The sequence below is a fragment of the Vicugna pacos genome, chromosome 8 (genome assembly GCF_048564905.1).
Source record: "Vicugna pacos chromosome 8, VicPac4, whole genome shotgun sequence".
In the NCBI taxonomy this organism is placed as follows: Eukaryota; Metazoa; Chordata; class Mammalia; order Artiodactyla; family Camelidae; genus Vicugna; species Vicugna pacos.
The window spans coordinates 10,562,183-10,706,361 of NC_132994.1; the positions used below are offsets into that span (position 1 = coordinate 10,562,183).

Below are 144,179 nucleotides of genomic sequence, written 5' to 3' on the forward strand. Positions count from 1 at the left end.
ACACCAACGCTCATCAGTGGCAGAAACACAATTCAAACGTAAGTGGTCTTACCCCAGACTTAACACTCTTCCCCACTAAACCCCACTACCTTCTTGCCTGTTGATAGTTCTGGAATGAGCTGGAAAGTTCCTCATTCCCTGAATTTCTTGTCATTTTTGCTTTCTGCGTTCTTTTATCAAGTGATATTAATGTCCACCTGCTTGGAATACCTGGATGGAGTCCAGAAACTGATCACCATACAAGGTCATGGAAGCAAACATCAGAGGTGACAAGTTCTTTCTGGAGAAGCCAGAGGGTGGAGGTGGACAGCTCCTTCCTCGGGACCTGCCCGGCACATGGAGGGCACCCTCTAAAGGCCTCTATCGGGCATCAGGTGTAGACCTTTAAAGTATCAGGAAGGAACTTCTGAGGATGCACCAGAGTTAGATAACTTGGGGACAGGGACCCTAGAGAAGGCTAGTATTATAGACTCCATGGACAGAGGATCCTGAACGTTCACTAATGCTTAAGAGAACAGCATTAGTCCCGAACAAACCATTTTATCTTCCCTCCCCCAAAACAGACATTTAGTGATAAAACAGACACAATGCTGTTCCCTGCTTTTGATGCAGAAATCTTTAGATATCATCTTACTGTAATTAGAAACAATGGAAATACAACAATAGTGAAAAAAATTTAAAGGGACTCATAGGAGGACATTTAATTATATTTTTTAGCATATTTGTGGTGTTAATGTTTAAATATAAAACTCGGGAAAAAAGGCAGTGGTGGGAAAGACTGTTGATTCTTTCCACATGTTCATATTTATTGAGCATCTCCTGGTTGCCTGCTGTTATAATTTGCATCATAGAAGATAGGAAAACAGTAGATTCACAGACAACTCTGACTTAAAAGAATTGAAACTGCATATATAACTATTTAGGAGAAATAGTTACATATTGTCCAGACTCTCCATTTTGGTGATCTGGACATTGCACAGAGTCTGACATCAGAGTGAGTCAAATAGCATAAAGTAAGCAAAACAAAACAACAACCTACGGAATGGGAGAAAACATTTGCAAATGATGCGACTGACAAAGGCTTAATTTCCGGAATATAGAAACAGCTCATGCAAATTTTATAGCAAAAGAACGGTCTCCCCCAAAATAGCATAAGGACCATATTGTAATTTCTACTATTTCTTCATAAACGTTTAGTTTCCTTCCTTCAGTGAGTGAATTCCAGGCTAACTACCCTGAAAGCCGTGACTCACCTTTCCTTAGGTCATGCCCTAGTGTTTTTCAGTCACTGAAGGTGTAAGATCTGTGGGCATGTTGTTAAATCAGATACAGGATCGATTTCTGTTCCTGCTGCTCTGCGCCTGGAGCCCTTGTAGATTACCCCGGCTATTCAGCGCAAGGAGTCTTTCCATCTTGTTAGACTTACTTTGCAGTGAAGAAACTTGACGTCCTGATGACTCTTTTTGCACTTCTTCTTCCAAGTTCTCAATTGAAACTTAATGAACCTGTAATTAAAGCATCTGCATTTAATTAAGGCTAAAACACTTTAGCTTTTAAGGCTAAAACACTACCATTGAATTGAGTAGCTCTTATTGTTCAGAGAGACACCCTAAGTAGCACTAAATATTTAAAAGTAATGTTAATAAAGGTGTCTGAGTGATCACAAACGTAGTCCCAAGATTGGTCATAAATGCGAATTGAACAGGCAGCTGTTATACTGCAGTGACAGAGGGGCCAGCACGTCCTTGGTGGCCCCATCGATGCTTGCTCTCACATAGAAATCAACCAAAGGTATTTCTTTTTCTTTTTTCTTTTTTTCTTGTATTGAGTTTATATGTTTATTCCTACCAAAAATGTAAAAAATTATGACACGCTACAACATTTAATACTAACTAGAGATGCTTTCTTCAAAGCATATTTTAGATTCAGGAACTATAAAGTGAAAATGAAAGGAGAGAACTTAAGAGAAATGGACACCTAACGTGAGTAGAAAGACGATTCTCCAAGGGTCTCAACTGGATTGGAGGCCAATGCAAATTTTGGCTAATTCAGAGATATGCTTGGGGCTAACTGTAGTAAAACAAAAAGTAACATAAATTCTGAATAATTTTATTTTATCACAGGACTTGATTATTTATCTGCATACTCTCGTGAGCAACTTATGCCCTAATGTATGTAATTTTTGACAGTAGTTTTCCAAAATTTTACTCATTTATTCAACAAACATTTAAACGTATCTAAAAATACCATATGGTATCATTTATATGTGGGATCTAAAAAACAAAACAAAATGAACTTCTTTACAAAACAGAAACAGACCCACAGACATAGAAAACAAACATATGGTTACCAGGGGGGAAAGGAATTAGAAGGGATAAATTGGGAATTTGAGATTTGCAGATGCTAATTACTATATATAAAATAGAGAAACAACAATATTCTTCAGTATAGCACAGGGAACTATATTCAATATAGAAAAGAAATACATGTATGTATATGGATGACTGAAACATTATGCTGTACACCAGAAACCGATGCAACATTCTAAGCTGACTATACTGCAATTAAAAAAAGAATTAAAAAAAAAAGAGGATGAGACCAACATGGGATGGGTAAAGATTACTGACTTTTTAATGGTTATTTTAATCTGAATTTTTTGTAAACTTACTTTGTACGTAAAAACAACTGACACATAAAACATGTTATATGCTAATTCTGTAACAGTGAACTGAGAACTAAACTTAGCGTGAAGACAAGAACATAAAATAAAGTAAAATTAAAATGCATTATCCAATATTCTAAGTGCTGGGGTAACCACTCTGAACAAGATGGACAAAATTCACTCAGGAGATTTGCATACAGCTTTAAAATATGTCCTTTAAACTGAATGTCACTGCACTGTTTCTTACAGTGTAGATCTATCATAGATCTAGCCAAAATCCATGGGGCAGTTTTGCTTACAGGTTATAAGTGGCCCCTTTCTATGGGCTATTTTCTCAAGTAGCGAAATAAATGAAACATTTTATCATATACAAATACATCTTTGCTCTGAATGAACAGATATATTCATTTCCCCGTCCCCGGGTATCTTTTTTTCTTATTGAGAAAGTAAATCCCATTCTCTCTGCATATGCCACTCCCTCAAAATAAAGGTTTAATGATTTTAAGTGAGGAATCTTTTCTCATTCTGGACTCTAGAAATTAATATAAACATCCATGTACTTCCTCTCACTTTTCATCTACTGTCCCATGATGTATCCAAAGCTCACTGGTTTGTTGAAATGGCCTGAACTGAGGCACAGCAGTCAGTGTGAATAACTGGGAGGTAAGGAAGAGACTGCAGAGTGGATCTTCAGAGTAGGATGAGGTAGGACCCTTGGTTCCAGCCACAGAAGTTAAAATGAAATGCTAAGCAGGCAAGTGTTCCTATCCAGGGAAGTCTATCAACAAGGACTGGAGGCCAACTTCAAGTTCTGTATCTCCACTTCCTAGGCATACGCCCTTGTGTGATTTGCTTCAGATCTCTAAGTCTTAGTTTCCTGACCTGTGAAGTGGACATGGCATATATAATCACTTGTCATGGTTGTCAGGGGAAGCACTGTCCTATCCTTTCATTACCAGTTTTGGTTTATCCCTAGTAGCCCTGTGAGAAGGCAATCTTGAACATTTCAACACCTTTTCCCTTGCTCATCAATATACAAAGAACAATAGCATGCCATTGAACGTAGGGGAAGCCTGATATATACTGTCATATTAACCCTGAGCAGAGCCACTGCATTAAAAAAAAAGAAAAGGAAGTGGGCCAGGGCTTATCTCTCTTCTGCAATTCTGATCACTAAGGAAGGCTTTTATCTTGCTGTCCCAGAGAGCAAACCAGGCCTTCTGATGGTCTGCCTGGCTCTCTACCCTCTTTCCTTTCCCTCTAGAACTATCCATCCTTTAGGACATTATAGATTTGATGAAGCCATGTGGATTCTTCATGTATAGAAGTCATCTCTGTATGTTGACTCTCTGGACAAATGTCTCAAGCTTTGGCTTTGGGGAGAGAGAGAAGGCTCCTTTTTAACGAAACCATAGCCACAGTCTCCAATCCAACTTTACACAAAATAGGACTGATGCTGTACTTTGCTTTCCTCTGGCACGGTGCATCGATTCCTCAACTTGTTAAAGAACACAGAGGACTAACGGTTCCTAAATTTCCATCAGAGAAGAGAACAGAGAATGCATGTAGATGAGTTCAAAGACAAGAATCTAGTCCCTACCAGAACTGGTGAGAGGAGGTGGGACACCAATGCTGGAACTCTTGCAAAGGCAGAAGGCCAGGAAGGGAAAGGCTTGTTACTTGCATGAGCTGCAAGCTGTGGTCCTGGCACCAGAAACAAGAGAAGATCCAAGCTCTTGGAACTTCGGATGAAAGGGAAGAGCAGAATTAGCTGTAAGATTGAGGTGTTGGATGAAAGCCGTTTTGGAGGGAAGGCAACACTAGGCCCAGATCCTGAAGAAGCATGAAGCACTGAATGTTGTAGTGAGGGATTGTTTGACACTCATTGTAGACATTTAGAGGACAGGAAAGGACTGTAAATTTGACCAGAAATTAATTAATACTTCTCCAAATTGATTCCAATTTAAAATCCCTCTTACTCTTTTAAAATAATCTAGAAAGATTTTTAATTTAATTCAGTAACTTCATTTAAGTAGTCATTATATATCTTACACAAAATATCCCTTTGGGTGGATCAGTGGTATGACGTCACGTATCTCTAGCGGCCAACCATGAGATGCCGAAGCAGTCGGATGCAGATGCAGGGAATCTGACAAAGAGTGTTGCGTAAGGAGAGGGGGAGGGCTGCAGGTCACACAGGGCAGCTGCTAGGCAGCCAGCAGCCAGGGCCTCTTCAGGATGTGGTTTCTTAAGATCTAGAAGTCCAGGTTTTGAGAGTTTTTTTTTTTTTAAAGTAGAGCATTAAATAATGTTTAATACTGGCAACTAAATCTCATTTAGAAAATTTATGTTAGTGGGAATATCTATGGTTTCAGAGTGAAGCCCTGAGTTTATTATAGGACTGAGGAAACATTATTTTTTAATTCGTGGTTCACTAGTCGATTAGGATAGAGATTAATATAACTTGGCTTGCCCTTTTCTCTCAGACAGAATTTTACCTAAATGGCTTCATCAGCTTTGTAATTAACACAAATGGATATACCACTTAATCAAGTAGTTTGAAATATACTTTGTACCTTAAATTATGATTTGATATTACAATTGTAACTAAAAAAGGGGGAGAAGTAGGAATGGGAGAGTGAACAGAGGAAGCAGATTTGATGATAAAAGAAAAAAAATGAGAGGCAAGAAGAGAATAAAAAGGCAGAGCAGACAAGTGGTTAGGGAAAGAAACACATCATGGAAGGGTGAAGCCATTCACACTGTGAGAAAGCATACAGAGAGGAGTTAAAGGAGTCCTGAATTGACGTCAGTTAAAACATTCACTTTGCTGTGTACCTCATTTATTCACTCTCCAATAAATTCAACTTAGTAAAAATATGTTGACTGTCTTTGGATGCCCACCAGTGTCGCATTAAAACAGATGCAGCAGTGAGGAAAAGCAGGCCCACAGACTCACGGAGCTTACATTTTCATGGGGAAACAGAAGATGAGCAGACCAAGAAATGAATGTCTAATATGTCAACTGGCAGCAAATGCTATAGAAGGAGAATACTAGGGCAGGACAGGGAGGGCTGCTTATAGCTAGGAGATTGCCTCTTGGGTGGGTGGTCAAGGAAGTCCTCTGATAAGTTCACATTTTAGCAGAAATCTTAAGGAGGTAAAGGAGCTGTCCATGAAGTTAACATTATATACTTTAAACCACCTCCACAAGGGCAGAAATTGCATCCATGTGTTCACCTCTGACTCCTCATTGCTCAGCACACAATGATGCAGTCTGGGAAGAATAACCAAAATGGCCTTACATGGCAGGTGTCAGCCCCTGGACAGCCAGAACAGGTGACACAGCACACCCTCCCCAACCTGGAAGAGTCCAAGGCCGTTGTTTTAGTCTGCTAGGTGCCATAGCTAAATACCACAGCCTGGGTGGCTCAAATAAAGGACATTAATTCTCTCAGTTCTGGGAGCTGAAAGTCCAAGATCAAGGTGTTGTCAGGGTCGGTTTCTAGTGAGATCTCTTTCTGGCTTGTAGACAGTCACCTTCTCACTGTGCCATCACCTGGCCTTTCCTCATGTGCATGCAGAGAGAGAAGTCTCTGGTACCGTGTCTTACAAGGACATTTGTCCTACCAGATGAGGATCCCATCTTTATGACCTCATTCAACCTCAGATGAAGTTTTTACCTGCCTGAAAATACCTGTCTCCAAATACAGTCACACTGCAGGTTAGGGCTTTGATATATTGACATTGGGGGAGCACAATTTAGTTCATAGCAGCCATTGTATCCTGGGACATTTATTCAGGCTCTTCAATCACAATCAGTAGCTACTGACATGTCTCATTTAGACAGAAAGGAGTGTGTTGACTGGATGTCAAGGTCAAAGCTGCCTTGGCTTGCGCCTAGTACCTGCTATGGTTGGACAGCGCATAACCTGTGTCCTCGTAATTCATGGCCTTATTCCAGAACCTCGGAGACTGGAAGGAAATGGTGAAGAATCAGGCTTTGGAAGGCCCAAAATCAGAGAAGTTCCAGAGACTTCAAAAGCTGGAACCAACAGAATTTCTTCAGGGTGCCATCTTGAATGAACTCCAGTCATTTCAGTCTTTGTAGCTCTCCAATCAAAATAAGTTCGGAGGAGAGTTTGATTGCTCTCAAGTCAAGCATATCTCTTTTTGTAAAGAGATGTCAAGAAACTTGATAAACAGCTCTACTGAGTCTCTCTTCAATGGTTCTGGGGTGATGCCCAAAGTTAAATCATAGTGCTATTGCCAGAAACAGGAGGAATGCCCCCTTGGCAGGCAGAGTTATAACAGCTAAGATTTCTGTTCCAGAAGAAGATGAGCCCTGGGGCCCGTGTTTGGGGATTGGAGTTCAAACTCTGCTCTGTGTTTGCTGGCTCTGTGACTTTGGCCAAGTTACTAAACTGATCTATACGTCAGGTTCCTCATCTGTAAATAAGAAAGAATTCTAAGAATTATCTCATAAAAATGTTAATTTAACTCATAAAAAATACTTAGAGCAGTACCCGACCCTCTTTAAGTACTCAAAAAACATTAGCTAATAATATTATTTCATCGGGGACTTTAAAGTCCTTATTCGTGACCTAGTATATATTCTGCTTTTAGAAAGTAATTTCTAAATCATTTTATCACAGGATTATTATTAAACATAGATCATTCAGTCTGATTCCAATTTAATTTGACTGACTTTCTCCCTCTCCCTCTTTCTCTCTCATTCTCTCTCTCTCACACACTCACACACTCACACACACACACACACACACACAAGTGTGCCCATGCAGTGATGTAGGTCTCCTAAGTTTCTTTCTAAGTCTAGTATTGGAAAATATGCTTATGAAACTGCTCTTGATAAAATCATAGTTGTGAAGATTCAAACTTGCTCAAAGGCCTGAGATCAAAGCAAATGATAAACGCAGTGTTTAAGAGGCTAGGAGGAGGCAGCCACAGAGTGAAGCTGAGTGTTAGTAACAGTTGTATAAAACTATTCTTATTCAACATCAGGCAGAGGGAATAAATACAAAGTTAATTAAATTTTTACATGATACACAATTAGGAGGCACTGCAAACGCTGGAAAAGGCTAAGAACCAGTAGAAATGAAGCTTTAAAAGGGAAACTAAAGCAAAGAAATTCAACTAAACAACAACAGAATAGCACGATGAAATGAAATTAAATTGAGACAGTAGACTCCTAAATTATAACACTTATTACAGTGCACTTTGCAAAATTGTTTACATAATCATCTCCACTTCTCAACCAAAAGGATTATGAAACATTGACTCATTTAATTAAAAAAAATATTGAGCATCGACTGTTTACCAGATACAGTGTTACTCATTGAGATGTACCAGTGAACGGGTCGCTTCCTAGCAAGTGATGCACAGATTCAATTTCATCCTAGCGTGTAACATACAGGCCTGGAAAATAGAATAACAAAGGAACCAGAGGCCATTTTTCAAGTGACAGCTAACTAAAAAAGGAATACTAATAGTCAAATGTATCTAAAAGGAGAACTAATAATAAGGCGTATCGATTAAAACCAGATCCTGCTTTCAGTCTTTGGCTACATTTCGCATTGCATCCTCAAAGGTACGTTGACTACACTGCCCCGTGTTACAGTTGATGAAACTATAGGTGAGTAGCTCCCAGATTACTATAGGGAGTAGTGATACTGTGATTCAAACCAGATCTGTCTGATTTGGTACTTTTAAGTTCTTATAGATAATTTTTATTTCTAGGAGGTAGGAGGTAGAAGAGGAGCTTTATTTAAATCTGTGAATCTTATACATTTTTTACTGAGCACATAGATGATTCTCATACTTGGCTTCTTGATTCTTAGAGCTGAAAAAAATCTGTAAAAAACTTTCAACTGGGCATCAGCATTAGTGATTGTTTCCTTGTGAATACTTCTTACCAGAATTTGAGCTAGAATATATCAAACATGCTCACTACTTCTTAATTCTGAGCTAAACTCACCTTTGTGAAATATTTATATCCATTATCTTAGTTGATCCTTATAACTACTCTGTAATGTAGTTGCTGGATAAGGGAAAGGAAAGTTTTTTTTTTCTTTTAATCTTTTCCTCCTTTATAATTTACAAACGGAGACTTAAGAATGATTTAAGATTTATCCCCCAATTTTTGTAATCACTATCCTCACTCACCTCAGCTTCCCTGATACATTTCCCTAACCTTGTTTGTGCCAAAAATTCACACCTTCCAGAGAGGTTTGTTTTACCTTCTTGTGACTTGCTCATATTTATTTGTAAAAGGCAAAGAACTACTTCAGAGACGTTGCAAGACTTATCCTAAAGTGTGTATATGAGAATGTGAAGCTAAGTTCTGAAGTACTCCGTAAATGCTGAGGAGAACAAATAAGAATAGAACTCAGGAAACCAGTCTGAGATCAATGAGCAGAATTGCTCCGGAAATCAATATCAGCAAAGGAGACAAATGGCTGAAATCTGAGGACAAATTAGAATTGCACCCACAATGTAATACAATACCCAAAGTGGCAGTAATTTTTAAGGCTCTGTATAAAGAAACATTTGATCCTAGGTTAGGAAAGTAATAGCCTCTTCCTTCAAAGCTCTGGGGAGACTGCATCTGCTGACAGTGTCTGAGAGAATACATCCCTATCAAGAGTGCAATAGACGGCAACAGACGTGACTGGGGAGAAGAAACATTAACTTCCAAGTTAAGCTAAGGAGCTTAATGTGTGTAGACTGAGGATGTGATGACAAAGAGACCGATGATTCTGAGCAATAATGCTACCTCTCCAGAGAAAAATAGACATTATTTAGCCTAATGTATACGGGGTCAGAGAAACAAACCAGCTGACCACTGAAGGCTAAAAAGAAACTAAATAAGTTAAATCCATTTCTCTAAAAATAGTGGTCCAAATATTCCAGAAATGGAAAATGGACCTTAATTTTTAAATGAGTCTAGTGGCAAAGATTTTCATTGATTCACTCATTCAGTGAACTTTTATTGGATAAGTGCTATGTGTTAGGCATTATATTAGGGGCTGGGTTAGAAAAATGAGTAAGACTTTACACTAAAAAGCTCATTTTTAATTCAAAATGCAGTTGTAAACAAATGCGTTAGAAAAAGGCGATATGTGTCTTCAAATACACTTAACTGTATTGTGCTGAAGTAGGCACTTAGCGGTGGGGCACAGTTCTAGATGGAGTGGGGGAAAAAGAAAGAATATTGTAAAACAAATTTCATGTTTTCTTTCACTTGGCTTTATAACATGATGTTCTCTTGTTATTATATATTTTTTCACAAACATTTTAATGGCTGTAAAATATGTCCTAGGGTGAACGGACCCCCACCCCACTGGCAGAACGGGTATGGAACAGGCATAGCGCTAGACCGGGCACTGACAGCAAGCCACCACTCTGTGTGTGGGTGTCTCCAGAGTGTCAGCCCCCACCAGGGAGGAGCATCGTTCCTGTCGCTGAGAGGTTTAGCTCCAGCTTTGAACTTTGCTCACCCAATCCATGTCTTGACTTCCACTGGATTGGAAGAGAGTCAAGACTTGCCTCTGTATCATGCACTAGGGCACCTGACAGCCTTGATAGCCGAGCTTGGGGGCAGTGGCTCAGCTGTGAGAAGGCTGTGCTCAGAGAAGCCGAGTAGGCATGACAGATGGGTGCCTCTTCCCGGGGCCTCATAGTGAGCCCACTGTTCTCCGCCCACACGTCCCTGGCACGGGTGTCATCATCCCACCATTTCCTTCAGACTCGGAGGGGTCATGTACGTATGTTCATGTATGACTGAAGCATTATGCTATACACCAGAAATTGACACAACATTGTAAACTGACCATACTTCAATTAAAATAAATATGTAAATAATAAAAACAAGAGGAGGAAAATTTAAAAATAAATGAATTAAAAAAATAAAATTAAAAAATTAAAAAATTAAAAAATTAAGCCTATAGGTTGCCATGATCCTTTCCACAGAAATTCTGAAAAGGAAGGGGTCGTTAACAAGTTAACACTGTTAAAAATATTAATTATCTCCTTATCAGTAATAGTAAGTAACACATCTGGCAGGCTGTATGGTCTATCCTGCATGCGCTGATTCATTTCATCTTTAGAATAACTAAGAAGGAAACGTGATTATTATTTCCCATTTTACAGATGAGGAAATGTAAGGGCTGAGATTAGTTAAGATTTCTAAGGAAACCTGCCCAAGATCACTCAACAGGGCTGGGAAGGAGCCAGTAAGGGAATCCAGGATAAGCCTGCCTGCTTTTCCGTGGTGGTTCCTGCACATCAGGATTTCACCTGTTTAATCAATCCAGTGACTGGCCAGATCTCCACGAACGGAGCATGTACACTATTGGAGCCAAAGTCCTCTTTCAATAAAAATTTGTTAAACCAACGACTTCCTGTATTGGAACCCTGTGCTCTCATTAAGAAAGCTCTGACAAGCCCCTCCATGGCCTCAAAGTAGAAATACTCTCTTGCCCTCACTTGCTCTCATTCTCTGCCTGTTGGATCAGCCGAGACCAGGTGTCCCAGGCATCTAAAGTGAACGCATGACACGGTGAAAAAAAATTGAGAAGTGGGATGAATCCAGGGAAACTCCTGGATGAGGACTCAAAAGACAAGTCACAGAAATCAGAAGCAAGTCTGACACGAATGTCAGGGAACTGAGATAATAAAACAGGAGCAAACAGAGTTACAGACTAGGAACCGTACAGGAACTAAATCAAAGCATACAGTGGTTAAGTACCATTCCTGAGTTACCTTTATTTTTTTCTCTTTTTTATTTCCCAGCCTTGACCCAAGGAAGAACTAGTAGCTATAGCTGCAGAACTGTGCACTGGATACAGACAGCCAAAACTTTAGGAGAAACTGCCTCTGTCTTGCCACAGGGCCAGAAAAATTGGGGAATTCAGAGTATGGATAAAAAATGTCAACTGCCATTTCAATAAACAACAGATGTGTCCATTAAGCCATCAGCCACTGCAGCCAACTCCAAGGGGGCACCTGAGGGAAACTCAGGACAGAGAAAAGCAGGAGATTGGCTATAGATAGTTAAGACGCACATCAAAGGGTGATTTCACAAGCTCAGACTCTTGTATCTTCTCAAAGAAAAGCACTAGAATCTTTAACTTGACATGTCTGTCTTTTTGTGATTAGCAGTGATCTTTAGATGCTCAACTACATGCTCTCTTTTTTGCAGTAACTCCTCTATCTCCTCGCTCCTCCCTTACCCCTTTGGAGCAGTTCCTCAGAGCTCTCTGAGAGGCTGATCCCTGGGCTACAGCGCGCAGTAAGATCATTGAATAAAACATACCTTTCAACATTCAGGTTGTGCACTTTTTTTTTCAGTGGACAAGCGTGAATTCCTTTTCTTTTCTTTCTTTCTTTTTTTTTTTTTCTTCTCTAGACCTGCTGCAACGTCAAACATTGCAGGAATGTACGGCTGCAGCAGTACTGGAGGTAGAGTCATGGGTATACAAAATCCCAAAGTCAAGCCTGTATCTCTGGCCAGATGAACACAGGAAAGGGGTCATTGTTGCCAAAGTGCATATGGTGTGAAATATCCATTATTTCTTCCTTATTTTTTCTCAGCTTTCCCTGAAGGTGATCCCCAGTCAATCAAATGTAACAACAGCCCAGGAGGCTAAAATTATGAAAGAAGCCTAACTTTCGAGCCAGAGGAAATGGGAAAGAGGGCCGTTGGTAGCCAGAACTTGTAGGTGAAGTACTGGCGAGGATAGAACCAGGGAAGGGTTCCCACAAGTGTAGGTGGATCAGTTAGGGGGTCCCCAGAGGAAAAGAACCATACAACTTCCTTGACAAAAGAGACGTTATTTTGGGTCTAAGCCATTTTGTGATCTCAGCCTGGCCACAATGTTTGCCCTTGACTGGGCCAGGGACATAACTATATTGGAAATAATAAATCAGTTGTAAAGACTCCCACTTCTGCTTTGAAAGTAAAAATTAGCCTGAAGCACTTTCTTTGGCTATTTTGCAGGATCCAAAGCCCCCTAAGCAACCTAAGGATTGATGATGCTGACCTTTGCTGACCCTCCTGACTCCAATCATCTACTCTGTCAATCTTTGCCCCAATTCTATGCTGACTTCTCCTTTGCTCAAGGCCCTCCATGAATATGCATTCACCACCCAAGTCCCTTCATAAATATGGATGCACCCTTACCTTAAAACTTTCCAGTTTTGTTGCTTGAGGAGACACTGCTTTGGGAAAGACATCTCCCCTCTCCACTCTGTGTTCTTCTTACTTGTTACAAATAATAAATCTTTTTTTCTCCCATTCTTTTGCTTGATTGTGTCTTCTGGTTTAAAATCTGCCAAGAGGCAAACCCAATTTTCAGGTAAAACAAGTCCTGGACTCACCCTCAGTCTGGGCACGTGTGGAAAAGGCCCGCAGAAGCACAGAAGAGACTTCGAGGACCACTGCCATGACTGGCTGTAGATGCATCAGACCCAAGCAGCATAGCAAATGCTTTAAAACCTTAAGGGACAAAGGAATCACTGCTGGCAGAAGGCAAGAAGGAACTTGCAGCTGAACCTAAGCAGGTCATTGCTTAGTGAGACCACAGCCCCAGCAGCGTCAGCAGTAAGTCAACGTCCTCCAGAGCGATCTCACAGGATTCTGAGTATCATGACAAGTGAGGCCACATGTCCAGTCTAAGTAATCCAAAACTACTTGTCATAAAAAGACCAGGGGAATATGACCTATGAACACGATCACCTCCCAAAGGAAAAGACAGTCAGTACGCAACAACCTTGAGAAGACGCACGCGTAGGAATGATCACACAAAGACTTTACACCTCACATAAGGAGGTTTCCAGTCCATCCTAACAACCAGCAAAACGTTGAACAGACTGAAAATCAACAACTCTTTTTGGATTCCCAAAAGAGAGAGGAACAGAGGGCAAAGTACTGCCTCCAAGATTGGAGAGTCAGACAGGCAAATACAGGTGATCACAGCTTAAGGCAGCAGAGCCTCTCAAGGGAGAATCTCCGCAGGAATCAGTGCTGGGGTAGGAAAAACTAAACTGTAATTGCTGAATTGACGGAGGCTCAGTGTGGACAACTCTGGGAGTTAAAATGTGCCAGTACCATCTAGCCATAGATGGGCCCATGCCATCCCGTCAGATTCATGTCCAGGAACTCAACCAGATTCCCACAGTAAATGCTGTAGAAAAATCCCCTTGGGCTTCTGGCAGGCAGAGGGGGAAAAGAATTCTTTTGAAATATACTAGAACACTCTGTTCTTCTTAACAAAGCCTACGCTCAGGGGAAAGCAGCTAACCAGAGCCTAACCTGCAGGTATCATCCGAGTCAAACTGACCTGGGAGGACAGAAGGGCAATCACCAACTCCAGCTTACTCTAGGCTTCCTGTCCTGTCTCCCGGGAGTGTAGAGGGAGCTGAGAGGCACTCTTGAAAAGGCACAGACTCTCTGAAAGGCTGGCACTAGTCATAGGACTGACTGTAGAACACTTCCCCTCCCCCACACCTCATCACCACATCACTAAAAGCCTGTTAACAGCAGTTTCTTTTACCCAGTGCATCGTGTCTAATTATCAAGAAAAAATTACAAAGCACGCCAAAAGGCAAAAATACAGCTTGAAGAGAGAGAGCAAGCATCAGAGCTAGACATGGCATGGCTGTCTGCATGCACGGATCAGACCAGGAATTTTAAACAACTACAAGCAATATGCTAAGGTCTTTAATGGATAAAATAGACAACATGCAAGAATTGATAGGTAATGTAGGCAGAGAGATGGAAATCCTAAGAAAGAATCCCCGATTATGCTTGAGATAAAAAACACTGTCACAGAAATGAGGAATGTCTTTGCTGGGCATATTTGTAGATTGGACACAACTGAGGGAAAAAAATCTCTGAGCTACAAGATATACTAATAGGATTCTCAAAAATCAAACAGCCAAGAGAACAGAAACTGAAAACAACACCAACAAAGAACAGAACAGAATATCCTAGGACCGTGGAACAACTATAAAGGTGTAACTTACATGTGATGGGAACATCAGAAGGAGAAGAAAGAAACAAACAGAAGAAATAGAATTTTCTCAAATTAATGTCAGACACCAAACCGAAGTTCCAGAGAGCTCAGAGAACACCAAGACAAATGCCAAAAAACCACACCTAGACATGCCATCTTCAAACGACAGAAATTCAAAGATAAAGAAAAATTCCTGAAAGCAGCCAGAAAAAAAAATACTTGTTTATGGAGGAATAAACATAAGATTACAGTCAGCTTGTCCTCAAAAACTATTCAAGCAAGAAGAAAGTGGAATAAAATATTTAAACTATTGAAACACTAGAAGCAGCTCTTACAACAAAGCACCATGATCAAAGAATAAACACCATATGCACCCAAAATGAATTGAAGAGACAGCAGTTCTCAGCAGACAAAACTCTAAAAAGAACTAATTGTAAGTTTTAGAGATGAAAATACAGTAGCTGAAATAGGAAATTCAATAAATGAGCCCAGTAACAGAATAGTGATGACAGGGGGAAAGTTACTGATTTTGTCGCCTTTGCCTCTTTGTCAATGTGTGATTCAATTTTGAAAGAAAATTTTGATTCTAGGTCACTTTGTGTAAATAATACCCTGAGATTGTAAGGTATCCTATTTTATTTTTTTCCATTAAAAAAACTGGGTAAATCAGTATTTTCCTAATGTTATTTACACTCCCTTTGAAAATGTAGAATGTAACTACATTCTGGGACTAAAATCCTGAAACTATAACCCATAATCGTGGGTTTTTTAAATGCCTGGATTCATTAAATCATTCTTAGTGACCCACAATTTACCTAAAAGAAATAACTCTCCTGAAATTGAACTTAGAAAATAAGTGAATACAAATAAAATTTCACTTACAACTTTTCATTAATTACATTTTACAGGAGATTTTATTTGACAAATGGTACGATGATAAAATGTTTGAAAACACACATGACTAACAAAATATCTTAAACTATTTTGGACTCATGACAGATCTCTTTTAAATCTTTGTTTGTGTCTGTTTTCCCTGTGAGAAGACAGAACAAATAATGTTATCATTATGGAATACTTAGCAGCTTAGATGTACTGAATGTGACTGTGATCTAAATACTTTTCTTAATTCTTATGTGAAACTTGAAATACATCATTTGTATTTTTTTTCCTGTCATCTACTCACCTTGTCACTCAATTTGATTAAAAACTGAAGAAAAGTCCCCAATCTATACATTATGATTGTCACAGAAGAAAACCAATTTCTTAACATATTCTCACTTAACCAAATAAAAAGGCACATCTTCCTATTAACATCTCTGGATAGCCACGTTAGCCTTTTAGTAGTCTACACTAGTAGGCTCAAGGAATGAAAGAATATGAATCCTTGGAAACACTCCTTTCCACGAAGATATTCAGCATTTGGATCCTCAGTTTACCAGCATCCCTGAAGTGCAAAGGGCAGCACAAAAAGGACTCAAGATTTTAAAAACGAACAAAAAATTCAGACTACTCCTATTTCATAGTCCGTCAGGAAACCTAGAATGGAGAAAAACCAGTGACAAAAGTCAGAGCAAGGAGAAGTTGGACATGGTCAATTACAGACACTTGACACCATCACCAAAATTTCCCCCTCCAAAGGAAACGTATTTTCTTGGTTCTTCATCTTGCTTCCAACATACTCTTCTTTCCCTAAAAACGAACAAAAAACACCAGTTTCTGTTGTCCCTGATATCTATCTTTCTCTTCTTCCTGTCTCTAAGAAATAAAGGAAAAATGGAAAGGATATCTGATTTTCCAGCAAAAGTAGACAATTCTTCAGACCACTGCTGTGAAACAGAAAGTTACTCAGATGTTGTTGTCTCCATTCGAAGCGGCATTAGGAAAATGAAACAGAGAGTATGAAGTGAGGTATTTTCAGCATTTCTCCTTAATTGTGTTCAGATTCCCAAAGGATTCTGACTTGCCTGAATCCAGTGAGCATGCTTTCTTTGATTCAGGAGGTCTGTAGCCACACTTAAAGAAACTCCCCACCATCCTTGCCAAGTATTTTCCCTCCTCTGCCATCAGTTTAGGGACTGGGAGTGTCTTGTCCCCAAAGACTATGTTTTAGGGACATCAAATGTTTCCCTTTGTTTCTTACAGTTACTCCTTAAAAGAATTGTCTTTAGTATAGCAGAGTCAGTCTTCCGATTATGGTACTAAGGAATGTTTACCTTTGATATGTGAAGATGTGTGATTACAAACAATGTCTAATAAGACAATTAAATACAGAATTCCTTAATGGAATGGCTATCATGCATTTACTTCCTACCAATTATATGCAGAGCGATCTAGGCAGCTGTCACAGACCTCCGTTTCTCACTCCTAACTGCAAAGCCATTTCAGATTGTTCATACTCTCCAGAATTTTCTTCTCCCTTTTCCCTATTCTTTTTCCTCTTCCCCTTTATTTTATCCTGTTTCAGAAGAAGCAAGATCACTTCTAATCTGGTTCCCAGGTGTCACCCTGCTGATACTAAGTAAAATTTCCCTTTTGTCTTGTTCAAGAGGATGTGAAATGTATAAAATGAGTTAATGTTTTACCAAAAAGTATATATTATGTAAAGTACCATATCTGTTACCAGAAGATTCTCAGATTATATTTTTAAATGTAAATTTAGATTATAAGTAATGCAACTAAAATGAAAAGCTATCGAGCTGATAAAAAAAGGAGTGGAATTAATTATATTGCCCAAATACTAACCAAAAGTTACTTGCAAAATAAAATTCAAAGGAAAAGCTATCAACAGAAATTAAAACATACATTGATAAAAAAAGAAAGAAATATGCTATGAAATATGCACTATACATCTCTTAGATCACAAAGAAAATCTTTACTTTTTTTTGAAAATCAATATTATAGACTCTCTGTTCACTGACTACAATTCAGTGAAGTAAGAACTCAAAACAAAATGTTGACTAAAATATAATATGTGGAAGCTAACAATTTCAATTTTAAATAATTTATGACCTAAAGTGGATAGCAGAAAGAAATTTTAAAATATGAAGGCCTGAAATGAAACAAAAGTAAAATATATCAAAACTCTTGAGTGTAACAAAGTTATGTATGGAAAAACTTAAATACTAAATGCACTTAATGAACAAGGTTTTCAAATCTAGGAATTAGACTGATAATCAGCAATAAATTATATCCATACAATCACAGTAAGGAAATAATTATGATTTACAATTAGGAATTAAAATGTAAATAAATAAAAGCAAGATAGTTCACCCACCCCCCAATAATTTTTAGTGGGTTGAAAAATCTATAATGATAAAACTCCTGGCAAGTCTGATTAAGAAAAATCAATGCATTTTGCTTTGTAGGACCTACAGTCTAAGGGAAGTAAATAAAGTGTCTATCTAGTTAGCAAGCCCTTGGTTGACCTGTACTCCTCCTCACTCTGACCACAGACATTGTCCTTGGAGGAACTCAGCAAGTGGTAGAAGAGCAAAGTAATTGCCTTTGTTTCTAATCAGTTTTGTCTGAAGTTTACTGGACATGATTTTACAGCAAGTAATTGTGTTGAAAGATGATTGCTTCTTTAATTCTTTATATCTGTACTTCAGAAGGCGGTCTTGGCATTCAGAGCTGTGACACATTAAATCACTTCTGGCTCTGAAGTCTTCACTGGAAAAGCTCATCTCTAAAAAGTGCCCAAATCATTCCACTCTCACTCTTCAAATAATGGATACTGAGACCGAGTGTTAGGGCAGCACAACTCAATGTGTGGTGTGCAGCCGTGTCTTCTAGGAAGCTTCTGTCACCCGGCTGCAGCAGAGGAAGTATGGAACTGCAGGAGATGCTTAGAGCCACTTTTGCAGTCATCTTACAGAGTAGTTTTAGGTTGTGGAAACTCATACTGTAACAGAGAACAAACCGACTCCACATGGGGGCTGTAACCTTTGTGTTGTGTTGCCTGTGCGTAGTCATGCTGGCTCTGCGCTTTTCTAAAGCAATGTTGCCCACAGCCTGAAATATACATAATAGCCCTTTATCAAAGCTCTGCCTCCCAAACTTGACCTTTAAAGGTGTAACACTTTTCATTCATATAGACATAAAAGGTTGTAGAGCAGAAAATAACATTTGTCTTGGAGCTTTACAAGAACATTGTGACCAGACCTACCTGGGCAGCGGCAGGAACAAAAGGGGGTTCTGGCTGACACCAAGAAGTTGGCAGCAACTGGCACACCCCTTTCCTCTTTAGTATAAAAGAAGCTTGACTTCTAAATAGGAAAAGATGGCTCTTTGGGACATAGTTCTCTATCCTCTCCGTCTGCTGGCTTTCTGAATAAAGTTACTATTCCTTATCCCAACACTTTGTCTCTCAATTTACTGGCCTGTTGTGTGGACAGTAGTATTTGCTTGGACTTGGTAATAATAATTCTTCAAATTGTTGTGGGTGATTAGGTTCTTGTCTCCTCACAGAAAGAATTCAGAGATGAGATGCAGAGGTTAAGAAAGTAAAGTGAGGATTTATTAAGGGATGGATCTTACAATCTCAAAGGGAGAGCGGGCAGGCTCAGGTGAGCAGCTGCCCTGTGTTTCTTCAGCAAGTTGGTTACATAGGATGTAAAAATGAATGGGCGGAATATTCATTGGGGAGGGAAAGGTTTGGGGTCTATTCCCTGGGATTTTCATCTTAGCTCCACCTTCCAAAAGAGAGGAGGGATTTTTGTCCTTATTTAGCCTGGATCAGAAGTGTCATGGCAAGACTAATCTGCAAGAGTAATTTTATTATAATAAAATTAGCTGATTTATTGTAATAAATTTAGCAAAAGGGTACATTTGGACTCTAGATATTACTGTCTTTCCCATCTTTCTTTGTTGGCCTCCAGGGCACTTGTCATCCTAAAATGAGTGATTTCCTATCTGTCCAGAGGTTCCTGCTTTTCTTTCTCAGCCCAAGGACCCTGTATAGTTTCCTGCGTTTGGTACGTGCCCCTCCTTTTTTGTCCAATTCCTGCCATTTGACCTGCATTCCCCTTTCTCTGCTCATATCTAGCTATCTGCCTGCTATACCAAATGGCTTTGCTTTTTATATGTCCTCTTTTTCCATTTTACTTATTCTATTAATTCATTTGCATTACATTTCACTAAAGCATTGGCCTGCTACTAAATATAAAAAACCAAAACAAAACAAAACAAAACTGGTCCTTCACCACAGATAGTTTGAGAATCCCAGCTTCAGTACATCTGATGGCTTTTCTAGCAATATTTCTATAGTACTTTTAAGAACCCAGTGGGGGAGCAAATGCCTGGCAGCTACAAAGTTAAACAGCAGTTCCAATTCCACGTACTTGTAATACAAAGTTTGTTTGGAGTAGCTGAAGCTGCCTTTCAAACTCAGCGACACTTCTTAGCCTTCATCCTCCACACATGCCTTCATTCAAACAACAAACGAGCTGCTGCAGGTATTGTGCTGGACCCGCGGAGCTCAGCGGTGAGCGGGCAGGGCAGGTGTGGCCTTGACCTCAGAGCCTTTCCTTTAGTGGAAATGTTCTTTCTCTACCAGCACTGCCCTTGGTCTGAGTCTCCACTTAGTTTCCAAAATCTGCTCTCAGGGAAGAAGTTGATATTGATCTAAATGTTAAAAATAAGCAAAGTGATACTCTCCTCAAGGGTAGCTCATGTTGAATTATTACTTCTAACTATGGGATGAGAGGTTCAGGCATTAGGTTAGTGAGGTTCAGGACGAGGTGGGGAGAGTGCCTTGCTCAGGGGAAATTACAGCACACGCGCAGCCCTGATTTATCTGGACTAAGCCCAGAGCCACTCCCTCCTCCCCGGACATGTGTCTCTTGGCAGCCACCTCGAACTCAAGGACCATGGCCCCTGAACCCCTCAGTGGCCTTTCTCCATCAATTAATGGTTAAGTCAGTGTTTGGCCTTTCTGAGATCTATTAGGTCGTACCCTTAGAACACTTTAAATCAAAACTGCAGCTACAGTATCAAAAACAGCAATCACAAAATTTCTTATTCACTCCTTTTAATTGCAGAGAAAGAGTCATGTTTGTTTCCAATCATTGTCAGCTTTTTTTTTTTCCTCCTTAACTCCCTAGGAAGGACTTTTGCTAATAATATTCCAAGAAATATACCCCTCAGGAGAGCCTTGTTCTTTTGTGGATACTGAAGGACCTCTTAGCAAAGAAAATAAAGTGGATGACTAAGAGCAAAAATTCATTAAAGTGTTCTCCAAACATGTTTTATGTGAAAAAAATAATGATTTGGCTACAGAGAATGATTGGTATGTCAAGAATTTCATTTTGGGCAACAATTTTGTTATTAGAACAAGCCTCAGTTGTCTACACCTTGGTTTTTGTTCGGAAGATGTAATGAAAGATAAATTAAAAAAAGAAAAAAAAAACTTTGAATGCTGCTATCTGCCATGCAGAACTTCTATTGTAAGTAAGATAATAACTGTTCTGATATTTTTTTTCATTTCCTTGGGTACCAAGTCTCCCTCTCACCGCACAAGATTCCCTTCAGGCTCAGCTGCCTGTTATGGCCGCTGCTCCTCCAGCTGCTCAGGAGAACTGAACAGTCAAGCAGTTTGTCTCCTGGGAGGAGGAAATACACTCTTATCTTTAAACTCAGGCTCTTGCATGTCTTACAAGGAGCAACTGAAGTGTTTCTTATAGTCCAGGGCACCTCAAGAATGAAAGTCACTGAACATAGAAGCATCTGACACTGTGACCAATTCCCTGAACAGGTGATTACTTGAAAAGGGGGAAGAGGCTTATGGTAGCTATATTCATTCATGAACCCAGCACACTGCTGTCCTTAGCTGGAGAGCCCAGACCTTGATTTCACATGAGGTTCCTACAGCCCCACAAGTGTCACTTCTGTGGTCAGAGTACTCCTGTCTTATAAGAAGTTTTGTAATAGGAAAGAACAAATCTGACTGTGTTGCCAGTGATTAGGTTCTTCTCTTATTGCAGAAAGAAATCAGAGAAAAGACTGCTAAGGTTAAGAAAGTAAAGTGGGGATTTATTAAGGGATGGATGGTGCACTCTCAAGAGGAGAGCGGGCAGGCTCAGGTGAGCAGCTGCCCTGAGATTCTTTGGCAAGTTGGTTACACAGAGTGTAAAAGTGAATGAGCAGAATATTCATTGGGGAGGGAAGGATTTAGGGTCATGTTCCTGATTATCATCCCGCTCCACCTTCCCAAAGGGCAGAGGGATTTTTATCCTAATTTAGTCTGGATGGGAAGTGTCATGTTAGTGCATGAGGGGTACTTCTAATCTGCAAGGCTGATTTTATTGTAATGAGGGCATAATGAGCCAAAGGTTACATTTAGACACTGGAGATTCTTGCTTTTTCCCACCTTTTTTGGCCTCCAGGCTACTTGTCACCCCAAAGTGTGTGATTTCCTATTAGCCCAGAGGTTCCAGCTTTTCCTTCTCTGCCCAGGGACCCCTGTTGTTTACATGATGTATGGTTTCCTGTATTTGGCCTCATGTCCCGCCTTTTTTGTCCAATTCCTGCCACTTGGCTTGTCTCCCCCTTTCTCTGCTCACATCTAGCTATCTGCCTGCTCTAACAACTCCATTATTAGATCTGTTCCTTTAGCTCTAACCCTGTGCTGTTTCCTGTGCTTAGTCACACTGGTTCTGCATCTTTTGTAAAAGAATGTTGCCTGTAGCCTGAAATATACAGGATAGCCCATTTTCAAGGCTCTGACTTTAGAGATATAACACTTTTCTATTCATATAGAGATAAAAAGTTGCAGAACAGAGGCTAACATTTGTCTTGCTGGAAATTTACAGGAACATCATGATCTGACCCACTTCAACAGCTACAAGGACAAAGGGTTCTGACACCAAGAAGTCTGCACCAACCAACCACACCCTCTCCCCTTTTTAATACAGAAGGACCTTGAATTCTTACTTGAGTAAGATGGTTCTCTAGGACATTAGTCTGCTATCTTTTTGGTCTGCTGGCTTTCTGAATAAAGTCATTATTCCTTGCCCCAACACCTATCTCCAGATTTATTGGCTTATCGTGCAGTGAGCAGAGTTTGGACTTGGTAACTGTTTCACAGGAGAAGGAGTTCTTGTTCTCATTGCATTAATTGCCAAGCATCACTTTAACCTATGTCCCAGCATTTGAAATACAGAATTTCCATGACAGAGGAGACTTATCATATGGCCACATGGTATGGTAGTGTGGCCAGTTCAAAGGTGAGAAGACCAGAATGTTGGTTATAACTTTGCTTAGGTCTCTCAGGTTTCTCAACTAGAAAGCAGGTTTAGAAAAGACCTCCAGGGGTATTATAGAGATATGAAGCGTAGATATAGAAAAGAGCCCTTTTAAAAGCATGGAGTGTTATTGTTTCCAAAGGCAAGTTTGTGTGCCCGACACATTGAGGCCAAACAAACTAAAACATCAGACTTTGGAGAACAGAAAAGTTCATTGCAGGGACCACCAGAAGCTCTGGGGGCCACATACTCTTGATTATCAAGTAGCTAATTTCTTCCCTTTGGTGGTGGTTTTTAGCATCTGAAAATGTCAGGAAATATGCATGAGATACTGTTATCTGGGTGCTTCAGAGGGGAGCTACAGCAGAAGATATAGGGGAGGTCTCTGACCCTGGAAAGCCCCACAGGGTCTGCTTGGTTACGTTACACATTAGTAGTTCTCAAACTTCAGCATGCATTAGGATTTGTTAAAACAGACTGTGGGCGCCAATGCTTGGGTTCTAGCTCAGCGGGTACAGAGTGGTGGAGAGTGTGAGGCCCACGCTGCAGGTCTGCACAGCACACTTTGAGAAAAACTGATAAAAATTAATTCATTTGAAACTACATCTAGAGGTCACTTTCAGCATCTTCCCCCGCCCACCTCTGCTTTACACAAAGCAATTGGGCATGTTTTATTTTTATACCTTAGCAATATGGGGATTATGAGCAATATTTCATTTGAAAGAGGTTGAAAATGGTCAGTTTTGAAAAAGTATTTGTCAAAATGGTAAATCACTGAAATGTACATCTTCCCTAACCTAGCAAAAGTAAAATGGAATTTATAAGTTACCTGAGTAGTTTGATCACGTGGAAAATCTAAACCAAATATTCAGGGTTCAAAATGTGGAAATTTCCAGATCCCATTTTTCTTCTTTTTTATCCTAGATATTTAGAAATTTCAAATAATCCTTATAGGACTGTTGAAACACTTACAGATTTAAATCTGAAAGAAAATATGAGGAGAGAAAGCTTTTAGTCTAGCCATATCATTAATATTGTAATGTAAATCTAAGTGCCAACTTTTCAATATAATTTACCCTTTCTGGGTTTTTTAGGTAGATATTAAGTGATCAAATGAGTTTGTGTTAGACAATTAAAAGTCATTATGTAAATCAAACTTATAATCAATTTTTAATTACAGTTCATGGAGGAAAAGTGAATATTGAACAATTATATACCTTCTTTCAAATCCCACCAGTGACCAAAATATGTGAGCAATATCTATTTAGGCTGGGAAATGTATGGTGGGATTTTCTTAGCATTAATTATTAATTTTAATAATTAGTAATTAGCACTGATTACTAATTTTAAAATTAATTACTAATTTTATTTGTTTAGATTAATATGAGAAATTAAAAGTGAAATGGGATTTCACCAAGATTACAGTGTTTAATATTATTTTCTATTGGAAGAAACTGGATCTCCTTGTAGAAATGACTATTTCCCTATTTGGGGCAAGAAATATACAAGATAAGACTGGAACATCTTTTTTCTTATTGAAGCGTAGTCGGCTTACAATGTTGTGTTAATTTCTGGTGTACAGCATACTGATTCAGTTATACATATTATATATATTTCTTTTCATATTCTTTTTCATTTTAGTACATACTGAGCCCAAATACTATTCCAGTATAAATCCACATTCTCTTTTCTCTACCTTATTTCACTCACTGATTCACTTTGAATAGATTTTTTACACAAAGCTTATGATTTCCTTGGTAATAATATAATTAACCTAGTAAACATAATGCAGTTGTATTACAGACTAAAACATATTTCCTTGCATGCTAATTAAGGATTCATTTATTATTTCCAGTCAAAACAGAAAGAAGAAAGATTTGGGCTGTCAGACCCCACACCATCTGCATTCCTAATGACAACAGAAATCAAATTGGAACATTTACATGGACAAATTCCTATTAATGTGTTTTTAGCAAGCAACAAGGTTAGTAAATATAACATTGAGATGTATATGTACCTTTGCAGAAGCATTTTATTCTAACATTTATAGAAGGGATTTCATTCGGTTGGAATCATTTGATCAGGGCTTATTACTTACCCTCATTAGATGCTTAGCAAAGCTTACGTGGAGGTAATACTTTCTCTAACATTTTTCAGATGGTCACTGACCCTTAGTGGTCACTCTAATTTTTCTTTTCTTCTCTTGGATCTTCGTAAACAAAGTGAAACTATTCAAATGCACCAGCTAGTATCACCTACCACCTTTTCCTTGACCTTTTAGAAATCATACAATCCCTAAAGGAATCCTTTAGTCTTTTTCTAGAATTATTACTTTGAATGGTGCATTTAGCTTTTTAGGCAAACTACATGCCTTTTATTGTCAATGATTGCTACACAAAAGGCAATATATTCTGTAAGAGCAGGAAATGGATTTACGTTGCTAAAGACTTTATCTACATTCTTTAATCCAATGCCAAACCCACAGAAGGTGCTTGATAAATGATTCTTGAATGATAGAGCATAAGCTTTTGTGTAACAGTTAGACTATTAGCCTTTCAGTAAGAGAAACTTCAGTCTAATGAGAATATTTAAAAACTGTTTCTAAAACATATTCCAAGCTTTATGATTTGCATAATAGCTTGTGAATTGCACAAAAGACATCCATTTGTAAACTATTCGATGGTTAAATCGAACTTGAAACAGAAGTTACCAGTTGTTCCACCTGTGTAGCAAATCCATAGTTAATGCAAATTAAAGATAAGGCAGGATTCAGTCACTCATTAAATCTTTCAGAAAATCATCCCACCAATATTTTTATGAATTTTGATACAACTGTTTCTGCCATTTTTGGATGCTTTTATGTAGCGTGAAATTGAAAGTTTTACAAATGACTTAAAGAACCATCAAGAGGCTGCCTTGGAACTTTCAGCATCCATCACTGAGAGTGTATTTAAATGGACAATATGTTTTCTCATATGCAGAGTTAGTTTTTTAAAAAATTGTATTCTTCCTGATTCTGAAAATAGGATCACATATCTATCTTTGTTATACCCAACACTGTAAAACAAATAACTGACACCTATGTTGCAAGTTAATTGGCAAGAATATTCCCTTTACTCTTAAAGTATGCTTTTAATATGGATTTCAATCTTGATCATCAAGGTCTTCTTTGCATGTTGGAAAGTCATAGATTTCGTTATTTAAAAAACAATGTGATGAGGTGCCCAAGTTCTCTAGAAATCCCTTTATATGTATACTATGTTAAAATAGTGAACAAACTCAGAAATATATCTATGATGAGCATTGATATTACTCTTAAAATGTAGCATGGAAAGAGCTCTATTTTCCAGTTTTGCATGTAAGCTTGAACGTTGCCACTCTGTCCTAGCAAAAAGTGAGAAGCTGAACAAACCAATAAACGAATCCTTCTTCTTGGATCCACAGAGGAGGGAAGACACAGGGCAAACTGTTGCCCTAAGATTAGAGAGCTAGACAGATGAATACAGGGAGTAGAGTCTCACTGGAGCAGAGAGTCAAAACAGGAACTGCCTCAGGAACTAGTGCCGCCGTAGGAAAATGTCAACTGTAATCAACAAGCTGATGGAGGCCAGCTGAGGACAACTCTGTGATTTAAAAACTGTAGAAGAGGCCAGTCATAGGAGAATTCCACAACATTGTGAGTTTTACCACCAAGAGCTGGACTGGAATACTGCAGTAAAAATCAGATTAAAAATTTCTAAATATATTTTACCATTTGGATTTTTTTTTGTAGACCAGTAATTTCTTTTTTTTTTTTACATTTTTTATTGATTCATAATCATTTTACAGTGTTGTGTCAAATTCCAGTGTTCAGCACAATTTTTCAGTCATTCATGGACATATACACACTCATTGTCACATTTTTTTCTCTGTGCTTTATCATAACATTTTGTGTATATTTCCCTGTGCTATACAGTGTAATCTTGTTTATCTATTCTACAATTTTGAAATCCCAGTCTATCCCTTCCCACCCTCTACCCCGCCCCCCCCCCCCCCCCCCCGGTAACCACAAGTCTGTATTCTCTGTCCATGAGTCTATTTCTGTCCTGTATTTACGCTTTGTTTTTGTTTGTTTGTTTGTTTTTGTTTTTTAGATTCCACATATGAGCGATCTCATATGGTATTTTTCTTTCTCTTTCTGGCTTACTTCACTTAGAATGACATTCTCTAGGAGCATCCATGTTGCTGCAAATGGCATTATGTTGTCGGTTTTTATGGCTGAGTAGTATTCCATTGTATAAATATACCACCTCTTCTTTATCCAGTCACCTGTTGATGGACATTTAGGCTGTTTCCATGTTTTGGCTATCGTAAATAGTGCTGCTATGAACATTGGGTGCAGGTGTCATCCTGAAGTAGATTTCCTTTTGGATATTGATGGAGGTTTGATTATATTCACTTTTTCCCCTACACATGAGGCAGTGGAATGAATATATTTTAACATATGTTTCTGCAGATGCATGGATATTTATTGTGGGATTAACTCTATGTGTTGTATATTTTTTTCATATAGACTGCAAATTACCTTTCAAAATAATATGATTAATTTTCACTCTTGCTAGTAGTATGCTTTTCTGTCCCTGTTTCTGTTTTCTTAACAAAACTTGACATTTTCAAAATTTAAGATGTTCACCAAGCTTATAGACTGGTAAAATCTAAAATATGATCTCACTTTTTTTCTCCAATACTATTAAGATTAGCTCACTGGATAAGCTCGTTTTCCATCACGTAACTTTTGTGAATGGTGAATGATAGCTTTTCCAGATTTTTCAGTTGGTCTGCTTTTCTTTTCATAGTTCTTGTGTACTCTGCACAGAAACCTTTTTCAGTTAAATGCATTGCACATATGTTCTTCTAGTCTGTTATTTGTCTTTTCACTTTGCATGTGGTGTCCTATTGCATTCAAGTGTTTGATTTGCATGCCATCTGATCTAGTAGTTTACTCCTTTCTGGCTTCAAGTTTATGTGTCTTACTCAAAAAGGAATTTCTCATTTAGATGATTTTTAAAGTCTGTTATATTTTCTTTAATTTTGTTTTCTTTTGTTTTGCATGAGTTTTATATTTGGGTCTTAATTTATCTAGAAATATGTTTTGGAAGGGTGGGAGGTAGAGATTTAATCTGGTTTTTTTTCCCCCCGATGATAACCAACTTTCACAATATTATTTATTAAATCATTTATTTTCTTTGATCCATCTTACAAGCATAATTTACAATGCCCCTTAGTTCATAAATTAAATGTTAGATATGAATATCTCTTTCTGAACATTATTTAAAGTTATGGTTTTTACTTGTCTTCATGTGCTATTGCAATCTTTTAAAAATTACTATGGCTTTTAAGTATGTTTACATATATGGTAATAAATATCTCTACAGATTATTCTTTTTTTAAAATTTTTTATTGAAGTGTAGTTGATTTACAATCTTAGTTTCAGGTGTACAGCAAAATGATTCAGTTATACATATACATACATATATATTTTTTCTTTTCAGATTCTTTTCCATTTATGTTATTATAAGAAATTGAATATAGTTCCCTGCGCTATATAGTAGGTAGATTTTTCCTGTTTTTGTTTTTTGGTTTTTTAAAATATTGAAATTATTTTAGAATTTTTCCCTCCAAATTGATTTGAAAGTTAGTCAAATTTTATAAAAATCTTTCTTGGATCCTAATAAAAATTATATTAACTTCATAAATTTGACATTAATATTAAATCTAGTCATTAAGGATTGATTCATTGATTTGGATACATCACTTAGAAAAGTTTTATGCTTTTTATCTGAAGGAACATTTCTTAGGATCATTCCCATGAGTTTAACTGGTTTTATTGCAATAGTAAATGAGATTATTTTCTTTCATTTCTGTATGAATTCTGGCATATATTTAAGCAGAAAAGTTCTACTTATTTATGTGTTGATCTTTACTTGGTCACCTTAACAGATTTTCTTACGAGCTTAGATTTTTAATTGATTTGCTTAGATTATGTAAGTAGAGAATAATAGTCCCTTCAAATTTTTACAGTCTTTTTAAAAAAAAATCTCTTTGCATAGTCATTGCTCTAGTAACTAACAGCAAAGACAGTAGGCACCCTTGTCTCATTCTTGCAGACTTTGGTGAGAATACTTCTATTTTGACCATCACATATGTGGCTTCGTGTAGTTTTTTTTTTTTGGTTTTACTTTTTAGCAGAGTGAGATGTTTACTTTGTGTTCCTAGCTTACTAAAGTTTAATTTTTTTGTATATGTAAACTTAACTTTTAGCTGAAACTTTTAATATTAGACCTTCTTGAAATTCTGGAATAAACTCTATAATACCATGATATTGTCTATCATTGTCTCTTTAAAAGCAGACTAGTGGGCATTATCTCCAGAATAAACTTGTCTCGGTTTATAATAAACTGGCATTGCAAGGACCCAGGACCTTAACCCAATCTGTGTGAAGGGTCATAAAGAGATTATGTTCACATCTCTTACTCTCCAGATTTTAATTCTATTAAAACATGATGTTTGTGGCAGAATACTCTCATTGGGCTGGGGGGTGGGTGGGTACAGAAGCAAAGGCAGTGAGCCAGTTAATTGAAACAACCAATTACTTCTATCTAATAGGTCAACTATAATTATACTAATTTTGGAAAGCTAATTTGTAGCTAACTCAGATGTCAATGAGGCTTTTGCCAAAAGATTTTTACCTTTTCATAAGGGACAGGTAAAACGATGTACTTATTTTTTTCTTCTTTCTGCTCCTGTGCTCCTTGAAGAATCATTTAATCCTTTCCTGCAGGTTCAAGCCCTCACCACACTCTAACAGTTCCAAAAGGAAGAATTAGAGACATTCTATACAATTCATGGCAATTCATCAAAAGTCAGCCTCATTGCAAGTTCTTTATACAACGATTACTCTTAAATCCTTTCAGTGGATGAAGGGCTACCCTAAAATAAAGATCCCCAATGCTTTTATTCACTCATTGTCATTCATGCATTCATCCATTGGACACTCAGTTACTGACAGTATTGCACCTCACTGCTGGTGACAGAGCAGGGAATTAGGCAAGATCTTTACCCTCGCAACATTTGCATCACAATGGGAGGGGTAAGTGAGGGTGGGCAGAAAGATGATCAATAAGAAAACAAATAAATGATCCAGATTGAGAAATACTGTAAAGAAAATAAATGGGGTAACTCAAAAAAGATTGGGGAAGTCCTATCTGAAAAGTGACATTTGAACTCAGATCTGAATGGCAGGAAGGAATTGGCCATGATAAAACCCTCATGCAAGATGATTCCAAGCAGAGGCAAGAGTATCAGCTAGAGACCTAAAGGAGGAATGAACTTGATAGGCTTGAGGAACAGAAATAAGGCAAAGCCTCATGAACAGGATTTCCTGCCTCCTAGAGTGCTGCCTATTGCCTTCTGATGGACACCTTGGATGCTATCATTTATTACAAGCTCAGACTGACCCTTGGGTTTGGGGATTGGAATACTAACCACAATTAAATGCAGCCCATCATGTCCTTCGACCACCATCTTAGCATATTCCTCATCATGCTAATTCTGATCAATTGTTTGTCTCTGTCTCCACCACTGTACTGTGAAATCCTCGATCCTTAGTGGAAATGTCTATAATATTCATGTTGTGCTTTGGGCCTCAGTTGGCTGCTGCAGCATTTGGAACACATTATATACTAAAGAAAATCTTACATAATCTATCATTTGATATTACAATCTACTGATATGAATAGCTAATAATACTGGAAAGATGTGAAGGAAGAGTGGGTAGTACCAGAAAATATAACTGAGCCAAATGAAAAGATTATAAACTAAGTAAAGTATCTGCAAAAATTTTTATATTACAAAATTTGTATCCCTTAACTAAGTATACCTGGATTGCAGTAACTATGAGATGTTGACCAAGAGTAATCGAAAATACTGCATTTGCAAAAATGATCATGTGAACACAGTAAGCATTTTGTGAGGCGTTGCTAACTTTATAAGGTACATCTTGGTATAGGACATAGTCTGGGGACTCCTTGTGGGGAAATTCTTACAATGTCTAGGGGAAAAAAATTTAAAAGATAATAAAATATCTAGAAACATGTCTGGAAAAGAAATGCAATTTACAAAAATAAAATGATTATCTGGAAAAGGGACACCCTCTTTTACTGAGGAAGGGGTAGTGGAGTCTACCCTTGGCAGATTTCTGTTGGCTAAGTCCTGGTAATTGACTTCAGCTAAAATTTCTCAAAATTGGTCATTCATTTTGTTTATGTATGTGCACATTGACTTGTAGCATTTATTTGAATAAAAGACAAGTGATGTTCTTTAGCCAAAAATCGTTCATTAAAATTGTATCCTTTCCCAATGATTTTCAGAACTGTCACAACACCGTCCTCCATGTGTTCTCTGAAATTTTCTCCAATGGTGCCAGTTGTTGCCATAGTTTGAAACTAGGCTTATTCTGAAACCAAATAATGATGGCTATTTTATTTCAACTAAAATACACGAAATAAAGTGTACACACTGCATAAATCGACATGTCTTTCAAAACCAATTCTGTTTAAGTATCTTAGGCTGGGGGAAAAAATTTAGATCATGTCAGAGAACTAGGTATTATATCCAAATCAGTTATGGACAGCATTATATGATCCTAAGGATATACTATCACTCGTCTTTACTTCAAGCCACAATAAAGTACAATATATTTTCATGTTTCAATTCTATTTTGAAGTATAAGAGAAGTCATTAATAAAAGATTAAAATTGCTATTATATTTAATAACGCACATAAAAATAATAGCTAATGAAGATCTACAGCTTGTAATAAGCCAGGCACTTTGATAACAGTTTTGCATACATTGCTTCATAAACAAACATAATAGATAGAATATATTTGTCATCTCTAAGATTCACAGATGAGGATACTACAGCTTCAGGTATGTTATTAGCTTGCTCAAAGTCATGGAGCTTATAAATAGATGAGCCAAAATTTCAGTCCAGTGTGTTGGATTAAAGACCATGCCTTTAACAGCTAAAGCAATGTGATTATATGAGATTTCCACTGGCCTCATACTCTTTTATCTAATCTCTCATGTAACACATTGCTCATATTTGCAGGAGAGTTTATATGATTTGAGAGTGCAGGAAGTAGCCAAAAAACAGAGTGCCTCTCTGTGTGTAGCTAACTAGTCTCTTCAGAAATCAAGAATGTAGCACCCTCTCGTCACCCAAGCTTACTGGCCCTGATAAAAGGAACAGATGGCATGCCTGGGACGGCACAACAGCACGTAAACCTTCTGGCAGCGAATAAATGAGAACATGGGAGAAAAACAGCATTGCCATCACTTCAACACCAACTCTACTCTTTTTTTTTCTCTCTTTTATCAATTTATTAGCTATTATGAGTGGTGTTTTCTGAAGATTTGGCATTTTGGGGGCATAATCATCTTCATAAAGGAATGTGCGTTGAGACTGAGGTTTGATGAGAGCTTGTTTGATGGACCAAGTGTTTGTTACATGGCCCAGCTTGTTAGACAGTTGGTGAAGTGTACAAAGCATTGGAAGAGATTAAGGAGACAGAATGTAAATCCTTCTTCTCTGGAAATATAGGTAATATGTAAATATGATTCTTGGCTAAGGATTAGACATAGTCATCCTTTAGATGAATATCCACTTGGGAAATACATATGCCAACACTAAAATACAAAAACGAAAATCAAAAGGAGCTCTAGAAAGAGCTAGTTCAAGGTCTTGTTTCACTTTTTCTTTTTTTTTCCTTTCTTTTTATATTTTTTTAATGAGGGCCCACAATTCCTCTCCATCCAACAGCAAACAATGAATGTAAAAGAGGTACCCACTTCTAATTGAAGTCGATCATATTGTATACACTATCCCAGCTCCAGTAACTATTTCATTATCTTAAAGGAAACTAAATATGAATAAAAGTAAATCATTTCCATTTTGAAAGAACTAATGGCAGTGCTTTAATTTTTCATATTTTATCCACCTTTCCTTTCTGCTCAGAACAAATGGTGTTATCCAGTTAATCAGAATCCATCTAATTGTACCTTATTATTATTTAACAGGCCCTCAGGGCTCTTAAATCTTCTCTGTAAAAAGAGGATCAAAACAAAGAGTCAAATTTCATTAAAGATTCTAAAATCTGCACTCCTTTTTGAAACAGATCTACAAAATGAACAGGGTAGGGGGCAATGCCAAAGTACAGTGGGAAATTTGGCAGAACACCCACCCACCTCTACAGTAATCAACTGACATTGTAGAATAATAGCTAGAGAGAATATGAATGAGATATATTAACTTCCTTTTCATTTGTTTAGCATAAAACTTTCTATTATATGTAACTATATTTCAACTCATTGCTGCATAGTTAAGCAATGGGTTTCATTTTATTATTTTAATTACATTTCTGAAATGTGCAAGAGTATCATGGGCATGTTAAGATAAAAATGTGTTGCCATATGATATGCTATTTCACTTCAAAATTGCTGGTATACAAATGTGAGAAAATTGAAGTTAAGCTCCAAAACTACAGCTCCTTGGACTGAAACAAGTTGAGGCTAAATAAAATGCAAAGTTGGGACAATTTGGTTAATAGTTAATTTGGGGATCAAAATTCAAATTGTCTTGCCTTCACTAATGAAATGTATTTCCCTTTATTTAACTTTATAAGGAAATGTCTAATCATCTCAATAAATTAACATGAATTGAATTTAAAGTAAAGCCAAGTAATAAAAACTAGAAAAACCTTTCTAGAATTATTTAATCATACATTTTAATAAGAGTGAAGAAAGAGAATAGAACATGATAAATGCTTTCAAGAATATTTAGAAAAAATATTAGTAACATTAATTTATCAAAGTATGACTAGTATTACCACTATTAATAAAACTATCTTAAGAATTTCATAAACATGACACATGTCATTCAACAACATTCCTGTTTGGTACTTTAAAAAAAATGAAGCTTTGAAAAATTCTTGTAATCATGACTAGGTCCTTATCGCCAAAATATTCTCTAAGTTAAGTGTAATTCTGATCAAATTCTCATTACATTAGAGCTGTCTTTGTGCTGTATATTTGATGACTTTTGACAAACATAAAAGTACCCACTATTACAGTACCATATAGAGTAGCTTTACTGTCCTAAAAATATCCTGTCCAACATCTATTCATAACTCCCTCCCTCTACCTGAAACTCGATCAACCGCTGATTTTTTTTAACTGTATCCTCAATTTTGCCTTTTCTAGAATGTCATTTAGTTGGAATCATACAATATGTAGCTTTTCCAGACTCGTTTCTTTCATTAGCAATATATATTTGGGATTCTTCCATGTCTTTTTCTAACTTGATGGCTCATTTCTTTTTATCACTGAAAAATAGTCCATTGGGTCTATTTATCTGTTCACTACTGAGAGACAGCTTGCGTGCTTCTATGATTTGGCCATTATGAATAGAGTTGATATAACCATTTGTGTGCAGGTTTTTCTGTAGACTAAAGTTTTCAGTGCATCTGGGTAAATACCAAGGAGCATGATTACAGGATCATATAGTAAACGTATGTTTAGTTTAGTAAGAAACCATCAAATTATCTTCCAAAATGGCTGTACCATTTTGCATTCCCACCAGAGAGTTAAAATTTCTGTTGCTCTGCATCCTCACCAGCATTTAGTGTTATTAGTGTTTTGGGTTTTAGCCTTTTTACTAGGGGTGCAGTGCGTTGTTGTTTTAATTTATAATTCCCTAATAACATATGATGTTAAGCATCTTTTCATATGCTTATTTTTCTACTTATATATCATCTTCTGTGTTATGTCTGTTCAGATCTTTTGCCTAATTTTCATCACTCTCAGTATTATTTTTCACCTTTTGTTTCAGCAGCTTGACTATGATATTCTTTAGTTTAGCTGAGCTTCTTGAACTTACAGGTATGTTTTGCACCAAACTTAAAAGTTTGGGACAAATTACTATTTCAACTACTTTTTTCACTCATGCATTCTCTCTCATTTAATTTGGGGGCTCTAGTTTTATATGTTTAAAATTTCTGAAATTGTCTCCCAGGACTCTGAATATTTTAAATTCTTTTCTGTCTCTGCATTAGCTATCTTTGTTCATATCCCTTTAAGTTTATTGGCTTTTTTTTTATCGTCTCCAATCTGCCATTAGGCCCATACAGATATTTATTTCAGATAAGATATTTTCTGTTCTAGAATTTCCATTTGTTCCTTTGTTTTCACTTCTTACCATTTTTAATTCTGAATTTTTCTTTTCTTTTATTGTTTTTATATTTTAACAATTTTAAATTGAAATATAGTTAATTTACAATGTTCTGTTAGTTTCAGGTGTACAGCAAAGTGATTCAGTTATATATATATATATATATATATATATATATATATATATATATTCTTTTTCAGATTCTTTTCCATTATAGGTTATTTTAAGATATTGAATATAGTTCCCTGTGCTATACAGTAGGTCCTTATTTATTTATTTTATATATGGTAATGTGTATATGTTAATCCCAAACTCCTAATTTATCCCTTTGGTAACCATAATTTGTTTTCTATGTCTGTGAGTCTATTTTTGTTTTGTAAATAAATTCATTAATATCATTTTTTTAGATTCCACATTTAAGTGATACCATATGATATTTGTCTTTTTCTGTCTGACTTAAAATTGACTTAATATGGCACTCTCTAAGGCCATCCATGTTGCTGCGGTTGACATTATTTCATTCTTTTTATGGTTGAGTAATATTCCACTGTATATATACCATATGTTATTTATCTATTCATCTGTTGATGGACATTTAAGCTGCTTCCATGTCTTAGCTATCGTAAATGGTCCTGCTATTAACATTGGAGTGCATGTATTTTTTCAAATTAGAGTTTCCTCTGGATATATACCAAGAAGTGGGATTGCTGGATCATATGGTAAGTTTATTTTTAGTTTTTTAAGGAATCTCTATACTGTTCTCCATAGTGGCTGCACCAATTTACTTTCTCACCAAAAGAGTAGGAGGGTTCCTTTTTCTCCACACTCTCTCCAGCATTTATCATTTGCAGACTTTTTAATGATGGTCATTCTGACTGGTGTGAAGTGATATCTTGTTGTAGTTTTGATGTACATTTCTCTAATAATTAGCAATATTGAGCACCTTTTCATGTGCCTATTGGCCATCTGGATGTCTTCTTTGGAAAAGAATGTCTCTTTAGGTCTTCCACTCAGTTTTTGATTGGGTCATCTGTTCGTTTGAAGTTAAGCTGTGTGAACTGTTTGTATATTTTGGAAATGAGTCCCTTGTCAGTAGCATCACTTGCAAATATTTTCTTCCAGTCTGTAGGTTGTCTTTTCCTTTTGTTTATAGCTTCCTTTGCTGTGCAAAAACTTCTAAGTTTAATTAGATCCCATTTGTTTATTTTTGTTTTTATTCTCATTACTCTAAGAGATGGGTCCCCAAAAATATTGCTGCAAAGAGTGTTCTGCCTATGTTTTCCTGTAGTAGTTTTATAGTATCTGGTCTTACATTTAGGTCTCTAATCCATTTTGAGTTTATTTTTGTATGTGGTATTAAAGAATGCTCTAATTTCATTCTTTTACATGTAGCTGCCTAGTTTTTCCATCCCCATATATTGAGGAGTCTGTCTTTTCTCCATTGTATATTCTTTCTTCCTTTGCCATAGATTAATGCACCATAAGTGTGTGGATTATTTCTGAGATTTCTCTCCATTGATCTATATGACTGTTTGTGTGTCAGTTCCATGCTGTTTTGATTACTATAGTTTCATAGCATAGTCTGAAGTCAAGGAGCATATTCCTCCAGCTCTGTTCTTTTTTCTCAGGATTGTTTTGGATTTTGGGGTCTTCTGTGTTTCCATACAAATTATAATTTTTTTGTTCTATTTCTGTGAAAAATGTCATTGTAATTTGAAAGGAATCACACTGAATCTGTAGATTGCCTTGGACAGTATGGTCATTTTAACAATATTGATTCTTCCAGTTCAAGAACACAGTTATCTATCCATCTGTTTGTGTCGTGATACAAGTTTACCTCAGGAAATAAGAAAAAGCTGAAATTAGCAACCTAATTTTACACCTAAAGCAATTAGAGAAAGAAGTACAAGCAAAACCCAAAGTTAGAAGGAAAGAAATCATAAAAATCAGAGCAGAAATAAATGAAATAAAGACCAATAAAGAAAAAAAATAGAAAAGATCAATGAAACTAAAAGCTAAGAGATAAACAAAATTCATAAAACTTTAACCAGATTCATCAAGAAAAAGAAGGATTAGGGCCCAAATTAATAAAATCAGAAATGAAAAAAGAGAACTTACAACTGACACCACAGAAATACAAGGGTCATAAGAGGCTACTGAGAGCAACTATAGGCCAATAAAATGGACAACCTAGAAGGAATGGACAACTTCTTAGAAAGGTACAATCTCCCAAGACTGAACCAGAAAGAAGTAGAAAATATTAACAGACCAACTACCTGTACTGAAATTGAATCAGTAATTTAAAAACTCCCAATAAACAAAAGTCCAGGACCAGATGGCTTTACAGGTAAATTCTACTGAACAGTTGAGGATAGTTAGCATCTATCCCTCTGGAACTATTACAAAAAATTACAGAGGAAGGAACACTTTTGAATATATTCTATGAAGTCACCATCACCCTGAGACCAAAACCAGTTAAAGATATCACAAAAAGAGAAAATTACAGGCCAATCTCACTCATACACATAAACGCAAAAGTCCTCAACAAAATACTATCAAACCAACTCTGATAATATAGTAAAAGGGTCCTACATCATGATCAAGTGGAATTTATTCCAAGCGTGTAAAGATTTTTCAATATCACCTTGCCAAACTCCTCCCCCCGCCCCCACAATCCATAGCTGCAGAAAGAGGAACATGCTATAAATAAGGGCCAAATGATTTCCTGAAGAACTTTTTCAGTAAAATAGGAGTAGAAGAGAGAGTTGTGGCATTTCAGCCTTACTCACAAGTTGAGTTTTATAGCATGCCATTTTTTTTTTTTTTTGGCAAAAGAGAAGCCTGGAAAAGGTAAAGACAAGGATCTACATGAGTAGGTAATGAGTAATTGGGCAGAGAAGAACTTAAAAAAGCTGGCATGTTGGAGTTGGTTTCTAGGATGTTTTAGAAAAAAAGTATGTGGATGGAACTTTTGGAGTGGATTCAGAATCTGAGAATATTATGCACCATGTGAATGTTCACTAAAAGACTCCCAGCGTGGTAGGGACTCTCAACATGCTGGAAGTTTTCAGTCAGCCTCTTTCCCAAGCCTCTTTATTGCTTGGTCAAAGGATGCCATGACCTTGAGGGCAGAGTTGGAAGCTACATAACAACAAATGCTTCCCCACTCCATGGCTCGCTGGCTCCAGCCTCTGCTGAGTATTCAATTTTTCAGCACCAGTGAAAGAGATCAAAATGAAAGTTGTTACTCCCTAGGGATCTAGCAAATTATTGGATGGTGGATTGAACCATTAGATCTCTTCCATCATGAAAGGAATAATAATTTTTCCTAACTCTACTAAATGTTTACTCTGGATTTGGATTTTCCTTCCATTTCTAACATTTCTTCCATCAACCCCATCTCTGGACTTATTGAATGCCTTATTCACAGCATTGTTTCTGATCAAAGGACTAATTTCATGCAGATAAATTAAGGCAGTAGCCTAACATTCATAGAATTTACTGCCCTACCATATACCTTATCACCCCAAAACAGTTGATCTTACAGAGAGTTGAAATTGTCTGAATGGAAATAAGACAGAAAACATCTTATAAAATTAAGATGCTGTCCAATGTGAAGTGTGTATTCGGAACAAGACAAGAAATACTGGAAACAGTAGAAGTGAACAGAAGTATGTGTTACACCACTCACTCCCATAAACAGTGAATCCCTCACAAGTTAATGTTTCCCACTTATGACTCTGTGCCCTGCTCTCTTGTTCTAGAGCTCTACCAGTATGTTCTAGAACACCCGGATAAGTTTTTCCATCAGGGAACTCTAGAATGGTCAAGAGTTTGGAGGCTGTTGGTTCCATTTGTCTAGTTCAAGCTCTTCCAGTTGTAGGACAAAGATACAAACTAGAGTGTTTTTATGAAGGGTGATTTTTTTTTTTTAGTTTTTTTTTTTTGGAGGTGGAGGGAAGTAATTATATTTATTTTTCTTTATTTTTGAAAGAGGTACTGGAGATTGAACCCAGGACCTTGTGTATGCTAAGCACACACTCTACCACTTGAGCTATATCCTCTCCCCTCAAACTAGGGTGTTGTGGCTTGTAATTATCAAGAGAAAACAGGTTTGCTGGGAGTAAGACTGTAGTATATTTATAACTCAGAGTCTTCCCTAGGGTGCCTCCTAATCTGGTAGTAAAACTTATTGGAAGACTCTAGAAACTTCAGAAAGACTACAGACACATCATAAACGTAGGACCACCAATTAATTCCATGTCTCAGAAATAGCTGGGCTACCACATCATGAAAACAGCCTTAATTGCCTGCAATCTTGGCTGACAGCAAATGAAATAGTGAATGATTCATAAAGACAGAAAGCATAAACACTAGTGATGGCCTTGTGACAACTGTAGAGACATAATGCCTTCATCTGAGTGCCCGAGAAAATATAACTTAAGGAAAAGAAACCTTGATATACTAATGCTCTGGGGATGGATGCTCAATTCCAGGGATGCAGTAGTGAAATGTACAAATATTCTGAGGCAAATTTGTGTGCGCACGTGTGTGCGTGTGTTTGTGTGTGTATTTTAAATTTATTCTACTGGTGATGTGCCCTAATTTGTCTTCTCTTGTTTCTCAAGGATTTAATTATTTGAATATGAAATACTTTACCACTAGTGTCACTCAAAGGCATATGTCTATCTTCTTCAATATTTCATCAAAATATCCTAGATCATACTTTATAGAATATTTTCTTACACCTTGCCGTGGCAGCGTTTGATTTCTTAACATACATTTTTGCTTTATTTTTTAAGACAATTTATTTTGGAAAGAGAACTCTACTTTTTCAATACACTTCATAACATAATGTTTTTTCCTTTTCCAGAATTGTTTAAAGTCATTCACAGAGGAAATTTCACTTTGGAAGAGCATTATCCCAATTTTAAAGCAACATGGTATGTAGATTTTTACTTCGAAGTTTTAGATATTTCCATAAATGGATGCGGGGGATAAGGCTGGAGAGAAAACATCTTTGCTGGCAGATATCTGCATAAGAAAGAAGGCAAGAGCAAAACAAGAATGATACGTTTCTGATTAAAGCCAAAAAATATATATTGTAAGGCAACAGAAGAATGTGGGGACAGGTTTCTATGATTAACTTGTCAAAGGTGAATATTCACTTCCTGAATGCAAGCCAGTCAATAGATTGATTGCACATCTAAATACTCTTCCCATTTGCATTAGGGCAGGACAATCTAATGGTAAGCAAAAAAAGCACACTGAGATGTCCCACTTACTAGCGTCAGCACCAATTTCTGCCCTTGTATGTTTTTTCTTGGCAATGAAATGTTAATCATTGTTGCACAAATTGTTTATTCTGCTTTCCATGGAAATTTGCTGATAATCCATTATCATGATAAATGGTCATAGATTATAAAATGATTTTATTGCAATCTATTTTTTAAAAAGATCTGAGAAATCTTATATTATGAACTCTTGCTATCTTATTCTGTACATTTACACTAAAACTTTTATTCCTCTATATGCAGTATTTATATTTTCATATGTATCTTAGGACTTGCTTTTCACTTTTTTTAAAAGTGAAATCTATGCTACAAAGTCAGTAGCACCTGCCTGCTTCTCAGATGTCTGAATAATACCCTAATGTGAATAATAGGCCATATCCTATCTGCAGAACCTTTTATGATTACTGTATTATTTATTTATGTTTGGGGGGAGGGGAGTTAATTAGGTTTTTATTTATTTATGGTGGAGGTACTGGGGATTGAACCCAGGACCTCATTATGCTAAGCATGTGCTCTACCACTGAGCTATATCCTTCCCTATTCCATGATTTTTCTAGATTTTAGATTATGGTTGTGTGGATTATTTTAAACCAGAGATGGAGGCAGAACAGAATAAATCAATAAATTTCCCTTGTCTACATTAGACAGCTTTTAATTAAAACAGAAATTTACTGAGATTCTGCCTTTGTTTTCCATTATTTTGAATGTCAAAGGTAATACATTTTATTATTGGCTGTCTTTTTGCATATAAAAAATGGAAGAACCTGGTCAAGAGAAAAAAATTAAGGAAAAACAGACATTCCATTTATTAATCCTCTAAAGTAAATCAATGTCAAGCCTTCTCTCTTGTGAGTTTCAGTACATAATATATAGCATATTTGTATCATTTATTATCAACCCAAGACACTTTTGGGAGCGAAAAGAAATGCTTTAATAATTACCCTAGGAAAACCAGGACTATCCCAGGCAAAACAAGAAATATAGTTCCCCTTAAACGTTATTATTCCTTTCAAAACCTTATTTTTTTAATGAAATATTGAAAGCAAAGGGAAAAGTTCTGGAAAAATTACATGCTCTTTTTCTTTTCCTTACTTTTTCACTTTTTGTGAGTTTGCAACAAAAATTCTTAACATTCTGCTGTTGCCAATGGACCACTTCTTATAAGGTTTTTAAATGCATTAAATGCATAGAATTATAAGTAAAATGTATTACTTTGAGATGGAGGCATTAAAACATTAGGAGATGAATTTGTGGTATAACAATATATATGCTGCTTTATTAATGCATTAAATTGCAAGACACGGTAGTTTACTATAACTTTGAAGTAGTTATAAGTGTAACAGTATTTTGAGTTTTATGTCATAAAAATACTTATAATTTCTGTTAGTAACAAAAATCATAGATACTACTAATATTATTGAAATATGTTGCCTAGATAATAAAGGAAGAACTCTAAATTTCAATTAAATAGTAGTAAAAATAAGGATGCATTTCTTTCCTTCCAAATTCAAGGACCTCTTAAATTATTTCACACAAATTAAGGACACTTGGCTTAGAAAGCCAAAATAGTAAAAGAAATGATATTGCCAAGTAGATCCTAATCATTATGGCCTTATAAATTAACTTTCTTCTAACTTGTACCTTTGCTTTTCAAAATCACAGAAAAAATATGCAAAAATTATGCAGATATGAATTTTCTGTAATATTTTACTAAGATACTGGACTTAGAGAAGTGTTCAAGACCTACATCGTTCTGGAAATTAATCATCAAAGTTGCCCAAATAACTTACTTGTGACTTCTTCTGAGAGCTTGTACCCCTCATTTACCACACTACGATATAATAGATGTTACTTTTCTTTATTCTTTTTCTTCCCTTAATGAGCTATGACTATTATACAAGCAGTTAATAATAAAACTCAGATCTATTTTAATCAGTGTTTCAAGTGTTTTACAACATGGCATATTTTTCTGAATTTAAATGACACATTAAACTTTGCACTTTGTGAAACTGCATCATTTACGTCAAATGGTGATGAACAACAACAGATCAATTTTGGCAAAGTTTGCATTTCAAATAAAAGTACCTGGCGTTTCTAGTAGAATTTCTTTAAGGTCAGAGCTGCTCTTCCTTATTTTCAGAAATGTTTTCAGTGCCATTAAGGGATGATGAAAATTCTGTTCACCTAATCAATTTCCTTAGTATGTTTTCAAATCGATCCTAATTAAATGTCTTCAATCCATCATCTTTTTAAGCAGTAAAATGATAAAATTTCTCTAGAATGATTCTTTACACAGTGCAATACACAGAGAAGCAATTCACTGTGTACCCTTTGCCTAAATACATGGAGAATGGGGTAAGAGGACCGTGGGCTAAAGCGAATATATGAATGAAAAATAAACAAGGTTATTTCCTCAGTGATAAGCATGTGATAGTGTCTGATTTAAAACATCCTCTCTCAATTTACTTTTAATACAGATTATGTAACTAGAAAAAGTAGAAGACAAAGAAAAAAAACAATAATAATTCTCTAAAAAAATTTCTCAAAAACATTAAAAAAAATTTTCTAAAAGCCAATGGAACAGATTGAAAAGCCCACTTTTGGACAAAGTGCCCCATGTTGTTAGAAATGTGAGCTTTTTAACAGAAAGTAGAATATGTCTTTTTAATTGTCACCTGCCTGTTAGTGGGTCTGGGAAATAAGGGTTCAATCAACAGGTTATTCTTGAGGTTATATCTTTTTTGGGGGTGGGTTGGGTTTTTTTGACAATTTAAAAGGCTGCTCAACCTCTGCTGCCCCTGATCAGAAGCCCTCTTTCCCTGCTCAGTCTAGAGACCTGACTGCAGGGCCAACACAACTGCAGTCAGAGCTATGGCTGGAGCTCAGGGACCTCAGGAGCTGGAGGTCCAAACAGCAACAAGATCAATTTTTCATCTCTGCCTCTGCTTCTCTTTGTTTGTCATATTTCTCCCCTGAAACTGGCACCTTCCTGAAGGTCTGGAAACCCAGACCTTGGCACTTCCCACAATTCATAACTCACAGAGTACATTTTATATGCTAAATGTAAAAGATCATTTAATATTATCTTTTGGCACAGTTCTGGTCCAAAAATTTCCAAGGAAGGGCTCAGGTTAACCTAGCTTTGGTCAGGGGCCAACTGCTCTACAAATCAACTCTAACTACCTAGACAAAACACTATAAATGGCATTCCCATTGGAAAGACATGTTTGGAATGCAAAAAGAAGCAATTGCCCCAAATAAGAAGCTGCTCTTTAAGAAGTGAGCGGTGCCTAAAAAGATAAAATAATACTTGCCCGCTGTAAAATATGCAACGTAAAAATGATGACTATAGTGGGCAATTTAGGATTTTTTAAAAAGCAGATTATATTATATACTATCAAAAACTGAAAGAAGGGATTAGGAAATAAGATTCCACTGATTTTTTTTTGTTCTACATAATGAAATAAATAAAAGTAATTTAATTGCCAAAATAATGTAGGTAAGACTAAAAATATAAAACTAAGGTGAGAGAGTTTTAATAAACAAAGTTCCATTTCCAACCTTTCTTGCTTATAATAGACACAACTACAATAAAATAAAAAATAAGTGTCAAAAATAAAATGATGGGCAGAGATTTATCAAACACATATCAACATAAAGAAAGCAGAAATAGGAAAATTATTTTAGACAAAGTAGAATTCAAGAGAAACTAAATTCAATAGTTTAATGGATTTTAAGAGTGCTTGGATGCTATGAAAAGGTAGAATTTATCATATGATATTTAAGGATGATTACATACCAAATAAAAATGATTCAAATTATGTACAGTAAGAACTCTAAGAAAGCAAATGAGATATTGACAGAAACAATTTTGTGAGAGATTTAACAATACCTCAACTTTGCATTATATACACACAGTGAGGATATAAAGAATGTAAATAATATAGTAAACTTGGAAATTTGTTATCTTAAAAAACTAAAATTATTCCTTCAAGTAGTCACAGTATGAAAAGAATGATGGTATATTAGCTAAGAAATGAAAGTAAGCACTACCACTATCTAGCTAACAACGATTATGAAGACGTTAAATGGTAGTGATCTACCCCAAGCACAAGCTTGAAAGAAGGATGCAACTATTCTGGAAAAAAATATGGTCATAATGTAAAAATTATTTTATCAGACACACCCATAGGTGAGACCACAGCTCAGAAGGAGTCAACTGAAGTGGGCACCCAATGGAATCTATTTTCAAGGATAGTGATGGTGGAGCTTTGGAGTCCTGTCCCCAGATTACAACATACTCTAAACTGTAGACATTCTCTGCCCCAATAGATTACTCATTTATTATCACCTGCCGTCACCTGGTATTAAGTGCCCATTGATGACAAGAATTTGAAAGACTTGGCACCCATTTCTATAAAACAACATGATGAGTATGAGGACTGTGAGATGGACCTACAGCCTCTAATTGTACTGGAATGCTCCAGAAATAAAATGGGAAACTCAGAAGGTTCTAATTTTTTAAAATTCAGGGAGATTCAGAAAATCAGGGATTCTCTATGACTGTGCTAAACAAATTTCTTATCACTTGCGGCCACAGGGCTGAAAGTGCAAAAAACAAAACTTAACATACAATCCTGTGGCTTGACAGTTTACATCAGTTGAATTGCCACCTTTGCCAAATCTCTTATCTAATGTTAAAAATGAACAGGGCACCAAGAATTAGAGTCAGAAAAGATATGCACGGTTTAAAGGAGTAGATCTCAAGTGGAAGTACAGCCTGACCCAGAGGGCTTCCATAAGCATGTGGATGTGCTTTTACTTGGGGATGCTTCTGGCATTTATCACTTGGGTATGAGTAATTTTAAGTGATTTTAAGTGCCCTAAAAATGTGGGAAAATCCTGCACGAAGAAAAATTCTCACTTAAATGTCCTTAGCACTCTTATTGAAAAGCACTAACTTTGAGTAATAAGCATTCTCCAGTCTAAGCCTCCTTTGCCAGCAGAACCATCCCCTGGCCTCCTGGCAAATGTGGTTTTCCCAGTCTGCCTGAAGACACAGGAACAACCCTACCAAAACATTTACTTGAAAAAGTGAAACAGGATTAAGTCTACCTGTATTATCAAGAAAAGATATTAGCAGCAGTTTAGAACCTAATAGAACAGGTAATCTGGGACCTGGAATGGGTCCTTTATGGTCACAAGCATCCCTGGCTCCAACCATCTTTTTATTCCCCATCTTTAGTTACTGTCATATTGTCCTACCTAATTCCTGTCATCAAGAGAAGAGGATGAGGTAGAGTGAACCCCTCACGAAGGAAAGACTTGCAACTTCTTTATGTCTCTCATTGGCAGGACTTGATTTTATGATAAGCCGAGGTGCAAAGGGGGTTGGGAAAGACACTGTTTCACTTAGGGCACACAGATGTTCATCTGAAAAGTGGGTTCTTAGATTAATGTTGAGGGGGAGAATGAATATCAGTTGGTAGTATGCAGTGAACAATTTCTGCTACACAAAAGCAATCCAATATTCTCCATGCCCCTTTCCAAGTTATCCTTGCTCATAGACTCTGAGATGTAAAGTTTTATGCACAAAGCAAAATTCAATATGTTGCTAATCTGTATCAGAACTTGGAGAAAATGTGTGAGAATGGGTTCCAAGTGTGCTAAATAGAGAAAAACATTTTATACCTGACTGAATTTACTGAGATTGACATATTTACCAGAAATTTTGGATTCAGTATGCTCATTGAGGTAGATAGACATAGTTTTAACCTCCTCTATTGCTTTACTGAAATATGTACTTCACAGTGTACTAGAGTAAAGAAGTTTGAGATGCAAGAAATTCCTTTTTATACCAGAGATAAAGGAATCCAAAAGTTTATGAAGAAAATAAGTTATGTAAATATATTATGTAAAATTTACTGTGATTTGGAAATGAAGAATACTGATTTATATCCAAATTGGTACCAGTTATAATCCAGAAGACATCTTTTTGCCATAATACTAAAAAAAACCACATTGGATCTGGAAGAGTTCTAAATCTTTGAAAAGTATTGTAGTGGCTGCTGTGTTGCATGACAGGAATATTGACAGAATTGCTAATATTAAAATGGGCTTTTTAATTGCAAAGGTAATGAAAAAACCCTGGACTGGCAGAGGCCAAGCTGTACTCCCTGACAGTACTGGGTGTGCTTACTGTAATACACAGCAGAGTAGAGTGGTGATTAGAATGGTACCATCTACAGAGATTATTGAAGTCATTATTAAACATGAAATATTCACAGGTCCAATTGGATGCAAAGTCAGCTAAGGTCTATGTACTCTGTATAAGCAAATATATTCTAAGTCTGATGACAATGATGTAGCATCAATACCATAACAACAGAGTCACAGCCTCTTGCCTAATCCCAGATCTGAATCAGTTCAAGACTGAGGGTCCCTTGAATTTAGTATGGGAAAGAAGACTTGCAATAGTAAGAGAAGGAAGACTTGCAATAATATCCTGGACTATATGGTGAGTTTTTCTCCTAGCCTTTTTCAATGTGACTTCTTTCCTGACAGTGGGGTAACTATGAAATGGGAAAAAGGGAATTCCTGTGTTATTCCAAGATGCTTAGTCTCTATGGTTACTGCTCAGAGTGGAGCCTCATGAGTTGTGTGGTCCACCTATTCAGCTATGTGAATTATGAGTATAAGAAACATCTACCAAACTCATTTTTTCCCAAAATAATAAGATGTTTAGAAGGTAGTAGATCAGAATGCTGTACTTCTGGGACAGCATCCACATTTAGGCAAGAAAAACAAGGTGGCAAAAGAAAATGTCAACTATTTTCTTTATGAGACTTTCCCAGGTTTATTCAGGAAGTAAAGTCCTCTCCAGGACTTCTGATTCACATTAGCCCAAACTGTGTCACATAGTCACAGCTGTAGAAAGGCTTGAGATTTCAGTACAATATGGCCAGTTTCTAGCAGAAAACAGCAGGGCTGAAGCAGATTTGAAGGGTATTCAGGCAGCAAATCTTCATACCTCAGGTGGATAATGGAGTTTGATCAAATTCCATCTCATTTGGGACCCGATGGGATTCTATGCCTATCTTGTGATAACCTTAGTTTATGAGATTGCAGAATAAACAGATAAACTTAGGAAATAGCATTCACTAATGCAGTGAAACCTATTATGGTAGAGGTAGCTAAGAAAAGCCTCTTGAGCTCCCAATCCTTACCAAACTAATGAACCCAAAACAATACCATGTCTCTGGGGGAATCATCACCAAAGACTGAAAAAAGCAAGAGCGATGATTCCTAACATACCACCATTTAACCTGACTGTTCTGTGGAAACAGAAGACTCTTGGAAATGATATTTGATTAGCATAAGTTTAATCAGGTGGTGAATGTAATTGCAGCTGCTCTCCCAGATGGAGACTCTTTCCTGGAGCAAATCACCCCAGCTCCAAATTCCTGGGTGGTATTTATCAATCTGACTTTTTTTTTTTTTCCAATTCTATCTCCATTATCAGGAAACCTCAAAAGTTATTTGCTTTCACATGGACAGCTGCACAAATTCAGCATCCCACAGCAGGGGTCCACCAGCTCATCATAACTGAGCCACAATTTAGTCTACAGGAACCTTAATTATCTCACCACGTCCAAGACATCCTGGACCTCCTTAAGTGATAACACTTTGTTCAGATAACATGATGAAACAGAAAACAGAACTCAAGATGTCTTTCTAAGACACATGTTGGAAAGCAGGGGATAATGGCACTTGCCACTTAATTAAAGCTAATGGCCTAGGACCCCAAGATATGTCAGGAGATCCCCTTTAGATTAGCCTGTGCTCTCTAAAAAGCAGGGCCAGATACATGCAAGTAGTTTATTTGGAAAGTGATCCCAAGAAGCAGAAGTGAGGGGATGGGGAGAGTAAAACACGAAAAGAGGGAGGACCAATTTATTGAGTCTTGTCAATTCCACCTGGACCATATATATATATAATGCTGTACTTCTGGGCACAGCATCCACATTTAGGCAAGAAAAAGAAGGTGGCAAAAGAAAATGTCAAGTATTTTCTTTACTACGTATCATTGAAGTATAGTCAGTTTACAATGTTGTGTCAGTTTCTGGTGTGCAGCATAATGCTTCAGTCATACATGAACATACTGAATGACAGAGAATGCACTTCCAAACTGTCCACTTAAGGGAAGGCAAGAGAATGATTGATTTATTCATCAGCTCCATCTGACATTGGTCACAGTTTGAATTCTAAACCGTGAATGCATGAAACTTGAATGGATTTCCATGGAGCCTCATGCCGCATCATGACAGTTGCCCCCAGACAGGAAGTAAGAAATACATAGTAACGATGGACTTCCTGTGGAGCTGTATAAAGTATGCCTCAAATATGTCTGCTTGAGCATATACCCAACATTGTCCAGCCCTAACTAGTTATAGGCTGTCTGAAGGGTATTAATTCCTCTGCACTTTCTGACTGCACATGCATAAATGCCGAGTGAGGTTCTGCAGGTTTCCCAAACCTACACATCAGAAGAGCCCGGGGTCAAGAAGCAAGGTCTGTGCCATGCAGCTGAGTCAAGGGAGTGTTTGCTGCAACTGGTTACCAGAGCAGTATCAGGAGCAATAGGTGGACTGAGACAATGTGAAGTGATTTAATTAAAGTTTTAGATATACATTCCAGAAAGCATTCCCCTTGTGCACTCCAAGGCAAAATAAGAGACATAATATTTGGTGAAACTCTTTGGATTTTCACAATAGCAAAAAATACACTTGGATGCGCTCTTGCAACCCAAGGACTGAATGACCCAGAGGCTGGCAGTTTTGACTGGGTCCTGAATAAAAGAAGTCTCTCTGATATGACTGGTATGACTAAACCACAGACGAAATGTTCCTGAAATATCTCTGGCAGATTGTGATGCTGAATAATGACTCTTACAAACCTCAGTAGGAAATTTATAGCAGATGTCTCTAAAGTTTGAAAGGAAATAAGTTCCTCTTGAGAGGCAGCCTTTGCGTTGCTTCTGAGCGCCAATCAAAATGGAATGCCAAACTCTAGGAGTAAAGATAACCATGAGCCTGAACTGCCTTCCATGAACTGAGTATTATCTGATCAAGCTATAAAATTTGGGGTCAACAGCAGCATACCAGGGGGACTTTGTGTATATGAGACTGACCCTAGGTATATACACAAGTGAGTTCCATCAACAAGTGTCTCCTGTAAATGTTGGCCTGTACTCCCACTGCCATACCTACCTCAACCCTCAGCTTAATCTCATGGAGTTCTCTATCACCAGATGATTCAGAAGAAAATATTTTGAGCCTTTTCCCATATTTCTCAGCAGTATACATTGACACTGGATAGAAGTAGGATTTTTTAAAAAACAGTCCTACTCACATGACCCTGAAGGGCATTGAAGTTAGGAAATATTCCTGATACATAGAAATTTCAACAGTTATTCATGTGATTCATTGATTCCTGGATAATGGCTACTAGTTCCTGGATAATGGAAGTACAGAGCCAATCAATAACGTAGAATGAACAAGATTAGAGGATCTGAGACAAGGATGTTTGGGAACAGGTTGTGTAGTGTGGGCCTTAAATTTAAGAATAATTTTATCCAGTGTGTTTACTGAAAAATGTCCCCACTGCAGATAAGGCCCTCATAATCAAGTGGGTGTGGCGATCTGCCCTGTGGATATTAATCTGCCTCATCATGCAGCCAACTCAGTGATTGTTCATTAAGCTTATTAGCAAGGAGTGCATGTTGGCAGGAACAGATGTTATGCAGGGGCTCAATGACATGGATTTTGCCCTTTCCAAGACTCACCTGGCTACTGATAGGGCTAAATGTTCAGTTTGCCAGTGGCTGTGTCTGACCTTGATCCTCTGATAAGTAACAAACCCTAAGGGCATACGTCAGCCGGCTAGTGGAAGATTAATTATACTAGACACATTTTTTTTTTCATAAATGAAGTAGTAATTTGTCCTCACTGGAACAGACACTTCAAATGGATTTGGATATTTTTTTCTCAGCTTGCCAGTCTTCTGACAGTATACCATCTGTGAGTTTTATTCAATTTCATATCAAACATCATAATATCCCACACAACATTTTTATGACCTGGGAACTTATTTTTCAGCAAAACAAGTAACTAACCTTTCATACGTGTGTTTTTTCTTATTCCATTGCTTTGTATTTTCTCCCTGGGGAACATCTTTGCTATCTCTTTAAGAGATATTTTCTAGAATTCAATATGTTGTTCAACCAAATATACAGGTATGATAAAGGCACAGAGCTTATTAAAATACATGTTAAATTTCCTTGGCCCATTGAAAATTTATCTTTACAAAGGTAGTGAACTGTATAATGATAAGATTGTAGGATATCTCAGAAAAGTCATAGCTATCTCGAAACACCAGGGTAATGCAAATTCCCTGCTGGGATTCCGATACATAGGCATGAATCTCCTCGGGGGCCATAAGCATCTTTTGAAAATCACTTCTCTAAGACTGTTTCTGTGGTAATGTAATGGAGAGAGCTATAGAGCAATTAAGATGCCATTAAATACATAATTTTTTTACAGGTGACACATCAAAGACTATTAATATCAACTCATAGTTTCAATGTCATTTCTTAAAGAGGCACAAAACTTAGCATGGCACCATTGGTTTAGAACTCTTGCAAACATACATGGCTGTATGACAAGCTATAAAACACCGTTGTTAACAGAAATCTATTATTTTATTTTCAGAAAATATTTATTAACCATAACTACTAAAAAGGAAAAATAAAATTAGAAATTTTTTCTCATGTCCGTTATTTTTAAACTCACAAGACACATGTTCTCTCCTTTCTCTCTCTCTCTGGAGAGTCGGGGGACATGATAAATCAAAAAAGGTAAAAATAACTTGTGACATCTCCTGGTGAAACATGTCAATTTAATTGCACAGCCTAGTCCTCCTATCAATCTTCTCATAGCAAAAACAAACAAACAAACAAACAAACAAACAAAAATCCTTATAATTATTCATAGATTCTTTTGTAATGACTTCACACTTTTATCAGGATGGTTTCCACATGTTTTAACTATGTCTTAGCTTTGTATACTATTTTTAAAACAACCAGATGCATCTGAAGCATCTATAAATAAAAACAGAGTGAGAATATTCATCTTTATGAGCTAACAACTGGGTTTTATTTCTGCTCCATCACTGTTCTTCACGATGCCCAGCATCCAGTTGATCCAGTCAATTCGACACACATTTACCTAACCAAGTGTCTGGTACTCTCCAAGTCGTCATCAGATTGTTTTATTAGTTTATTATATTAATAGACAAAAAGAGACCTTTTTTTTCACTTTATTGCTTTATCCAATAAGTGCTCTCAGATTGGTTACTGATTCACTAAATAAATGATTCTGTTTCTTTCCCCAGGACATCCACAGAGCACCCAAAAAACCAGACCACTTTCTGAAAGGAGTCAGAGCTGGAGGTGGCTGGTTGATGTGGAAGAGGAGTAGCTGGGAAGTGGGAGGAAAACCAGATAATCTCCCCACATTCATTTATAAAACCGCAGGGTAATGCACAATCATGTCAGACTAGGGTTTCAAACTACTACTCTGAGGTTGGGAAAATGTTGAATCTTTTGGATAATCAGAATGTGTCTTCACATAGAATGTAATGAATCTCAGTCCACCAACTAATGCAAACAAAAGAACAGCACACACATAAAGGCCTAATACATCCACATGCATCAGTTTATGGAGCAAAAATCACTGGACTCAAATTCTAGCCATTGACATTTAAGGCTGATGTCACTAGATCAGACCCTTTGATAGTAACCTTAAAAATGATCTGACTACTCTGTCATTAGACTCAAGTGTTATTGACATTTTGGGCCAAATAGTTCTTTGCTGTGAGGAGGCTGTCTCATGCATTATAGGAAGTTTAGCACCAACTTGGCCTCTACCCATCAGAGACCAGTAGCGTATCCCTCCTTCCCCATTTGTGACAATCAAAAATGCCTCCAAACATCACCAGATGTCCCCGGGGGCAAAATGGCTATGTAGAAGAGAGAGAATAGGAGGGGCTGGGAATGAGCTCGATGGCTTCTAGGCTGGGGCATTATTATTATCTGACACACAGATTTCCTTTTACCTGTTTAAAACTTTTGTTAAATAATCTCCTCTTGTTAAATGACAAGTACTTGGGTTTGAAGAGAAGACAGCAACCTATGTGTTCTGGAGCACAGAGAATAAGTTATATATTAAGAGAGAAATGTAGTGCCTTAGCAGTCATCTAGGAGTGGAGGCATCTTATGCTTTGAATGTAGACCATTCTCTGGCCTACAGCGGGGTATAGAGATCAGTCATTATTGTATTAGCCCCTTAGAAGGATTTGTGATGATACTGACCTTGAATAACAGACAACTCTTGACTTCTTGGAAGAAATAGTAAAAGAGCTTTGTTTGTTTGCTTTTTGTTTTTCCCAAAGGAATCCTTCCTGGTAACCAGAAGAAAATTGTTTTAACATTTATAACTTTCTCTACTTCATTATGTACAGGCTTATCTAGATCATTGTTTTTAAGCATCTCAGTAAATTGTACTTTGAAATTGAAGTAATATGTTTGAGGAAAAAATTAAACAAATAAAATTCCATGAAAATGAAAAAGAGCATTATTTCCACAGAAGAGGAAATCTGCTCTCCGTCTCAGCTACATCACACAATGGCAATGACGATCTCCATCAAGAGAACTTCCTTACACTCTGGTGAGATGGTAGTCATGGTTATGAGCAATGCACAACTAAGACCCTGCCTTTTATTAATACTTTCCATCATTTGCTCCTATAACTCCACCAATTAACTGACTTGGTAGGAATGTATTGTTTTAAAATTCATCGGTAGCATAATCAATTTTCTACCAATTAAAAATCATTTTTTTCTTTTTCAAATAAATCACAATATGACCATGACTTTTATCTTTATATTTTCAAGACTCCCATTTGTCATTCATCAGTGGTGGCATTGAATCTTGTCCTCTTTGTTTGAATGCAACTTGAACTAGATTAATTCTGGGATTCATTTCAGTTTTAAAAATCCTTACTTGGCCCATAAGACACTGTATGATGTGGCTCAGCTTGTCTCTTGACTGCATCTGATGTCACTCCTCAGTTGGTTCACGATGCTCTAGTCTCCCAGGTGGGCCACCAACCCCTAAAGAGATCAAGCCATCCCTTACCTGAGGCCCTTGTCCAGGGTCTTCTATTGAACATCCTTTCTCTACTCGCATTTGCTAGTTCCTACATATCCATCAGACTTCATCCAAAGCACCCTCCTCAGCGAGACCTTCACAATAGTCTTTACTTAAGCAGGCCCCATCCTACTCTCCATCATAAAACCCTGTCTATTACTTTTCTCCCATGTATCCTAATATGGCTATGCCCCTCCTTAGTTAATTTTGTCTCACTGGATTGTAAGTTCCATCAAGACAAGAAAATTTTTATGCTACTTTATCCTTTATATTCTTACCAGAAGGCAGGTTTTAGTATAGAGTATCAATATATTTTTGATTGAATAAGTGATTGAAGGAATCATTGAATTCTTTTAAGTCACTTTGTCAAGCTTTTGAAAAATATTGCTAAACATATTCCTTCTATCATGCATGTCTGCCACTCTCAGACCTAGATTGGATGTTTTAAAATAACCCACATTATAGGGAAAGGATTTTAAAATTGTCTCTCTATCTTATAATATCCAATAAGCCAATATCAAATCAAGAGCTAGCTATTTCCTCATTCATTTTCCATTTATCATGTCCCCAGTTAATAATAATTGCTACTAATTATAGATTATTTACTCCCTTCTAAAAGCTTTAGTCTTCATTTGATCATCAAAACACTACAAAAAAAAAAAGATATGGGTTACTATTATTATTTCTAATTTACAGGTAAGGAAATTTGGTTTTAAAAAGACAAAGTAATGGGTTAAACTGTAAAAAAAATTGATAAACGGAAGACCTCAATTAAATAGATTTAGGGGCCCAGAAAGGGCATCTCTTACACCCTGCAAGTATGGAAAAGCCCAAAAGGAAGAAGAAAGACTCCTCTTCTTTCCAGGCAAGGACACAGCCAATGAAAAGTCATGGACTCTTTGTTTCCTGTCGACTTCCCACTTTCTTTTCCCCATTGTAAAAATGTTCCCTTCCCTTTGCCCTTTGCGGACGTGCAAGAATCTCATGATGGTTTCATAACTCAAACTGCAATTTTCTAATAATCCTGAATAAACCCATCTTTGTTGGAAAAATATCTGGCAGTCTATTTGTTTCAGGTCAACAAAATGTACACAGATCTCTGGGCAGAAATTTCAATCCAGAGAGTCTAAGTGAAAAATTCTTATTTTTAAAGTTTATTATAAAAGTAAAGCTATTTGTGAGAAAATACTTCATAAACTGTAAAAAGCTGCCTAAACCATAATAATTACAACTTTAAGTTTTGAGGGTTTTTGTGTGTGTGTGTGTGTGTGTGTGTGAGCAATCTCATTTCCTTTCAGAATGTAACTTTATTGATATTTATACTACTGATTTTGTTAAGGAAAAAGCATGCATGGTATATAAAGGACTTTGAGAAGAATTTCAGAGAAGAAAACTTTTGTGTGTATGTGCAATTAATCCTGAGTTTCTCAAAATTATTTCATAATAGAAAACTTTTTCCATAACATTGATTTCTATATCAAATTATTAGTGGACTGCAAAATACATAGGTAACTGATCCGGACCTACAGAGTGTTCCCTGGAAAGTACCCCCCATGTCTTTCACCTGCCTTTTATTTGTGGAAAAGCTTTGTCTTCCTAGTCCTCGCCTGAGTTCCAAAGAACAAATTTAATCAGAGAAGTGAGAAAATTCAGACACAAAGGAAAATAGCCAAGCAAGACCAAATAATAATAATTCAGTCTTTATTATGTTGAGATGTTTGGATTTCAGTTTTCCATTTATAAGTACAGTTGAAATTTTCTAGTTTTATCTATTTAAATTTCCCTTTGTGTAAATAGTCCACTTGTTTTTCCCACTTGTTTATTGAGATTGTATTTTTCTCATTTATTCATATGAGCTTTATATGGATTAATAAATTTAGCCTCTTTTTAGTCACATAAATTTGTACTTATTGTTTTGTAAAATATTCCTTGTCTATTAATTTTTATTCTGTGTTTTAATTTATAAAACATGTGTGTATTAATTTGATCTATATTTCTCATTACATTTTTTTTCATTGCTCTTACAAATTTGACCCCATGGTTACCATTAATTTGTCTTTTCTGGTGCAGTTTTTAAATCTTATCGGTTAGTTTTTCAGTAGTTATGAAGTTAGTATGAAAAAGAAATAAAATAAAAGCAGGAAGATTCTAAAAGGAAAAGCAATAATTCTAATTACTTATTAGTTTCCTTATATGTGCCAAACACTATTCTGGAGCTGGGGTTATGGAAAAGAATCTGATATTATCTGTCCCCAGGCAATTTAAATTCTAAAGGAAAAAAAAATAACAAAGAACAGCATACTACCAAAGTGGGTTAAGTTCATTACTAAATTTAGTGTAGTTTTATTGCAATCTTTAGTTGAATATTTTTATATTATACTTTGAAACATGCTATTTAATAAGATCGCTGGGTATTTTTGTATACAGATAACTCTCATTTCTCACAGTAGTTATATTCTATAAATTCATCACAAACACTGAGTTAGCAAATACTAAATTATTGCTCCCAGGGGAAATACAGGGTAAGTTTCCTGAAAGTCTCTGATCACAACACTTCTATCAACCGATCAATACATAACCTTGTTTTATATGTCTCTGTTTAAAGATACTTTATTTAATATGTATTATTGATTCATTAATATTGGATTCATACCTAACAGCAATATAACCTATACCTGAATAAATCGTATTTAACATATGTATTTCCTCCATAAGGCACTTCACAGCCTTCTTGCACTCAGGAACAGTAGACAACATTTCTGCATTACGCTTCAGAACCATTGTAAACTGTGAACTCACGGTCAAACAAAGAAAAGCATAAGAATTAAAAAAAATGGCACTAAATGGATAACAAGAAGGGCACATTTACAACTGAGAACTGAAACAAAAAGATAGAGTATCAGCTTATTGAACCTCACCTGAGAATGTGCATGTTGTATGACTCAAATTTTTTGCCACTCTGTGCATATGCACAAATGATCATAGAAACATGGCGTTTACTGATTAGGGATTACAGAAATATCTTATTGAATAGATGAATTTACAAATACCAAATCCGTGAATATTGAGGATTGATTGACTCTTCACGTTTTCTCCAGTCATTTTATTGAATACTCACCTCAACTACTCACTAACATTTTCCAACTGATAATCTTACCATGTATAGTAGAAATAACATTTTTTTCTCATTTTTTCCATTGACATTTGAAATGAAGTTTGTTCTCTTATTTAAGGGAGTCAATTTCATCACTATTATTTCAATCTTGTCAACATTTTTTTTAACTCTGTTATCTTTTTTAGACAACCTCAGTATAAAGTCTGTGCTTCTCTCAGTTATTGACTTTGTCTCTGTAAAATAAAATCATAATATGACAGTATAGTTTGCTTTTCCTTTGACCCAGAGTAGTGTTCTCTGGAGGAGAAGGACAGCTAGCATTCTGGCAAGAATTGTTCAGTTTTATGCATGACTTGACCTCCATATTGAGGCCCCAGACTCAAGCAGAAATCCCAGAGAATATCACACATTTAAAAGAAAAAAGTGACTGTACTCCAGTACCACTGTCAGCACTGACGATGTAAAAGTAAAATGCACGTGTGAGGAAGTTACCTACACAGCTGTGCGGGAGGTGGCCGGCTGGAGCTGAGATGGCGCTGCCAAGGTTGCCCTCAGTTTAGCAGGAGGGAGCGCATCGGCTGTGGCATGTGTTACTGAAACTTCAAGTCATTTGCATTCTCATCTTTGTTACCACTTCCTCCGATGATTATCTTTGTCTATTATCCTCATGCTCAAGGCCAAGGCCTCACTCACAGCCAATTAAAGAACTCCATAGCCTTTTCTCTTACTTTCAATAAACAGTTAGAAATAAGTCTTGTCAGGGAGCGGGAGACTTACCCTTTTACCCCTCTTGAGTTCTTGTGGCTGGACTAATAATACAATGAACACAAGACACTTTAACAGGAGAGAAAGAAACTAATTTCATTGGTGACATGGAGGTCTTATAGAAATGGGGCCAAGAATTGGCCACAGCAGGCAGATTTTATACTTTTTAGACAAAAAAACAATAAATTTGTGAGGAATTAACAGCACAAAGAAATTTGGTCTTGGGTGCTTAATTAGTGAAGACTCCAAGCTGTTTGCATTTGCGATAGTAAATTAAAGAAGTAAAGTAGCAAGGTTTATTTAAACAGGTTTCTCAACCCAAATTCACCATCTCTGGTGATAAGGGTGTCTTAAAAAGGTGAGAGGGCACCTTTCATATGAGAGATTTATATTCTGCTTTCAGAGAGACAGACAGGAGGGTCAGATTGTCCCTCTTGCACTGATTCTTTCATAAATAACTTAAATTCAAAATAATCAATCCGCAGTTAAAGTGTATTTTGGAGTGGCATGCCCTGGACTCCAACACTCCATTGTACTGTTTTCTTAAACAGAAAATATTGTACTTCTTAAGGCAAGTTTAAAAAAACTGAGAAATAATTTTTTTTAATAAATTAGTATGTTTGAGGTTCAATATCTTGATGATGAGGAACAAGTTGTATGGGATGATTTAGATGTTAAAAATTTTTAAAGATTTAAAAAGTATTCATTTGGTCATTTTATATCTCTGAATGTTACCATGACATTTCTGGAAGATGCATTTTTAGATGAATTCTCCACTAGGGCTGCTGTGAATGTACAGGGGATTTACTTAGCATATTCTTTTAAAATGTGGTTTCCCCATTGTTTGGAAACCTGAAACTTGCAGTTTTGCCTCATTGCCTCCATAGAGTACTTTCTCAAAATTTTTTTCATTTATCTTTCAAGTATATAGACTTCCAAATAACTTCAGAACTCAGATGAACTCTGTGCGTATGCAGGGAAAAATGAATGACAGGCTCTTGGTTCTGAATTAAATAATATTTTCCATTGCATCAAGCAAAGTTATACCAGTTATATAAAAACCTTTTTTATCTATAGATAGAGTTAATTATTCAAGCCATATCATATGCTTAAATGAAGTTTGCAGGGTAAAGTTAGCAGAATGATATTTTTTATGATTTGAGTTTTTAAGCTCAAAAGACCATTCAGTGCTCAAATCATTGATTGAATGCTATTATTTTTATTTCTTCCAGGAACAGATACACAAACATTGTGTACACATTCATACACATACACACTGAATTATCCAGAATCAGCAGTCTCAAAATATCTTTCTTATCTCCATATAAGGCTGTCTGATTCTTTTCCTAGAAAATGATTCTCAGATCATCTCTTTCCATCTCTTTCTTCCTCTCTCCTCCAATTCACATCAGCTAGAAATGTGTTTCCCTTCCCACCACCATGCCAACATCCTCGTGTTCTCTGTTGATGCTGATGGGGGTATCCCCCAGGCTCAGCCCTCATTGGATCACCATTGTAGCTGCTCAGTCAACTGTCCTCTCATTCTTTATACCTCATTCTCACCTAATCAAGTGAATATCCTTTCTGCTTCCTACAAAATCGGTCTCCTTCCAACAACCTTTCTATTTTTAAATACAACGATGCTTCAATTAAAATGTCTGCTCCCCACATCTTTACCAATTCATAACTCTCATTTCTTCTCCAGCTCAGGTGCCAATTTATCATTTCCAAGCATTCTTCCATTCATGACTCTTTCTGACTAACTTTGTTCCTCCAGTCAACGCCTGGTCAACATATTTGAGTTTAATTGGAAATATTTCTGTTTGCATTTATTAATACTTAGAGCTCTAACAAGTCATCAGTTATTTCAACTTTTTGTATTACTAATCTAATTGCACAGTAATTTGAGGGAAGATACCAAGCTTTCTACTATTTTGTGGTTCTTATAACATATATTATAAAATATTGCACATAAAATATTCTCAATAAATGTTGACTAAATGAATGGCATGTTAAAACATCCAATGATTAATTTGTAAATGTTCCATTCTTTTAAAAATGCGATTTGAGATGACCCTTGAAAGTGGAATCCCAGGTGGGCATTTGGGTGTGTGTGTTTCTTTAAGAAGATCTGTGTGTAGGTATACTTATTTTAGTAGCATATTATAATTAATTTTAGCAAGATTCATAACACTTTTGCATCAGAACTACAGTTAGTTCAAGAAGACAAAAATAATTTATCAGTAATTTCACTATAAGAATAAGAACTGAAGAAAATGGAACAACTATTTATAAATACTTTATACAACTTAAGCTATGGCTTGTTTTGAAAGTTCATTTATTTCTTCCATTCAATCTTTCCAAGATTTTTTTAATTAATAAATTTAATAAACATTAGTTGAGAAATGACTTAAACTCTCTGACACTGTTCCCTCATCTGTAAGATAGGCAATGAGGTTTACACACGATTAACACAGAGTTCTGCCCTCAAAATATTCATCATCTAGTGGGAAAGTGGGTTATGAGGTAGGAATTTGCATACTTTTTGATCCATAAATTACAAATATTGGAATTTACCTAAAGGAAATCATCTTAGATGCATGTAAATCTTTTTACTTTATACTGCAAACATATCCATTTAAACTTCACTTGAATATTACTCAGAATAGCTTGACCATTCAGACTAATAACTAAGTATTAACTAAGCCATAATTTGTAGAATAAAAGCTATCTCTTAGATTTAATGTATTTTACTACATTCATTCTAAAAGGCATTAAGCACTTTGATCAAACCAGTGGCTTTAATTTCTAGGTTCATCCCCAAGCAGTGCAGTCTACTCCAAAGTGCACAAAAGCCCATTTCATACTCACCAAAGATGCAAACTTCTGCCTCTGTTTGGAAATTCATCATCTGAAAATGTTTCTTTCATTCAGTTTCTCATTTGATAAGTAAAATCTAATATATAGAATAAAATGCCTAATGTGAGTAATGAAATAAAAATAAAATAAAATAAAATAAAATAAAATAAAATAAAATAAAATAAAATAAAATAAAATAAAATAAATTTCCCTTTTTATCGGTTATTGCCAGACGTAATACAAAATACTTTGCCCTTCCCCAGGCTGTTATCAATATATACTATTGTAGCTAATCTATTTTAAGCTATTGGGATACTTAAAACTTCATTTCACAAAATACTAGAAGCATGACATGGATGTTTAATCCCCACCACCAAACTGATTTGCTTTTTACCACATTTTACCTTATCGTCCTTGTTTAAGTCAGTATTATTACTACACTAGTATAAAGTCCAGTACTTTGGACTCACGGTGAACAATGCAGATATTTACTAGAAAGCACATCTTTTCAAAATTGAAAAGAAGAGGAGGCCTTGTAATAAAAGGCATGCTATCTACTGTACAAGAAATACAATGGCTTATGCATTATGTGTACATAATGAGAAAACAGGAATAATTTCAGGTTCAGGATAGGGAGATCTATTCTCATCCAAGAGTCAGCTGACTCTACGGTATAATCTTTGCAGGTCTAAGATAGGCGCCCTTCATAACCCATGGCAAAATATTCTGAAACTCTGTTCATTTTTTATTGTGTTCTGTTGTAACATCATAACTCAAATGACATGTTTTGATATTAAAAGCAAAATAAGTCAAACGAACTTGAAAAGAAAAGTATTGATAAATTTTAATAAGAATAGATATTTAAATTCTGAAGTCAAAAACTTTGACTTATAGAAGCGGGTAATTAAATCAGGAGATTTCAAACAAAACATTGAAGAAAATATATTAAAATACCCAAGCTCCGTAACAATCAGGAGATGTAAATTGATATGGGAGCATAAAACATGAAAGTGGATAAGTAAAAACCACTCTATCCAGTGCTGGTAAGGATGTAAGAAATCAGCATCTCTTGATGACTAGAAAGATTATAACCTGTTATAAGCAAACTTAAGAGCAACTTGGCAATACTTTAAAATAGACTTAAAATATAGGCTTTGACCTATAAATCTTACCTATAGCAAGTTATCTTGAAATAATCAATGTGAACCCATTTAGTTAGCCTCAAAGATGTTCATTATGGTTCTATTTATAATAGTGAAAAGTGCCCAAAGAGAATTGAATGGTTTAATGAACAATATAAATTCATACAATACTATGACACATAGTCAGTCAATACGTTGCTGTAGATTATGTGGTGATATGAAAATCTTCAAGATATATTTAAGTAAAAAATACACATTATAGAGCTCCAAATAAAAAGAACTTGGAAGTTACTACTCCTCTCCTTACAATAAGAAAATGCTAAACAAACTGAAAATCAGTCTCTTTGCTTGTACTTATCAGGGAACTGAGGTCACAAGTCACACTGGCAACTTAAATTTGGAGATTTGGGTGCATCTAGAGGGATACAGGAATGGAGATCTGAAAGAGACTCTTCAAGAATCATAAACTGATTGGAACACTTAAATGGTAATTTTAATGAGTTTCTAGAGGTTAAATGTTGATTAGCTTGATACTGAGAAACTCCAAGGGCCATAGTCATAGGGGACCTCACCATACTTTTGTGACTTTTCCTCAAGGAACTCCACCAGGTCCTCATTTAGACTATGATAAGATCCTCTCTTGGCTCTGACATAGGAAGAGGGGAAAATAACCATTGTGAAACGGGCCAAAAATCTTTTCCATAATGAAGGTTCACTCTGCAGACTAAAGGACTTTGCCAGAGCTCAGTTCTGAAACTCTGTCCCACCAAGAAGAGGGAATCCCCCTTCATTCCAGTGCCTAAAGACTCCCTATCTCACCTAAGAGGGGAACCAAAGAATAGTCAACAGTGATCAGGGCTTCAAGGAGATAGACTTAGAACATTATAGCCAGGGAAAGGAGCAAGGAGAGGAGGCAAAATCTACATCACTAGACTTGTGAAGGTCACAGTCCCAAGACATAGGCCCACCAAATCCTATAGAACACTGTCTCTTCTACCTACCCTACCACCATATTAACAGGGTTCCAATATAATATTGTGTTACAACCCAAGAGGTTACAAGACATAGATTTTCTGAGCAGGAGTACTTAGGGAGGCCAAAAGTCAAGAAAGGAAACAAAAGCAAAGACAGCTGAGTAATTTTAAGCCAATTATACCTATAGCTGCATCAAATATTAAACAGTCGCCCAACTCTTAGCAGATCAACATCAGTTCTCACACTAAATGCCTATTACCCCAGTTTCTGTTACCCTAAACAATAGGTCCCTCATTCAACAAAATAATTACAACTCATGCCAAAAGGCAAGAAAAAACGCTTTGAAGAGGAAATACAATCATCAGAACTAGACTCAGATACAATGCAGATGTTGGAATAATCAAAGAATTTAAAATAACTGACACTCTAAGGATAAAGTAGAAAATATAAAAAAAAAACCTGATGAATAATTTAAGTAGAGGTACAAACTCTAAGTCAAAAGGAAATACTAGAAATCAAAACACAGTAACAGGAGTGAAGAAAGCTCTCAATGGGCTCATCAGTAAATTTGATGGTTGAGGAAAGAATCAGTGAACTTGAAGACAGTGCAATAGAAAGTTCTCAAACTGAAATGCAAATGGAAAAAAAAAGAATGAAAAATACAAGTTACAGATCACTAGCCACAGTATGATTCTGGATTTGTGAACGTTGATGAGTTAAGAACAGTTACTTCTAAGTTGGTACTGGTCTTAGTGACTTTCCTGTCTTCTTCATGCATATCTGCAGCTTCTTCAAGGCACATATATGCTTTTGGCCATAACAAAGAAACAAATCGTTGAGGAGAATTTCATTATTACAATTGTTCACTGGTAATTGAATTAATCATGAAATTTAATATTATTTTTGTAAATGATACTAAGTTGGCTATAGAAGCTGAGTGTGTGGAGACACACACACAATGATATGTACAAGAGTTTTTGTTTTTGGAAAAGAGAGGGAGGAAGGTCTTGTGGAGGAGGGGCTACAAAGAGAGAGAAGAAGAGGGGAGTGGAGCTTCGGATCCTCCTATGGCTTCTTGGACAGTGTTTGATGTCCTGTGAGCAAGGAATGAGGGGTGAGAGTGTGTTGAAACTTTCAGTTTGTGAAACTATATATATGCTCAGCTATTTTTAGGGTTTATGTCCCGAAATACAGCATGAGCTGGAGAGGAGCCCCCTCAGTCATGGAACATAACCCAGGTTTGTCTGAGAACTGGAAACCTGACGAGCACTTGTAGTCTGCAGCCCCCCAAAGGGAGAGTCAAGGCTGTTTCAAGCAACTCCTTTTGCCACAAATAGGAATATGCAGCACATGAACTGTAGGAGAGCGTCTTTGCTGTGGCGTTTCATCAGTAAGAGGGCAGCCTACCTGGGTTCAAAACTTGGCTTTGCCACTTAATGGCTATGAAATCGGGGACCCCATTGTGCGTCAGACTTCTCACCTGTCAGATAATACCCATGGTATGTGGTGGTTGTGACGATACAATTAAGTAACCTAAACTAAGCTGAGCATAATGCCTCACACATAATAACTGCTCAATAAATTATCATCTACCGTGACTCTAGCTGACACAGTGGCCTTGCATACAGAAATTCTAGCCCTTTCAGGGCATCATAAAGTGGCTCAGGGACGGTAAGGCTGAGGTCCTGCCTTGTAATGAGAAACTGCAAGCCAGTAGACATTTGGGTTACCTTTTAAGAGGAAGAAAAAAAATCATTGACCACGAAGAACTCAAGGTTGAATAATTCAAAAAATTGTCTAATTTTTTAGTTCAAAAGTATTGTTAAATTCCAGTGTTTTCACTTCTCCTTCCCCATAATGATTATCCTTCAAGATGGAATGTTCAGTGTAAGAATGAAAATTAGCTGTAAATCTGGATGTTGTCAGCAGAAGGAGAACCAGAATGGAGGCCAGGAAAGGTGGGTTCTAGCCTTCCTTCTGGAGTCATCCTTGGGGTGAGTCATTTTATAACTCTAGGGCTCAGTCACTTTGGCCGAAAAATAAGGTTACCGGAACATATTTACTCGTAAAATGTACGGTGTTACACTGTGAAAACCTCCGGCCTGGCTTTCAGAAGGAGCAGGTCTGAATCTCAGGTTTACACTTTTTCTGGCTGTGTGATCTTGAGGAGATCACTTCACTCTTGGTGATTTTCCCTTCATGGATGCACTACAATTCTCTGTTTATACACAGAGTACTATGAATGTCTGAATAAATAAAATGCCTTTAGATTATTTGTTGCCCAATTAAAGCATAGAGGTAGTCAAACAGTCATGGAGCAGATTTTTTATCTTTGGTTTGACTGAATTTACCAGAGTGGATAAAACTACTTTAACTCATTTGCTTCAGTTCCTGTACTAAAGATGAGAAATTTCTTAAGTTGAATGTGACTTTTGAGATGGTCTACATTAACCCTACTATTTTACATATTAGAAAACTAACCTCAGAAGGCAAGGTCAAGGATTCGGGGGAAATCATATTCCTTTTCATCTTAATTCTATCTAATATGGTTAAGTCCATCTCTTCAAGGCCCATCTATGCTATGTATTACAAACGAACTCTTCCGAAGAACTCAGTTACTAATTTGAAAAAGATACTCAGGATCTTGGTGAATGGCTTAGAAAAATGTACATGTTTCACATATACTTTATTTCTTATTCCTATAGCTCAGAAGTCTGACTTATTTTCAAAAACCTCATTAAGACGATGTGAAAGGATAGATTCTCCTTTTCACAGATCAAAAACGCAGACACAGATAATTGTAGCTATCTGTATACAAGATACAGTCAGTGAGAGAAGCATTTTCACAGAATCTATCACTAATATGAAGAAAAAAAAAACAAAAGAAATTGTTCTTGAATAAGTAATCACACATCATTCTAATAGCAGCTTCTTCAAGTAGTCAGCCTTTCCTGTCAAAAACCTTTAATTAAGCACAAGACTGTCCAGGGTCTTTCCCATCTTCACTGAAGTCAGGACTTGACTATATCTGATGATGAAAGGATCAGGATTACCCTTTGATAAACAGACAATGCAGTAGAAAGAGTTCACAAATCATACCATCTTTTATCTGAGAAGTGTGACTAAGATGCAAGGTTAGGATAAGTAGTGTCCCAGGAGGTGATGTGTTTCCGCTGGGTGTGAGAATTACCTGCATTTTTAAGATAATAGAAGTACCGAGCTTCTAATGACTTCTCTCTCCTTTGAAAGGAGCATCCCCCAAATTCTGAGGTTTCTGTAGCCTTACTCTCCCAACCTTTGGATCATCTCTCTGTCCCACCATTCTACCTATTCCCTTTCTCCTGCAGGAGCAGCAGGTCTACATTTCTGACTGTGGAGGAATGGGAGGCCCACAGTGAGCTGTGTGACATGCTGGAGTGACAAAATAATGGAATGATCCCAGGGACCCTGGAGTCACGGCAGGGATATTTACTGCTTGGCAACCCAGACTGGTGTCGAGAGTTCTGCTCAATGCAGATGGTGAGTAGGACTGTTGAAAATCAAAATTGCTTTGCTATAATTTTTTAAATTGTTTTCAACAAAAAAATTTAATTAATCTGCCCATTTATTTGTTCGATTGATTGATATAACAGCTTTCTGGCCAAGCACTAAAGTGGCAATTACAGTCAACTAAAGGGGCAGAGAAACACAAAGCTTAGGACATAAAAACACCCACAACTTCTCCTGGAGGATAATTATCTGCTTTTCTGAATTGATATTCAAGTGAGTATCTCTCATCATTGTTGCTACTCAGAATTTAGAAACTGAAATGATGGTATAGTCTTTGAAAGCGCACTGAAAATAATGTTGTATTACTTAAAAACCATTATTTATCAACAGCAAACATCCAGTCCAGATACCGTATTTACTGTCCCATACTTGGGGCCTTAGGAAAAGTGAATAAAATGATTGTATTCTCATTAGTGCTACATAGAGATTCACAGGCTCTTGAATTAATTTCAAATATGCTGTGGGGAGCCAAATGTAAAATATAAAGCATTTTTACATCAGAAGTACATGTCCAGTTTATGTCACAATAAAAGTCACACCTGCTGCTATGAGGAACGGCTACGTGATGACATCTTATCAGTTTTCATTTACCTGTAAACCACTATAAAAACTGAAAATAAGAGCTCACTGTTGACATTTTGGATATGACATTTTAAGGATAGACCACCTAAAATGAAAGACTGCAGTATGAGGGTGATATTCTTTTCCCAGTCATAAATATGGGCATGTTTTCTTCTTTCTTGTTAGCAGGATAACAAAATGAGGAAAACAATACACACGCTTTGAGTAGTTATCACTACTGAGCAGGCCAGCAATACAGGCAGACATTTTATCTCAAACATGAGCTGGATCCGAACAGAATACTCCTTTAACAAAGACAACTTCTTTAAAAAAATTGGACTCACATTTAGGAAAGGAAGCAAATGAACGTAAAGTAAGGCCAGATTTTTGGTGTCCCTTCCTCTTTCTTGCATTCTTCCTTTTTTCTTTTATTTTCTTTCAATTTTTTAAATTTATTTCATCAGGATTCAGTTTCTCCTACAGTCAGTTTCAGTACTTTGAGTGTCTTTCTAGGAATTTGTCTCTTTCCTTTGGGTTGTCTAATAGTGTAGCATACAATTGTTCTAGTATTCCTTTTGTAATTTTTAAAAATATTAATTTCTGTAAGGTCAGTAGTAACATTTTATCTCTGATTCCTGATTTCACTAACTTGAATCCTTTCTTTTATTCTTGGTCATTCTAGCTAGAAGTTTGTCAGTTTTATTGATCTTTCTTTCAAAGAACCAACTTGTGGTTTCATTGATTTTTCTCTATTGTTTCCCTATTTTATTTATTCCCACTCTAGTCTTCACTTTTCCTTCTTTCTTTATGTTTTGGTCTCAGTTTTCTCCTATTTTTCTAAAGTCTGATGGTAGAAGGTTGTTGAATTGACATCTTTTTTTTTTTTAATTTAAGCATTCATAGATACGAATTTCCCTATAAGCACTATTTTATCTGAATTTCACAAATTTCAGTATGTTGTGTTTACATTTATCTCAAAATATTTTTAAATTTCCCTTGTGATTTCTTCCTTGATCCATTGATTACTTAGGAGTGTGCTGTTTAATCTCCACATATTTATGAATTTCCTAAATTTCCTTCTATTATTGAATTCCAATTGCATGCCATTATGGTCAGAGAACATACTTTGTATTACTTCAACCCTTTTACATTTATTCAGAGATGGTCTATTCTGGAGAACGTTCCACGTGCACTTGATAAGAATGTGTATTCTTCTGCTGTTGGATAGAATGCGCCATACATCCCTGCTAGGTCTAGTTCACATACAGTAGTGTTCAAGCCTTCTATTTCTTTATGAATCTTTTGTCTAATGGTTATCCCATATTGAAAACAGGGTATTGGAGTCTCCATTTATTATTGTTAAATGGTCTATTTCCCTCTTTAGTTCTGTCAGTTTTGCTTCATTTACCTTGGGCTCTGATGTTAAGTGCATGTACGTTTTAGTTGTTTTCCTTCTTGATGACTTGACTCATTTCACCATTACAAAATGTCCCTCTTTGTCTCTAGTAACAATTTTTGTCTTAGAGTATAATTTGTCTCCTATTAGTATAGCCACTCCAGCTCCTTTTTATTTTACTTTGCAAATACAAAGTATATCTTTTTTCATTCTTTTCTAAACATATTTGTGTCTTTGAATCTAAAATATGTCTCTTGTACACAGCATAAAGTTGGACCATTTTTCTTAAAACCTATTATGCCAATTTCTTTCTTTTAGTTGGAATTCTTAATCCATTTACACTTAATGTAATTACTAATGAGATAGGATTTATGCTTGATGTTTTGTTATTTCTTTCTCTCTTGTTCTTCTATCTCTCCAATACCACCTTCTTTGGGGTTAGGTAAGTATTTTCTAGTGCACAATTTTATTTCCTTGTTGTTTCTTTTACTATATATTTTGTAGTTATTTTCTTAGTGATTGGCCTGGAAATTAAAATTAATGTTTTAATTTATAAAAATCTAGTTTAGATCAATACCAACTTGATTGCACTATTACACAAAAACTTTGTTTCTAGACAATCTATTTTCTACCCCTTTGTGCTTCTTTCTACAAATTATTTTATATATTATATTACTAGCAACACAGGTTTATAATTACTGCTTTCTGCAGTTGTATTTTAAATTAGTTATGAAAGAAAACTCCTAAACAAAAATACATTTACACTTTTTTTTATATGTAGTTACCATTACTAGTGCTCTTTATTTTATAATTTGGATTTGAGATACTATCTAGTATCTTTTCATTTGATGCTGAAGGATTCCCTTTGTGATTTTTTTACAGGGAATATCTGCTAGCAATGAATGCTCTCAGTATGGTTTTTCTATGAATGTCTTAATTTCTTCTTTATTTTGAAAGATGACTTTGCTGGAGATAGAATTATTGTTTAAGATTTTTGTTTCAGCACTTTGAATATATTCTCATAGCTCCTCTGGCTTCCATTATTTCTGATGAAAAACTGAGTATTGCACCTGATGAGTTGCTTCTCTCGTGATACTCTCAACATTCCCTCTTAATCTTTGATTTTTGACAGTTTGATTACGATGTGTTTAAGGATAGGTCTCTTTGACTTCTTGGGTATGTCAATGAATGTTTTTCATTGAATTTGAGAATTTTTTTTTACCCACAGTTCCTCCAAATGTTCTTTCTGCTCCTTTCTCTAGCTTCTCTACATCTGAGAAGGTCATTATATGTATGTTAATGTGCTTGATGGTGTTCCACAGGTCTTTGAGGCTCTGTTTATTTTACTTCATTCTTTTGCTTTTCTGTTCCTAAGACTGGATAATCGCAATAGGTTTACCTTCAAGCTTGCTGATTGTTTCTTCTGCTTGCTGAAATCTGCTGTTAAGCCTCTCTGGTGAATTTTTTATTTCAGTTATTGCACTTTTCAGCTCCAGACTTTCTATTTGATTCTTTTTGCTTTTTAATACCTTCTGCCTCTTTACTGACCTTCTCTAGTAAGTGAGACATCATTCTCAGACTTCTCATTGATTCTTTAGTCATGTTTTCCTTTAGTTATTTAAGCATTTTTAAAATAGCTGATTTAAAGTTTTTATCCAGTAAATTCAACATTGTGCTTCCATGGGGACCATTCTATTAAATTTTTCTAGTGTATGGGCCGTAGTTTTATATTTCTTTGTGTATCTCATAGCTTTTGTTGAAACCTGGGCGTTTTAAATAACATAATGTGACAATTTAGGAGATCAGATTCTCCCCTGTCCCTTATCTTTGCTGTTGTGGCTGTTTGTTGTGATTGTTTGCTATTGACTTTTCTGAATTAATCTGTAAATAGGTCTTCTTTGTCATGTCATTCAAATTTCTGCTCAGTTATCTTAGTAGTCAGCTACTGATTGAACAGAAATTTCCTTAAATGCATGGAAATACTAAGTTTCACAATCTTTTCTAAGGAGCTGTGAGTGTATTTGGTGCTAAGATGAATTCAACACTCATCCAGGTGATTTACAATCCTATCTTTACCTTTACTTCCTGCTTACAAAGAGCTTCAAGGTTTGCTGCTATGGTCTAAATTTTTGTCTACCCCTTAAATTCACATGTTGAAGTCCTAACTTCCAAAATGATGTTATTAGGATGCGGGGCTTTTATGTGGTGATTAGGTCATAAGGATAGAGCCCTTGTGAATGGGATTAGTGTCCTCATAAAAGAAGCCTGAGAGAAATCCCCTCCTCTTCCACCATATGAGGACACAGCAAGAAGGTATCGTCTATGAGGAAGAAAGCCTTCGTCAGAAAAAAAATCTGATGCCATGATCTTGGACTTCCCAGCTTCCAGAACTGTGAGAAATAAATGTTTATTGTTTATAAGCCATTCAGTTTATGATATTTTTGTTATAACAGCCCAACCAAACTAAGACAGTGTGTAGGTCCTTCTCAGTTTTTTCCTTAACATAGTCACAGCCCTGGGCATGCAAACAACCCTATGCATGCATGGAGCTCTCTAGAGTCCCAGGAATACGTCAGCATTATGGATAGCTCATTCTCCAGATTTCCCTAAGTGTTTTGGTTAGCCTATTTTGCTGTTGCTCCAACTTTTAACCACCATCTTAGGCAATCAGAATATTTAACAATTGCCTCTGATTGTTTTTGGATGCCCCCAGAGAAAAGGCTATTTTCACTAGGTGATCGGTTAAAAACAGCTCTGCCAGCAGGAACCATCAGACAGAACAATGACAATTCTCTGAGAATGGGTCTCTGGAGGAGCTCCAGCCCCATTGTGCACTTTCAAATACTGCCAGGCTCCTGGTTTTCACCATGATTATGGGCTATTGATTTTTAAAGCTACCACCAGGCTTGGCAAGAGGGTAAAAGAACAGGGAAAGTTAAAATGCCACAACACTTACTTCTTTTACTGAAATTCGGCTGTTTTTACAGATTCTGTCAAATCTTTGGTTAATTTCTAGAGTTCTGGAAAAAAATTCTGACAATATTTGCATTGTTCTTATTTTATGGAGGAGAGAATATTCAGAGGCCCTCATTCCACTATATTTGCTGACATCTTTTTATTTGGTTTAAATTTATTTTGTTTTGTAATCTTTTTATGCACAACATCACATTGCACAAACATCAGTTTACTCGATTGCTGGAATCTACTCTACAACTAAATACTAAGAATAATAATTACCACAGTGGCTAATACTTACCAAGGTCTAGTATGTACCATTTATACTTGTAAATCTTTTATACATGAGTCTGTTGAAACAGCAATTCAACAGGTTGAGATATTTTCAGTACCCCCTTTTACAAATGTAGAAACTGAAACATAGGTGACTTGCTCATCACTACATAATAAGTGGTAGTCAGGAATGGAAACCAAGAAAGCCTTTACTCTCAAGTACCTCTTCTTATGCATGCCACACTAAAACTGAACATTGAAGTTTGATAAAAAAAATCTAAATAAAGTTATCTGGTTTCCTTATATAGACTGACTTTCTAAAAGACTCTAAAGGGAGAGAAAACATTTTTTTTTTTTAACTTAGAGGTTGATTTAGACAGCTACTCTCAGGTATATCTGTAAAAGGAGATTTCCAGACTACCTTTAACAAAGCAATGTGTCAGTAGGATGAAAGTGCACTGAGTGAGGGCATCCCTGGTTACTGGGACAGTGTGCTGTACCACTCCGTCTGCTAATGCATCAATATTTGGAAGTAGCTACAGAAGAAGGCAAATACAGCCCCTCACTTTGGATGTTGCTGATTGATTCCTCTTAGATTTTTTATTTGACTCTTTTAATAACCTAGGAGATGTAATCTATTCTTCCAGATGATGAAATAGAGACTCTAATAGGTTAGGTAAATTCTTGAATATAAATCACTTGTTTTTACCATGTGACAGGGAATGTTCTCTGAACCTTACATTCATTGACATTCCCCCTCCAAAACAATCCTGTGAAATAGGTATTATTATTATTGTTATTCCCATTTTACAGATGAGAAAACAAGTGGAAAGAGGTTAAGCAACCTGTCCAAGATCAAGTAGTGGAGCTGAGATTTGAACCCTAGAGATTCTAGGTATAGAGATGGAATTTTTGCCACTACAGTAAACTATATAGGTCCCTTTTTGGGGACCAGAAAATGCTACATATAAAATATCAGAATATTAAATCATGAAATAAAAATTACAATCCAATAAAATTAGTTTTATGTCAATATACTTTTTAAATCCTGTCTTGATTAAGTGATGTACTTTATGTGAAAATTAAGAATAAAGACTTCAGAGCCCTCTCAGCTCCTCCATTACCCTGGGATGATTTCTACAAAGGACTTGAGTTTTGGTCATTTTCCATAATCTAGGAACAAAATTTTCCACGTGTAAGAGAGAAGAAACTCAGGCCTGCAGCGGGTAGCAGACCTTCCCAAGGTCACCTGGAAAAGCTGGGAATAGAACTGAGTTGCCTAGTAAGTTCTCCACCTAGTCCTTCCCACACGTTCCTGCCACAGTAATTCACGTCATAAACAGAGCTTTGTTGCCCTGCAGAGTATTGCCTCTGCTGAGCTGACTTATGCCAAATGCCAGCGCTTCCTCACAGCACAGACATATACAAACCAAATACACGCCACTGATGAATTCATCTTTAATTAAGGATCGAGTTCCCAAAACAAAAGGATGCTAGATTCATTTTCAGTCAACCAGTATGTCGGAGGCTGCTGTTCTCCTTCTGGGAACCCCATTTCCTTAAGTGGAGACCTCCTGTCCATCATTTCACCTCTGTTAATGTTTTGGTTTTAAATTTAGAGCAGTTTCCCACTTCCCGGATTGGTATTCTATGTACCTGAGACATCCTAGTCTCCTTCTGTGGCCATTTTGATCTTTCACTGAAATTGTGAACTATTTCAAATTCACCATTAGTTCTAATATCCTTTTGGTCTATGGGAAAGCCCACCTTTAGAAGCCTTCCATCATTAATTCTATCAAACTCTGATCTCAACCCCATCTCCATTCAACCCTTAGGTTCTGGGTTAACCAAGCATTCAGCAGTATTTTATCTATGCTGAATTGCTGATTCCATCAGTGATTTTAATCACTTTCTGTAGGTTTCTTTAAAATTCTATTTTGATTCACTGATGCCTTGGCATATGACTTCTTTGAAAAGAATGTCCTTCTTACCATTGTTTACCCAGAAAAGCAGCCAGCCTTTACATTTCAACAGAGAAGTTGCTGCTTGTTACAGTTACAGTCCTGACCTTCCAGCCTCTGTCCTTACTGGACTTTGCATGCCACATCATAATTGCACTTATCACATTGCTGTTTAGCTGCATCTCCGAAAACCACATGAGAATTCCTCTGAGGGAAAGGACTGTGATGCACTTGGCACATATCCACAGGGTCTGATAAACACCAAGAGCCCAATATCTACTTTAGGATTAATAAGTGAGTGAAATTATTTTAAAAAACATCGATTTGGAATAATGGAGCTGTTGCCAAGTCTGACTTTGTAAAAACTCCAAGTTATCGAATATAAGACAGCAACTATATTTAAGTAAACAGTTCTATTAGCTCCGAATATAGTAAATACTTTAAGATAAAATTAAAATCTAATAAGCCAGTAATATATGAGCAAACTAACTTCTAACAAGTCACAATTCACATGCTTTGTAAATTCCCACATCATTTATGCAAAATTTGTTTTACATACAAAAATAACATGCTGATCTCTAATGGAAGATACACAGAGACAGATGTATTGATTTCTTGGACAGGTAGCTTAAAAAGCTATTCATTTGACTTGCTTTCCAAAACCTTAATGATTGTTGAGGAAGTTATTATTTGTTTTTTTTTAAGAGGTGTTATTTATTTTGACATAAAGGATCATATCCTAGAAGAAAAATTCCATGTAAAGGGAATTTTGTTACAATTCTTTTTCATGATTCTATATGTTCCAGTGCTGTGTTCTGTATGATGAGAACATTTATAAAATGAAGAAAAGCAAAAAGTTAGATGTAAGCACATTTGACTCTATAGAAAATTTTTAAATTTTTTAGTGTCAACGATAAATCTATTTAAAGTGTCTCGCTCTTTAGAGAATCAGTACCAGTAAGGGATTAAAGAAAAAGAAAGAAAGAAGAAAAACAAAGGCAAGATGTAAAACAATCTATTGTTGTCATTAATTTAAGGTTTGTCAGGTGGCTGGCAAAGTTGTCCAAGCCATGCAAAGAGTTTAAACCACACAAGTACAACTGTCTTGTTCTGAAATAAGGTGTCATCCCATATGAAATTAATTTGCTCTTTTGAGGTGTCTGAATATTGTTAATCAGGGCACTGAGAGAAGAATAAACATACTTAAAGCTGCATGGAAGAGATAATTTACTTCACCTAGGTGAATATTTTATTTTAAAGAATAGCTTTTTCATCTTTTAACTTAAAAAACCAATTTAGTGATTACGTCTTCTGCTTTACTTTTTTTTTTGTTTTCAGTAGTGTTATTATCAGCACAGGAAAAAAAATACATGGCATTACCACATTCTGTTTATATGTTCAAAATAACCTATCAGAATACCACTGAGCATATTTTTAAAAGGAAAATACAAAATCACCTGTATAGGGAGAAAGAGGTTAGATTTTTTTCTTCCTTGGAAAAAGTAAAAGCTTACGTAATATGCTTTTAAAATTATATATCATCAGCCACAAACCAATCTGATTTTCTTAGTAACTTTGGTCATTTAGTATATTTTTTTGTCTTCTTGTGTTTACTGTGTCCTCATTGCACTTCTATTTTAATCTATAATTATAATCAGGGTTGTTTACTTTTATATTATATATATGTCTACAAGCTGTTGCAATAGGGACAGATTAATAAGTCAAATGAATAAATAAAATGTAATGATTACTTTTGCTGTTTTTACTGATCTTATTTCCTGCACTTACAACTATTTTTATTACTAGTATTAATAATAATTGCTTTCTTTTTCACTACAAAATAATAATAATATGAATGCTGTACCCTATTTTAAGAATCCAGAAACATAGCTGAAATAAATGAGCATTTCAAATATTTTGATGAATAGTTCCTCAAAATCTAAAAGCTCCTTGCAAATAAAAACGAGTTATGTGTCAATTTTGAAACAATCGTTGTCAGTTTTTTTTTCCTTATCCTCCAGAATTGTTAATATAAATCCAAATCCTCCTATTGGTTTGCTGTTATGAGGTCATAGATCTTATCTTCACACACAAGGACTATGGCAGTAATACACATATTTTTAACTTAGTACACATAATTAAACTCTGCTCCAGTTCCACTCTTTTTCGTGGAATCTTTCCTCTGTAAAACCTCATTACGCATTTTTATAACTCTAGCAATTTATTTGTATAACTCTACTAATAGTTTAGCCTATGTGTGCTTATTTGCATATGCTTATATCACATTAGATGTTATTAGAACTTGGGGCAAAGGGCATGAGAAGTCTCTCACATCTCTGATTTGACAACTTTCTTAAAATAGCTCCCATGAATATATTCTACTTATGATTTATCATTTTGTAACAGAGCTATGGCTTCTCTCCAAATAATCAGCACAGTTTCATGACTTTAATTGTTTTGTGTTCTCCCTCTGCCTCACCTAGAAGGCAGAAGCAGTGCGTAATGTTTCCTTAATAGCTAAGCAACCCCGAGCCCTACCTGGGAGCTGAGGAGGCTCAGCTGCCCACGGGGAGGTGTTTATCTGGCTTGCTAGGAGGGTTTCCGTAAGCACAGCGGTGTCACTTCTACTACATCAGAAATGCTGCCATTTGGGCTGGGAGGGGAGTGGTGAGCAGTGGAACAATTGAAATAGTTGGTGACAGTCATTGGCTGCTGCCCTAAGGGGACCTTCAGTTGGACAACAGCTGAAGGGGAGAGGAGTTGTGACAACTGATTCTCTCCAATGTCAGCCATTATTTTTGCGACTACCCTCCAAACGATGACTGTATTAAAAAATAATACTTATCAAATCTATATTCCAAACCATAAAAAAAAGCTGTATCTTTCCTCCTTCACAATTCAAATGCTTCTGTAATGTAAACACTAGTTTATACATTCATATGCATAAAAATAATCTTAGTAAAGTTCTGCAGCACAGTAAGCTGTATCAAATAGCATGGTTTTTCTTAATTTCCATCTTTGAAAATGGTAACTGTGGGGGGAGTGGTAGAGGGCATGCTTAACATGCACAAGGTCCTGGGTTCAATCCCCAGTACCTCCTCTAAAAATGAATAAATAAATAAACCTAGTTACCCTGAAAAAGGAAAAAAAATGAAAAGTTTAAAATTTAAAATAATAATAATAATTTTTTTAAAAAGAAAGAAAATGGTAATTGTTCATCAACTGAAGTTGAAAAGAACAGACATATGGTTCAGACCTGAGAAGTTCTCAGAGGGCAACCACTCACAGCTTTGAAACCTCACATTGCAAAGGAGGTTTGTCGCAAGTCAACACTTAACATGACCATACAGAGACACAGAACAGTGACATCCAAACATTTACCCCCTAGGTAAAATGAATCTGAGGCATTTTCTCTGGATTATTTAAGCTGCAGATAGTCATGTTAGAAAGGGGCTTAGGACTGAAAATAGGAATTAATTGACAGTCAGCCTATAAATTTATCAAACACTGACTTCCTTACCCATCACACAAGCTGAATTCTAACAGCCAGGAATTAAGGACTTAGGTAGAATATCAAATATTTCTCTATTGGAGTAATCAAATAAGAACAGAGAAAAGGTCTCCATGTATCTGATCTTGTCTGTGCAAATGGAATCTTGTTTGTCACATGGCTTCACTCAAGTGCCTGATCCTCTACTTAGCATCTCACTTTTAAACATAAGGAACACTAAGAGTAACCACTATCTGAGGACAGCTTTTAACTCAAGAAAAAGTCTAAAATAATAAAAGAACAAGTAAAAGCAATGGAGGGAACAAAAGAAAACTGTGATTAGTGTCCTCAGGGGGGAGTGATAATGATATCCCATCCACAAAATAAGAGCAAGTTGCTATGTGTGTTAGTTTTCTATTGCTGTGTAATAAATTACCACAAACCTGTGGCTTAAACACACACACACACACACACACACACACACACATTTATTATTTCACAGCATCTCTGCTCAGGATCTCAAAGGCTGCAGTCAGCATCATTTGAGGCTCAAATTCCTCTTCCAAACCAACTCTTTGGTGAAAGAGTTCACTTCCTTTTTAGGTTACAGGACTGAGATTCCATTTTTTGCTAACCAGAGACCAGAACTACTCTCATTTTCGAGACCACCCAACAGTTCCTTGCCAGGTTGGCCTCCAAAAACATGAATGTTACTTGCCTACAAGACAGCAGGAGTACAGCTCTCTGACATCCTCTATCATTATCCTTTGAGCACCCTTGTGAAAAACTCATCTAAGTATCTCAAGCCCACCTACTACCGTCTCCCTTTCAGTTACCTCATAGTCTACTGATTGGTGATTTTAATTACATGTACAACATCCTTTCTTTCCCATAACATTATATAATCCAGGGAACAATATACCATCATATTTATAGGTTTCCCCACACTCAAGAGCCATGAGAGGCCAAGAATCTTGGAGACCATCTTAGAAATCTGTCTACCACACTTCAGGAAAAAAAATCAGAAAACAGAAAATAATTATTTATAACATAAAATATAATTGCTGAAAAAATTGCAATAGAAATTTTTAAAGATAATGATAAATAAAATGTGCAGAGAAAGAAACAGAAACAGAGATGAGAAAAAGAAAGAGAAAACAAAACCATGAGCAAAAATGAAGAGACTTAGGGGAAGTACCTAGAAAATTCAACATTGAACAGATTGAAGTTCTATAGGGAACAGAAAAAATTCAGAGGACGAGACGGTTAAAGAAAGAAATCCAGAGGATTTTCCTGAAATAAAGAATATACATTTCTAATAGAAAGGTCCTACAGTACCCAGCAAAAGAGTGAAAAGGGATCCACACCAGAGCACATCATTATAAGATTTTAGTATAGGACATAGAAAGAAAATCCTAAAATCTCCAAAGATATAAAAGAAACAAGTTATGAATAAAGAAACAAAACTCATATTTCTCACAACCAACACCAAATGTTAAAAGACACTGGAGTAAGTACTTTAAAATTCTGAGGGAAAATGTTTTTCAACCTAAAACTCCACCCAGACAAACTCTCATCGTCAGGCTAGAAGAATTTCAAGGAATTTTCATGTCTGCCAGGGTTCTGAACACACACCTCTGATGACACCTGTTTTGAGAGGTCCTGATAAACGTTTTTCAGCAAATTCATGAATAACTGAAGAAAGGAAAAGATGAAATTCAGGAAATATGAAATCAAATCAATAAGCCAATGAAGGGAGATCTCAAGGTGATGGGTTTGGAACTGCTAGAAATAGGTTAGCTCTTGTCTTGAAGCAGCACCTGAGAAATCAAAGACTCCTTTCAGAGTCACCTACTCTTTCAAATAAAAAGAGTTGCAGAAAAAAAAAAAAGCTAATGGAGAGCTACAAAGAGAAAGATATAAATTAAAGACATTGAGACAGCAAATTAGGCCTGAAAAATGTAGGGCAATTATACAATACAAAAATCACATGTGGTGCATTACTTCGACTCTGGAGGAGCTGTATTTGCATAAATATAATGATGAAAGCAATGATTATTATTTTTATTATATTCATCATATAATGATGAAAGCAATGATTATTATTATTTCAGTGTTTGGAAGGATAAAGTTGGGGAAAATGAGGGAGTGGTGAGGAGATTCGAAAGAGCTAAATCAATCTTTATTATAGAAAGTCAAAAGGTGGAATCTAAAAATCATCAACCAAGAAATGTTCTTAGAAGCATATTATTTAGAAAAATATCAGATGAAATAGCTCAGTCAAAACTCTGCGTGAGGAATGAGACCAGAATGGGAACAGGTCTTTCTTGTTATTAGCCTTCTGTTACTATTTGATTTATTTTAATAATGTGCTTATATTTTAGACTTTTTAACCACTGAAGCATCTCCTACAGCTGTTTGTTGCATCATAATTGAATTTGAAGTATTCTTTTACAAAAAACAGTTGCAATGTTTTGTTAAATAAACACAGAAAGCTAAACTTCTAACATGTAGAACTTTAGTTTACCCTCACCAGCAACCTAACAAATTGAAACTTCTTGATTTCTAGTTTTTCTAGTGTTTATTTATGGTCTGTATATATTTTTATTAATTCTATTAAGGAAAACTTAGATTTGTAGCACTTTGGAAGTATTAGAGCATTTTAACTTATTTGATACTAGTTATTCTTCAATAACTCTATAATGAAGACAGAATAAATGTTCATAAATATTTGTATTAATTATTAATATTTAATATTCATTCTATTTTATAGATTAAGAAGCTGAAGTTCATAAGTTAATTAAATACATGGAACTATGTTTTTCTTAGAACCAATATTCTAACATTAGTATAGTGCATTTCTCATCACAACATGCTTTTTCCTGGATATATTTTGACTTTGGAATTTCTAGATCAAGTCTCATTTTGATAGTCAAGGTATTGTGTTTGTTTTCTGACATTTTTAAAATTTCAAATACAACACTGTATATCCACCACTGTCATTGTGAAAGGCAATTTCCTCATTTTTTATATAATTTTAGGTAGGAAATATACTTGGATATATATGTATACGTACTAATTATGCATTTATAATTTTACTTCTACTTTGTTGAAAAAAGTGTGTGAATCCATATTTACTCTAGAGAGTTCTTCAGTGTATTAGAATGTATACCATGCCTCTTAAAAGAAATGCAAACAACAAAAGAATCCACATGGGAAAATCCAGAAAATAGGAAGCCAACATTAGCTGATTGACCTTTCCTTCAGCCCTCCCATGCTCCAATTCAGAGCACTCCCATACCTCTCCCCCTGGCTTCAGGATATTCCAAGAGACTGGTACTGAAAGTTATTGGTTCTGCCTTCAGAGAGCTGGCAGATTTGAGGTTTCCTTTGGATTCACTTTATCTTCTCAAACTCAGCCAGGAGTTAAGAAAGGAGAGACATGAAAAGTAGACTTCAGTAGTGGAAAGAAAAGGTGATGACTTCAGCAAAAAGGAAAAGTAGCTCACTCCTTCTCCGCAAAATCAGTGTGAATTTGGAGTGGTCAGAAAAGCATCTTAGCATCACACAAGGCAACCAAGCAGCAAGCACATGGTGATTCCAAGATGGATCCCAGAAGAACAATTCCATTTATTACACAATAACATTAGGGAGGCAGAACATGGAGAAAATCTGTACAGGAAGCTCCCCCACATTCTTAGGTTCTGTAAACTAGGTTTCAGATAAAAATATATATCCAAAAATTGGCATCGTAGAGGAAGTGGGCTTGCCAACTTCACAAAGAACAGGTGAGTTAATGTTGTTTTACTTTAATTAAATGTACTTAATGTAACTCTGGCAACAATTCCTGTCCAGTGCCTTAGGTATTTCCAGAAGTGTTGAGAAAAGTGAAATATGCCAACACAGTCATGCTCTATGAAGCTAGTTACTCAGAAGATAATTGCAAATATCAACAACAAGTTGTAATGACACAAATGTTACCTGGAACACTTTATTAATCTGCCTTTTTGACAATCACTTATTGAGTAGTTAATAAATATTAGTCAAGCATAACTCCTGCTCTCAAGAAGTTGTCCAGTGAAAATGGAAACATCATAAATTTTTTAAAAATCAATACATTTGGATGAAGCATGAAGGAGAGTGGTATTTGGTGATTGTACAACTGAGCAGGGTATCTGTTTCAGGGTAAGAACATGGAAGTCATCCTAGCAGAAGTGGCCTTGAGCAGAATTTTGAAGGTGAAGTAAAATATAGCTTGATTCAAAATTGGGTAGAAGAGAACAGAACGGATAACTGTTAGGACTGTGTTTAGTGAGCATAACAGAAAGTCGACTGGCATAGCTTAATTTTTTCCATAACAAATACTCCTTGAGTAGGAAACTTAAAGTTGATGCATCTGCTCAAGGAGTTGGTGAAGAATCCAGGCTCATTTTAGCTTCTATCTTTTCAACCATAATGGGTAGCTTTTGTTCTCTTGGGCATAAGATGGCTATTCTAACTTCAGGTATCATGTCTCCATTTTAGTCGGAAAGAAGGGGAGAAAGGTGAAGGAAAAATGAAACGTGCCCCTCCATCTGTCCATTTCTACTAGAAAAAATAGCTCTTTCAGAAATCCTATCCAGTAGACTTCAGCTGTTTTATTATGGACCAAAACATGATCACATGGCCACCCTTAAAGGCAAGGGAGTATAGGGCGGGTGAATATTTTTAACTCTTCCCAAACAAAAATTAGGTTATGCTAGTAAGAAGGAGAAAATAGATATTGTGTAGGAAACTACCACCAAGATTTCTCCTTCTGAGAAGATGGAGTATGTGTATTTTGCCCAACTCCATTACTAAGTATTGCTAAAGATCTTGGACATTATATATAAGACAAACACAAGAAAGATTCTTAAAGGTGAAGAGAAGGCAGACTGGCTAGGGACTTTTGAGGAACCTTTGGTGGTGGGTTCTCTAGATTTGATTTTTATTTATCAATTTGTATATTGATAGGCATTTGTGTTGCTTCCATTTACTGATTATTGTAAATAATGTTGCAATAAACATAGGGGTACATATTACTTTTCTAATAGTGTCTTTGTTTTCTTGGGATAAATATCCAGGAGTGGAATTGCTGGACCATATGGTTGGTCAATTTTTAATTTTTTGAGAAATCTTCATACTGATTCCACAGTAACTGCATCAACTTACATCCTACCAAAGTGTGTGAGGGTTCCCTTTTCTCCACATCCTCAATGACACTTGTTATTTATTTTTTGATAAAAATAACAAATAGCAAATATTTGATGATAGCCATTCTTACAGGTGTGAGGTGATATTTCACTGCAGTTTTGATTTGCATTTACATGATGACTAGTGATGCTGAGCATCTTTTCACATGCCTACTGGCCATCTGTATGTCTTTTTGGAAAAATATCTATCCTGATCATCTACCCATCTTTAAATTGGATGGTTTACTTTTTTGATGTTGAGTTGTATGAGTTCTTTGTATATTTTGGATACTAACCTGTTGTCAGATATACTTTTTGCAAATAGCTTCCCCCGTTCAGTAGGTGGCCTTGTTGTTTTGCTGATAGTTTCCTTCACTGTGCAAAAGCTTTTTAGTTTTATGTATTCCGATTCATTTGTTTTTGTTTCTGTTTCTGTTTCCTGAGGAGACATATCCCAAAAGTATATTACTAAGACCAACTTCAGCGGTAGTACTGCCTATGTTTTCTTCTAGGGTTTTTATGGTTTCATATCTTACATTTAAATCTTCAATTCATTTTGAATTTATTTTTCTGTAGGGTATGAGAGAGCAGTCTAGTTTGATTCTTTCACATGTATCTGTCCAGTTTTCCCAGTACCAATTATAGAAGAGGCTGTTTTGTCCCCATTATACTCTTGAATTATTTACCATAGATTAATTGACCATATAAATGTTGGTTCATTCCTGATCTCTTTAATATGTTCTGTTGATCTATATGTTTGTTTTTGTGCCAGCACCATACTGTTTTAATTATTGTAGCTTTGAAGTATTGTTTAAAATCAGAGCACATGGTGCCTCAAGCTTTGTTCATCTTTCTCCAAATTGTTTTGGGTAATTGGGGTCTTTTGTGTTTCTGTACAAATTTTAGAATTATTTGTTCTAGTTCTGTGAAAAATGTCACTGGTATTTTGATAGGGATTGCACTGAATCTGTAGATTGCCATGAGTAGTATGTTTGTTTTAACAATAGTAATTCTTCCAATTCATGAACACGTATCTATTCCTATTTGTTTGTGTCATCCTCAATTTCTGTCATTGGTACCTTAGTTTTCCAAGTACAGGTCTTTTACCTCCTTAGTTGAATTTGTTCCTATGTATATTATTATTTTTCATGCAATTGTAAATGCAATTGTTTTCTTAATTTCTATTTCCAATAATGTGTTGTTAGTGTATAGAAATGCAACAGATTTCTGTGTATTAATTTTATATCCTGCAACTCTTCCAAATTAATTGATGAGCCCTAGTGGTTTTTTTGGTGGCAACTTTAGAATATTCTGTGCATAGTATCATATCATTTGCAAATGATGACAGTTTTAATTCTTCCTTTCCAATCTGAATTAGTTTCATTGCCTTTTCTTGTCTGATTTCTGTGGCTAGGACTTCCAATACTAGGTTGAAAAAAAGTGGCAAGAGTGAGCATCCTTGTCTTTTTCTTAATCTTAGAGGAATGGCTTTCAGCATTTCACCATTGAGAAAAATGTTAGCTGTGGGCTCATCATATATGACTTTTATTATGCTGAAGTATGTTTCTTCTATATTGGGGCAGGGAAGCCAGAGGTCCTGGGACTGCTGCCTTTCCACTGGTGATTGAGGTCTAATTGTCTTTAAATATTTGAAAGGAAGTAATATAAATGAGGGGGAAAGTACTAGAAGAGATGCATTTACAATAACATGGTAGAGAAACACTGTAGGGTTCAAAACCAGGAAGAGTTCTTAAAGGCTATATCATCTCAATTATTGGACATACTTCCTTTGAAAAATGACCACTCCATTATAGAAGAGTTAATAAGGACCTGGGTGAGCATTAGCCAAGGGTGTTAAGAGATTCCTTAAGGACTGAGATATTAAGTTAGATGGCATCTAAAGGCCATTCCAATTTTTTTCTATAACTCTATGAGTTTAAGGAAAAATTACTGGTATGTTTTTGCCAATCCAACTGTATGATTTTATTTAATTCTATTTGCCAATGATAAATCATATTTGGTCCAAATTAGGACTAAAATCTGTAACTTTTCAATTTAAAAATATTGAGTCACCCAAGATTCAAATCTATTGCCTGGATTTCCTAAAACACTGTTCCAAATAACTCAACTGATAAGTTTCATCTTTAAATGGGGCCATGTTTTTAATCCAAGACTTACTGATAACTAAGGTTCTGGTACATATTTCCTGACAACTATGGCCTGTTTCTATTTAGAAAGGTATAATTCTCTTCGATATTATGTTTTAGGCACAAAAACATTCAAAAAAGCATGGTTGTTTCTACAAAGACAGCTCATTTTTAAAAATATAAAAATGGTAATACTAGCTAAATGTGCCAAACAGAATGTATGTCTCTTCAGACAATTCTTAAAGGAAAATTTATGTCACAAATTATAAAAGAAAAGACAACTCCATTTTTATATGGCTTATGTTTTACAGCCAAAAAGTACTTGCCTTTACTTTAAAAATCAGGTGTTTTGTGAAATGTAAGTATACTTGTAATTATGAATAGCAATATAACCTGAAGTATTAACAATTATAATAGCAAGAAAAAATGTAAGTCTGTAACATTCACTACCCAATACCTGGCACCACACAGGGCAACAATAAATGCTGTACAAACACCAGTAAAGTGAGTAATGCAAAATCTCACACTCATGAATTGTGTGATCATGTTGCATAGAGTTCCAGTTTCACACCATTGAATCTAATTTCCACATATGGACTCTGGAACAAGCAAGTTCAAAGTCCAGAGCCTCTGAGTGAACATTACTGCTTAAGCCTTTATGATAAAGAAATGTTAAATCATGTCTCAAGGTGCACAATATGAAGAGATAATTGTGGAGATAAGTAGCTTTAGAAGTTTTCTCTTAATATTTTTAAGAGGGAAACTTTCAAGAGAAAAAGACTGAAGTAGGTGGCATTTAACTTTTAAAAAATCATGATTTTTGACATTTTATTACTGAGAGACTCTGAAACTTTGGCTAATCACTCTCTGGTAAAGAAGTTATATAACTTTATAAAGCCCTAGAAAAACATTCTCTCAGATTTGTGAAATATTTGGGGAAATACGTGTGTAAGCCAATATTTTCCTCTTCAAAGTCCTTGAAGCATAAGAAGAAAATATTCCTATTTGGTATAAGCAGAAGATTTAAGAGATACATGAGAAAAACAATATATGCTCATGAAACTCTTTTAAAAGAAAAGTTCTCCTGAGAAGCATGTGACTGCAGAATTTCTTCCAGCCACTTTCTTAAGAAAATTGCTTCATGCACTGCTGACAAATTGATTATGTAAAGATGGAGGTAGACAAAAAAGAATGCTTTATTGCTTTTTATAGAATTCACTAAAATAACTGAATTCAGAGATAAGAAACTTTCAAACTCAAGTCAATCTTGCTTGATGACAAAGACCTAGTTTGGAGGGGAAGAAACATGGTATTATTATCTAGTACTAACCACCTAGGCAATTTGGGGAAAAGACACAGTATCCCAGTGACCAGGACTACTCAGGTGCAATTCATAAGGATTATTGCTGCGGAGTGTCCTCACTGTGTTGGATGCTTTACTCAGCTTCCTTTTTCTAATCTGGTAAACCTGGGCATATTACTTAACTCCAGCCTTCAATTTCCTCACTGAAGCAAGGTCAATGATAGTTGTGTAGTTGTGAAGATTAAATGGAATAAGAAACTTAGCACTTTGCATAGGGGCCTGGCACTAATAACTATTTCATAAGTGTTTGCCTGGTATTATTAACTTTTGAGTCATATCCTAAAGGCAGGTGTTATTTAAGGATAGGGATTACAGTGAGTTAAAGGAATAAGTTAGAAGCCAGAGTCATGACAATTTTTATAAATTTTGCAAATGGGCTGACATGCTTTGTTTGGTAGACAGTACAGTATTTGGCTCAAAGAATGTTTTCCTTCTCAGATTTAGAATTATTTCTCAATGTACAAAAACAGATTTCACAATCCAATTTCAAGTTCCAGCTTTTATTAAAAAATGTGAAATATATAGTAATATTAGGCCCACCAACCCAAATGGCAACCATCAGTGTAAAGCTGGAGCTGTACTGTAGCAAAGGTTCTCAAGTTTGCCATGATTTCCATTTGCACTATTATCTCCACAAAATGAAAACACAATAAATATAATTTATTATTATGCTTGCAAAATTGTCAATCAATACGATTATTATTCTTAGATTTTTTTCATAGGGTTTGCAAACCTGATGATGCCATCCTCTTGATTAAAGTACATAGACTCCTTTTGTTTGAACTACCCAGGTAAGTAAAATAAAAGTTGTTTTCAAGTGTGTACCATTTGTTTAGATGTCATATATCACCTCACTCTTGACATAGTTCCCTTTTAAATGTAAAATAACAAACAAAGCATTCATACATACATACACCCATACATATTTGAACTAATGGGATGCTGTGTTTAGTGAAGCCTAAAGAGAAAATGCTAATGAATCTCAAAATATCATGCTGTTCAAATGAGCCCAAGTTAGATAAATATTGTAAGTGAATTGTTTTTGTTTTTTTGTTTGTTTTTATTGAGATATAATAGACATATACCATTATGTAAGTTTAAGGTGTACAGATTATTGACTTGATAAATTTATGTATTGAAATATAATTACCACAATAGCATTAACTAACACCTCCATCACATTGCATAATTATTATTTATTTTTTGTAGTGAGAAAACTTAATGACTATTCTCTTAGAAGCATTTAATTATATAATACAGTATAGTTAACTATAATCACAATGCTATGCATTAGATCCCCAAACTTACACATCTTTTAAATGCAAATTGGTACATTTTGACCAACATCTCTCCAATTCCCCCATCCCTAGCTCCTAGTAACCACTATTCTAGTCTCTGTTTCTATTATTTCAGCTTTTTTCATTTCCATATATTTGTGGTATCACACAGTATTTGTCTGATTAGTTTCAAATTAATTAATCCCTTGAGGATGCCCTCAGGATCCATCCATGTCACAAATGGTAGGACTCCTTCCTTTCTCATGACTAAATAATATTCCATTGTATATATAAACACAATCTTCTTTATCCATTCACCCATTAACGGGCAATTGTTGTTTCTATGATTCTATGTTTTGGCTATTGTGAATAATGCTGCAATAAACATGGATGTGCAGATATCTTTTCGATATTCTATTTTCACTTCCTTTGGATATAGAGTCAGAAGTGGAAATGCTAGAACATATGGTAATTCTATTCTTAATTGTTTTAGGAAGATCCATATTGTTTTCCAAAATGATTAAACCAATTTGCATTTCTACTTCTTCTTTTTTCTAGTTCCTTGAATTGTAAATTGGGGTTCTTTATGTAAGATCTTTCTATTGTCTTAATATATGCCTTTATCACTTTTAAACTTCCATTTAAGAACTACTTTAGCAGAATCCCATAGGTTTTGGTATATTGTGTGTTTATCTTCATTTACTTTCAGATATTTTTTATTTCCTTTTTTATTTCTTCTTTGACTGGTTGTTCAGGAGCATGCTGTTTAATTCCCATGTGTTTGTAAGTTTTCCAGCTTTTCTTTTGTTGATTTCTAGTTTCAAACCATTGTGGTCAGAAAGAATACTTAGTGTGATTTTAATCATTAAATTTACTGAGACTTGTTTTGTGGGCTATAATATGATCTATCACGGAGAATGTTCTCTGTGGACTTGAGAAGATATGTACTCTGCTGCTATTGGATGAAATGTCTAAAGTATGGTTCAAATTGAATGTTCCTTGTTTTTCTGTCAGGATTATCTATCCATTGCTTCTAAGTGAGATACTGAAGCTCCCTACTATTCTTGTATTTTTTCCTTTATCTCCTTTCAGATCTGTTAGTATTTGCTTAATATACGTTAGGTGCATATGTGTTCACAGTTGTTGTATCTTCTTAATGATTTGATCCCTTTATCATTATATAATGACCTCTTGTCACTTGTTAATTTTTTCAGCTTAAAATCTACCTTGTTTACTGTAAGTATAGTTATTCCACTTTTTTTAGTTTCCAATTGCATGGAGTAAATCTTTCCTCATTTCACTTTGAGCTTATGTATGACCTTAAAGCTGGAGTGAGTCTCTTGTAAGTAGCATATATTTGAGTCTTGTTTTTCTTATTTAATCCAGCCACTCTGTGCCTTTTGATTGAAGAATTTAATTCATTTATATTTCAAGTAACTATTTATATGTAAGAACTTAATAAATGTAATCTTACAAATTGCCTTTTGGTTGTTTTATAGACATATTTTTCCCTTTTTCCTGTCTTTTGTTGCCCACATATGGAATGGTGATTTTCTGTTGTAATATGCTCTGATTCTCTTCTATCCTTTGTGAATCTTTCATAGGTTTTTGTCTTATGGTTACCACAGGGCATACATAAAACTTTTTTTAGATATAACAGTCTATTTTTTGCTTACAGAAACTCAACTTTGATCACATACAAAAACATGGCCCTATTACAACCTCTTTTATGCTTTTAATGACACAGTTTAACTCTTTTATATTGTGTATTTATTAGCAAATTATAGCAGCTGTAGTTAATTTTAATAGTCTTTACCTTTCATCTTTATACTATGGTTAAGAGGTTAACATGGCATCCTATTACAGATTAGAGTTTTCTGTATAATCCAGTGTATTATACTTTCATATGTTTTAATGTTACAAATTACTATCTTTTTTTGGTCAGTTTAAAGAACTTGTTTTAGAATTTCTCATAAGACAGTTCTAGTGGTAATGAACCTCTCCCAACCAGTAAGGTTTTTGCTAAGAAATCTTCTGATAAACCAGTGAAATTTCCTTTGTAGCTTACAAAATGTTGTTCTGCTGTTTTAGAATTTTGTGTCATCAAATTTTGACACTTTCATTATAATGTGTCTTAGCGATCATTTTGTTTTGAAATAATGAGATAATCCATTACTTTCATGAACTTGGTTGTCCAAATCTCTCCTGAGGTTTAGGAAGGTTTCATTCATCATTTCTTTAAATAAACTTTCTTCACCTTCTCTTCTACTTCTGGAATCCCAATGATTCTGATATTAGTTCTTTTGTTGTACTTTTTGTCTTTGTTCTCCCCTGACTGAATTATTTCAAATTTCCTATTCTCTAACTCACTGATTCTTTCTGCCACCTGGCTGTTCTGCTGCTGATGCTCTCTGTTGTATTCTTTATTTCATTCATTGAATTCTTCAACTCCAGAATTTCTGTTTGGTGACTTACTATTATTTCTATCTCCTTATCAAATTTCTTATTTTCTTCTTATATTGTTTTCCTGATTTTGCTGAACTGTCTTTCTTGTAGATAACTGAGTTTTCTTATAGATACACAGGTTTCCTCAAAATATCTATTTTTAATTTTTTGTTGGATAAATTACAGATATCCATGTCATTTGGTTTGGTTACTTGGAGGATTATTGTAATCTTTTGGTGATGTCCTATTTCCCTGATTTTTCACATTCCTTGGAGTTTTGTACTGACATTTTCACCTTTGAAGTAGCAGTTACTCTAATCCTTACCAGCTGTCTTCAGGTAAGAGAGTTACTTTTCAGTAGTTCTGCTTTATATTTTGTGGCTCTCTTCTTCAGCCTTGTATGGATATACCTGCTCCATGCTTCTTGCTCCCTCTTGTGGCATAAATTTTAAGCATGTATGTTTTCTGTTGACCTTATAATGCACCAGGTTGGCTGCTGGAAACTTCTATTTTGTTTTCCCAAAGGTGGCATTTCAACTCAAGATTGTGGGCAAGTTTCTCCTTTGCCTACAGACTTTGGCATGTTCTCTGCACGCATTCCCTGTCTGCCTGAGCTCACTCCCACTGCCACCCTCAGGAGTACACACAAGGAGCTGATCCTTCTCGTCATTTCTATTTTCATAGAATTTCTTTTCCCTTCTTCCCACTTTCAGTCAATATGTGTCCTAAGTGAGTATCTTGTAAGAAGCATATAGATGGATTTTGTGTTTTTTTAAATCCAATCAGTCACCGAATGTCTTTCGGTTCAAGCATATAGTCCATTGAAATTTAAAGTCACATTTGAAGTGATTATAGGTTTGTACTTATTACCATTTTCTTACTTGTTTTCTGGTTGTTTTCCTAGTTCTTCTTTGTTCTTTAATTCTTCTTTTAGTTTCTTCCCTTGTGGTTTGAAGATTTTTATTTAGTGGTATGCTTATGTTCCTTCCTCTCCAGGTCTTCTGTACCTATTGTTGATTTTTGATTTGTAGTTACTATGAAGTTCATATATGTTGACTGATAACCATATCTACTTGTTTTAAACTGGTGATCATTTAACTTCAAGCACATTGACAAGATCTACATTTTTACTCCTGTCTCCCACATTTTGCTTTTGACATCATATTTTGCACCTTCATGTTTACCCCTTCATTATTTATTGTAGTTATAATTCATTTTACAATTTTTAGCTTTTAATCTTACTACTAACTTATTTGTTTGTTTCTCACCCTTTATAAGTATATAGTTGTCTTCCCCAGAAGGATTTTTCCTTCCCTATGGATTCTTACTGCTCATTATAGCTTTTTCTTTTCCATTTAGAGAAGAGCCTTTAGCTTTTTTTTATGATATGTTTAGTATTGATGAACTCTTTTAGCTTTTGCTTGTCTGAGAAATTCTTTGTCTCTTTTTCAATTCTAAATGATAATTTTGGTGAGTAGAGTATCCTAGGATGCAGATTTTTCCTTTTCATCACTTTAATTATATAATGGCACTCCCTTCTGATCAGCAAAGTTTCTGCAGAAAAATCAGCTGATAACTTTATGGGGTTCCCTTTGAATATGACTCTCTGTTTTTCTCTTACTGCCTTTAGAATTCTCTTTTATCTATAACTTTTGCCATTTTAATTATATGTCTTGTTGTCAGTTTGTTTGGTTCATCTTTTTAGGGATTCTCTATGCTTCCTTTACCTAGATATATGTTTTAGTCTGCAGGTTTGGGAAGTTTTCAGCCATAATTTCATCAAATACATTTTCCATCTCTCTCTCTTCTCCTTCTGGAACCCCTATACTGCAAATGTTGATATACTTTATGTTTCCCAGAGTTCCCTTAAACTGATTTTATGTTTTTAATTTGTTTTTATTTTTGCTGCTCTGATTGGGTAATTTCCATTATCCTATCTTCCAGATCATTTATGTGTTTTCTTGTAACATCTAATCTGCTATTAATTCATTCCCATTTGTTTTCATTTCAATTAGAGAACTCTTCAGTTCTGACTGCTTATCTTTTATATTTTCTATTTCCTTGTTAAAATTCTCACTGTGTTCATCTATCCTTTCCCTTAATTCAGTTAGCATTCTTATTACTAATGTTTTGGACTCTTTATCTGGTAAATTACTTATTTTTATTTCATTAGTTGTTTTTTCAAGAGTTTTTTCTCGTTCTTTCATTTAAAACAAATTCTTGTATCTTGTCATTTTGTTTAACTTTCTCTGTATGAAATTAGGTGAAACAGTTACCTATTCTGGTCTTGAAGTGGTGTTCCTGTGTGGGAGCATCCCTATATACTCTGTGTGTGCCCAGTGGCTTTGGTAAGAGAGCTAGATCTGATGTAAGCATGAGTTATGGTTATAGTGCTGGCAGCTATCTCCTTGGTGGGAGGTGGGGGTGGAGATGGAGGGGTTAGAGCCAGAGCCAGGTGTGTGCCCAAGCTTCTCTATTCAGTGGTCAACACCACAATATCAGGGGCAGGGTTGGGTCCCAAGTTTCTGGAACAGAATCCCTAAGGGTCAGGTCTGAGCTGACTCTGTTCCTTCTAGGTACGTGCTTTCCCCTGTTCAAGCACCGGCACCCTCGCCCCAGAGGCCAGCAGTACTGGAGCAAGAGTGCTTTGAACAGGAGCTTAGCATTGGTCAGGGTGCAGGCTGTGGCAGTCCTGGCACCAGTCAGAGTCCCAGATCACTCCCAGTCTATTTCCTTCATAAGCATCAGTGATGGCCGCCCTCCCCGCATTCAGTTGCCACACCAGGTTTGAGCAGCTCCGTCCCTCACAACCACATGCTCTTCTCAGCCTTGGCAGTCCTTGCACTAGTGTGGAGCTGCACTGCAATGCAAGAGGGACTGGAGCAGGTGCTCCCTCAGGCGAAGGCTTGTGTTGGGGTAGTCAAGGGAAACTGATGAGAGTCCAGGCAGTTTCAATATGCTTCCTCCACTCCATCTCTGGAGCAAATATGCATGTACGCTTCATGGGTGGAATCCAGGTTTCTTACATCCTCGCTGTCAATCCCACTGGTTTTCAAACCAGCCAAGGGGACCAGTCCTCTCAGTGTCAGACCCCAGGCCTATATCTCCCAATATGTGTTCCACACCACTCACTCCCCAGGGAGGATCTCCGAGCTCACATAATCCCCCTCCTCTTCTGTGTCTCCTCCCAGGGACACAGGTCCCAACCTGACTGCGGTCTCTTCCTTGCCTGCGGAATTCCACGTGGCTGTTTCTTACAGCTTTGGTTGTGTAAGTGTCCCTCTGCCCATCTCCAGTTAGTTTTCAGTAAGAATTGCTCCACATGTAGATGATTTTTTCATGGATTCTTGGTGAAGAGGTGAGCTTTGCATTCTCCTACTCTGCTGTTTTATCTCCTTCAATCCACTGTCTTCTTAATCTAATTCATTCTCCAAACTCCAAGACACTCTCCTAAATTCTCCAGTGATTTATGCATGTGATAAGCATGTTGTGTTCTTATTGCAGTTGGTGGTGGTGGTGGTTATGGGTGGTGGTGCCACTGAAGATGGTATTTAAATTTTGTTTTTGTTTTATTCACAGTTGTATTCCTGAAGAACCTCTTAAACTCCTAGCTTCAGATTTTTCAACCTGCATCAATGACTTTTACTATATTCAACACTATGGCCTCCCTGTTATCTACCCTCAACAGTCCAAAACCATTGTATCTTCAGAGAATGCAGTAGATCTTCAATGCATTTATTATTTACAAGCACTTTTTACAGAGACCAACACATGAAAAGCATTCAATGAACACTGTTTTTTTTTCCCGTTCAAAGGCTTTGAGTGGCTTCAAATTACCTTAGCAGCCTTCCATATTTTTCTAATTTTTATATAAATTTGTCAATTAAGAAATGGGTTCTTAATTCCCTAAACAAATCTAACAGCTATTGTCCCTTTTGTCCTGTTCCTCCCTTTCTTGTCTCCAGCCGAGAAACCACTGGTGGTTTCTTTGGCATTAAGTTTCACAGGGATTTTCCTCCAAGAGTCTGCACAGTGTGTTGGAACTGAGTGTAAGGTCTGAAGTCCACAAGATTTGTAAAAAAGTTCTATTAACTGGAAAACCAGGTAAGTCAGGTGTCTCTACAGTACAGTAGTGTCTACTTCACAGGGTTGTTTTGCATATCAAGTGAGATGACTGTGAAAGCACATTGTATATGATCAGCTGGTATTCAGATGTTAGCAAGAGGCAACAGGTCCCTAAGGTGAAATACAACATAACACAGAAAGCTTCAAAAGTTTGAGAAATACTGCAGAAGAAAAGGACAAAGAATTCTAATTTTAGAATATACACAAAGCAAAACTTTCTTCTGGGTAAAATAAATGGCATTTCAAAAATAAAAATAATTCCTCCTCTCTTTTCATGCAAAGTAAGAACTGTAAAAACAGGTCAAAATTTGCCTTGAGAAGACCAAGGGGTTGAAATAAAATTATGCCAGCTCATCAGCTTCCTTCCCACTTGGCTTAGCAATAATGAGAGAGTGGATCGGTGATAAAAACTCTACCAGTTCTATTATTCCAAGGTTTTGTTATGAGTTCTCCCATAGAGAAACCACAGTACTAACAGCTAGAAGATTCAGGGCAAATCACTTATTCTCTTGGGACCTTGGTTTCCGTATGAGTGAGGACAGGGTGGGACTCAATGATCCATGATGTTTCTTCAAGATCTAAATTGCTATTTCTTTGAAACCAAGGTTTTACAAGTTAGAGCAGGAAGTCAGTGTCTATACTATTGCAGTCACATCTCTAGCATGCACATTCAACAGTTAAAGCTTAAAATAATTTAACATAAGAGTTGGGATAAAATTTTCTATTTGAATAACCAATGTTGTTCCAAAAAAACTCCAAGTGACTTCTTTCAGAAAAGCAAAGGATACGTTAAAGATTTACAATGTAGAATTTATCACTAGACTTTAAACATTAATTTTCAAAAATAAACACATAAATTGAATTTAACTTATATTTCTAAACTACTAAACTCCATTTTGAATTAGAATTATTTTCAAAATTCCTTTTCTGGAATTATCATTTGATGAGTCTTTATGTCTAAGCCATTTAAATTACCATGTTTTCTTTTTACATGATAAATGAGATGATTAAAGAAGAAAAATAATATTTTCATAAAACACCTTAGAACATATACTCTTACAAATACCAAACATCATTGTCATAATGATTCATAGCTCAAATCTATCCACGTAATCTCTGTAAAAATGAAGACTCTCATGTTTTTGAATTTTGATATTTATTTATGGTTTCTGAGTAGAGATGTATTTTAATTTCAAATAGAAATGCTGGTGTGTGAATTTTTTAAGTCATTGCAAAGTGAGAATATACAGCATTTAATATAAAAGAAAGTTGTTCTCTGAAGTTAATTAAGTTTTGTAGCTTTTTTTTCCACTTATTTATGAGAAACTAGCCAGAGTTCCCTCAGAAAACCAAATTATCTTTCAAATGCCCTTTTATAATTAAAATATAAATAGGACTTATGTAGAAGACACTCTTGTATCCTAAAAGCAAACAATAATGTTCGCCTCACCCTGCACTGGATTACCAGTAGACGATGTATGTATTCAGAGCACAAGGAAATCCAGAAGTGCAATATCTATATAACTCATATATTATAAATATGAATTTAGTATTTAATATTTTCAAAGTGGGAAAAATATTCCTCTATTGCCCTTCCTTGCAGCTGTGTTGGTCTCCAGTATTGACTGTGCATATACGTGTGTACTGAAAAGGGAAATGAGACAGAAATAGATTCTGCACCAGCTTCCAGGAAACTGCTGACCTTATTCTCAACCATCCTTCCTTTAAGCATTCTTGTTTCTTGTCTCATTCATTTCCTTCCATTTCTCCCTTAAAATATGAAAACTACAGTTTCATACAAGAAACTATCAGAAAAATCTGCATATCATACTGTACGTTCTCAGGAGCTCCTGAACACCACATAACACAACAGGTAAAATTATAGTCACCTAGAAGCAGCAAAAACTTTTCTCAGTAATCTGTGAAGATGATTTGTATTTTTCATGAATAAAAGAAGGGAAGATGGTAGTGATTTTTTTTTACCTAATCTCATGATGTTTATAGAACTCTTGGGTGAAGACAATCCAGCCCCAACAATGTTTTTGAAAGGCACAGAGACAATCTGTTTATTTTTTTTTAATTATTTATTTGCATTTTGAAGCGATTTTTGACTATCTGGTTTCTGCCTATATTTCCCTTAAAAATCAGACTGTCTCCGTCTTCAAAGACTATACCAATTTACACAGTGATCATGTATTGCATGATTACTCTTCCTCTGTACCAAGGGGCAGAGCCGAGGAGATTAAAATGTATTACTTAGAGGAACTTAGTGAAAAAAAAAAGGGGGAATTTTTTTATATTACTTAAGCACATGGTAAAAAGTTCTGTAGGGACCTTGGCAGCAGGGGAACACTAATAAATTTTGAACATCTGCGAGGGCAAACAGTGGGCATAGCTTTCCTCACGTAACCTTGGCAACCCTGTAAAATGGTTATTTTGCCCCATATTTTATATCTGAGGAAACTGTGGCTCAGTAATAATAAATTGCTCAACAGTAAGTTGCACAGTCAGTAGTAAAACAGGATTGTAATTCATATTTCTGCATCTCCAAAATTTGTGTTTGTTCACAATACCACTGGTTCCCAGCCTTCACATTTCTACCACTCAAGTTTAAAAAAAAAAGAGAGAGAAGCAGCGATATAAGATTGCCAGACTTTCCCTTTACTGAGTCAAACATCAAATAAGCAATTTTCTTCCTTGTTGATGCTGAAAAATTACAGAAAAGCAGCAGGGAGGAAAAAACACAAGAAGCTCAAATTTCATTTTCTCCAAAAGAGATAAATATCTTCTCATATAATCTGCAGATGCCAAATTACGTATAACTGCTGACGTTAAGCAGAAAGTGAAAAGAAGAATGGAAAGACATGAGGAAGAAGTACCAATAAAACTCAGAAAATACTGGGAACAACTCACTTCCTGTAGGTGAGAGGCTCTCCCTGAAGTAGCACACTGCCTGGTTACAACATATGTAAGAACTGGGGTTAGCAGAACTGTTGACAGAAGCCCTTTGTCACGCTAATTAGTTCAGGGGAAAAACGGGGGACCTGCATAAAAATTGCATGGTTTGGCCAGGGCCATAGTTATAGGATCATGTTTGTCATCTCTGTGACAACAAAAAAAGTAGTCTTTAGAATGTAAAATCTTAAATTCTGCAGTTTGTCCCTTCCCTTTAACACTACAAAATGTTTACTTCTTAGTATCCAATCCCTTGTGATTTCAATGTCTTGTCATAGGAAATAATTCTTTATACTACAATTCTCCTGTTTAAATCACTGTGTGGCTTCTGTCTCCTGACTGGGCCCTGGGAAACAGTGAGTGGTGGCACAAATGGGCCCAGATTGCTTATGAATACATAGTTGTCAAGACTGGCTAATAGACGCATGTGGGTTTATTACACTCTTTGACTTTTGTGTATATTCATAATTCTCCATAGTAAAAGGACAGCTAAAACAAGCTTTAAAATTATGTCTGCAATGAGACATGAATATTCATACTAAGTCAGAGAAAAGGAGACCAAAGAGTTTTGCTCAGGTTTTGCCAACAAGTCCATTTTGTGACTAACTTACTAAAAAAAAAAGTTTACTTTTTAGAACTTTTTATATGTCAGAATTGCAGAAAAGATACAGTGGACCTAAATGCACATACATAGTCATTGAATTATTCAGGGACCTAGCAGGAAACAAAATGCACACTTAAATTAGGATCTTTCAACAAGGGCTTAATAAAGAAAATATTTTCACAGGTGTGGGCACTGTGGAGATATTCTCAACAGAGCTGTTACCACCCTAGGACCCAAACTATGAGGATAAGGAGCTATTATTAGAACCTGAAGAAGAAAGTTCTATAAAGGCTACTTTGAAAAATTGATGAGTGCAAAAGCCTGAGGCAACCCCTCAAGAGGTCTCCACCCTCCTTTGGGTCTCCTGCTGCACCTTACTGGGAACCAGGTGGCAGGGGACCTGTTGGTCTGATAGAGGTCAAGGTGGGATGGGGTGGAGAGCACATAGTGGGAGGTCAAGGAGAAACTATGACAGAGGGACAAAGACAGACACTCAAAAATATAGTAACATTGGGTTATAGAGGAAGGGGTGAGGAAAGAGGGAAAACAAGACATGCAAGCTGTATCATAGTACGGAGTAGCAAACTAATAGATTTGTGTACAAAGAACAATAGAAGGTGAGGACGATTATGTAAACTTACAAAGATAATCACTAGAACAAAAACAAAACCCTTGTCAAAGATCAGAAATACGCATTGCCAAGCGAAAAAAAAAAGAAAACATATTGCCAAGTCGTCTTTCACAGATGCTGCAGCCACCTGGACACCTACCAGCAATGTATGAGGACCTAGCTTCCCACGGCCTTACAGAGCTATATAACTTTTGAAGTTTACTAGGCTGATAAGTAAAAAATGATATCTTCATGTAGCTGACCCCATTTTCTCTTTCCTGATTTAAGATTCAAGCTATATCATATACCGAACATCTACATGTAGTTGTCTCTATTATTGAACTTCCTATTTCGTTGCACTGCTTTTTTTATTCACTTGTCAGCATCATCTTAACATAATTATATAAGACTTTTGCTATGTTTTCATATCTGCTAGAACTAGCCTTCTCCGACTATTTATATTTTGGAGAAATTGGCAAGCTATTTCATTTTGTTTATTTTCTCATATTAACATCAGCTTGTCCAGTTAAAAAAAAGATGCCTGTTGGGGAATTTATTGACATTATATTTAATTACAGATTAATTTAGAGGAAAAACAACATATTATGAAGGCTATGTCTTCAGAACATTGTTGCGAATTTATCCTACAGATGTGGTACACATATATGAAATGCTCTAAGTACAAAACTATTCACTGTGACATTGTTCTAGCATGCCAAAAACAGCATAATCAAAGTCAAAATACAAATGACACAACAGGAGAAATGTTGACAACTCCTGGCACAAAGGGTTAACCTCCCTAATATATAATGAGATTTCTATAAATTGCAAAAAAACCCACCCATAAACCAATAGGAAAATGGGTAAAAACATGAAATGTTTGTCCTTTAATAGAAAAGTGGTTAAACAAACCACAGGTCATTTTTTTTATGGTGGAATACTATGCAGCAGTCTAAAGGAATTATTGATGCATGCAGTGACTTGGATGGATCTGAAGGGGATAAAGCTGAGTGAAAAAGCTTAGATCAAAGAGTATATATGTAAATTTCCATACAGATAACATTTTCAAAATGAAATTTTAGATATGGAGAACAGATTAATGACTGCCAGATTTCATGAATTTTACACAAGTACAATAAATTGATGAATCTAAATATGCTGTGTAGATTGTGCCAAAGTCAGTTTCCTGGTTTTGGCATTGTGTTATAGCTAAGCAATATGTCATCCCTGGGGAAACAGGGAGAATGGTACAAGGGACCCTCCTATACATTGTTTTTCTACCTTCAGTGCATTAATAATTATTTATATATTATGATTTTTATATAAATATAAAATATATTTTATATATATTTATATATTTATCAAATTAAAAGTTTTCAAAAATGGCAATGTGTGAACTATGTGTATAATATGCTGTTGTTTTGTGGATAAAAGGGGAGGGAGGGAAAACATATATTTGTTTTTGCTTTTGTATGCACAAAAGAACTCCAAAAGTATACTAACGACAGAGTTACCTAAATATTTATAGGTAAGAGGAACCAGAGCAAATAAGAGACAGATGTAGAAAGGCATATCTTTTTTTTTCCTGACATTTTGAATCATGTTACTCTATTTCTTATTTTTAAGAAATCATTATTATTCTAGGCATAAAATTGTAATAATTTTATTATTGTAATTGTAATGACTATGAACTATCTCCATCACTAATAAAAGGACACTTAATACTAAAAAATTTAAATGACATAAATTTGGGTATAGGGCAGGTATTCAAATTTAATTACTGCTACTTTATGAAAATCTTACTTCATCATTGTTATTTCTCTTATTTTCTGTGGATTTAAGGAAACTTGACCACTGGTCAATGCTGGTCTTGAAAATGACACTCAAAATATTGCATGAGTACACATCAGTTATACCCAGGTGCCAAAATAAATCTCTTTTTGATTTGCATTCCTGTGGTTTCAGTATATGGAAAGCATTGTTCTTTTGGACTTTAGAAACAGAAAAAAACAAAGAGATCCTTTAAATAACCTCCACAAATTTAAATAGAATATGCCTTTCTGTGCTTTCTTGTTCCTTGGGAAATAGGCTGTGTGGTACTATTTGTACATTTACCAAAAAAGACAACAAAGAACAAGAGAAATGTAAATTTCAAAACTCAAAAGAATTTTTGGAAACAGTCAAGAGCAAATGAGGGGGCTTCAATTAAAAAATGCACAGGCAACATCTAAGCACAATTTATTAACGCAACACATAAAAGTAAAATGCCAGCCGCCTCAGATACTAATGGAAATCAATAAATGTCAATGTGCATCATGGTGCTGTGATGGAAATCTCTGCTTTTTTATTTATCTGCTACAATAGAGAAAAGTGAAAGTTGGTAACTTGAGCCAATAAAATATTCAAGATACTATGAGGTTATTCACATTCAAAACTGAAACATTCTAAGTTAAAGGGCAATTTCTCTATGTATCTAAACTTTCTGTATCAAAGCTAATTTTAATATTAGCTGTCTAGACATTTACTTTTCTCATTGCTTCTTCCAATATATTTACAAAGCAGGGATCAGTTTAGCCAATATTTATACAAGAAAGGCACAGAGTTTAAGAAACTATGAAAGTAAATTTAAGAGCTCTAAATTAATGATTTTTTAAGTACACATGGGAACACACAAATGTGTTAGCAGTTGGACAATCTAGCATTACTGGGGAAAGTCAAATGTCTTGAATTTCAGTGACAGCAATGCAGTGAGGCCAGAGAATCTGCAGGAAGGGTGACATGTTTCTTTTTGTACACACTTTGCTTCCACTGAGACCATTGTCATTACTAACAGGTCTTCCAAGTTTCAGAACTGTCCAAACAAGTGTTCAAAAAATGAGAATGGCTGACCCCTCTGGCCGGGGCGCTCTTCCTCCATCCCCGTCTGGCCCATGCCCTCACTCCCCTGTAGTTTCTCCTCCAATGCCCCCTTTTTAGAGAGGTCCTGGCACTCTTAACTTAAAGAGCACATCTCTGTGTACCACTCACGCTTTTCGTTCACACTTATCACCACTGCCTGTTTTATATTTACTTGGTTATTTGTCTCAGTCCCCCTCAGGAATTGGACAGTTTGATCCATTCTGTGTGTCCAGTATCTGGAAAAGCAATGACTCAGTACATCTTTCTACTTAAACTTCACAATGATTCAGTAAGCAAATGATGCTAAAAATAATTGAGTTCCCCCAATACCAGTTTAATCAGGGGAAAAGTTTGTGACTCAAACCCACATCTCTGAGTTCTAAATTCTATGTTTTTTCTGCCATATCACATAGCTTCTCATTTTGGTATTGTGAGGTACTTTAAATCTGGAAATGTCCACCAAGTCTTGGTGGAAATGGGACAAGGTGAAGAGTAAGTGGTCCACTTAAAAAGACCATGTGGGATTGCTGGATCATACGGTAAGTCTAGTTTTAGTCTTTTGAGGAATCTCCATAGTGTTTTCCATAATGGCTGCACCAAACTACATTCCCACCAGCAGTGTAGGAGGGTTCCCTTTTCTCCACAATCTCTCCGGCATTTATTGTTTGTTGACTTTTGAATGATGGCCATTCTGACTGATGTGAGGTGATACCTCACTGTAGTTTTGATTTGCATTCCACTCCTGGGGATATATCCAGAGGGAACCTTAATTCTAAAAGATACATGCACCCCAATGTTCATAGCAGCACTATTTACAATAGCCAAGGCATGGAAACAACCTAAATGTCCATCAACAAATGACTGGATAAAGAAGCTGTGGTATATTTATACAATGGAATACTACTCAGCCATAAAAAGAATAAAATAATGCTATTTTCAACAATATGGATGGATCTGGAAATTGTCATTCTACGTGAAGTAAGCCAGAAAGAGAAAGAAAAATACCATATGATATCACTTACATGTGGAATCTAAAAAAAAAAGACAAACAAACTTATTTACAAAACAGAAATGGACTCACAGACATAGAAAGCAAACTTATGGTTACCAGAGATGGAAGGGGTGGGAAGGGATAAATTGGGAGTTCGAGATTTGCAGATACTAATATACGTAATATAGATAAACAAGTTCATACTGTATAGCACAGGGAACTATATTCAGCATCTTGTAGTAACTTATGGTGAAAAAGAATATTAAAATGAATATATATATATATTCATGTATGACTGAAACATTATGCTGTACCCCAGAAATTGACACACTGTAAACTGACTATACTTCAATAAAAAAAAATATGTAAACAACAACAACAACCAAAAAGGACATGCAGTAGTTTACTGTATGGGAATCATATCACAAAAAGGTGTTAAAAAAAAAAAAGAACATATGCTTTTTTTTATTAGTTTGTTATATAATTCCTCCTTCATGTGCACAAGTAAAAGCCTTTTTTTTTCAGAAACACAAACATATTTAGGCGTATTTATAATCAGGAATGGTAAGAAACAAAAAAACTGTCACTTTTCAGAATAACCCTAGATGATAAGGCAAAGACATTAATAAATCTATGAAGTGAACTGCAACCATTTAAGAATTCAGTGAACAATTATAGAATATCTTTTATAGTTTGGAACCTATGCTAAGGCTGTGTAGTTAAAAAGATGAATAAATAATAATCTATTTCCTTAAAAGAGTTAAATCCACTTAAAGATACAGACATAGAAGTAAAAATACAATGTAATGGAATGAGAGGCTTTTGTAAGTTGTGATGGAGCAAAGGGAATCAGTAGCCAGTTCCGCCTAGGAGCCCATGCAGAAGAACCGCAGTTTGAGTTGCATCTTGGAAGATGAGTAGACATTCTCAGGTTTATCAGTGATAGAGGGAGCAGCACATATATATGGAGCTGGGGCACAGCACGTGTCTTCCAAGGACCAGGACATTCAGTATGTCTGGGCATCAGGTACACCAGGAAGTCCAGCTGGAGATGGGACTGTCAATGAATATGGCAATACCATCTAAACGTTCTTGAGAGGATTTAATGAGATGATGCATATAAAACCAGCAGGATAGCACCTCCCTAAGTGCTGAGTAAGTACTGCCCCCTGTCTTGGAATGGAGGATTCAGAATTTTTATATATCCATAATTCCAAAAGGGAAAAAAATGCCTTGGTACAAAAATAAACTTATTGTTTTTCAAATAAAATTATATTTTTACAGTAATTTTTAAGTGGATTTTTTCTTTTTTTTTAATCTTTTTACTTTTTTTTAATTTTTAAAAATTTTTGTTGGGGAGGTAATTAGGTTTATTTATTTATTTTTAGAGGATATACTGGGGATTGAACCCAGGACCTTGTATATGTTATACCTCTTGAGCTATACATCCTGCTTCAAATAAAATTCTTTATCAGAGTACCCGTGTAGGAGAAATGGTACACCTATTATTTACACAGAGCAATATTCAAAACCAGAGACTCTAGCCGGCATTCTCATCAGATGTTTTCAGTGAGAACCAGTAGATGTGACAGGGAGCGTAAGGAATAATGAAGCAATCCTGTATTTAATTAGAACCAACCGTGATATGAACTTCCCTTGCTTAGATAGCTTGTTGATTTTTACAGAGAAGAGGGTGTGAGTTCGGCTTCTTTTTCCATTACTCATGACTTCCATCCTTAGGGAAATGACAAGATAATTTAATTCTCAAACACTCATTTGGGAATGTCAATGATAAATGATCGGAAATATTGCTGCTCCCATAACTGCTCTTCCGATTGGTTCTTGCCTCTGTACTTGCTTCTCCTTCTCTGCTCAGCCCCAAGAAATGAACTTGATACTGGAGTGATAAAGCTTGTCACAATAAACACAATCTTCTGTCACCATCTTTCTCTTTCTCCCCTTGTCTATTGTTTGTCCCTAAAAAGTCTTCAGTTTGATGCTTGCGTGGCATCTTCATCCTTCTGTATAATTGAGAGCCAACAGTAATTAATTCCATTTTTTGTGCCAGTCAGCTCAAGACAATTGTAATTTTCCTTGTCATTGCATCTTCCAATCACCTAATAAGCAGCTCCAATGCTGGGCTATTGGATTACACAATAAAGAAACATCTCCCATTATTTTACCATTTGTTCACAGACTGTATTGTGGGTCCCTGAGAGCAAGAAGGAGAGAAATATTCACTCACTCAGTGAATGCAATCAACGCAAACCACAAATCTGAATTAATTATTCAGGCCACCAAAGCCTGACGTTGTTTTTGTTGTTACTGTTGCTGTAGGAATGCCTAAGTTACTTGAAAAAAATTATTGTAATCTTCCATGGAAGCTTGGCCTTTGTTGACATAAATGTGCCTAACACAAAAGCCTTCTTCGTATTCTAATGGAAACATTGCTTAAGTTACTTTGCGAATGAGTAAAGGAAGACACTTGGGAGAGTGATGTTTGTTACCCAGATCTGAAAGGATGTAAGGGTGTTATTACATAGAACAGGAAATCAGAAAGCACCATCTTTTGAACCAGAGTGAAGTCTTGCACTCATAGGGTTTCACTGTCTCTACTCTGAACCCTATGAACCCCCCACCTGTATGAGTGCCACCAGGATGCCCACCAGGCTCTTCCTCACCACAATTCCCATCGAATGTCTGGGACTCCAAAAGGGGCACAGAACAGCCAAGAGCCAGGACAATGCCTTCCTTCTGGGGGTACTGCCCTCCCACCTCTCCGGACTGCTTTAGGTTTCCCCTATACAGACATACATCCAGATCAGCATAGACACAAATGATCCTTTGCAAACATGTAAATACATACAGATGATCATATGTACAGATGACCGTTTAGTTCATCAGAACCTCATCCCTTCAGAAAAGTCCTCCTTCACTACCCTGTGCAAAAGTACAGTAAGCATTTCTAGAAAGACAATCTGATCCTGTGAGGGACCAGTGTATGGAAATTAGTATTTAAATCATTGAATGACAGTGAAACTGCAATTGTGCAGAAAGCGTAGAAGATGCGGTTGTCCATTTAGCTTTGCTTTTCGGTGCTCCCTGAGAGGCATTTGGCTCTTGTCATGTGTGGCCTTTATTATGTTGACGTATGTTCTATGTCCACTTTTTTGAGTTTTTATCACAAACGGATTTTATGGCTCTTTTGTGTCCCTTCCTTCTTTTGCTTTCCTCCCTTGTGAGTTGATGGCTGCCTTTAGGGTTGTATTTGGGCTCCTTTCCTCTTCTTGTCTGTGTATCTATCATATAGTTGTGGTTGGTGGTTACCATGAGGTTTACATATAACAATCTATATATACGTGATTATTTTAAGCTGATGATCTCTTAAGTTCAAAAACATTCTAACTACCCTTCGTTTTTACTCTCCCCATGTTTAATGTTTTAGACATCATATTTTAGACTTTTTGTGTGTGTATCTCTTTATTTATTGTGGCTATAGGCGATTTCACTATTTTGTCATATAACCTTCCCACGAGCTTCCTGAGTGGTTGATCTACCACCTTTACTGTGTGTTGACCTTTACCAATGAGATGTTTTTGTGATTTTTATGTTTCTAGTTGTGGTCTTTCCAGCTTAGGGAAGCTCTTTTAACGTTTCTTGTAAAGCCAGCTTAGTGGTGCTGAACTCTGTAGCTTTAGCTTGTCTGTAAAGCTATTTATCTCTCCTTCACATCTGAATGATAGCCTTGCTGGATGGAATATTCTCGCTCGTAGGCTCTTTCCTTTCATCACTTTGAATATTTTGTGGCACTTCATACCAGCGTGCAGAATTTCTTCTTAAAAGTCAGCTGATTGTCTTATGGGAGTTCCCTTGTGCATAACTAGTGCTTTTCTCTTGTTGCTTTTAATGTTCTCTCTTGATCTTTGATTTTTTTCCATTTTAATTATAATGTGTCTTGGTGTGAACTCTTGGGGTTCCTCCTGCATGGGACTCTCTGTGCTTCCCAGACCTGGATGTCTGTTTCATTTCTCAAGCTAGAGATGTTTTCAGTTATTATTTCTTCAAATGAATTCTCCACCTCTTTCTCTCTCTTTTCTCCTACTGCGACCCTGAGAATGTGAGTGTTATTATGCTTGATGTTGTCCCCAAAGTCTCTTAAACTATCTTTATTGTTTTAAAATTTTTTTTTCCAGCTTGGGTGATTTCCACTACTCTGTCTTCCAGTTCACTGATCACTTCCTCTGTATCATCTAATAATCTGTTGATTTGTTCTAGTGTATTTTTAATTTTAGTTAATGTATCCTTCAGCTCCGTTTGGTTCTTCTTTATAGTTTCTAAGTCTGTTAAACTTCTCACTGTGTCATCCGTTCTTCCTTAAGGTCACTAAGCCTCTTTATGACCACCGCCCTAAACTCTTTATTGGGTAGATTGCTTATCTCCGCTTTTCTTTGTTCTTCTTCTGGGGTTATGTCTTATTCTTTCATTTGGAATATATACCTGTCACCTCATTTTGCATAATCCTCTGTGTTTAGTTCTATGTATTTGCTGTGTAGATTACATTCTCTAACCTTGGCTAAGTGGTCTTATGCAGGGGCTGTGCTGTGGGGCCCAGCCACTTACTTCCCTCCGATCACTAGAGGCATATGCTGCAAAGGTGCCCCCTGTGTGGGCTGCAGGCATCTGCCTACAGTGGTGGCGTCAACTACTGTACATGTACTGGTAGGTGGGGCTGGCCCTTGGCTGGTTGGCTTCTGGCCTACTGGTAGGTGGGGCCAGGTCCTGGCCTGCCTGGTACAGTGCCAGGGTTTGGGGGGCTTGTTGTCAGCCCACTGGAAGGCAGGGCCGGATCCTGGAGCAGCTGGCTGGGAGGAGATTGAGTCCTGAGTCTGGTGCCAGCCTACCGGTGGGTGTGTCCAGGTCCCAGCATGGCTGGCTGTCTGGCCCAGGGGTCCCAGGACTGGTGCTGGCCTATTGGTAGGCAGGTAATCCCCTGGCACTAAAAGACTAGAGGGAAGACACTAAAATGGAGTGTTCTCATGGTGGAATGAGCACCCTAAAATTGCTGCTGCCTGCTTCTGTGTCCCCCTGGGGAGTCCCACTGGCCTCCTGTTTCTCCAGGAGGCTCTCCAAGATCAACAAATGTGTCTGACCCAGGCTTCTTTCAAATTACTGCCTCTGCTCGAGAACTCAGAGCATGTGAAATTTTGCAAGTGCCCATTAAGAGTATCTCCTCTTAAGAATTAAGAAGACTCTGCTTCCTACAGCCCTCTGGATCTCCCATATGAAAGGCCTACTGGCCTTCAAAGCTGAATGTTCTGGGGATTTTGTCTTCCTGGTGCAGGACCCCCGGGCTGAGGGCCTGATGTGGGGCTCGCCCCCCTGGCTTGGGGAGAGCCTCTACATTTGTGATGATACCCTTGTTTCAGGCTCCTCTCCCTGGGGGCATGAGTCTTCATTATACCTTGTCTCTGCCCCTCCTACGTGTCTCGTTTTAGTTCCTTCTTTTGATCTAAAATAGGCCATAGACATCAATTCATAAAGGCAGGGGAGGGATCGCCTTTGTGAATGAAAATAATCTGGCCAGCCCATCTGCCCTGAGGTGTGAGCCTGCAGCAGTTGCTATAGCAAATATCTGTGTTCTATGAACACCCCCGAGTAACACAAGCAGTCAAAAATGAAAACAGACTTGATTAAATACCGATTAAGTGACCTTTAAAATTATTTCATTGCTCCTGGACAGTGGTTTGGGTTACTGTGGACAAATCACTCCTGTATACCTGTGGTACTTGGGGCTGTGTTTACATGAGGCCAGGCAAGCACCCTGCCCTGGGTCTGCCAGAGTCTTTCCTCTAAGAAACACACACTGGCCATCCACCTTTAATACGGCAAAACCCACGGTGAGCAGTAAGAAGCACAGCAAGACAGCTTCTATGTGCTTGGTTCTATTTCCTCAGCTGAGTACCGTGACATATTTACCATCCTAAATAATTTACTTTCCAGCAAACTTGAATGTGCATGGTATCTAAAACAATCAAAATTCTCATAGAAATACATCGTATAAAATGCAAGCATACTGTTAACTAAATAAACTATAAAAGGGTAAGTTTTGTCTTCAATAATCTCTTAAATTTCACTCTTTCTCTGGGACCCTGACATGACTGCCTGTGACAGGCTACTCATTTTTTCTATCCGGAAATATTTGAATTATAGCTCAAAATTAGTCCTTTCTTATCCCCCAGTATTCAAAAGTCACAATATTTTAATGCCCTGGGCACCAATAATTGACAGCACTCAGAAACTAACTTACACTAAGGTGTAAATGACTGATGGCTAATGGAATGTGATAAATCTTCAAGAGGTATCTATATTTTAAAATAATTAAAGGAAATGAATCCTTAATGAATAAACATCAGGCAAGAAGCAATGTAATTTTTCTAGTGTCTCTTGAATTCCAGCATATAATTGATTTCCAGATAGTATCAGTAAAACTGGTTCCAAATCACAAATTTGTACAGATCTCACTTTCAACAATAAAAGAGACTTTATCAACATGGAAGCATAGCATATGATATCAAATCCCAGTTCCTAAAGACAGAAAAGGAAGCTGGCAGATTAGAACACTAAGTTCAACTGAGCAATCGCATTGCTCCAAGAACCCCTCAGACGTCTATGCTTATCATGCAAAATGTAATCCTCTAAAACTCTTTTCAAGAAAGACATATTAACCCCATTTTAGATAAAGGAAAACTGAAGTTTGCAGAGGTTTGTTCCACATTGCATAGTAATAAAAAGAAAAAACAGAAGTTTAAACAATTTTTCTGACCCGAAATAGTCTCTGGCTAGATACCTGACTCATTATGTCTGAACAGAGGGAATCCAGGAAACGACTCTCACGTTTCAGGCACTTTCTGGACTAAGCACTGCCACACAGCAGCTTGTTTAGTCCTCAGAACGAATCTGTGAATAAGACATCATTTCCCTCACATTAACACCTGAAGAAATGAATGCTCAGTGAGATTAATGTGGCAACTTGGGACACGATGCTGATGGCTGGCAACTGGCAACAGGTACATACAGAATTTGAACCAAGGTCAGCCTAGTCTGGATTCTAATTCCAAATTTACCAGTTTCTATGTCATATTTTTTGTTGTTGTTGTTTTAACTAACAATGGGTGGTAACAGTCAAAGGCACTGGGCAAAAGTATTTTGAGAAATTTCTCATATATATATATATCTTTTTTGTCCAAAACAGAGGCGATTCCACAGCCTTGCACACTCACTGTTGTAATGTTTGCTTCTTGATGAGAGCAAAGCTGTCTTTTATATCTAGTCTAAACGTTTTTTGGTTTCAAGTCAGTTTTTGTGAATACTGATAAGTTTCTGCCTTCAGGACTTACTGGTTTTGTTGTTTGTGGTAGCGGTTTAGAATCTGGGGGGAGGTAAAGAGGAAAATAATGGAAAGCTCTTGGCAGAGAGGGGCTCTGCTAATAACACACACAGCTGTGAAACAGAAAGAATAGCATTAATTTAGAAGTTTTATCTATATAATGCTAAACCAACCCTACTACTTGAAAACACCTGTTCCTTTGCCTGAATTTACTTTTCGCCCAGAAATTTGACTCCATGTGAAAATAGGCATACGTCCCAAGTATCCAAAGTTTTGACACATATATCGTTCAGTAACTTCCCATAAAAGGGAAGCACCTCCTGCCATGCATTGCTCATCGCAGCCGCAGCATTTATATTTAATTCTCCCAAATCCAGCAGTTGAAACAGACGTTTTTATGCACACCAACTCCCTCGGGAGAGGTTAGTGGGCATGGTGTGGTCCCGGTCGGACAAGGTTGCACACAGGGAGAGGCAGGACTAGGGAAGCAGACCAAGAAGGGATTCTGCGGCCCCAGACACAATACTGTACCTACAAATAAACCCTTAAAGTTCTGTCCTACTTTAATGTCTCCGATTAGCATTTAGAAAATGCTCTCAAGGACTGAGCAACGCACACCTGACAGTGCAGGCTCCTTTCCGAATCTGAATACAAAGTATTCAACTGGGGCTGTTACCATAGTTCTCCAAATCACAGAACGGGCTGAAATTGTTGTAATACCTTGCTCCTGAGAATGATGGTGATGATGATAACATGGAAAAAAAAAACCAGTAATACCTACTTCCCTATGGTGTCATGAGGACAAATGCAGGAGGGCCGTTAATTAAAGCCTGCGGCCCAGAGTAAGGGCTCAGAAATTGCCACTTCCCTCCCCTATCTCTGCTCCTGTTAACGTGAAGCAGTTAAACTCCCAGCGATGTGTTTTTGCCGGACTCTCATTCTAAACACCGCGACGGCACACGGAGGAGATGAAAGACTTTGAACTATGTTTTGTGATGTAGAATAAAACCTAGTTGGATACTGACACTATTCATGTCACTTTAAACACTCAAGTGAAAAACTGAAAGACAAGATCGCCGAAGGAGGCTCCTTTCATTCTCATTCCCAGCCTTGTCTTAGGAGACTCAACAGTGTCTCCAGCTTGAGCGGTGGGTGCCAAGAAATTGACAAACATCTCTCATAAATATTTTAAATTACTGTCACTGAAAAAAAACTCATGAAATATTTTGAGAATGAAAAAATGGGAAGGGCTTTCCCTGAAATCTAAAGGCTGATGGATCACTGCTCTAGGATAATAAGTTTCTAAAATACAAGAACAAAATATAATAAAAAGCACACCGCTTTCACCTTTGATTGAACGGTCACTTGTGCTTACAAAAGATGAATTCTATATAATAAGCAAGTGTGTGTGTGTGTGTGTGTGTGTGTGTGTTAACAGAAGGAATCCAAGTGGGCTTACTAAGTGAAATAGATTACAAGGAAATTGTGCCATTTGCCATATGCTCACAATTGTTATTTCTTTGTCTTATTGGTTGTTTTATCATTTGTTTTCGCTTTTTAATTATTTTTTTTTTTTACAAAAGACAAAGCCGTCATTTGAAAGTGATATAAAAACAGGGCTGACTCGAAGGGTCATGCTTTGCTGAGTCAGATCCAGAAGTACGCTGTGCTGTTTGTTTTAGGGTAGCCGGAGGATGAGTGCATCTGGGAGGAAGCGTGTAAGGGGAAACATGTAACAACTGGTGAAACTGAGACATGAATACTGTGTAAACAAGTCAGGAAAACACAACGTACTGGACATTCTAAAGCACATTTTCTCATCTGTAAGTTTTACATTGCTGTTTTTTAAGTTTTTTTTTTGTTGTTTTTTTAAGATCCTTAGGAAATGACAGATACATTATAATCAAGCTGTTATACTCAAAGTGTGGTCCATGGACGAGCATCATTGGTGTTCCCTGAGAGCCTGTCAGAAGTGCTACATCTCAGGCCCCACCAGAGACTGAGTCCGAATCTGCATTTTAACCATGTCCCCCATATGATTCACATGCCCATTAAATTTTAAGACACACAACTGTAAAAACCAAATCCACTTGACTTTCCGTATCATTCAGGGGCCCCCCTTCATACCCATGTCAAGCATTGTTCTAAGACCTTTTTATACATATTCTCAGTGGCTCTCACCCTGGCCACACATTAGAATTACCCAAACAGAATTTTTTAAATAAGATTATCAGGCCCTACTCCAGATAACAGAATTAGTCTGAGACAGGGCCTGAGTAAAGGTCTTTTTAAAGTGCTCCTTGTAAACTGACTATAACTCAATAAAATAAAATTAAAAATAAAAAGGAACCATGAAATAACCCCCCTGGGCTTCCACTCTGCATGTGGTGCACTTTTCTAAAAAAAATTAAAAATAGAAAATAAAAAAATAAAGTGCCCCTGATAAATTAAATGTACAGCCAAGGGTACAAACAATAGCATTATCTCATTTTGCTTTTATCTGGAAACATAAAGGTGTGTATGAGTACATTTACAGAGGAACTTGCTCGTGGCTGCAAAACATGGCTTTAAACTCATCTTTCTGACTTCAAAGACATGTTTTTGCACTTTAAATTGACCAATGTGTTGGGGGTCTCAAGACAGCTGACTCCAAATTTCCCATGTGTGATTACCCTAACATGCTACACTCTGTGGGAAAGTCTCTGGGGGTCAGGGGAGGTGAGAGTAGACCCTAGGACCTTAAGGCTGGGCAAGATTGGGGGAGAAAGATGAATAACCATACAAACTGCTTTCCACATAAACAGATTAGCCCAGTATTGAACCCACTGATGTTAATCAATGAACCATTCACGGGGGGAGCTGTAGGTCTACACACACAATCCCGAACTGGATTAGCACATGGGTTTAGAAGAGACAGCCCCAGTGTGTTTACGAAAGTGCCCTGGGCACAGCCTCTGGACCAAGTAACTTACCCTCTGTCGACTATTCTGTCACTACCGTTTCGTAACCACACTTGTGAGCAAGAGACATCCTGAGATCTCAATTTGTTATCTCAACATGGGATGACCAGCCGGAGGCCAGTGTGTGGAATGTTCCCACAGAGTCTGGAAGGATGTGAGTCATGCCTTCGTGCATCCCTGAAACAAGCCACGTGTAGATTCTTTTAAGCATTTGCCATAAATGGCTCCTTATATCACCATCTGTTCACTGTAGAACCGGAAATATTATAAGACCATTCTTGTTATATAGATTTCCAGGTTGCAGTTGTGAAATGATTTCCTCCTGCCTTTTGAAATATGTGCAAATAAGTCAGAAGAAATGGGCATTTTCTTTTACAAGCTGTGCTCAGAATGGTGTTAAGACAATCTCTTGGTCGGCTGACCCACCTCCAGGGACTGGCTCTCTCTCAGAGAGCACTGCAAATCCTAGGATAACAGTAGGATGTGGATGCTGACTTTGAAAGTCGGACTGAACTGACAGCCGTGTGAAATGGCACAGAGAATACTCCCCACTGGGAACAGCGAAAGGCTATGTAGTAACAGTTCAGGAGAGGACAAAGATATAACCTCATTTGTTCTCTCATTATATGTGATCCATTTTCTGACACAGAAATTTATTTTTATGATACATAAGATTGTACTCACATTTGTATATGATTTTTTTTTAAAGTAAATGCTAAATTACACAGATTTGAAAGCCTGCCTTCTGGGAAAAACTGACATATCAGTACAGCTTACTTCTGTGAAAAAAAAAAAACTCACTTTAAATGGTAAATGGCAGCGTTCTACCTCTGAACCATGGATATATTAACTTCAAGGCAATGAAATTTTGAAAAGAAAAACACAGTGATGGGAAAAATCATAATGGTGAAAAGTAGGTTTAATAACTAGCTCCCTTTGTTTTGAATATAAAGTTCTTGTATTCTCATCTCTGACTGTACCCAGTGCTGCATTAATCGAAGGTCACAATGTTTTAAAATACTAAGATTTTATTCCAGGACAAGAGATGTATAAGAAAATAACTAAGTTTGCAAATATGAAGAGAAACTTTAATTTTAGGAATCCGCTGCCTGAATTTGCAGTTCTGAAAAAGCTGCTAGTTTATTTTTTTTTAATTTGGGGGGGGTAATTAGGTTAATTAATTAATTAATTATTATTACTTCTAATGGAGGTACTAGGGATTGAACCTAGGACTTTGTGCATGCTAAGCACTGCATTCTACCACTGAGCTACCTTCCCCGAAAAAGCTACTATTTTAAATAAATGATAAACTCCTTCTCCCTTGGTGCACGAATCTTCGTTTTCACTGAGCCTGGAGAAGTTAATGCCGTTTGCAGTGTCCAGGAGTCAGAGATTGCACGTGGTGAGCATCGCGCCCTTTGCACAACTCAGGGGCGCTCTGCCCCCTGGTGGACAGTTCCAGGACTGGCTTTGAGAAAAGGTGCAGAAGCTTCACTTTACACAACTTTCTCCTACCAGCCTCTTCCTGTCTGAAAACTCGACTAAGGGCCTCACCTTGGAAGCTTACTCCCTTTCATTTAGATCAGCCACCTCCTTTGACATAATATAACAACCCTGGGTTACGTAATCAGCCCTCCACAGCTAAAGAACCATTTTAGAGTTAACACATTATCGTTGGTTATTATGGCTGTGCACAGGTAAGAAAAAAACAAAGAAGTAGAAAATGAGACACTGAGGAAAGATATTGATGTGGTGAAGAAATTTGGACTCTGGGAAGACAGCTGGACATCTCTAGACAAGGGAGAGAAAAATGAGAGGATGCTACAGGAAATGAAATATTTGGCAATTTCCTCTTGGCCACTAGAGCCACTGCAAACCATCTCTCCTGTTCTCTTTTGGCCTCTCAGCTATGTGTCCCCAGCCTAGGGGGGAAAGGTGAGAGGCTCCAAGCCTCAGTCGCTTCCAGTTTAGCCATGTTTCTCCCATTCTGGCTAGTTTGGTCTTCCCTGGTCCAGCCTCTCTCAGATAGCCCTGTGTCTCTCTGCTACAGGTGCCCTGCCTCCACACAGAAGGCAATGGTGAAATAATAGCTGGAGAGGAGGTACCATCTGCAAGAGACAAAAAGTGTCAGGTATCCTGATAAGTGCTTTACATGTATGGGTTTCAAGCCTTTGCAACAAATTGCAAGTAGGCTGCATGTGAGAAGGACCACACAGTGATAACATGTTCTGTTTGCAGTTCAAACCTAGGACTTCCTGATTCCAAAAGCCATTTTTCTGTCTACCTCTCCAGTGATCAGATAGGTCAGTCTCTTCCTCTTAGGTCTCCCCCAAGCATGCTTCTAAGTCACCTCCTCCTTTTTCTTTTTCTATATGTCAAGCACCATCTAGTGCCTTGGAATCTCACGACCCTGCCCAGGGACCAAACACTCCCTCTAAGAATGCTGATCTGGAAAACTCTTGTAATAGTGGAACTGACTTACCCTCTCTTTGCAGAGTGTGTCTAATTCTTTTTTAAAATTTTATTTTATTTTTCCAGGGAGGTACTGAGGATTGAACACAGGACCTAAGCATGTGCTTTACCCCTGAGTTATACTCTCCATACTAGTTCATTCTAAATTCTTCCTACATATATAAACTAAAACCCCCAAACTGTGGCAGTACATGGCAGTATCATTTATCAGTTGTTCTCTCTTGAAGGCTCAAACTCCTAAACGCAACCCAGAATCCAATGAGTCAATCTTTCCATAATAGTAGAATTACTACTCAGTGCTTTTTAGAACACAGAAAAAGGACTTTTATGTCATTATTTTCCTAAATTTCATTTTCAGTTACACATTGTTTTGAAAGGTGGAAAACCAAATGCAATTTTCAGTCACAGCAATGCCATCATATACACATAATCTGAGATCTTGCTGCTTGAGTGAATTACAGTCCACTCAGGGTTTCCTGGTTAAAGAAGAGAAAACCAAGATAACAGAGAGGAAAAGTGAAGAACATTGTTCTGTAGGAAATTTGTTGAACTCAATAACAATTTATTCATAGATGCAGTGTCCTTTTTTTTTTTTAAAGGAAACTCTAAAATTCCTAGAAACACAAGACAATCAGTATTTTGGGATGAGCATACATTCATATATTTCTGTGAAAATTTGTGCAATTAAGCAATGTGGAAAATGTTATTTGTTACCACAGCCAATGAAAATATATTTTCATTTCTACATAAGTTAAATATTTCCATCTCCCATATAATGTTCTGCAAAAAAGCCAGATGTCTAGTTCATGAAACAGACAAAGTTATAGGCAGCAGTAACTGCAAAGGAGCTTAACAGTCTCAGCTACATAGCCCTGGGATGAAGAAAACACTTTGCATAATCATGTGCAATGCTGGATGAGGATTCTAGATCTCTTATAACTACAAGGGTTTGCAAGCTTCTACTTCACACAGTATGCCCCAGATTCAGTCAATTCAGCCAAATAGTCAAGCAAAAATTCAGGTAGGTGATCTATAAGTGGCAAACGACCCATTTGACTAAATTGACCTCTTTTTGTTGCTATAAGGACACTATTCATTGCACGTGCCCTATAAAGAAATCATCTGTAAGTGGCTATTGGTTTTAATTAATTTTTCCCCCTCAGGCTCCTAGAAGTTTGCTTAACTGCTTTTCAGGCTCAAGAAAACACAGCTATGTAAACAAATGACAAACATATTAATAACATAAAAACAAATACCGTGCTTTATGCACAGTTCTCTCCATAGTAAGCTAGAATTCTCCATAGGAGAAATGTCACAAAAAAACAAAGAGACGTGGGGATACAGCAGAAAGAACAGGATTGTCTAATGCTTAAAATGTTATCTTACTCCAGTGACAGGTGTCAGTGTTGATCACCAGTCTCGTTTTTACTTAGTTTACGTGTGAAACTTTGAATAGTGTATTTCCAAGCGTCATCATGCCAGAGAAAAGGTCCGCACAGCAGGGAAGCAGTGCACTTCAGCTCAATGCATCTACTGTCTGACAGTCTGGACTGGGGAGCTTCAAGCAGAGAGTGAATCCATTTTACAAAAACAACTTGCTTCTGCAGACAAAAGGTACCAACTGCAGAAAGCTCTCTAAAGAGGGAGTGTGAATCTTCTTTGGCATAAAAAATGTTCCACAAACACATTCATTTTCTGTGCACATGAGCCTTCAGGACTACCCCCATTTTATTTAGAGAATGCATTTTTCATCTTTTAGTGTGTAATCTTGTCCTGTATTGGGGAGTCAGAGTGAATTTGAAATAACAACTAAGTATTATTGAAATTTGAAAAAAGACAAATTTAAAAGATTATTGATATTATATTCATTGAGGTGTCAGGTCAGTGCCAAATTTCCAAGGTTCAAAAGCTGGTTAGTTTCCTGGTTGCCTAGTAAGTCTGAGGTTTGAGTCCACGCGTTTCAAGGAGCAGGCTCAATTTTAGCTTCTCTAAGCTTTTCTAAAATCCTTGCAGGTTATTTTCTAGTATTTTTGTTCCTACTCAAACTTCAATAGCAAGGGAAAAGAAACAAGTTTTTATCTTTAATGTAGTTTTTAGGGGTTTTAACTACATTTTGAAGATTTTTGGAGAAAGGAGCTAGTTGTCTTGGTTACCTGATATGTTAGCACACAAAGGAATTACAGATGGTAAGGAGAGTGCAAATGACTATTAGAAAAAAGTCTCATGCATTTAAGATTTTTTACAAGTCAAAATATACATCCTCCTATTGCCACCCATTCCTTAATTGTACAAGAACCATTCCTAGCTCATGTCTCCTTTATATCTCACTGAAGCGGATTAGGATTAAAGATACTTTTCTTGCAAAAGAGCTTATATATCTAATACTCATCAGTGTAATCAGTGGCATTAATAAGAAATATAGCAGCAGCTTGGGCTGAGTCACCCATCATATCCTCCATGTATGGGGATTTAAATGTGTAAAATGACAGGTACATGAAATTTGGAGGAAAAATAAAGCAATCTGCAGACTTTGGCACTAGCACACATAATGTTTTGTTTGAGTTATTAGGAATGTGGTTTGACAGTCACTGAATAAGAATTTAAAAACGATAAATCTGCAGAAAACAATCAGAGGTGTGGTGTTCAGCTGAATGCTCCCCACCTCCCTTTCCACCCACCCACCCTATAGAATTTCAATTATAATAAAAATAGAGATCTTAACATCAGAACTTTGCTGTTAACTCGTCAAGGTTTCTCTGTGCCATTCAAGCCACCCATAGGGTTTGAAGCACCAAATCCACAAGTTTCTCCACCCAAGTTCAGATAAACAAAAACTGAATGAAGACTGAAGGATGCCAAAGGAACTATTATTAGATGAAGCTGTAACACAAAGTTCTCCCCATAACACAGGGCATTAATGTCTAGTTCAAGCACTGCCAGGCTGCATGTGGATCTGTCTCAGACAGGCTTCAAACAGCAACTACAAGTAAGTACCTCTGATTCTAGAGGGCATCATCCCTGATACCAAGGCAGGGCAGGCATCCCTGTTCCATCATCAATTTTTTAAAAGTCGCAACTTCTCCTTGCGATTGGCTGCCTCGGGGTCAGTGCTGAACCTGGGGTTCGAGGGGAGGAAGTGAGCCTCCTCCAGAGCCTGGAAGCTCTATCCTTCGTTTGAACAGTTTTTTAGGGGTTCTCTCTCAGGGCTGTCCTGGCTTCTCAGGATCCAATGCCCTTGCTCAGAAGAGAAAGCTTCACTCCGACCTAGTAACAGTGAAAGAAGAGTCGACCTACCTGTGTAACTAGATACAACATGATTCCCCAAAGGCCGCTTAGGCGACCGCACTGCAATTGACCAGTCAGCTTGTGCACTTAAAGCGTATCAGTTTATGGAACGCTTGTTTGAAGTCCTCGTTGTACATGGTATAGATGATGGGGTTGATGAGGGAGTTGAGATAGCCCAGCCACGTGAAGAAGTCAAAGATGGCCAGGTGGAACCAGCAGGCGTCCTTGCAGATAGGCATCACCAGGGAGATGATGAAGAAGGGCAGCCAACACACAATAAACGCTCCCAAAATGATCCCCAGGGTCTTGGTGGCTTTGCGCTCTCTAGCGGCCATGAGTTTTTTCTTCTCCAAAAGGGCGTCGGAGACTCGCACTTTGACTTGGTTCACGTACACAGGAGACCCGGATTCGCTGGGTACGTCTGGAGCCCGCGAGTTAGTGGAGGTGACCGAAGACGTGGACCCGGGGGAGTCGGTTATCAGCTGGGCTCGGGTCAGACGCTTGCCGGTGCTGTTGGGGGTCTGTTTCAAAATTCGAGAGCGGGCTTCCACATAGATGCGGCCATAGAGGGCGATGAGGAGCAGGGTGGGGAAGTAGAAAGCGCCCACCGTGGAGTAGACAGTGTAGAGGATGTGGTCGGTGTTCACCACGCAGTCCGACACCTCCTCCTCGGCTTTGGCCTGACGCCAGAAGAAGGGCGGCAGCGAGATGGAGATGGAGAAGACCCACACCAGAGCGATCATGACCGCCGCCCTCTTGGGAGTCCTTTTAGCTGAGTACTCCACGGCGTCCGTGATGGCCCAGTAGCGGTCCAGTGCGATGACGCAGAGGTGCAAGATGGAAGCTGTGCAACAGGTGATGTCCGACGACTGCCAGAAGTCGCAGACCACCTGGCCCAGAGTCCAGCGGCCCATGACTGTGTACATGGTGCTGATGGGCATCACCAGGATGGATACGAGCAGATCGGTGACCGCCAGGGAGGCGATCAGGTAGTTGGCAGGGGTGTGTAGCTTCCGCGTCCGGTACACGGTAGCGATCACAAACGCGTTGGAGAGCGTGGTGGCCAAGGTGATGAGTGCAAGCAGCATGACCAGTACTACTTTCCAGGGCAGGGCGATGGAGTCCTGGTAAATGTAGCCCTCGGCGCTGCAGTTGTGGGAGGGAGCAGCGGAGAGGTTGGCTTGAGGAAGCCCAGCCTGGGAGCTCGCCGACAGCGGCGGGGCGCACGGAGCGCCTGTTTCCACCATGTCTCTCCTCGCCCCGGCTCCGGAGTGCAGCTCTCAGGCATGGAGCGGAGGAGGAAGAGGACGAAAAGACCGTGGAGGGGATCACAGTCTTGCCTCCCCCGCCCACGGTGGCTAGTCAGTTCCGTGAGTTCCTCAATTACATCTCCACCCAGGTTCCCAGCCGAAACTAGAGGTCAAGGGCGCGGCAGCCAAGGCTGGCGGGCGCGTCCCCAGCACTTCCAATGCGCCCGGCGCTACCGCCGCATCTCTGGCTGCTCCTCTCTATGCCCCGTCTCAGCCCTGGGTTTACTAAAAACTGGTCCACAGAGCTCCGCTTAGCTCCAGCTCCCACCTGGACGTCTAGTGAAGAAGGGCGTTGTTTTGTCTGAGGAGGGAGCGTCCACCAGGTGGGATCTCTTACCCCAAGTGCTCGGGGCTAAGCGTCTCCTAACCCGGGCGCTCCTGGATCTGCAGACTCGGCCCGCAGGAGTTTCCTAGCTGTCGAGACCAAAGCTTGCAGGCCAGCGAGAAGTCCCGGTCTTGCATTCCCGCCCTCCTCCCCAGGCTGGGGTTAGTTTCCTGCGGCGGCAGAGGCCGCCAGAGCTGGGTGGGGTGAAATCTGGGAGCCGCGCCGCGCCGCGCCGCCCCTCCCGCCGGAGCTCTGCCCTCCCTTCTTTTCAGGCGCTGGCCACTCCGGCGTGCTGCCCCGCGGAGCTGGGGCCGCAAGAGGAGGGGCTCGGAGACTGGGGCTGCGGCTGCTCGCACCGCGCCGCCGCCACCTCGGTCCCACGGGCACCGCTCGCAGCCAAGCCGCCGGGCGCACGGGTCTGGGGGACCTGGCGCGGCTCGCAGGGTAGGGGCAGGTGTCTGGGGGAGCTGGAGGGACGCGGCGGACGCCAGTCCGGGAGGAGCGTGTGAGTGGCAGGGCGCATGGGCTCCTTTTATAGAGCCCAGGTCCGGTCTGCCTGAGCCGTGCAACTCGTGCCGCACGGCGAGTGCGGACGCCCGCTCCCCATCACCTTCGCTTTTCCTCTCTCTCTCTCCCTCCCTCCTATCCTCCCGCCCGATTCCCTTCCCCGCCAAGGAAGCTCCCGCCGGGTCCTATCGCCCCTTTCCCACTTCCTATCCCCTGGCCCGTCTCCCAGTCTTAACACCCTGGCGCCGCAGTTCTGGCCGGAATGAGGATGAGGGCGTCCTGTCCTTGCCTCAGTCTTCTTCCGAGCTTGCTGCACGCCCCTCCCTCAGCTGCGGGCCCAGGCACAGCCCCACTAGAGTCATTATTAGGTCCGTATGGGCTCCTACCCAGGCCCCCTCCTGCCCCCAGCAGGCCAGGCCAGAGTTCGGTGGAACCAGCCGGAGTCTCTGACCTCCACGCTGTGGAGTTTTATCCAGCCCTGCAGGCCACACCCAAGTTAAAAGGAGGCGCCAGTAATATCGCCTTAGAAGGAAATGGCCAATATCGCATTTTATACTTCGGGCTTCAAGTCATACTTAATTCTTGGTACCATACAAACTAATTTTTCATATCTGTTTTTAGGAATCTGAGCTTTCTATTTAATCCCTCCCCTTTGACTGTGAGTCAACAGAAAAGAAAAAAAGAAAAGAAAACTGTCTGCAAATATGTAAAAGTATCACAAACAGAAGCACACTGTTTGTGAAATCAAACCGTCCGCTCCATCCTCCCTCTCCAGCCGCACCGCAGTTCAGTGCCTCTGGAAAACAGTTCGCAGTGAGCACGGCTCCCTCCCACAGCCCACCTGGAAAGCAGGTCATCAGAATTTAATAGCGGGGTGGAGGGGAACCCGGGGTCTGGGATCCCAACCATCAGCGCCATCCACGCGTCTCTTTGGTCTTCAACCAATCCATTCGGTTAGTGGTATCAACCATATGTGGCGCCAAGCAACAACAGAACCTAGGTCCCACGGCCCCGGAGCAGGTGCTCTGTACCCAGTTCCTCCTCCAACCTTAACAGAAACATATGCAGAATAGAAGTACAAATAGGAGAACATTTAAAGAGAAGCACGGGGAAGGGACACTGTATTTTCAGCCATGAGAGAGAAGCTATGGTAACTGCCAGCTACAAGCGCCTAGCTCAGTGTTTGGCAGCTAGAATGCATTCAGTAAAAACGACCTTACAATTGAACTTATCCTGATAAGTGTAAGCATGTTCTAAAGAGAACTATTCATTTTGCAGCCGGAGATTATCTGGGCCATCCATTCAGTTTAGAAGAGTCACTGAGATCCCTTGAAAGAAGAGTTTTTACCCTAGGTGACAGAACCCTACTCCAAGTTCCCTTAATTCCCGCCGTCTCTAAGCCAGCCAGATGGGTAAAAATCGAGTGCCTGCTCTAAGCCGGGCATTCTTCTAGGCACCTGGTGTATAAAGGCCAGTGAGGTAGATCCACACACAGTTTTCAAGCAGAAGTAGCAGACAGGAAATAGCCACGTGAACAAGTGAAGAATTAACATAATTTCATACAGCGTTAAGTACTATGAAGAAAATAAAACATATTCATATGTTTGGAGTGAAGGTACTTCTTAACCAGGTGTTAACTCTCCACAGATGTCCTCTGGCTGAGGTCTGGACTGCAGCAGGCAAGCTGGGTATAAGGCGCAATCTTCTCTTTCCTCTCCTCCCATCTCCAGCGCCCAGCGCTGCTCGGGTAACCTTAAGCCTCGTTTGCACAGCATTTTAATGGTCCTGCCCACCTTTCCACGCCACCCACCCACAACAGACCCCAACGAGTTGTAATTATTTTGCAAACTGCAACGCTCTCTTAGTAATCGCAGCAAAGGAAAGCAAACAGACGAGTCTAAACCACTAGGTGGGGGCGTTGGTCAGGATGGAGCAAGTGTGAGTGGTTGAGGGAGGGGCGGCGGGGCAAGGGGGCGGTGCCAAGAAACTATTTTCCTGCTACCTTACGGGAGCCGGACAAGGTTTGAGAGATCTGTTGAAAGGATGCGAGGAGGAAGACAAAGAGGAGGAAGCAAAGAGCAGCTGCAAGCAGCCTTTCCTTTTTCAATGTAATTGCTCCTCCTCTGGTTGGATTTGGCTTTAGCGATGTGGGGGACCTGTGGCTTTCTCCAGCCACGCTTTCGCTGCTTCTCGGAGTCCCGGATCCTGGGTGGGATCTGCCACCCCTGGGCGGAGTTTGATTTTTTTCCCCTTTTGGTTAACCACAGCGTGAACAAACCCAGCTATCATACAGATGAAATTGTATTGGGCAGAGTTGAGTGAAGAACCTCGTTTCCTTAACTTGCCTCCCTCATTTCACTCTCTCTTTTTTTTTCTTTGCACTTTCAAGCATATAAAATATAGATATTTGCACCTGGGCACATGTTTGTGAAACACTCCAGAGACCAAGGAATCTTTAAAGTCACCTCTGCCTCGGTCGCCCCTGCGGAGGAAGTGCCCATGGCCGCTCCGCAGTCCCCAGACATGCTAGTTAAATTCCCTTCAAGTTTGCGGGGATATTTTGCAGACACACTCAGCAAGAGGGGCATGAAGAGAATGCAGATCAGGTACCAGGGCGTAGCAGAGGTTAGTTGAGTGGAATTGAGCTTCTGCTCCGCCACCAGGCACTAAAACAGACAGTTAACGTCCCCCACTTGTCAGCTCCACCCGGATCGACTTTCAACAGAAGCTGAGGTCGTGGAGGGTAACGCTGAGCAGCGGCGGAGCCGGTGATCACACACCAAGCCTGACACTCTGGTGAGCTGCGAGATGCGGAGGGACCAGAGAAGAATCGCCCCTCAAGAGAGACGTTGCTTCTGCTGCAAGGAATTGGTGCTATTGCAGCGAAACGCGAGGCGCAGTCCTTCAGGTTTGCAGCGCAGCACTAAGTAGACCTAACGCTGTGGAGAGAAGCCCCTCCACCCCGCGCAGCTGCAACCGAGATCCCGCAGAACTTGCTGCAGCTCAGTTCTGTCTTGGCTGGAAACCAGCCAGACCTCTGGTCTGGGGCGCTTGAGTCGTGCTTGCAACATCCCTAGTCTTCCCAGCGTTTCCCAGAAAGTCACTCAACTCCAGGGCACAGGCGCAAAGAAAGTACTTGTGAATTTATCTTTGAGCTGCAGAAATGAGAGAGCTGGACCACTCAACGCTCTAGTCACTTTGCTCCTTCAAGAAAGGAAAATGCAACTTCTCACCCTCCAACTCCACCACTTGAAACATCTACAAGTGGTCCCTAACCACAAAATGTGAGGACCTGGCAAGCTACTTAATCTTGCAAATCCTGCTTCCTCAATCTATGGCCACTGTTTTTGGTTTGCTTGTTTGGACTGGAAAACAAAACAAAACAAAACAAAAAACCTCCCACCCAGGAAATGAGCAGCAGAAGACCAGGAGCTCTGTACAACATACCCATTCGTGGTGATAGTGCATTTCCAGGATCCTCTTACATTTCCTCCAGAATACTGGTAGTCATGAAAGTACAAGTCATACTTGTATCTTGCTTAAAATTATGGAAATGTTCAGATAAATGAACATATAATCCATATATATATATATATATATTTATACACGTCCATATATATGGATGTATACACACAATTTTTGCAGACAACTTCTAGGGGTTACCAGACTTTCTTGGGTTCAGATCCCTCTCCATATTCCTGACCCAACATTGGGCCTTTGCCTTGGTATCTGTGTCTTGGTATTTATATGTTTTGTGCTTGATAAGGAATTTTTAAGCCTTTGGATGCTTTAGTCTCTAAGTGCTAAGCTGGCATAAATTAATCCTTGAGAATTAGTAACTCTGCTATTTGTTTTATGTATGAACACAAATACTGTGTAAGCTGCATCCATATGTAAAGATGAATGCAGACTAAATAAACTTAGAGCACACACACACATACACGCATAATTTAGACACGTTCTAATCCATGTGTCTATCGTAACAGACTCTTTGCTAAGTTGGACAGATACCCACAACAGATATATTACTGCTGGTTCAGAACTAACCCAGTTTCAACTAGAAGAACCAGCTCCCCACTTAGATCTCAATCACATATTACCTGGCTGAAGACCTAGGTCTTAGAAGAAAATTTCTAACCTAAAGCTTAAAGTAATGTAAGTGAGGTTGCATTGGGGGAGAAGGACATTGAATTTTGGGGGGACAATGTGTTTTAATAATAATAAGAAATCATACCAGTCAGAATGGCCATCATTAAAAAGTCCACAAATGATAAATGCTGAAGAGGCTGTGGAGAAAAGGGAACCCTCCTACACTGCTGGTGGGAATGTAAACTAGTGCAGCCACTATGGAGGACAGTATAGAGATTCCTTAAAACACTGAGAATAGACTTACCCTATGATCCAGCAATTCGAGTCTTGGGTGTATATCCAGAGGAAACACTAATTTGAAAAGACACATGCACCCCAATGTTCATAGCAGCACCATTTACAATAGCCAAGACATGGAAGCAACCTAAATGTCTATTGACAGGTAATTGGATAAGGAAGTTGTGATATATATGTATCATGGAATACTACTCAGCCATAAAAAGAAAAATAATACGATTTGCAGCAACATGGATGGACACGGAGATTATCAAACTAAGTGAAGTAAGCGAGAAAGAGAAAGAAAAATACCACATGGTATCACTTATATGTGGAATCTTAAAAAAAAAAGACACAAATAAGCTTATTTGTGAAAAATGGCACAAAACAGAAACAGACTCACAGACATAGAAAACAAAGTTATGGTTACCAGGAGGAAAAGGGGAGGGTGGAGAGGTAAGTGGAGAATTTTGGATTTGCAGATATTAACTCCTATATATAAAAAACAACTAAGAATTAGAGAATTTTTAGAAATTCTGCCAATGCCAGACAGCTAGTGATAAAACTAGTCTTTAAATCCCAGTCTAATTTCAAGGACTACCTCTTTCCCAATAATCTACACAGACTCAGCCACACAACTCAGCCCTGACAACCCTTTAAACCATCCTGCATGTGCCTTTATTTCATCCCACCTGCGAGGTGGCATCAGTGTACACAGCTAGTTAAATCTCCAGAATAATCTTCGGTTACATGCTTACAGAATTTTTCTAAGGGTGGTGGTGGTGGTGGTAAAAATCAGGTAGAGAATTGTGCACCATAATTATGTTTAGCCAGCTACTCATCACTCCCAAAGTGGTGCTGGTAGGTGATCGAGTACCACATGTTCTGGACCCCACAGCCCGAACAGAAACCAGGCTAAGCCCGGTTTAGAAGCTTCCTGACTAGCTTTCCCGGTTCCATTTAGTTACCTTCAGGGCGAGCATGCTTTATTTTATTATAATTTTTTTCTGTCTTGTCTACCTTTTCTTCCTCCTCCTCTTTATTCTTCTTCCCTGTCTCCTCATCCTTACCACTTCCCCCAAAGCCTGCCGTATACACATATACATTAAATAAAAAACAAAATCAATTTAAGCTTTTAAAAATTATTTGGAAGGACTGTGTTAAATACAGTGACATTCCCTGCTCTCCATTTCTCACCATGCTAAGATAAATATTAGTCAGAAAAATAACCAAAAAAAATTTTTTTTTGAATTGCTTTTCTTTTTCTCTTGTTTGTTGAACATAATTCACTTTTTCTCTTACCAAAGAAAAAGAGGCCTGGTGAGAATATTGTTCAAGGAAAGTTCTTTAAGGGACATCTTATCAACCAGAAATCAGAAGTTCATCTACTAAGAATTTGCCAAAACCATGGATGTAAACAAAATAAATTCAGATTCCTTTTCCCTTTGCACATGAAAGAGATCATCTCAAGCCCCATTCAGATCTCACTTCTTCTTACTTTACATACACTTCTGTCATGTTTGGCTACGTGATTTCCAAGGCCCCTGAAGATTAGAAGCATCACATTAGAAATGGATGAGAAACTCTGTCAGGTAAGCATATTGGATGCAGTAAGATGTCACAGCTGTTAGCATTATCACAAAATAGTCAGGGGAACCTAAGGTAAACTTCAAAAAAAATGGAAACCTAAAAGAATGACAATAATAACATTATTATTTGGGTTAGCACATTTAATAGTACGAAGTATAGTATTAATTCAGACATTTATTGCAAGTGATGGAAAACCAGTTTAATCATTCCTAAAAACAATAGAGGGAATTTATTTCAAAGAGAGTTGGGTCCCTAAAAATCAAAAGAGGAATTGAGCCATCAGCCGCCGTGGACCAGGAAGGAACGGAGCTGAGCCTTAGGAATGATCTGCACTCTGGACACCATCAGGACTCTCCTTTCCCTATTGGTTGTTGTCTGTGTGTTGACTGTTTTCACTCATTTCACTGTAGACAGGCTTTCTCCACATTGCTGGAAATGCAGTCAATAATATCTTTTGAGGATTCCATTTAGTGCAGAAACCAATCTGACTCTGTTTCAAGTTCCAAAATTCTAAGAAATGGGTTCTGCTTCTGAGTAAAACATAGGAGACCATGATAGGTCCACATTCTGAAAGCAATGACTAGAAAAGCTATAAAATTTAGAAAGGCTGAAAAGCTGTGACAGCAAGAATTAGACAAATTAAAATCCCAGGGAAGGAAAAAAGTTTCCTAGATGAGCTGACAATTGCCGCCTATTTCCTTGAGGTATTTGCTGGTTCTGGACACAGACTATGCATTACACTTGGTCCGGGCAGAAGAAAAGAGAAAGAGAATCAAAGCTTTTTAGTCACTGACGCCAGTGAGACAGGTTTGATCTAGAAGTCCCCAAATGCATGGCCAGTTTTCTCGGTGGACATGTGCTATGATTACAGCAAAAGAGGAGGAGGCCCAGGAAGTGGGTAGGAAAACTCTAACAAATTGAACAGGCCGGTTTTGGAGAGCTTGGAAGAAACACTCCTCTAGGGAGAAGGAACCTGCATTAAACCGAGACTGAGGATGCTGAAGACACAGAGCTCTCCTGTCTCTCAGTCAAAAGGCCCAGAGAACAGGATGAGTCTCAGATGGAGTAAGTCTGGTTGCAAATAGCCTGGACTCAATTTGATGCCTGACTGTTTGATGTAGTCAGTTTTACATGCATTCTGCCTAACTTAGGAAAGGGTGAATGCTCTCTGGTCAAAATAATATCATTTGGAGCCTCTAGAGTCCCTTTCATACAATATCTGATAACAATTTTAAAATGATACATGCATAGTGGTAATAGAAATGTGACCAATAATAGTAACAACTAAAAAACCAAGACAGTGAAAGTAAATCCATACACAATCCAGATATTAGAATTAGCTGGACAGGACTTTGAAATAACTGTCATAGAGTGTAGGACCCAAAGGAGACATACCACGTGATTTCCCAGTTAATTACTCAGTTTTGGTAAATTTCCATGATCATGTTAGATGTTAACATAGAGAGAAGCTGGGTGAGGGGATACAGGAATTCAATGTACTACTTTTGCAACCCTTCTATATTTCTGAAATTATTTCAAAAAAATTCTTAAGTTTTTACCTATGAGAGGGCTGAAAGATTTAAGATGATAGATCAGGGATATCCATGAGACTTCTTAATGAATAGGTTTTGTGTAGTTACGATTTTTGAACCATGCAAAAGTATGAACCATTCAGAACTAAATTCAATGTTTTTTTAATAAATGCAAATAAGAGGAAGGGGTTTTTTTTTAAGGAACTTATTCTTTAGCGACTCTCCAGATTTTGTCAAAGATTTATATACAAGGCTGTTCATGTGATGTATGATACAATACTATACACTATTAGAAGGAAGAGATAGATCATACATACATACATACATCCAGAGATTGATACTATGAATATAGTGAAATAAATTAAAAGGATTTATGTAGAGCTGGTTGCAGAAAGTATTCAGTCCTTAGGATCTCATATTCTAACATCAAAATAAAGTATCCATTGCTATTGCTTATAAAACACAAAAGTACATCAGCTACGCCAACAATAATTTAGACATAATATAAATGCTTTGACTTAATTAGACTCCTAGTAAATGTTCAATGAATAAGGCAGTGTTGCCTTTCTCTGTTTCTCCTCTGCAGACCCCAGATGGCCTTTCCCAGTGGAAAGGAAATAGAGATGGAGCATGGTTTTACAGCAGCCTTTCCCTAGACTGAAATATACTGTGGGTACATGAAGTAATGAACGGGAGAAAAAATTGGTTGGAGGATCATAATGATCATAAAAGCTTTTCCATGTTTTTTTTTTCCTGAAAATTATATTTCCAGGTTTAACTGAGAATCTGATTGCCAGTACAGGGTTTCGTTCTGCAGATTTGCAATTATTTAATTGTCCAGCATAATTAAATATTTTCTTTTATTTGCACATGCCATTGCATGCTAATTACACCCTACTGTGGATCTAAAGGTCAGATTTTAAAATTTGACCATATTTGCTAGTGAGGGTTTGCTGTTGACAGAGATACTAAAATGATGGTGTGCCTGGTATCTTTTCTGTGATAAAAGGCAGTGGTCCTATGGCCACACCATCCAGCAGGTAACAATTTCTTTACACTATATTTTTTGTTATTATGTGAATATCTCAATTTACATATATTTAAAATCAATTTGGCTCCAAAAAATGAACTAGGACACATTTTTCGTCTTCTATGCGATGACTCCATGTGCTTAGGGAAAACACAGTATTCATAGGAAAGGGTAAGTCATATTTTCTTTAATGCCAAGTTCCTTATAGTCATGATTTGCTTCATGGATTTGCCCAAATCTAAATCTGCTCCCCTTATCAAGTTTGGATATAAAGCTGGGTTCTATCAGCTCTTCATACTTCCCCAAGTTCCTTCCATGGATTTATAAAGCCTGATTTATGACACAAAGGTTATGAAAACAGCTAAAGTCTTCTTTTTGATCAGTTCACAGTAAAGATTACTCATTTGGATCAGTCCCTCTGAAATGTTCCTTTTCTCAATCTTGAATGGGAAATTCTAGATTAAAGTGATGATTTCTCTTATTGGAACATTTTACTTTCCTATCAAATTTGTGTTCTATACTCAGTTTCCTACTCTTATTAAATTATTTTTTCATCATGTCTTGGTCTCTCAGTGTTCCAATAGAAGGACATTATTTTCCTGGATGTTTCTTCAGAGTGTTTTTATTATTGTTATTATTGTATTTGCCTTTGTATGCAAATGTGTATATTAAAGTTTTTGTTTCACTGAATAAGGACTTAAAGATGAAGAATTCCTGAGTACCTCAAATCCATTATGCAAACTTATTTTTGAAGTGATCGTTCATTAGGCTTATATTAAGTTCAAGATATTGAGTTTACAAAAGACTACCTAAATGAATTTTCTCTTTATTTTAAATATTTGCGGGAGAACAAAGTGTTTTTTGTTGGTTGTTTTTACTTGTTTGTTTGTTTTTTTTTTTTTTTTTATCTAGTTTCAGTTCTTAAAAGTGCTTTGGAATCTCTGGTGCCACATGGCCACCTGAGGGCTGAGGAATCACTGTCCTGTGCACACTCCTTGACGCAGCTGAAACCATTTCATAGGTTGCTTTGTGGAAAGCTATGATTCTGTAGCCCCATCTATTGGTTTTCAAACATCATGGACGTTAGACATTTTAATGTTCCTTGTCAAAAGTCTCAGGTTCATGCACAGGAGGAAATGGCTTCAACTAATGGCTTCAGAACAGGCAATCATTCTAGAGCAGGGTTTTGGAGACCCATTGCTCCACCATGGAAAGTTCTCAGGGCATCCTGGGGGAAGAGTATGAGTGGCTAGGGTGGGAAAGAGGACCCCACTGAGTGGGCTCAGATGAAATCTACCAACCAATGTGGACGTATGCTATATTTCATTTAATCTAAGAAGTCATCACCAATGGTAAAAAAAAATCGTTCTTTTAAGTACCACTGGGAAAAAAAAAGACACCAATTAAATTCACAATTCTTTCTCAGTATTTAGAATTGTGTTTATCCCATTGAAAGAGCTCTTTAGATAATGGAAATACAGATTTTTAAGTTATATGTCACTTTCATACCTGCAGAAAAAACAAATTAATTGGTTAAGGCATATTTATGAAATTTCTTCACATTACGAATCTCAGTCTTCTGAATCACTTTTCAACATAGGCATCAGTTTTCACATTTCCCCACATATCCCAGAGCATTTTTATGGGCGTACCCCACTGTTAATCTGTGCTTTTTTTCCCAAGGCAATATTCTGCCAGCTGTTTCTCAAGATGTATAAAAACCTGCAAGAAGTGACTACCACATCACAATTTCCGCCAGTAATTGTGCAATACAGCCCATGTAAGAGATGTTCAAATGTGGAAGAATAATATTCTTTTTAGACTTAGTAAATAACATTAAATTCAATATGTTTAACTACTTTCATGACAATATTGGTCTGCTAATTATAAGTCTGGCCTGCACATTATAGTTGGTGTTTACATATTCCATTTTGCTGTACATCTATTGCTTTGTGATTCCTTTAAAAATTATATTTAGTAACTGAAGCCTATTGTCGATCTACTATAACTATAGAAAATTTGCAGCCTAGAAAATGTCTCCAGAAAGAGTGAACTGATTTAAATGCTACAAAATTTCATTGTAACTATGTTTTCCTATTGACTACAAATTTGAAAAAAAAATGTTTTCTATCTCATAATGAAGGTGACTGCTTCTCAGAAATAAAACATCAGTTTCTTCTGAATTTCTAATTTTCTAAACGCTATATTTAAAGTCATAACAATGTTTTATCTGTATTTGAATGTCATATCTCAATATCTCAATAAAAATATATCCATTCTGTCTCAAATCTGAAAAAAAAATCATTTTTATATAAAGCCTTTTCCTCCAGGGCACACTTAAAATGTTCGTGACAATTTTACTGTTTTTATAAAGTAGTTTAAACATCAGCAAAACTTTGTTTAATAGTTAAATGTTAATATTTACTAACAAAATAAAGCAGAAATGCTAATGCTCTCTGGCTTTGTGAGGACAGGGGTCATGATAATTTACTTTTACAACATGAATTTAGTGCCAAGTAGGATGCTAGGATCATAGTAGGAAATTCAGTCAATATCTGTATCCTTAATCAACAATAGCTATTCCAAAATGGAGCCAGGGGCGTAAAATTTATAATTGCTGCTCTGAAGACCTTTAGGAAGGTGACTCAAAATTTAATATTTCTCATCTATCATTACAAATTTCCTTTGACACTTTTTGAGTACTCTTTTTAATGTTTCCCATAGGTCTGAAATATTTTCATAGTTTATTGAAGTGTATTTGGGTGTACTTAAATATATCATAAAGCTCATTTTCTGGTTTATATTGAACTTCGCAGCTTGATTCGCTTTGTATTGATATCCATTTATTACCTTGAAGAGAGAAAGTAGAATGATGCTGAAAAATAAAACAGAGAAAATCAAGACATTTGGACTCTGGGAGATTTAATTTTTTGGGTACTGTCTGCTGATTGCATGTATGTATCTATTTTCCCTTTTTCTTTCATGAGAGGAAACTTGGTTGATGTGCTCAGATGAAAAAGCACATTTTTCTCATCTCTTTTGTAGGGAAACAGAGTAACATAAAAGCAGAAGTTCTTGGGTGGGGCTTCTGGGAAATCCTGCTTTGTGATTGAGATGGAGGCTCCTGCCACCATCTTAACAATGAAGGAGCCTTGAGCAGGGACGCCTCATGCTACTACTGATGCTGAAAAAGAGAGAAGGAAAGAGCCTAAGTTCCAGGTGACTTGATGAAACTGCCCTTTCAGCCCTGAACTGCCTACCTCCAGACTTCTTCCACTTTAGTAGGTCACTGCTATTTCTGGACTCTGAAGTAGCTGCCAAACGCAGTTCCCAGCTTACTTAGGCTATAATCTTGACCCTTAGTAAGGACAATATGATTATAGTCCAGTTGCAAAATGCCCTGGTTATCCTATTTTAAATGTGTTAGTGATAATGCTAACTCTCCTCACAATTCTCTTCTAAGAGACAACTACTTACGTATGTTTCTTTAGGCTCTAAATATTTTCTGAGCAATGAGTCATTAGAGCCATAGAATTCAGCATATTTTGAAATGTATATGTTCAGCTAAATTGCTAAGTAATAATTGTTATTATGACTAACAAATAAACAATAATAAACAAGATAATTAACTTTTGAATGTACATGTTTAGTGTAATCATATAGGGAAATATGTACTTTAACATTACCTAGAATTTTCCTCCTTTGAATAAAAAAATGCATATTTAAATATTATGAGAATTTGTTTCCCTACAGTTATCAAAATAATACACTTTGTGCAATTCTTTCACTTTGGAGAAAGTTGAAAGCTTATCTCAGAAGATATATTCTCCTTGTTTTTGATTAAACAAATATTTATTACAGACCCTCACACAGCAGCAGATGTAAAAGATCTGGTCCCAGACTGAGGGAATTCATGATGTCCTCTCCAAATTGTGTGATAAAAAGTGTATGACAACTGTCCTAATTGCAAGTTTTCATCTTGTTTGCTATTATCAGTTTTTTTCTATAAGAGATGCCAGGATTGTCAGTTGTGTTAATTACTCTCTACCTGGAAATCTACATGAACTGTAACCTTGGAAACTTGTGCTAAAGACAGTGCAACAGGGTCAGGAAATTTCAGCCTTCTCTAGAAACTAGTCAAAGAATGCCATCAGCTGGGATTCTCTTTTTAGGACTAGGAAAAACAAAAAACACTGCAAATACCAAGTTCTTCCTACTTTAATATTCAAAACTTTGCCTAGGATTGAGTTCACTAAAAAATGATCAAGTAGTTTTGAATAAATACTTAAGAATTCTTTACTTTTGAGATCTTATGCAGAACAAGTAACTGAAAATGCTGACGTAAAACATAAGAGATTATTTCTTTGTGGCACATCTAAACCGATATATGAAGTTTGTCTTTTTTTAAAATAGCGTTCAAAATGAACACACGCGTAAGTGTTTCATGCTTCCTTTTCTGAAAATGTGTTTTCCATTCCAGACGTTCAGGTCAGAATCACCTTTGAAAAATTATCCGTGGGTTATTTCTCTAACTTTGGCTTGGTGTGACAGCTGTCCTTTATGATGGCAATAATTTTACTCTTCTGAAACTGGCACATTCTGTCACTTTGTATTAGAAGAGTTTTCAATTTCAAGTGATCAGGAGGATTGACTTTCAGCAAGATTGAATAGCTCACCTTTTGGCTAAAAGATGTTGTTTTAATAACACTCTGTTGTTAACTCTTTTGATTTCCAGTAAATATATGAGCTATCTGCTATGGGGGAATATTAAATAGCTTTATTAAAGTATAAAGCCATGTTGGCATTTAAAAAATCTCCCCCTAATGCTAGCCTCTTGGTTTTAAGGAGACTCCTGACCAGTGATCTGTAGAACCCTATCCTTGCCTGTGCTTCATGTAACAGTGTTCACTAGAAAGCTTTGACATACTCAGAGTCAGCAAAATAACAAAAGTTTACTTTGTACACTAAATATATGACATGTTTTACACAAAATGCATACAAAAATATACTCTTTTGACCCAAAAAGGAAAAACAAGTACATTATCAGATCCTTTGGCTAAAATAAAACAAATATTTCATGTGTTATCAATTCTTCAAGAGGGAAAAAAAAAAGCAGGCATCAGTTAAAAAGAAATATCAGGTTAAAAGTTATAGAGCAGAAAATGATGGCCAAAGTTAAAGAGTTTCTCGGTCATGTTCTTTTTCTTGATGGCAGTGTAATAGAAATTCATCACTATTATATGCCAAGCACAATGTGCAAATATTTTTTCCTTCGGCTTTTCTTAGAAATATGTATGCTCATGCTCTCTGGGGAGAAAAATTTCTCTACAAGAGAAACTGCTTAGTTTATACAGAGAACTTTTTAACCTGCCCTATTTTTTCCACCATTATTCATACCACACTGCCTTCTTTATTAAAAGCCTTAACTGAAATTTTAAAAAAGTTTAGAATTAAAATGATTGTAATTTTCTTTCTCATTTTTTTAATATTGGACTTAAAAGCTGTTCTTGATCTTGTTAAAATATGAATAAAATTATAAGCTGGCCTTTTAAAAATAGTTTTAGGTCCACTCTGTGTGGCTTTGATTTTTAAAACCATCCACTATGCAAATTGGGGTGGATATAGTTATTCGGAATTCAGCTGAGCTATTACAAGAAAAACTTGAATCAGAAGTGAAAACTTCAGTTCATAATCAGATTTTCAAGAAACTTTCACATGTAATTAGTAACCAACTCCCAGATGCTTTATTCCTTTACTGCAGTTTGTGTTTCATTTTCACTCTTTCTACATAGCCTTTTGCAGAGTTTTCAATGCTCCCCCTACAAATGTGTTTTCTCATCATTCAGATTGCATCTAGAAAGAAGCAGAATCCCATACTGATTTATAAGGAGAGTTTTACTCCTACCTTCTTGAATTCTTTTTTTCTCTGCCTTGACTCACTGGACTGAGATTAAGAAGAAAGAAAAACTCAAGCCCTACCACTTCCCCATTCCATCATATTTATAATCTGTTTCATTTCACTTGACTAAAAATGTGCACTAAAGAAGAAACGCTTCTGCTTCAGAATCAGCTCAACACCAAGATGCAGCTAACCTAGGAATGATGCCAACTCCGATCCCCATTCACCAAGGGTTTTCAAATCCCTGCGATAATATCTATACTGATACTGACACATATGTCCCTGTAGCATGAATTTTATGCATCCATAATAAAGTGGAAACCTTCATGAATGATGTTGAGAAGTCAGTAGCATTGCTGGGTGTTACTTTCCTTATCTGTGAAAAGAGCTGTCTCCACCAAATTACCAGTAATGTCTCTTGCATTGTTAATGTTCCCTGATCTACATGCAAAGTGACGAATTTCAATATTCATAAATTAGAATGATAGTGGCAACTTTTTGTTAAGGCTAATATTTGATTAAAGAAAACTGTCTACTTTGATAATCAACTAAACAGAAATATTTGTTAATTATACTCGATGCTCAACAAAATAACTTCAGTAATGATAGCAATTAAACTTCCTCATCTCACCAAGGCTGTGGACACCCCAGACTGTTGAGTTTCCTCACCTCCAGGAAATCTCTGGTGCTCACAGATAATTGTCTTACTCACTGCTGAACACTAACCTAAGTGTCAGGGTTTCTTTTAGAGGCTAGTTTATCTTCATTTCCTTCAATTTGAGGTCACATTTTAACAATTAATTCTTTCATTTCTCTGGAGGTCACTTTCTTTTTCTTTTTCCTTTCCCTCTTCCACTTTTCCAAAGAATGAACTCCAGTGACCATTTGATCTTTTTTTTAAAATTTTTTTATTGAAGTGTAGTTGATTTACAATGTTAGTTTCAGGTGTACAGCAAAGTGATTCAATTGTACATTTACATACGTATATATTTTTTTCTTTTCAGATTCTTTTCCATTATATGTTAGTACGAGATATTGATTATAGTTCCCTGTGTTGTACAATAGGTCCTTGTTGTTTATCTATTTTATATATAGTAAAGTGTGTCTGTTAATTCCCAACCCCCAGTTTATCCCTCCCCACCCTTTCCCCTTTGATTTCTTAATATTACATTCTTGTTATGGGACATGGTGACATGGGTGGGTAAAATAATTTACCAAAGATGGAGGAGAAGAACAGTACAGGAGTTTATTGGGTCTTCCTGCCATAGACAACAGTGGGCCACACACAAGAGGGGCCTGTGTGAGCACTGGGGGCCAGGTGTTGGGGTCTTTTATAAGGTTGGGTCACAAGGTGCCTGATCTGCTTGTGCACAAGTCTCTGATAGGTTGTGGGTGAGCTAAGAGATTTAGGGTCTGTGAAGGGCGGTGGGGTTTATGGCTCTGATAAGATGAGCTGAAACAAGCCACCCTGAGCCGTTGTGAGGTTAGGCAAAACCCAGGGCTATTAGTTTGTCAGGGCAAACAAGCCAAGCAAAGAATGGACTTTGTCTGTTGAGGGACCACAGGCAGACAGTTGAGAGCCCAGGGATGAGGGTCACTGAGCTTGGAAGGACATCAGTGGGCCCCACACTTACTACACAAGCGATAGTGCTCACAAAGTCATTTGTGTCTCCTTGTTATAATTTCCAAATTCTTTCATCCAGCAAGTTTGTTTTGTTTTTGTTTTTTTTCCCAGTGTCTTTTTATATATACAACAATCAGGTCAAGGATACACTGATGAGTCAGGCAACTTGCCCTCCATGATCTGGCGTGGTACTGGGCAAGGCAGACGACTGCAGTGCACACCTGGATAAGCACTTGCACACCTGGGCGTAACTGTCTGGAGCTAGAAACTGTGTATCTCATTCACTGTCATAGCCCTGACTTACTTCGCCTGGGCTGCTGTGACAATTTACCTCTAAGTAAGTAGCTTTAAAAACCAGCAATATTTTCTCTTACAGTTTTTGAGGTCAAAACTCTGAAATTGAGATGTCAAAGTGCCATGCTCCCTCTGAAGGCTCAAGGGAAGAGTCCTCCTTTGAGTCTTTCAGTTTCAGGTGGCCCCACATGTTCCTTGGAGCAGTGTAACTCCAACATCTGCCTCTCACTCACATGGACTTCTCCCCTGATTATAACTGTGTGTTCTCTCCTCTTCTAAAGAAACCAGTCATGGAATTTAAGACCCACCCTAACCTGTAAGACCTCATCCTAACTAATTATATCTGCAATGACACTATTTCCAAATAAGGTCACATTGTGAGGTTCTAAGTAGATGTGACTTTGGGAGAACATATTTCCCACAGTCCCCAAGTCCCAGAATATTTCTTAGTGCTCATGTTTAACATAGACTACATGGCAAAGTTGAATGAATGCTTGTTCAATAAATGAATGGATCCTTGAAGGAATAAGTAGTAAAGGTGATATGAAAACACACTTGAAGGGTGCTGACTCCCATATGGATTGGATGAGAAAAGGCTTTCAGGAAGAAGTAACCTCCAAACTATTAGGACTAGTGAGTTTAGGATAAAGAAAGGGATAAGACAATGTGGACAAGAGGAAAGAGTGTTTTACGCTGTGTGGACAGCATGTACCAAGACCCTGAACAAAAGAAAACATGGGGCATTCTGGGAACCACAATTGGTGTAACTGGAGTATGGCACGACCAAGTGGAAGGAGCAAGGATTCATCTGTGAGGGGTTTTGTAACACTCTGTCTGTGCTCACGTTGATGCAGGAAAACGGATATGGGGCATGAGGAGGGCCATGCCAGGTCTCAGCTGAGCCCCTGGGATGTGCCCCGCCAGGTGGGCATCCTTGGCTTCGTGCAGGAAGGAACTCAAGTGCGAACCACAGCTGAGTGAAGGTAGATTTACTTAGAGAGATACATACTGTATAGAATGCAAGGCAAGAGAAATGCAAGGAAAGAGATGTGGTAATTGGGTGCTCAGGTTAAAGTAAAAGTAGGTACACACTCCACAGACAGAGTGCAGGCCATCTCCAAAGAGGAGGGACTGAAAAAAAGGGGCCACTAGGCGTGGTATTGCCAGTTTTTATGGGCTTGGTAGCTTCACATGCCTACAGGTGGGACCATTCCAACTACCCTGGGGTAGGGGCTGGGATTCCCAGGAATTTGTCCGCTGTCCATTCTTTGGCCTTTTGTCTTGGGGCTATCATGGTGCCTGCAGGCATGTTATTTATCACGCTGCTACAGTGAGCATATAATGAAACTCAAGTTCTATTAGAAGTCAAATCTCCCACCAACTTAGTCCTCATGGCCAGCTGGGAGTTGAATCTTCCACCATTTTGGTGTTATTAAATTACTGTCATTTCTTGAGTGGCTGTGCCCTGCCCCCTTCCATCCTGTCTTAATATATCCACGTACGTGTATACAAACACACACAGAGCTTTTTACCTCTTGTTCCCCAAGAGCATCACTTTAGCAATTCTAGAGTTAGAAATGAAAGGAGTTTCAGCCCAGTGGTTCTTGACTCTTGGGGAGATGATCCATCTCTTCGAGAGTCTGGTAAAAACTGTGAACCCTCTCCTTAGAAAAATGTGCTTCTTCTCAAACAGAAAATTTTGAGAATTTGAAAGTTAGTCTATGGTCTATGATTTCAGGATAATAAAGTTAATCTATGGTCCACAGACTTCAGGATAATAATTCCTAATCAACACTGACAATGGCAGCTGTTCTTCAGAACTGATTTTGCCCAAATCTCTTGGTTCTAAGAAGGGACTTGCAGAAATCAAAATTCTGGGGAGAAGCTAACTTGTCATGGATCATCCATGAGGACCTGAAAAACTAGAAACGAAATTTCCTTAAGAAGTTTAAAATCTTATCAGAATGCCTAGATGTTAAGTTTGTTATGTATAGGTGTTGGGCTGTACCCTGTAAATCCTTTAGCTGCCCAGCCTCCAGACTGAAGAGAGAGCATAGAGTCAGTGACAGAGAAATCAATGGTTTAATGGACAGAGGAGCTTACACGTCTGAAACAAGGTCCTGGAACAACACCCCATGGTGTGCAACAGACAATGGGCAGCAATCTTGCCAGTGGGGAGAGGAAGGTTTACCAGTTATAGGAGAGACTGATGTCAGGTTGGCCCATCAGTTACCAGGGAAGCCAGCAGAGGAACACACCCCACACTACCCCTTTGATAAGCTATCTTGGTGGAGATGTTCTGATCTAAAGATTAGAACACTCACTAGCTGGGGCGAGGGCAAGTACGTAGGCATTTGCTGATTAGGCTCTATTATTAAGAAGAAAGGTCAGTCATGTGAGTAGGTGAACTGAGACTGGTCAAGCAGTGCAAAGAGAGCAAGAGAATAAACAGCCTTCCATTACTATATATAAAATAGATAAACAACAAGGACCTACTGTACAGCACAGGGAACTATATTCAGTATCTTGCAATAACACATAATGGAAAAGAATCTGAAAAGATAAATGTATATAGATGTATGTATTTGTAAAACTGAATCATTTTGCTGTACACCTGAAACTAACATTGTAAATCAACTACACTTCAAAAAAAAAATTAAAAAAAAAAAAGACAGTGAGAATAGCCTTCTCGGGTGGCCTGATCATACAATAGCGTCACTGTTTTGAAAGTTGATCTGTCTGGTTTGTATTTGTGAAATGAATAATAAAATAGAACTTATCTCATGGTCTTGTTGTGAGGATTAAATGAGTTAATACAGAGAAGACAGTCCTGTTGATGTCACGAAACCATATACATATACACACCATATGCGGAGAGAGCTGATGGCTACTCTAAAGCTTTATTAAGTTACGTAGTCTTATACAGCAAAGAAGAATGATAAGGGAGATGGTTAACAGGCAGTGTCTGGCTCAAGGTCAGAAGACCCTTTATGTTTTGGTAAATCATGTTCGTGTTGGCACCAGCAAGGCTTACAGCTTATCAGGGTGGAAGGTATGAGAAACAGCTGCCTTAACAATAATCTTCTTGGACTCAGGAGGCTGTGCCTGTCTTAGGTTGCCCCCCTCTGGGGCTCTGTCCCGTCGTTGGCTAACCAGCCTTCTCACCTCTGAGTCTGCAGCTTTTTATAACTTGTTTACCATTCCAGCCCAAGGCTGTACTGGGGATAGAAGACTAAGAGCAGGCATGCCCAGCGTTTATAGCCGTGGGCCTGGGTCATTGCTAAAACCTCAAGGCAGTTACTAAGCACATCTTCTTTAAGGAGATAAGCGGCTGGGATCTGTTACACAATTTGTTAACCCAATCATGGGCTCCTCCAGCCTTGACCTTTACTTTGCAGTTTTGCCTCAGGATTTGGATCCATGAACCTCCTAATTCTGCAGGCTGCTGCTGCCCAGACATCCCTTGATCAAGGACCCTCCTGCCTCCACAACAGCTCCCACCACACTTATTTGCTGCCACAAATCTTTGTTCTCCAGACAAATCAGCTCTTATAGAACTGAACTTCTCCCTCTTCATTGAAAACAGGGTACTCTGAAGGGAATAGGGAGTTATTGGCTCTTTGTGCTGTGAGTCCATGTTAGCTTGCTAGCGATGTCGTCACATAAGTCATCTGTAAGGGCTGGTCCTGAATGGGATGGAACAGCATGTGGAGGGAGGGTGGGAGGGTGCAAGCATTGTCCAGTTGTCCTTGGGGAGCAATTATAAAAATGTTGCTTAATTTTTCCTTTGATCCCTCAGCAAATGTTCTCTAGCAAATCTCTTTAGGTGGAGGAAATTCCTTAGAAGATGTTGGCTTAGTGACGCTGGTGACTGATGTGATTAAATAAAATAATAATAATTTGGCATGATTACAGAGCTGGACCAAATATAGAGGCTAGGCCATTACCTTCTCCTGCGTCTGTACAGGTGGCCGGACAGCCCAGGTACTGCCGCCGCACCCCTTCCATCACCATTGCACCACCTGGTTCTTTTTGCTTCACTTTGTACGTTCACCACCGAGGTCTCAACAGAACCACTGTGGACTGCCAAACATATTCTCCTAACATTCTCAGGGACATAGGATGCAATCCAAAGGTCAGAGGCGCACATGCATCTGGAAGTCCAACAGACGATGCAGGACCCTAGACTGACTTTGCACAGCCTACAGATCCCTGTATTTTTGTTTTTAGAAACATTTAGCCATTCTCTTAACTGCTCTGTTGCCACAGATGTCTAAATCTAGAGTCAATAATTGAACAAGACTTTAGAGAAACCAACAAGCAGTCAGAAGACTCTAGTTCAGTTCTTGATTTTTAAACAGACTTTGAAAATCTCACTAGACTCATCTGTGCCTGCCTTTCCCCTCTGGCTCTCTGCAAAGTGGTCAGCCTTCAATTTCCAAGCAGAGTTGGAATAACCTTAGGTGTAGACTATATGAAAATGATCATCAGGGTCGAAGCACCTAATTCCACTATGTAATATTTTGCAAGTAGGAAATGAAATTGCTTATATTACTACTTATTATTGCTTATATTATTTTAAAAGTTATACTGTAAAAATATTAATACTACAAGTTTGAAGTAGTGATTTTGCTTGTCCAAGATGTACAGGGACATGTAAGCCGAGCACAGAGTGGAATGGTAACTAAGAATTGGAACTAACTAAGTTGGAACATTTAATTCGGTTTCTTTTCATCTCACAGACTGGAAATTAAACCTCTTGAGTAATGAGAGCTGACTATTAGAATCTGTACCATCATTCATCCCCTAGAAGTGGGCTGAGACTTAATGGGATGATCTATGAAAAGTGCATTACACTAATTAGGAGGAGAATTATGTTGTACGTTTTTTTCTTAGTATGAACTTCAAGCTATGAACTAAAATGTGTTAATAGCAAAAGGAAATATATAGCTACATCTCAGTCCATCACCTCTACCACCAAACATATCAGAAGATACAATATATGGAAATAAAAAACACAAGATCACTTCCCTAGATACTGAAGAAAAATGTTTTTCCTTAATTTTCTATCAATATGGCACAAAACTATACAGAAACTAATAAAATGCCTTGAAGCATTTTTTAAATAATAGAGAAGAGCATTTTTAATTTTTTTCAAAAGCTGCCCACTGTTTTCAATAGGATTTTTTGAATAATTGTTTTGCAAATGTGGACACATTTCTTCCTGCTGGGTTGTCTATGAAGATCGTCTTCTATTTCTGACACAGCTGAAGATACTGCTAATATCGTCATCATATTCCAAAAACTATCTTAATACCACGTACTAATTTTTAGTAGTAAATAATATTTCTGACAATATAAAATTTCTCTTTTTGCTGAACTAGTAAATGAACGCTTTCATTAACTATGTTCAACCTCTATAAACCTTTCTGTTTAGCTTCAATGTGGATTTACACAGGGTTTGAGATGCAGCGTTTGTCTCTTTCCTCAGCATGTCCTCTTGGAAAAGCTCTAAACAGATAAGGACCAGGATCCAAACCTTGTGGCCCCCAGAGTGACCTTAGACAATTACTTAGCATCTCTGATCCTTTTCCCTTGTCAGTAAAGGGATGACAATAATACCTATTATTTCCAAGGATTACTGAAAACATCAAAGGCAGCAACATGTTTAAAACACTTAATAAGTTCCTGGCATTTAGAACATACTTATCAGAGTGGTTTCCTTTGCTTTGTCCCTTTGGACTGGCCCCTATGTCTCTGTGTAACAGGACCTGTGTTCAGATGCCTGGAAGACTAGGGTCTTGGCATCCTTTCTAGTTATGATTTTTCTCTTTTTACCCTCCACTGCCTCTCTGAATATGAAATGAGCCTTGGTCTTTTCTAGTTTTTTATCTTTTCAATGATAAGGTATTCATTTTCATTAGGACGATGTTTTATGTGCCACTTTCCAATAATGTGTGAAGTTAACATTTTCGACTTCTCTCATCACAAGATTTGTGGTCCCTTCAAGTCCATTTATTTGGCTCAGACTCACAGATACTGCCTCAATCTTCCCTTCCACTGAGTTAGTGAGGATGGATAGCATCTCCTGTGCACGGGGCTGCCCTGGCCATCTTTGATCACTTGGCTTTCTCAGGAATTACTCTGTCTTTTTGATCAGAAGGATTTTTATATTAAGGTGAATAGTCCAAGAAAAATCACTCTACTCACTGGGGGAGGCACGTTTTTACAAAGGGTTTTTGTTGTTGTTGTTGAAGTTCTTCAGATGCCCTGGTTTATGCACAAGAGTATGTATATGCATTTCCCAGATCTCACTCTTAAGGAGAAGGAAGCCTGTGAGACAGTATGTTTTAAAGACTAGGAGTCTGTTTTCTGCTTAATTGCTAGCTTATTATAAGGCTTGGGATCACCACTACTTAATTATTCTCCTTTAAATTCCTTCCTTTTCAATCACTGTTATTTCTCTTTACCTCCTCTGCTTGAGAAGGGACATGCCAATGGGAAAACTCATTAAGGTCCTCAAAGTCATTATCCCATCTATCAGTGGACTATATTAGTTGACAAAATGTGACCCACAAGTCAAACCCAGCCTGCTGCTTGTTCTCTAGAGAAGTTTTTTGGGGAACACAATCATGCCCTTTTATTTACAGATCATGTACAGCTGCTTTTGTGCTAAAGCCACAGAGCTGAGGAGTTGCCAGGAGAATGTAAGGACTGCAAACCTTAATCTAGTTATCAATTGGATCTTTAGAGAGTTTTGCTTATCTATACAGTAAGATTGGAGAATGTCTCCTCATAGGGTGCCCATTGATAGAGAAGACCTTTTTCTCTGCTTTTGAATTCCCTCCTGGGAGACCTGACGTCAATTTCAAGGTTCTGGGGCGTGTTAATGTTGACAGATTTGGGTGTACGACCAAGTCACTTGACGTCTCCAAACAGGTCCATGCACTTAGTAAACACGACTTTTTCTCTTTTCTCTACAAGGAAGCTTTATGTTGAATATATCAACGTGTGAACCCTGCCGATGCTTGGAGAGTTAAGATGCCTGAGGCAGATCTTTCAGAGCTTAATATCAGGTGAACTATTTTGTAAGGTCCAGCGCTAAGGCAACATACATTCTTTACATTTCATCAGTCTTCAGACTTCATTCAATACTTAGCTTTCTGATGCTGCTCCACCTCATTTTGAAATGTAATTTTTTTCTTTCTTATTTCCACAATATCCGTTGCTGTCCTAAAATACTTGCTATCTTGTCTCTTTATTTTATTTTATTTTTTTATTGAAGTACAGCCAGTTTACAATGTGTCAGTTTCTGGTGTACAGCAAAGTGATTCAGTTATACATGCATATATAGGTACATTCTTTTTCATATTCTTTTCCATTATGGTTTATTTCAAGATATTGAATAGAGTTCCCTGTGTTATACAGTAGGACTTTGTTGTTTATCTATTTTACATATAGTAGTTTGTATCTGCTGACCCCAGACTCCTAATTTATCGCTCCCTCATCCTCTTTCCTCTTTGGTAACTATAAGTTTGTTTTTTATGTCTGTGAGTCTGTTTCTGACTTGTAAATAAGTTCATTTGTGTCATATTCTGCATTCCACATATAAGTGAAGTCATACAGTATTTGTCTGTCTCTGACTTCTTCATACCTTTTATTGTTTGCTTTCTAACATTATCTTCATCACTTCCACCTAAAAACAGACCCCCATTTTACAATGTTAGAGCACTTATCCCTTGAATTCAGATTTCTTCACTAACTCTGTTTTCATTTTTGTCCCAAAGCAAGATTTGGTTATCGTGGTCACCCAATATTTTGAGTTTCATCTGTTTTCCCTTTACTAAAAATGAACGGGCTTGAACAAGTGTTGGTTTATTCCTTAACTCAAGCATAAGTTTCTCTGCATATAAATCAATTCAACTTACAAGGTAGACTTCTCTGATTTAGGTACAACATTTAGCCATTACAGGTTCAAGCAGGGATTTCTGTCATTTAATTAATTGATCAAATCTTAATAAGGGACTTTCAGTAAGTCCCTAAAGTGTAACAGAAAAGAATGAAGAAAAATCATCTTTAAAAAAAAAATCCCTATTTGTTATTAGTTGTGTTTTTCCCCAGTAGAAGGATGAATGAGCTACTCTAGAGTAAATATCCTATTCCACCTGC

The 144,179-nt window shown here is 37.4% G+C and overlaps 1 protein-coding gene and 3 long non-coding RNA genes across 5 annotated transcripts; 2 read left to right on the top strand and 2 right to left on the bottom strand.

Moving 5' to 3' along the window:
* Positions 1–53,546: 53,546 nt before the first annotated feature.
* LOC140697828 (uncharacterized) lies at positions 53,547–65,970 on the bottom strand. The gene is made up of 3 exons (XR_012075186.1): positions 65,811–65,970; positions 60,516–60,600; positions 53,547–53,727 (listed from the first exon to the last, which is right to left on the bottom strand). It is a non-coding gene; the product is annotated as an uncharacterized lncRNA (long non-coding RNA).
* A 124-nt stretch (positions 65,971–66,094) lies between these two features.
* On the top strand, positions 66,095–97,862 carry LOC140697829 (uncharacterized). 2 transcript variants are annotated; one of them, XR_012075188.1, is made up of 6 exons: positions 66,095–66,139; positions 66,253–66,382; positions 86,248–86,316; positions 93,213–93,351; positions 96,177–96,294; positions 97,115–97,862. It is a non-coding gene; the product is annotated as an uncharacterized lncRNA (long non-coding RNA). The 2 variants fall into 2 exon arrangements; XR_012075187.1 differs by lacking the exons at positions 66,095–66,139; positions 66,253–66,382 and adding an exon at positions 80,481–80,593.
* LOC140697830 (uncharacterized) lies at positions 91,516–93,076 on the top strand. Its single transcript, XR_012075189.1, has 3 exons — positions 91,516–91,595; positions 92,439–92,517; positions 92,827–93,076. It is a non-coding gene; the product is annotated as an uncharacterized lncRNA (long non-coding RNA).
* A 16,775-nt stretch (positions 97,863–114,637) lies between the features above and the next one.
* On the bottom strand, positions 114,638–119,377 carry HTR1B (5-hydroxytryptamine receptor 1B). The gene has a single exon (XM_006216112.4). The coding sequence runs from the start codon at positions 118,779–118,781 to the stop codon at positions 117,609–117,611; it is 1,173 nt and encodes a 390-aa protein (XP_006216174.1). The 5' UTR covers positions 118,782–119,377; the 3' UTR covers positions 114,638–117,608.
* Positions 119,378–144,179: the final 24,802 nt, after the last annotated feature.

Bases quoted from the DNA above. Each gene is read 5' to 3' on its own strand.
- HTR1B (XM_006216112.4), bottom strand. From the start codon at position 118,781: ATGGTGGAAACAGGCGCTCCGTGCGCCCCGCCGCTGTCGGCGAGCTCC.